This window comes from Pomacea canaliculata, linkage group LG3, assembly GCF_003073045.1.
Source record: "Pomacea canaliculata isolate SZHN2017 linkage group LG3, ASM307304v1, whole genome shotgun sequence".
Taxonomy (NCBI): Eukaryota; Metazoa; Mollusca; class Gastropoda; order Architaenioglossa; family Ampullariidae; genus Pomacea; species Pomacea canaliculata.
The window spans coordinates 25,372,699-25,494,594 of record NC_037592.1 but is presented as its reverse complement, the minus strand read 5'-3'; the positions used below and the strand labels follow the sequence as shown (position 1 = coordinate 25,494,594).

Here is a 121,896-nt window from a genome sequence, read left to right as displayed (position 1 = left end):
GCCATTCGTGGGTCCTCCAAGGCGGAGGACTGATGCGGCTGCTGCTGTTGCTGATGATGATGGTGCTGGTAGCGGTACGACAAGCCTGGCAAGCGGCTGGATGGGGAAGTGCCGGCGCGGCGCGGGGTCATCTGGTACGAGTCCACGGCCGAGAAGTTGACGACCTTCCCGCGCACCCCGTAGATGTCGTCGCCGGTACGGTTCTCCAGCGGCGAGACGTCGGGGGGAAAGCGGAGGGGCGGAGACTGTTGCGCCCTCATTGTCGGCGTCGTCTCCTGCTGCTGTCCTCCTGGCGAAGGAGATTGGTGCCGGACTCTCTGCTGCAGAAGCTGCTGCTGTTGCTGCAGCTTGTCGCGGCGAGGACTGCTGCTTGCCCACTGTTCGCAAGCTTGATTTGTGTTGGGGCTGCGGCGACTGCGACTCCTGATGCGGCCGCTTGCGGCAGTCGACTGTAGTGTTGGCTGTGATGCTGTCGTCGCTAAAGCTGATGTTGCGGCCGTAGCTGCTGCTGTTCTGACCCTGTAGGTAAGAGCGGGGATTGCCGGCAGCAGAGACGGCGGTGTTCATCCCTGTTACAGGATAGTTGCTGTAGTCGCTGCTCGTGCTGGTGCAGTAGTTGGCGTTTCCGGAGGAACAGGGGCTGTTGCTCATGGAAACGCCAGCAGGCAATGTAGACATGCTGTCACTGCCACCAGGCCCACGAAAGGTTGAAAGACTCTGGTTGCTATGGTAACTGCGTGGGCTGTTCACGTACTCTGGCACTGCAAGACACAAAGAAATCTTGTTTAAGTTGTTACTTTAGACGACTTCGTGTTTAAAACATCTCAGGTAATCTCAACATCAATACTTTTCTTTTAGCGAGAACAAAATTAGTAAATGGATTGCTACACGAAAGGAGCAAAGATCTACCTCATCCACAAACTCTTGCTCCCATTAACTCCGAAGCAACCATCACAGAAAGCCCTGCCCCAGCGCAACCAACCCTGAGACATTTAGTAATGTTACTGGCAAACAGCGTGAAGGCAGAAACACACTAATTAATTATTCAACAAAATTGGCAGCTGCAGTTTAGAAATGTTAGACAAAAAAGTACTAGCTGGTGATGGTAGGTTGAGAAACCAGAGTTGCCAGTTGTTGGTGAACAAATCAACATCCAGGCAAATAGTGAATAGATGAATGCGATGAAAACGATCAGATGATCCACCTTCTGAATGTCAGAATGTTGTCTTAATACTCAAGCAGGTTGGCAGAGTAGTTTTCTTGTTTCAAATATTATCAAGCAAGTACTTTCTGAAGTACAATACTATATTCTGATTATTGTCATGACCTGCCTCGTCCTGTTTGTCTCTTGCTGTATTTCTCTGTCATAAATTGTCTTATTTGTCCTGACTTGTCCTGTCCCTCTTTTCTGGTCCTTAACAAGTCAGTGAATCGTCGTCTGTCTTCGTCCGTTTTGAATAGAGTTGTCTCATCTTGAAATGTCTGCTATCTTGAATTGTTTGCTTTATTTTCTTCCGTCTAGAACTAGTCTGTCCTGTATTGAATGAACTGTTTGCCTTGTCTTGTCCTGTCTAGAATTTTCTTGTCTATCCCGACTATTTGTCAGTTTCTTTTCTCATTGTACACCGATCTCATCGATTCCTATTTATTTCTGACCAGAATGTTGGAAAAAACGGTTGCGAGGGAGGGAAAAGAGCAGCTAACTGTAGTGTTGTGTGTACAAGTTCTTGTCAAACAGAAGCTGTCCCTGAAGTAAAATGTCTAATCGCACGAATGAATATTCCTTTGTAGTCGCTGAAGCAAACAGTGATCGATCAGTTCTTGATAGAACAGGCGACAGGCCCCCTCCTGGCGTCCACAGATAGAAATCAGGGCTCTTAAAACGTGGACAATGAGACACTTCAAAAGATGCTTTATCGAACCTCACCACTGATAAAAAGAGGTAAGTAAATAAAAGACAACAGGACGACGTGCAGGAAGAATAGGAGTGGACTGACTCGCCGTATTTGCGCGCATGAAATCGATGTGGCGGTGAGGGCTGAGCATATCGTGGACGTGTGCAAACAACTAGCCAGTCAGAAAGGAGCAAAAACACAACAGGATATGGCCTCACACGAGACCCAGAAGAAAGGAAGAGAAAAGGAAAGGAAAACCTTTGTACGTTTATTTTAAATCCTGACGTCCTCATATGTAAACTGATCCCTCGTGTCTATAAACCATGATTTAATTCCTGACATCTTCTACCTCCAGTCTTCAAGTGTACACTGAGGTCATGAGTCGTAAATTCGACTGCTGATGTTTTTAAAATAAACTCGACACCTGATGTTTTCAAAAGTACACTCAATCCCTTCCCGGTCTTCCATAATGTTGTCGTTTCCAAGAGTACACTGCATACAGTCAGCGCGGACAGGTAGACGAACTCGAGAGGTTTCAATGTCCTTGCATTCTGTCTGGTAGTCACGACAGTCACGAGCTCTCTCCTCATCAACAGTCCCAGCATGCACTTGCTCCTATCCCCCACCTCCCAAAAGACTGCACTTTTCTGATAAAGAAATATTCTCGGGATATTAATGACACCGAGGCAAACCGATCTGCTGTGGTTTGTGGTGAAATCTGGATGAGCTCAGTACCTTTGTGACACACGTAAACACGAGTATAAATTCCGTCTGAGCTCCACTGGCTTTTAAATGAATCAACAAGAGAGAAAATAGCCTGTGTATGGGCAAGTGGATTATGGTTATTAATGGACAATGGCATACAAATGTTTCAGTGTGGTTACGGGGATACAAATGCTCGTGCAAAGCGGATATGGTCAGTCCCAGATGCTTCTGTAAAGAACTTGCCATAACCTTATTCCACACCGACAAGGATGAAACGCTGGGAAAGCGGGTATGAAATGGAATCAATACCTAGAATTCTAGACACATAAAAGCCAGCCTTTTAAGAGATTAATACTCAAAATGTTTCATGACTTCTTTTATAAACAGCGAACAAAGCCCTTCTGTTTTATGCCATTCCAATTTGTACAGGCAGCACATCATTTTTACTTCGCTTTTCGCAAAGTTGCAGGAGAACATAAAGGAACATGACATGTGGACCAACAAATGTCAAACAAGTTAATATATTTAAAAAAGCCAAAACGACATTTAAACTAAAATAGGTCTTTATGTTTCAACACAGAAGAAAATACGGTGCAAGCTGGTGCGCAAGTCGTCCATCTGAAAAGCCAGCAGCCAAGACATCCCGACAGACACTGCGACAACTGCATGCGCGTGCATGCTTATAAATTGTTCTTTCTTTTTCTCTTTCCCACTCTTCTTCACACATTCGCTACCATCCACGCACAGGTGCAAACGCACGCGTACATGCACCAAGGCGCAGTCACGTGCACAAACATACGCAGGCGCAATGTCAGGCTCTCACGGTCATGACCACTTGTAGGTGGTCTTCAGGTAGGTTCTCTTGCGACCAGGGGCTAGTTGTACAAAATATTTCTCAAGAACATAGAAACTTTTTTTTTTAATTCGCTCCTTCCCCTTTTACATATGTTGCATTAGCACATAGGAATTAAAGTTGGTGGAAACGAATGTCTGGTTCAAGAAATTGTATCTTTTAAAATATTTTCAGACATTTTTTTAAGAAGTTCTAAAATTGAGTTGTTACAGTGGTTTTTTTTTTAATGCAACTGGCTATGTAAATAGACTTAAGACATCCACATGTCTTAAACTAAAAATGTGTTGTGCATTGCGTTTCTATAAAACTTAGTATCTAAGACACTTAAAGCCTTAAAGTGTTTACAACTAGCAAATGTATTATGCAACTGGCCCCACAGGTCTAACTCGTAGTGGAAGGGGAAGAGACAAAGAGGTCAAGTCAGGCTCTCATGTTACCAGAATTTCTTCTGCCCGATGACTTTCTTTACAGTGACGACTGTCACACTAATTTCAAAATGTATCACTATTTCTGCAAAGGTCAGAAGGTGAAGAAAAAGGAAACCACGCAGTTGCTCCTATTCGCTCTCTTACCCCCTCCCTTGTGTGGCTATTGTGTTCAACTACTAAAACAGACTTAGTAGCCCTCCAATCCCCTTGTGGCTATTGAATTCAGCTACTAGCTGCTGACTGGTTTGCCCTTACCTCCCATGAATTCAAACTATAAAGGTAACACCATGCACATGTTTGCACGCACACTCTAGAATATATACACATCATGCAAGAACACTGCCTACGCTGGCTCAGACTAGTCTTGTTCCTTTCCCTCCACCTCATGCATCAGTAAACATTCACTACATCAAAGATGCTGGAACCAGGAGTACTAAAGACTAAAGGAGTGATGTCTACACTTTACGACAGCTGGAGCCCGAAGCAAAACACCGTTTTTAAAGTGTAGACCTGTTACGAGCTCGCTCTTTATTAGAAACAAGTTATGATTCGTTCGCTCAAAGATTCATGCACAAGTCCACTGTTATTCTACTTACGTAAGTTAAAAATTAGTTCCAAAACCACCTACGTTTATTCATGCAGCCATGCAGTCCTACAACATGCAGTTAACAATAAAAGGGAGTAGAGGTGTGAGATGGTATTATGCAAACCACCCAAATACAAAAAGGACTTTTGTTGGATAAATTCTGCGAACAAACTTTGAGGCTGTTAAATGCTGGTCTCTACAGCAAGATGGCAAAGGGCACACACCACAGTCTGGCAGTGCAAGACTTACCATGGACAGCAAGCAGCCGGCCACAGGGCGCTAGCTGCACTGGCTACACAAAGCACGAGCGGCTCGCAACTGAAAGTTTGGACAAAAAGAGCAAGAGACCGTTAGACGACAACAGCAACGCTAACGACGTCACGTAAACTATCGCACCCGCGAGACTGGTCAGCCATGTCACCATTTTCTGTGCTAACTCGTGCTGCACAGCAGTAGCATCTACTTAGCTAGCTTCTAATATTTCGCGAGCTAAACATTCTGAACAAACACACTAACCCTGACTGTTCTGACTTGCAGAAGGACGCTAACACTTGCTGTGCTCATGTCTGCGCCCAACCCTAGCAGCGTGAACTGTGCTCAGTCACGTGTACAATTAACGTTAATTAAATTTCACGTGCTCGCTTTTTTCAACAACATCGCTAACATTTACTGTGGTAAGCCTGCAGTACAACATTACCAACATGACTAATTTCTGCTACATAACGACGTCAACAGCCTCTGTGCTGAAAACACTGTTAACAGGACATAATAACACTGATACAAGGTGAAGTTGCCTTATATTATTTCGTGAACTAGCGGTAACAAGTAATTCCGAATGGGGAAAATAGTATAAACTTTCTTGTATTAATTAGTAAAAATAGCATTTCGCAAAGTGTCAACTATATCTAACAACGAACTTAAGTTTTATTTGTATACTATCATTATTATTGCAATGTTGTGTTATTGCTGGTATGTTCTCTTTTCTGTAGGGCAGTAGTCTTGGAATAAATACAGCGATTTATTGTGCTAACGATGTGGCACACAGCTACAGAGATTCGTTGTACTAATCCTGCTGAACCACATAAATCTTCATGATACTTGCTGAGCTTTTGTGTCAAACATTGTGACGAGCAAACATAAACTAAGTTGTGAACACAAGCTGCGACATGACGATGATGTGTGGGTGGATGATGATGGTGATGATGATGTGGAGTGTCTGCTTATGACACGAAGGGACTTAGTGATGACGTGGTTTTGCTGATGATGTCAGGAGAAAGACGCCCAGAAAAAGCCAGTGATGAGAGAGGGAAATGGTTCTAAAACAGCGAACTACAATTATCCACACACAAACACACTTTGATATTCAGCAAGCAAGCAGGAATGTGGAATGGCGATGTTCCAATAAGTGTTTCGATAACTTTATTTCTGTCCGTTCTATGAAAACTCGAAATCAATTTATTAAAAACAAAAATAATTACACTCGCAAGCAACATACTTAAATCCCTTCGCAACTCCAGTCCTTTTTATACTGACAGCCATGCCGACAGACTCACGGCCAGCAAACCTTCACCATTCCTGCAGTTGGTGGGGGAAGGGAAGGGGAGGGGAGCGGAGGGAGAGAACAAATACACGAAACCAAGGGGGACAAACTGTTAATGACGGCAGCACAAGCACAAAGCAAGTCTACCAACGGTTGACGCACGCGCGCACGCACTCACAAAGAGCGATCGCAGCAGCATGCACTGCGCGCACCAACAAAGACGTTCTGCGGCAAAGGATGTCCAGAGCCCACTACAAAGCCATGCCTGCACCCTCCTCTGCCCCGAAATACACCTCCCACTCTTATCACACAGCCGCCTTTCAAACACTTGGGCAGGGATGCAGTTTGCAGCTCGTGAGATAATTAACCTAATCTCCCCAAAGCGCAACCATCAGTTTTGTTCTTTTTTCTCTCGCATTTTTCTTAAAGTCCCTTCGGCAGAGAAGCAGGGTATTGTGCCCCTCGGGGGAAGGGGAAGGCGGGGGTAGGGGGCGACACAGCAGAGCTGCAGTGAGAGAACCTGACCATGTCTCACCCTAAGGAAGGACGAGTTCAGTGAGTCAGTGGTCTAGACAGGACTCGGTGCTATTTAGCAGCCTCATATTCCATCGCCCGAAACAGAATGTGTGGCTGCTGAAATAAGTAGCAGTTTAGGGAGTCTAGTCTTTGGATTGTTCGGTTAGCCTCGAAACCCCTCTCTGGCTTAGACAGGCGGGTGGCTTGAGAGGGGGGAGCTAGGTAAGTATCCCCAATATAATCAACCACGTCTGCTGAATACGAAAAATACGTTGGATCGCGGCTGTATTCTCAAAAATATTTACCTATTGACCTGACCACTTATTTAACTCTGTTTACCACTGACCTGTCATCGTCATTCTCGACAGGAGGTGAAAAAGCTGAATGCAAGCACGTGCGAGTTTACAAACCCGATAAGAAATAATGCAAACACGAACGCTCCAATTCTGCAATACGGATTTTTATTGGTTTGTGTGTGTGTGTGTGTGTGTGGCAAATTTGAAAGGAATTTGTGTAGGTCTCCTTTGATAACAGTGAGTGATCTGTCTTGACAGCTGACACAATGTCGCAGTCATGCTAAAGCATCATCAGATACAATCCTCCCGTTGCCTCTCCTTTTACACATGCCAAACAAACAAATTGGGGGATTAACCACCTCCTGTCTCTCCCTCCCTTTCTCTCTCCTCTTAACACCATTTCGTTATATCAGGTGATCCAGCTGCAAGAACAGCTCGGATGACATACAACATATAGTGGAATAACAGAAAGCTCAATAACTTCAATATTAAATCTGTAGAAGCGAAAGTGTTTTGACAAGGTAGTTTCACTATTCCAGAAGACATTAACAGAGCATCACACAAGTTTAATGAGGGATGAAACCTAGCTTCATGAAAAAGAATATTCAAGAAGGAAAGTTTGACTCTGAATGTAGAGAATCCAAGAAATCTCTTCAGAACATCCTTTGAACTTTACAAAAACCGCAAGACTGAACCAAACTATCCTACCGAGAAAATCGAAAATGTACAGACGTCTGCTGCAAGTTGAAAGAAAAACACACAGCAAGAAAAAGTGCAGCTACTGACAATCCGACAAGAAAATATTGACTGGCATACAATAAATTCTATACAAAAGAAGAAACACATATGGAAGCTCTATACTGGCATGGACATTAAGTAGTGTTTTAGTACATCCATGATATAGTGAACAAAAAGGCTGATGTGAACATTAATGTTTGGAATAGCAGCATTAATGATGATGACAAGCTGATAACTGTGGAGGTAGGAAGGGCTGTCTTTTCAATGAAAAGTGCTAAAGCACCTGGGTCTGATTATTCCACAAATTGTACAAATCAAATAAATTATACTAAGTATAGCCACACATATGTATAGGGGATTAATTAAAAAAAACTTAATTTATCTCACTTATTACTTTTTTGCACAAGACATACTTCATTGTCTATGACTCTACGGGAATGTTTATTCATGAACCATGTGTACCAAGGAGAACCAAAGAGTTACAATCATTTAACATGTGTACTTAAATATTCATTTCGTACCCTAACCCTGTATTTATGTTGACGTGTTTCTTTTTGTTTGTCTGAGAAAAAAAATGTAGTGTTTGCATGTCATGCCAGCACTGTGTTTACACCCAAGAGCAAGCCAATTGATGGCTAGATATATAGTTTTTTTGCCATGGTGTGTTGATTCCATTGTTTAACTCCCTTGAGTCATGGGCACATAACCAGCGCTGAATAAAGAAGCCTGTCCTGCTCCTCCAGCCTCTCAGCTGCTTGGTGAGAGCGTCTTGTGTGTGGTCTGCTTGCATGGTGGTGGTGGTGAGTGATGGGAAGAGTGAAGAAACTATTGGAGAAACTAAGGCTATAAACGGTAAAGCTGCCAGCTCTGTAAACAGATGCCACATGCAGAGAAAGAACAGTGTGCCAGAGACGAGAGCTGAACCCAGGCCAGTCAATCCTCACTGTGAGGGTGGCAGACGCTAACCATTATGCCATCGGCTCACTCGATGATGATGACGACGACGATGACGATGTAGTGTTTTGTACTAAGAGAAAATGAACAAATTTCGAGTGCTAAACGAAATGTACATATGAAGCAGGAATAATAATAATTAAAAAAAAATTTCGTGTTAGAGTAACATTAAACACTTTTTTTTTCAACGATGCCGTTCTCATGGAATTTTTTTTTTTTATAACTTATTCAATAATTTAGATTTTCCCCACATCTCGATGCCCAGATTTCCCTTGCCGTCTCCTCCCTAAGAGTGAGGTGTGTTTCAGGGAGAGATTTTTATTTTTCCTTTCAGCTACGGGAAAAATGGTAAAAGACCGAGAAAAATCAGATGCAAAATCCCGGGTGATAGTAACTACGGAAAACTAATGTGAGCAAGCCGACTGTGAACGCGTTGTGCACATCTAACGGCAATCTAAAATTGAACGATGGAGGCAAATGACAGAGCAGACCACGCGCTGCTGAGAACTGACTGTGTATTGATCTCACGTGCACGTGACGTGTTAGGCAGCATCATTTTTCTCCCTTTCCTTGCGCTTGGAGACCGGGGGGCGAGTGGGGTGGGGGTGGCAGGGAGCTTGAGAAGCAATTTTCTTAACGGTAGTTCTCCCATCACCGTTGTTACTCAGCAGCGGATGTACTTTTGTTCAGCAGTCATTATTCCCGAGCTCTTCAATCTACTCCATCGTTTGTAAACAAGACCGCACACCGCAACGACTGGGCAACGGGGAGGTGAGAAGGACGGTACAGAAATTAAACGAATACTTTTAAGCCAGACGGCAGCATCGTCCACTACTAAGCAAAACCAGCAAAAATGATATGACGATACTGTTGTTTTAAGAATACATTGATGGGACTGAAAACTATTTTCTCAGAAATAAATATGTGCACAATATCTGTGTGTGTGTGTGTGTGTGTTCGTCTGTTTGCATTAGTGAGTGTGTACACTTAAAATCGCTCACTGACAAAGAGGGTCAGCTGGTTTCACTCTTCAAACAAGGTATGTCTCGCTCATAACTTTCTTTGATTTCTTTTTCAAACTTGACGACATCACCCAAGCACTTCACAAACTTCGCCAGAATTTGTCCCGCAAACCACTCACCACGGTGCTCTCGGAAAAGTCTTTTGTAAAGTGTGGACAGGAGCAGAAAAGCCACAACGGCAGTGGAGGTTTGGAAAATGACGTTTCGCATCTCAAACTGGAGGCATCGCCTCCAACAATTGCCTTCAAACCCCTTCCCGAGGACTTTGTAGCCAGACATGATTACAAATGAAGATCCACTTAGAAGGACAAACTTCAGTTCCCTGGCAACCGAAATTGACAGACTAAGATGGAAATGGCTTCGTGCCGGATGTCACCGGTCCGATGCCAGCCACAGCTCTCCCCCGGACAGCCAATGAGAAGCGGTCTTGTCGGCCATGTAAAAGACACAGCACCGATCTCAGGATTAGAAGAAACAAAAAAGAAGAAAAATGGAAAAGAATAAAAACTGTCCTCGACGTCGGGTACAGGCAGTGAAAAGCAAACAAACTTTACATAGAGTGGAAGCTGGCCAGATCGAAGGTTTGACGTGGGGCATAAAACACTATTGAAAGTTGAATAGAAGCAGTGAAGGGACAAGTCGGCTGCCTCGTAAATCAGTCCACAGTCGGATGCGTCTCGCTGCTCAAAGAGGACTTCGATGCCGAAGACTAGTACTGTCAATGGCAGTCGTGTGTTGAGCCTTAGTCCATCTGTAGCGAGATTTTCCCGGCGATCTGTTGAAGACAAGCTCCAAGCTAGCCATCTGTGAAGCGAATCAAAGAGATAAGAATGGAACAATGCCTCGCGGTCACGCTACCCACCCGGGTCACGTCACTCTCACAAACAAACCTACCAACTTTTCCCTTAGTCGCGAAAGGGTACCAATGTAATTTTGATGCTCTATTTGTCAATCATTTTGACGAGTACCGAATGGCATTCGTTTGGAAAGTTAATTATAAAAAAATTTAAGTTTGTAAAGTAGAAGACTTAAGCGCTTATTATTATACAAAAATTAAAAGAAATGAACATACAAAAAGAAAATTTAAGAAAAAAGAGACAAAATAAAAAGTGCAGGGAGTAAATGATTTCATCATGACTTTTCAGTCGGTATTTGCGGGGGCGATGAACTCTTGGTATTTCATCGTCGAAGAATTTTGTTTTCTTGTTTCTTTCTTTTAATCTAAAAGGATAACATTACTCTCACTGCGGACGCATTACCGAATGAATCGATGAGCCGTGTCTCCAGTGAAAATTGTTATCGATTCTTCAACTGGTGCCGAATGAAAGGGAACCTCAAAGACGAAATATGGAATTACAAAAATCAGAGAAACAAGCGTCCACCAGCCCAGCTTGCTACCCTCCCCTCGCCTCCACCCCGTCCTCTCTTTTTCTCGCTACTTTGCGGTCAGAGTTCGACGTTATCAAGGGCACGCGCGTCTGACTCCTGTCTTCGAGTTGCCGAGCAGTCGTGCGTACATATTTTTTTTTTTTTTTTAGAAGTGGAGGATGGGAGTGGGGAGGCAGGGAGGTGGTTGCAGGAAGAGCATCGATTGATGGGTCTGGGGAGGCCAGCTACTCCTCCTTCCTCTACCTCCCCCCAGATCCGGACGCTAAAAGCACCTCAGCATTGCCTCCTGACCCGTGTGGATCGATTGATGATATAAAAAAAAAGGGCGAAAGGGAGAAATGAAAAGTTGAAGAGTAGGGAAGGTAAAGAGCAGAAAAGACAGGAGGGAAGGGAGAGAAAGAACAATGACAATGGTCAAGGTCCTATAAGAGTGCTTCACTTTAGAAAGTCCTTTGCATCTAAATACAGATGACAATATTTTAACCATGTAGAAAATGTAGCATCGGTACTATTATACCGAATGATGTCAATTGTAGTGGGCAGAATAACATCTATTTTCAAAAACATAACGGATTACATTAGTTTCGATACAGTGGATTACCCCCAGGGCCTAGGGGAATAATTGTGGTTAAACCGTTTGTTCTAGAGGCGCGGAGACATAGGTTATTTTTTTTTAAAGCGCACACAATATTTAGCAAAGAAAAGTTTTTAAAAAATTTTTTTTTTTACATGCTCTCTTCACTGGAGACAAACTCTGTCAGACAAATCCACCTGAACCAAGGCAATTATTTAGCGGCATCCGTAGCACTATTTTTTAATGTTACAAATTTGTCGCTGAACAGAAACAAATTTTTTTAGTATATTTAGCAAACAATAAGAAAGTTTGTGATACATTTAGCGCGAATAATAAGTGTTTTACTTAAAAAAAACTCATTATCTCCCCTTCCGCTCTTTCATTCTGTCCCTTGCTTTCTACCTGACACGTTCATCCCACTCGTTAAAATGGCAAAAGCCTACTCTGGGTGTGTGTGCGTGTGTGCACGCGCGATCATTTATTAAAGTTCCGACTTAGATCATTAGCGAGATCACATGGATTGCACTTGACGATATGTAATGGAGAGCATGGCAGCCAGAAAAACTCACTGACGTCCTTCACCGCTCCCTTCAAAGCTCGACGATGTCCTCCTCATGTGGTCTCTGCGCCCTCCTGTCGCCACACGCACGGTGACCACCATCAGAGTGTATTCTCTGCGTGCGTGTATGTGTGCGCGCGTGTGAATGCACGCGTGAGTGCACGCACTGTGTCGCGCTTGCGTGTTACATGAGCGCCTCCGCATGAGTGGCCACGTTCCGCGCTAACGCAAAAATAACGGTAAAGGGCGGCCGTCGGTCATCGATTTCAATACTATGAGAGGTGCTATTGTCATTCTCTAATTCGCTTCTGATGCCGCGTCACACGTCCGCCACCACTATTATCGTAACGAAGGGGAGGATGGGGGTATACAAAAAAGAGCAACTTCATGAGAAAGAGAGTTTTTTTTAATGAAAAGACTATAGGTCGTAAAACATGACAAGCTGAACAATTTCGATAACATGCGATAAACGAGCAGTTGCATGAAAATCCTCTCTCTCTCCTCTGTCGAACCACCCTTCTTCTAACTCTCCTTTCTATAAGTTAAAAAGTTCCTGGCCAATGACGCACCCTGTAATTACTCTGTCCTCTTCTGCCGGACGCAATGCACGCATCTGCGTGCTAGGCTGTGGGCGCAGAAAAGGTATAAATCCAAACAAGGATTAACGAGAACAAAAGTGGCAGGGGGCGCTTTCGTCACGCGAAGATATGACTGACGGCGCGAACGTTCTGATATTCCGTGCCGTCCGCCCATCAAAACACGCGGCACGGGCCTGGCGGTGGACGACAGATCCCTGACTGCAGTGGCGGAGGGAAAAGCATGGACGGCTTCCCCTCGTTCCCTGCAGCCACCTCCCTTCTTCGCGTTGACAGGCAGTCAATTTTCTAGCTGACAGCTGTTTGATGCGGTGGAAATGTTTTTAGAATTGGAGAGATTGAAGTGAAGGCCCCTATGCGTGGGTTAATGACCAAAGAGAGAAAAGAAGGTAAAGTGTCAAGCTGCAGCGGGTAGCTGGGTGTAGTTTGGAACGGGAGAGGGCCAAGAATAGGGGTCGGTCAGTGAAGAAATGGTGGTATGGTACAGGAGGTCACATATGTGTGCTCATCTTCACCCTCGATGGAGCAGTTGTGGTAGGTAGGTAAGTTTGAGTGAGCAGACTTGCTTCCATAACATCTTACACTTCACACACAATCTCTTGGCACGTCCTCCAGATCGGGTATCGAGACTTAATTGTGCCTAAGATAAGTGCCACTATAACAAACTACTAATTCAATTAACTTTGTGTGTGTGTAGATAAAATAAAATCCCCACTGACAGACAAAAACAAAAAGCAAAAGCAAACAAAAACAAAACAAACAAACAAACAAACAAAAAATAAGTTCTGCACAAAAACTACCTCAATAACCTCACGTTCGCCATCATTTCTTGTACCTTACCAACTACGCATGTCTGCGAACTAACCGGAAGTACATGGGGAACTGGCGCGACACGATAACTAGCAAACAGTCTGCTCAGGACAGGATGAGCATTTTCGAGCAAATTAACGAAGGCTTTAGCGTCGTTCTGGATCTCATGCTTGCGCCGATGCATGCGTGATGCGCACGGAACTGTCACAATCGCTCCAATGGGCAACACTAATGGCACAGAACTCTAAGTGCATGGGAAGGTGGAAGTGAAGTGCAGGAAGTGGAAGATTTGAAAAGGAGAACGCCTCGCTACTTCGATCGTTACGAACAAAAATTAAAGCTTTAATGATCTAAAAATATTTTTAGTCTGTAAGGTAAAGAAAACCTTTAAGAAAGCTTTTCAAGAGTCGGGCAGACATATATTATTGACACGTCTTCTGATGTATTGTGGTCCACCTGCATGTTCCACACCACCCTTCCGAAGCATCACAATAAAAGTAAGATTACTGTTTTTTTATGGCAAAGAAAACTTTTAACACAGGATGATGAGCAGCTATTCACTGCTTTGCCTGCATCTGCACGGTGTTATTTGAGTGTGAAAGTGCACTTAGCATGGAATGCAAAGCATGTCCTTGCACAGGCAAAGCGCTGCATGGTCGTCGTGAGAACCTTCCAGACAAGAGTTCTATGGACGTGATAACACGAAGGGAGAGCAGTAGGGACGTTGTTTGCACATGACTCAAAATAGTAACAACACAATGTAGACACACAAAGTACTACAGAGCAACAGCAGGACGTAGGACGTAACAACCACGTACCCGACTCCGTGGCCAAGCACACCCCAGCAGGACTGTGCGCGTCATCCTCGCTGCTGCCTCCTCGGCCGCTGTCGCTCGTACTTCCGGAAGTGTGGCTGCCCGCATCTTCACCAGCGTTCACCGCCAGCTGCACATTTGAAAAACAAATATTACTCACTGGAGACTGCGTAACTGGCACAATCAGCCAAAAAAAAAAAAAGACAAAAGCCTCGATGAGAACGATATTCCTTCTTCAAGTATTCTCTTTTAGTTTTATGGTGATAAGGAAGTGCGTGGATTCGTTTGGAACTAAAGGAAGGCCTCTAATTGGGGTTTTATCCTGAAAAAATAAAGGGACAGCCAGCCATAAAACTTGACACCCAGCCATTAATGTGACGTTGTTCTATGTAATTGCCATGTCCAGCTGTCTAATTTTTTCCAGTTTAACTGCCAACATTCTTGTGATTTGGCGACTCAAGAAATCAGTATTGCAGTTTATGACATTAATTACACCCAAGTAGCACACCAACGAAGAAAGAATGAAAGGCGGGCTTGGGATCTGATGGCAATAAAGCAGCATAGGGAAACGTCTGCCGCTTCCTTCCCAGACTTGGCAAGGAATGCATCAGATAGAATAAATGCCTTACCGGAAGCAGCCACTACAACCTTGAGCATTGTCTCTCGGCAAAGCGGAGGTAACCAATCCTAATGGAAATCAACACTTATTCCCCTTGACACGGACACATTTAAAAAAAAAAAAAGCCTAGTCGTGTCTCGATTCCAGCCTTTTTTTTTTTCTTTTTAATGTTCGATTCCCTGACTGCAAAAGCCTTCGCACTCACTCCATAGTCTACCTACATGTGTATGTGTTCTGCAAGAATTTGAGGAATTATACACATTCTTTCAATGATGATTTTTATTATTATAATATTTTACCCTATTATTATTAAGAGAGAAAACGAGAAAGAGAAGACTGAGACTTGCAGGATTGGTAGAAGTACTGACCCCGCTCCCAACAGCTCTGGACGAGGGCTGAGCTGTCCAGGTGGCCAGCGGCTGCTGTGCCGGTGGTGAGGATGCGCGGGGTCGGCAGGCGGGGTCGGTGGTCAGGCGGCTGAACTCGTGCAGCTTGTCCGCGTAGTGAACACGCTTACCCACCGCCGAGCTCTCCGGCGACAACGTGTTGTGCAGAACCGAGCTTGACGCTTGCGGACCCTGGGGCAGCCATTAACAGTGACGTCACTTTAGTCAGCCTACGTCACGCTATTCTCATGTCGTCAGTCGTGACATACAATGACGTATTTGTCAGATCTGGTATCACAAGTAACAAAACATTTTTGATTTGTTAGGATACATCACTGCTAGTAGGTATGTACTTAAGTGACAAACTTCGTGTTAAAAGTAGCAGTGACGTCATGGTCACGTGGTGTTCACTAAGCAAACAACCATGACGTCAAGTCAACGTACTCTACCCAAGCACATTAATTATAACCACCAAATTACATCGCAGTCTGACAATATTAATGATCTTGAAATATTATTTGGCATTTAAAGATTTAAATAAATAAAAAAAAATAAAATAAAAAATAAATATAAATAAATTTAGTAACGGAACTGTTTTGTAGTGTGGTTATAATCCGCTGATCCTCAGTCGGCTGCCTACGATTCCTCACCTACGAAACGATTACCTGACGGCAGGCGAAGAATATGGAGGAAATGTTTGCTAAATCAGACAAATAGCCAGGAGAAAGGACACAAAAGAAGGAAGAAATCAGATAATAGTAAGCAGGAGTAGGCATAAAATCAAACAAGAGAAGGAGTTTGAGGAGTAAGCAGACGACAAATGCAGAAGACGATTGATTTCTGTGGCACAACTGACGGCTTCCTGCACCTGAAGCTGACTCGGTCATCACTGATCGATCATTCAAGCCTCAGTCTGGGCTCTTCACCTGCGTCCTGACATCGAGTACACGTCAGGTTCTTTATCACCGGAACATCGGGAGACGATAGGTAACCGACACTCAAACGTATTTCTGATCGAGTTACCATGTTTTCCCGCAAATAAGCCCCAGAATGATTTTTCGTGATGTTCCTAATAAAAGCCTGTCTTCAAATATAAGATCGCCAGCCAGACGAGCAGATTTCCTTCTTGAAACACGCAACGAACGTATTGAATTACACATATAAAAATTAAAAAATGACCGCTAGAAGTTACGACGATATTCAAGAAGAAGGCAAGAATGTATTAGAGTAAATGTAAATTTCTTTTCATGGAAAAAAACACAAGAAATTCGCTCAAAATAAGGCCTAATACTCTTTTGGAGCAAACAATGTAAGACCCATTCTTATGTTCAAGGAAACACGGTATTTGTCTCCAAGCCGTTTCCTATGCTCACACTACGACCGGTCTTCGACAAAGCTCCTACTGAAGGACTCTTGGCCTGTCATTAAACTGCAGGAGGTGAAATAATCAAAATATTACTTTCCCTGTATGAAATTTGCTCCTTATTAGAATAGTACTATACGCTGAAATATGAATTATACTGTCCACTGCTTCTCAGTAAAGGTCCTTAATCGCACCGATGCCGTCGAAGGTTTGACCACGTCTGGTAAAATTGTAGGAAGATCAGAGAAAATAATGATTCTGGATCGAACTTTTGGAACATTAACATTCTGGTTCATATATCTGAACATATCTGAACCCAAATGTATTTGATGCGACTCGGAGGTTTGATGCTTCGCCGGGTTAAGATTGGCCTTAAAGGACCACACGAGTGTAGCATTTTTTTTTTTCGTTGGTCTTGGCAGAGAGACAGCAATCCACCTATACACATCCTTGAGTTCGGCTAATCTGTGCATGTCTTCGCCTCAAATGAAGAAACATCGCTCAGGTTGTCGTGTTGAAGAAGCTATTTCCTCCTGAACAATAAAACGGCTGACTGTGGAATAGAGCCCTACAGATTTTAACTTTATTTAGAAGCATCAACAGAAGTAAAAAAAAAAAAAAAAAAAAAAGAAAAAATGCAAGCCGATTAAACTCGACAGACTGGTAAGTTAATCTTCTCAAGATCAGAATTTAATGGCAGCTATCAGGGTCACTGCAGTCTATGATTGTATTATTATTGTTTGTCAGTTAATAAGTGGGCGCATTTATTTTTTCCATGTGTATTATTGCTAATAAGATATAAAAACATTTCAAAATGAGGGTTTGTAGTTTGTTTGATAAATGGTTAATTTCCAACATTTCATTTTTATTGTATAATTACAAGTGACCGCTGCTAATGACTTTTATAACATTAAAATATAACATTATGAAAATGTGATACATATTTATCGATGTAAAAGCTTGTTTAAGCTTCTCGTACGTTTGTCACCCTCAATTTCCTTTGTCGCTATTGCGAGCCCTCACATCAATGGTGTCCTCACAATGTCAGTTGTTTTTCTAAATGAGTACAAACTCCATCTGAGTGTGGACGAGAACACTCAGCAACAGCACATTGTCCTGGTCTGTTTTCTTTTACCCAGGATTGTATCTTTTGTCTTCGAATTCAGCTCTTGCAAACGAAGTTATTTTTAAAAATACTTCCCTTTCGTCACTTCCTGTTTTCTCGACAAATTCAGGTGTGATTCAAAGAAACGCATTTACATAAAACATCTCGTGCCTCTTCATCATGAAACTACAAACCGGAATATGTTTTTGCGATACTTTATGCTCTATTGCCAGCGATTTTCCGGTGAGCGCTCGCGTTGTCCTTTAAGGTAATAAAACCTCGGACAGCACCAGTAATTTTCTGTACTACAGAAAGGTCACAGCTTGTTTTTCAAGCTCTAATTTTTTTGCCCTCTCCCTACCCTCACTCTTCCGACATCTCGTGCCGACACACAGCAGCGTGTGTTTGAAAACAGTTTGTCCAAGCAAGGCCAGGTGGCGGCCAGTTGACACTCGCTGTCCTCCGCACACAGTCAACCCACCGTCTGCTTGTTAACGGCTCAGGTATGGTGCGTCACTTCCAATAGACGTGACACGTGACCACAGTCACAGGAACCTCCCAGCAGAAAAGACAAGGCGTGAAGGTGTAGTAGAGCAGAGGTAAAAATTCTCCAAAGATTTCACTTTATTGGCCTTTTTAATTAGAGATAGGTCAGACCAAATCGAAGGACTTTTGGTTGCTATGAGCTCTGGAAATTGCTTCTCCAAATCAGGACATCTGGGGGTACTCGTGTCTAATGTAATCAGTCGCGAACCACATCGTACAGAATAGCAATCATATATATATTTTCGCTATATAGATAACACCAAGTCTTAAAAACCTGCTTGATTTTTCAAGGTGCTGTATATAAAATAAAATAAAACTATTCAGAAAATAATCGGAGAAGTGACAAGACGGCCTGAAAAATAAAACTGCAAACAAGCTATTAACAGAAAATATATTGTAAACAAAAAGGCTACAAGACGACTCAAAGCAAGCGAGTTGTGACCCAAGGCAGGCCACACTGCTATAACAAAGGTCAGTACAACTCTGACACATCAACTCGCTAGAAGTGAAAACACTGGTGAAAACAATGAACGATGTTGTTTCAGAAACCTCAGCCGTGCAGTCAGGGGATGGGTAGAGGTTTGTGTGTGAGGGGCTAGAGGAATGAACCTCATTCCTAGGAGCTTTTTTCCTTTAGGACACCGAAGCAGCAACAAAAGCTAAAAGGACATTCTTACCATTTATGAGGCGCCTGCCGGTCACCACTTCTCCTCGACTGTCCTGACAAGTTAGGGCCGAGGGCAGAAGGGAGAGGGGGTAAGGAGGACAGTGTGCAAACGTTTCGGTGCCTTCAGGTTTAGCTCCCTTCTCATCTGAGTCAACACGCTGTTTGGCGACACCATCGGGCAAGTGTCTCTCAGCCATTATGCGGCATGCACGGACCCTCCTCGACGCCTGCCTTTCATAGCTGCAGGACAAAGGGAGCCAATGGACAGCCAACAAGGGCAGTCCTGGTTTGTGTATTTGCACCAAGCGGTCGCTGGACATGAGCAAACTGAAGGCAACTGTCTTCGCCTAATGATGCCCTGTAGTCATGGTCATGTTTTAATTGCGAGGCAACTTTTTCTGCCATTCCTCGTGTACTGAGCTTTTGATACAACAAGTCTGGGTTCGATTGAGCTAATCTAAACCTACAAGGGTTTTTTTCGGAGTATGTCTGATCATCATGCAGTCTCTCACGAACACACACACATACACATCGTACCTCGCTGAGGACTTGACGTAGTGGGACATAATTTGACTCGGTGGCTGAAGAGGTCACCGAACTGGTTGTTTACATACCCGGGACACGGGTTTCGGTATCTATGCCCCTGGTATCACTGGCAAGGCGCTTGTCACCAGTACAGCGAGAAGTTCAAGTCACTTTGTAATAACACAGAGTTTTTCATACTCTCCCCATACATCACCCACCTGCACTCAGTGTGAAATCTTCTCCAAATGGAAGCAAAAAGAAAAAAAAAATGATGGAAAAAATAAACTAAAATGCCTTAATCGATTTCTTGCTTTTTAATCCTAATACATTTTCGACATTAAAAAAAATCCAGATATTGAAAGCACCAGGGTGGCTATCTAACAATGTGTAGAAAAAGAAGGAAGGAAGACAGGTAATACATCTTGTGTGTGAGTGTCAACGACCGAGTGCTAGTCTCCTCTCTCTCTCCAGAATAAGGCAAGATGGTAACGACTGATGTTACATTCTAAGCGGCAAGACTTTACAGTCTAAAGTAATGAGCCTGCGATGTGTCGGGTGGTGGAGCTACGAGGATGAGGTCAACGCTTGGCATGCATCTGAAAGCAGGCAGGGAGGGAGAGTCCCCTTCGCTTGTAATTGGGGCCAGGTGGCAAAAAAGGAGGTTCCCGTCTGAGTGGTGGAGGAAGGGGTGTTTCTGCACACATGGTTCAGCAACTCTGTTCATTCCCTCACCCTTCCCACAGCCGGAGAAGACAGAAGCCATTAACAAAGGACACCGAACACCATCAACCCCGACCCTTCTGGCAAAAACAGAAGTTGTTACCAAAAAAAAAAAAAAAAAACAAAAAAAAAACCAACCCTCCGCCCCGAAACAGACCTCCCATACCCTGCTTCTCACATACTTTTGCTCAAGTCTTATGTAGGTGTCAAGATAGAGGGACCGGTTTTGAACCAGCCTTTTATTTCAAGCAATAGTAGTAATAATGGAGCATCCCTGTGTAGAGATGTTTCCTTTAAAAAAAAACCCAACTTTGTTAATAGAACAGACACAAAATCTACATCGCATACAAACACGGGCCAAAATATGCAAGACATGCGCATAAGGTTAAAAACACAAAGAGCGTATTATCAATACATGACATCAGTGTACAGCAGGCGAGAAAACATTTCATGCAGCTTAGGGCAAGCGGCAAAGTTTTCAATCATGTTTAAGTCTACAGTCAGCTTGGAGACAAATTGAGGGCTGCGGTCAGCCATGCTGCGTCTTAAGCTCATCATCCACGTGGCAGGAGGACGTGACATTTCATAGGCTGGGCTGACCTGTACTCAAATGACACAGGATAAGGAGTGAGTACAAACTTTTCTTTCTTTCCTTCTTTTTTTTTTTTTTTTGCCTTTCTTTTGAGCCTGTTCGAGACAGAAAGATGACAGCTCCAATTCTGCTTGAGTGTCACATGGTAATGCAAAATTTCTTTGAAGCCCGCGAGGTTTGTTTGCTTAATTTCGTCGTTCGATTCTTTCTATTTCCTTAAGTTGCTTTATTTGGTACTTTTCACCTAGTGGTGACTTTCAGAAAGAAGGGACGATGAAAGGGAAGGAATCTCCACACAATCCCCACTGCACTGGTGACAAGCACTTCACAACCGCACCCCCGGGCCGCCTCAACACTCCTTCTCTCGCTTTCCTTTCCTTTCTTAAATAGCTTGTTCTTGTTAAGTTTCCAGACGAGATTTTGAGACGACGAAAGGCCCTCCCCTGCCATCTCCATGGTAATCAAGTGTTCTTTGTCCATCAGCAAGGGGGCCGCTATTCGCTGCAAGACTCTCCTGCATGTGGCAAGAAATATTGCCGAGGCGCTAACACACCATCTCGAAATCGGTCTTTGAAACGGTTTCCCGAAAACAGTCGTGAATTTGCCACTTAAAAGATTTTAAGGCATCAACGTAAATCAATCGTTTTTGGGGCCGCGAAAAAAAAAAAAATTCTTTGAACCTCGCGCACTGTTCCTCCGGTCCTTCTATTGCTCACCCTATGTTGCTAACGTCCTTCCATCGCGCGCTCTTCTGTGCATGCCTGCGCGCATGCGTGCAAATATACTTATACGAAAAATCTGTTTCTGTCCTCTTAAAAGGAAATATGATGAGATAACGACCCAGTCGTGGGTTAGGATAATTTCTGTGCAGTTCCCATATGACTGCGATGATTATTGTTATTATTGCTACCGTTAACTTTACTGTTGGTAGCAGTTCTAACTGTTAGATATTCGCCTAACATCGCAAACCATTCTACACCTACGCACCCCTTCCTCCCCGCTGTTAACTGTAGATGCTGTTTCTGACAACCTTTGACATCTATAATCTTCTCCGTGTGAAACAGAAAGGCCAGAGGTTTTTCGGGTTTTTTTCCTCTCGCGCCCCCATCTCTCTCTCTCCTTGGCTTGGCGTGACAACACAAAGCAGAATGTGTCTGGAAACAGTTTGACAAAGCACATTTTTTCTTTACGTTGCAGTCATACAAAACTGGAGGCAAACATGGCCACCTATTAGACGAACGTGACCGATGATAAACTTTCTTTATTATTGATCCTTAACAGCTTCGGATAACCTCCAGAGGTCTCATCTCTGCAGTCCTTCGCGCATACTGCAGATTGCAGCATACACGTTGCATACCCCGGACTTCACAGCCCCTAGGGACTCAAGAGGCTGGAAAGCAGGTTAACTGAGTGACAAAGAAGGTTCTCGACAATCTTCGGGAATGGTGGTCTCTGCAGCGCATCACCAACTGACCGTTGCTCGCGCGGTCCGGAGAACAGACATAAAAACAATTAAGCCATCACACGTGTCACAGCCTCGGTGTCACACGTCACGCCTACACACCTAACGGTTGTCAGTCTCAAGGTTTACACCACGAAGCCGGTTCCTTGGAGCGGGTGAAAGGAGGAGGGAGGTGTTGGAGGCGGCAGAGCGATAAATTCATTCACGTAGAGAAAAGAAAGTACAGCGGACAGCACGATTCCTACAGCTAGCGGGGAGTGACTGACGGTCAACCGTCACACTGTGGACAGCTGCAATGAAGCGACAGGATGGGGTCAACAGAAAGGTGGACAGAAGCAGCTCATTACGTAGCCCCGAGACCTTTCCTCGCCTTGGACAGCTGTCAGTGTCTTTATATCAAAAGTGTATTCTTTTATATTTTTTCTTTTCCTCATTTCAATTACATGTGAGGATGGAAATGGAGACTGAAAGAGAGACATTCGCCATGTCATGCAACTCTCGTCTTTCTTTGCTTTGTAATGATGCCAGTGACGAGAGGAAAACGCTGGCTGAACTCGCACATACCCCTTCTTTTTCTCCCCCTTTGCCTCTCCACTCTGCCCCTGTGGAAACTGCTAGATGACAAGTCTGCTTACCATCTGCAAGTTGCGCATGTGTGGAGAAATGCAATCTTATTACTGGACGGATCCTCTTGCACACCATGTGCGTGCGCTCACGCAGGCCTTGTAAGTAAATAAGCCCGTTGATACCTGAAATTCCGAGCTACATGTCTGCCTAGTAGAAGTCAAAGAAGCAGAAAAAAAAGAGTTCAACAAAAGGGAGCATGTTTTCGTGAAGTGGCTGTCAGAATTTGATTTTAACAGTAGCAATTATTTTCAAGACACATCTGGATATTGTAGAAGCATACATATTTACTAGCATCAAAATAGCTGGAATTAACTCCGCCCTGAAAAACTCATAGAGCAGATTACCAATTTTTTGTATCTATTTTGTTTTTTGATCATTGGACGATACCAGAAAAGCTTAGCTTTCCAAATGTTCAGAGGTTCGTGTTCGCACCACGAAATAATTTGTCTAAGACTTGTTGCGCGGTGACTCATGATTAATAAACGACCGGGCGCAAGCACCACATGAATTAATTTCCTTTGCGGTGAAAAAATAATAATAATAGCAACAACAACAACAATGCCGGATAGCTTCGTCGCAAGCCCGGAGCTGCCATAGATCGATAGGTTTTCTTACTGGGACTCGCGATATCTACGCCATGCACGCCCTCCCTGCGTGTACGCCACCAACGCCAGCTCTGTCTCGGCGCCGATGAAACATGAGACCTGACAAAAATGCAGACGACAGAGATGAGGGTAAGATACTGCTGCAAGGTAATATATGTCTTGCATCGTCATAACCAGGGAGGACGGGGAAGTGGTGATCGTAAGTCGGAACACCAACGACATCAGGAACAAATCCAAAAATGAAGAAGAAAAAAATTGCAGTATCGTGGAGCGAAATAAAGGAGCTGCCGACCCAAGATGGACACCTAGTTTCCCGGAGATGAGGGCATTACACAATTCCCAAACGGGCTTCAGAGCCCGCCGAAAGCTGGGGCAAAAATTGGTGCCCAGATCTTCAAGCGGTGCCCCTTGCGGCCAGCAGCAGGGTCGCGGGGGCTCGGCAATGCGGTCAAAGTTCAAGGCCGATTTTCCGCCTGGCATTTCTCACGCCCTGGTGGCGAGTGTCGTTCCAATGCGAATATCCGCCGGAGTTCGTTACATCCACATGCACGCGCAGACGCATGATTACCCAAACGCATGCGCAAAGCCTTGGTCACGTGCCCTTGCACACTAATGACACGTCCTCGGAGCTTATTGCACCATTTTTTAGGATTGAAAAAAACTCACAGACCATGTAATACGGTCTTTGGTGTCATCCTGGTGAACGCGACAGAACCAATAATAATAAGACTAACACCAAACTTTACTGTTCACTGTACACAAGCTTTCAGGGTTAGGTAATTTTTTAACAGTAATTGTGTGTTTGTGTGTGTTTTGCACAATTACCCAAAACTGCTGCAGGTAAACTCTATTTTATAATTGTGCTTCTCTCTGTCTTTCGAAAACTGTGTACAGAAACTGAACCGATACTTTTAATAATTTCGAATAAACTGTTTTATTTTTTTTTTAACAAAAGAATGCACTGTGAACTGGTTTCAAATTTTAAAAATTGTCTAATATAAATGTCGATATGCGTTTAACGCATTAAGAAGTGAAGTGTGAAGCCAAATCCACTTTAGTCATCATCAGTAAATTATTTTTTCTCGCTAGTAATCCTCTGTCACTTCCAGGCTTCTTACTTGTTCAACCATGAATTTCCCTTTTTCCCTTCCACCTTCGTCTCTCTTACAAGTGCTCACGCGCGCATCCAACCGTCTTACATATAGCACGAGGCGTAAAATTCGCGTGCATCAACAATAGGACAAGAATAAAGAGTCGACAAAATAGGCTTTCTGTGATAATTATCAAAAAGAAGATTATATAAAAATGGATTATTGGGGCGAGTTGGTAAGAATAGTAGACTAAGGTTTAATAAACTGCTAGAGAGATACACGAGGGTGGGGCCACATTAAAATGGTAGATGATCAGATATCTTGATAACGTATCCGCTGCTCAGTTCTTTGCAATAATAATAATATACAGAGATAGAACACATGCAGATAAGATGGGCAGCTGACTGGAAGTTAACAGGATTTGCAAAGGTGCAGTCGAAAACCGACTTCACGGGTTAGCAGAAAACTTGCACATTGAGCCTCTCTAGACTTACTGCTCTAATCGGATGTAAAATAAACTCACGCATACCCTACACACCTCTGGTCCATAGCTAACACCCCAGGACAGAGATTCAATATCCAACATTTATTCCTTCATAATAAATAAAGAAATGCGACTGTCCCCTAGACTAGAGCTAGTCCCTTGCTTGGCAAGAAAGCCGACATGAACCTTTTGCCGTCACACTCATTTAGCTCGTCATGCTCCGGTGAAGAAGCGGATGCAGTTTCTGCGAGGCAACAACAGAGAGGGAATGGAGCTTGAAGTCCAAACCCTAGCCATTAAATGTGCTGGCTCCGGGCCCGGGGAATTGCTTGTCCACTTCACTAATACCAGTTATATCCGGGTGCAACGAAGCTCGCTCACCCTCAACTTGCCACCCACCAGGCAGGGAACCGCTGTCTTCCTTATCTGGCTCGCCGTCTTTTCATCTGCCTGCCAACCACCCATTCTTCCTTCGCCTTCTCTCTTCCTTCCTTCGATGGTGAAATGAGCCATCTCCACCTGTACTAGCAGCACTAATAACACCATTTCCCCAACCTTTTGTGGCCCGCGTGACAGCTGTCTGACGCTACTGTTCGCAGTGACAAGGACGCGGAAGGAGCGCGGGTAGATACACCCTCTGCAAGCAGACCGATGCTCTTTGGATCTAGTCCTGGGTATTAACGTTCGACGTGTGGCACCAACTGAAAACAGTTGGCGGGGGAAGGACCACCGGTAACTGTGTTAGCGTCCTCGCCACGCCAGACGCCGTGGGTTCTGGCTTTGCTCAGATGAGGTGACGAAGCAACATTGTATCGACGCGCTATCGTCTCCTCTATATTCGTCGATCTTCATTCTAGTGACAGCAAAACAAAGCCACTTCGCGGAGCTGTGGTCGATGGCATTCCTCTCTATGTCTGTGACCCGATGGTATTTCTAGAAAATTCGAGACACCATTTGCAAACAGGGAGTTTTTCCCTACATAAGATAATGCCTTTACTATTGACTGGCGTGAAGCTTCGTCGCTGGCGCGCGAAGGGTTCCCAACTCGATTCCCCCAGCGAAAATACCCTTTCCCTTTCACCACGAAGTGCTTGGCAGCACGAGACAACGCCGAATCGTTTGAGTGTGGGTATGGGTGTGATACGTCAGACGGTCGTTGCCGCGCGTGTCTGTCTGCTGGAGCTTGTCGTTATGATGATCAATATGACCTCAAATACAGTTAAGTCTACCTGGCCCGCTTAAAGTTCTCCAGACGATTTTTTTTTTGGTGCGAAGACTGTCGGAAGTTGCCTACCCGACTGGTTACGCGGCAAACTTGGTTGTTATGAGCGCGGACAAAAAAAACAAAAAACAAAACAAAACAACAACAACAAAAGGATAAAGACATTTTAGCTTAGTCTCGTGTGAAAAACAAAGTCATTACAAAAATATACATTACTCGAACTTCAAAGAAAACTACAGTAATATTCACTTGTTATTGTACATCAATAACTTAGCCTGCATGAAAAAATCACACAAGAAAGAGGCTCGACACATACCATATGACAAGACATGAGGACACTGTGACAAGGTAAGATGGGTTTCTAGGGTATAACAAAAAGTAGGAGGAGTGACTTACCCGTTTCGCCATCCCTCAAGGTTAGAGGGAGATAATAAACAAAATCTGCCTTATAGCCCCAGGCTGTAAGCTCCATGATTAGGGCCCAATGCAAACAAAATGAGCTCTGAACAAAATTATTCCTTGGAGTTGGGTGTATACAAAATAATGACGTTCGGGTTGTTAAAAAAAGGGAGACGTTTTATATTACGATTTGTCGCTGAGGAGACATTTCGCCCTTCCAGACTTCTGGAGGAAGGGAAGGGGCTATCTGTAATCCTCGGCCACATGGGTATTTCACGAGACGATTTATTCACGGATACATTCCCGGTTAATGTATGCGAGCATTTGGGACGGGCAGAAAAAAAAAGGTCGGAGGTATATTTGGAGATGATATGATCAACAATAGGTGGCCATGCGCTGGGCTTGCGCTAAAGCATTTAGCAGTAATTGTTTTTCTAGGGATGCAATTGGTGGTATGAAGTTTAGGTTCAAGCATTCATTTCACATTAGCTTCTCGGTTTACTTAGCCTTCTTCTAGAATAGAGTGTAAGTGACAGGTCAGCATGGCTTGGATGATATCAGGAGACAGAAAGACAGAAGAGACGATTTTCATGCATCAGCTTAAGTGCAATGAAACATCAAACGAAAACAGCTCAGACGCACACTTCAAACCACTCTACCAGCAGAGAGAGAGAAAAAAAACTAAATTTAAAAAAAACACCAAATGTGGCCAATGCCATGAAGACGCAGGCGGGTCAACCGCGGGTCAGACACTTCAGCTTCGTCACAAAAATTTAACGAGACGGAAAGACGGAGGAGTAAATATGCCACTCATGCGCCACATTTTCAACTGACGAGGGACAAACTGATTAGCATTAGTTTCAAACTCAACAGCCACCAAGCAACTCCCAAGACACGAAAATTACTACCTGCTTCATACAAGATGGTGGCTGCGAAGGAGGAGGTAAGCAGCGAACAGAGTAGAGAGACAGGAGTTTGATCTTTCTAGTCATTTTGCGTTGCTTTTCACTCATCATTTGTCATCTCGGGTTCTGACATTTGCCCGGGTGCTAAAGCCGAGGGCAGCCGAACGCAACTGTTGACAGTGTAAACAAATCCGAACATCCTCTCCGCAAATAACAAGTACAAAAATATTAAGGTGTGGTCCCAAGATGACCCTCCCTCCCCCCGAGCTTGACGCAACCAATGAACATGTTAACGAAGAACAAGGACTAAATAATAGGATGTCCTGGCTTTTGGAATCAATATATTAAACATTTTAAACAACTATCCCACAGCCCACTTCCCCTCCTCCACCCAGCGATCAATCCCTCCTATCCACCCTCCGTGTTTTCGTTCTCGAACATTCCAAGACCTTATCTCTGGATGCCAGCTTCATCCCATTCCGGGCCAGCAAAACTTCCCGAGCTGATACATGGTCGACTCAAACACGGAGACAAGATTACCGCGAGCCCATCATTCCTGCGTCACCAGCTGTTGTCCCAAGTACAAGCATCCCGGAGTGGGGCGAGACGCCGAGCAGCGGTCTGGAAACCAAGAGCAACAGCTTCGTCGGCTGACATCCTGGCAGCCGGAAATCACGTTCCGCGGGGCCCAGGGTGGGCACCAAGCCGGTCATCCCAAGAGCCGCAGACTGTTGGTAAGGCGTAGTGTCGGTGGTGAGGATTGACGGGAGAGTACGAGTGTGGAGGGGAAGGGAGGGTTAAACCTTGGAACCTCAAGGACAGCAGACACGCACGGCACGAGCACCACAGCAAAAAAAGGCGATTGGCGCACATGGCTGCTAGGCGACCAAACAATGTAGAAATTAATTGCCAAGCCTGGACAGCCGCGGGATCCTCGTACAACCTTCCACGACTTGATCCGCTTTGTTCGGCTGCCGTCGGTGCGCGCACTGTCGCAGATTGATTTGATCAATATGATTTGGGCAACAGTTAGGCGTCCTACCTGTGTGTTATTTTCCTGGGTGAAAAGGTTACAGCATAATGCTTATCCAGAAAGGTGACGGGACAGCCTGCTTGTAGAATAAGCCAAGGGGTAGTGGTGGTGGTGAAAGGATAATATGGGGTGTTTAGTATTCCGTCTGTGTGTGTGTGGAGGGAGATAAAGAGAGCGTGTGAGAGGAAATAGCACGAACAGCCATGTTTGCAAACCTGGCCAGAAGAAAGGAATGCGATTGTATCCTGAGGTGAGTCTGGACACCGTATCTTTCAACACTCGCGGGGTCAAGTCAACGTCGGCAACATCACCAAGATAAGTGAAACATTCATTGATTGAGACCCGGTGACAAGTTGAACAGGGTCGAGAATTACGACACGCCAGCAGCCAGGTAAAGAACAAGAGCGAGCTCGCTTTAAGCGACTCGAGTTTCATTGATCCTCTTGTCCGGACACCCAAAGGGTTAAGCGCGAGTCGATGGAGAGAGCACGCAGCGTGTTGATAAAGAAAGTCAATACAGCCAAGCCAGTCGTTCATGCATTATTTATTTAATATTCATGTCGGCCAATTCCGTGTGAACTTGTTTTCTCCTCTCTTTTTGTTAATGTTGGCAAGTACACACGTGGCAAATCCCTGGGTAACTACCCATGATACCTGAACTGCCGTCGTAAGTCATGCCGGGTTAATAAGCTTACTATAATAATTCTCAAGTCGCTCCGCATTGTTCTGCAGTCCACAAGCTGTAATAAATCGGGACTCGTTTGCTTCATTTCGGTGTCCAGAAAATGAAGGACCAGATGAAAGGGATAGAGCGCGCATTACGACGGAAATGAGTGGGAAGGGGGGAGTGGGGAATAATCCTACCCAACAACAAAGAAGCTGGGCGACAGACAGGCGCTTGCTAGTACGGGAACAATGAAAACGAAGGATGAAAATAAAATTTAAGAAAACAATTCCTGAAAAAACAGTCTGAATTGAGGTCGTTTTCTTTTAGGATGTTGATTTACTCACCCTTGAAAGCTAACGCCAAACAAGTGTATTGAATTGGGAAGCTTAATTTTTCTTTTTAAGAAGTACTTAGTTTTGGAAAAGAAAAGTTAAAATAATGCTGTGTGATTTCTGTCTCCGGCTGTTGTATATAGACGTGTAGTTATTGTAACTTAATACTTGTAGGCCTCCCGAAAGAACAGATGGCGCACTGCAGATGGTCCAAAACATTGTTCCCAGATTTGTTTTGCGGATCACGACACACACCTGCCCAAGAAACTGCATTGGCTACCACCTGGTGATAGCATACTGATAGCACCGTAGTTTTGAAGATCGCTATCATTGCCTAACGGTAGTTGAAAGGTTCTGTTCACCGTCTATACCTTTTTCTTTAGTTGCTTTCAATCCCGCCTACTATGTCCGTTCTTCAAGAAAAAACTTCCTACGTTCCCAGAAACTAACGTCAAATCCTCTGGATACCGTTACTTCACGTGTTGTTGCCCGAGTGTCTGGAACTCACTGTCCACCGAGATGAGAAATACGCCGAGCTTAGCTGTAATAAATCACTAAATACTAAAAACATTTCTCTCGTTTCTCTTTCTGTAAATAATTCTCAATTTGATTTTAAGCAATGTAAAGGTTTATATATTCTCTTTATACATACAGGTATGAGTATGGGGTACTGCGGGTGTGCATGTAATTTTCTGTTTTGTCTGCTGTTTTTTTTTTCTCTGGGTGTGTATCTATTTGTGCAGCCTCTGTGGGAAAAGCGCTATAGAAAATGGCATTATTTATTATTCACTTATTAGTTTATGAGTTAAAAACAAAGACTGACTTATATGCAGAGTTGACGCAAAAAGAAAAACTTACAATGGACACATAACACGGGGAAAAATCATTCACACACCACGACTAAATAGCACATACGTCACATCCAAAATACAGAAACAGAACAAAAATTACAAAAAATACAACAAAACAAGATATCAAACCCACGCTCAGTTCACACATCTAACAAAAAGAAACCTCACCGACAGATTCTTGTGGTCGGCCGCAGATCAGAGGTAGTGTTTTTGAAGGTGGAGAACGATGCGGAGGTGCCGTTGGTAAAGGAGGAGTCCATGGGGTCCTGCTCGTCGTCCCCGACAAAGCTCAGTTCGCGCTTGATCTTCCGCTTGAGCTTCTCCAGCTCGTTTTCGTAGTTCTCCACGTCCGGCGTCTTCTCCTGCACGGAGGCCGGCGGCAGTGACTCCTGTTTGTAGATGTTCTGCTCCACGGCCTTGGCGCTGGCGTGACGCTTCCGCTCCCGGTCGATACGGCGGATGATACAGATGGTGGTCAGGACGGCCAGCGCTAAGGCGATGGTGACGCAGACGAGCGTGACGACGATGGCGATGTTGTGGCTGGCCTTGTCGGCGTGCGGCGAGAGGGAGCTGCCGTTGCCGAGGGTGACAACCACGTTAAGCGGCGTGCGCGAGACCATCTGGATTGCGTAGCCGCTGTCCTGCACTGTCACCATCAGGCGGTACGTCTTGGCCTCGTTATGCTCCAAGCGGCGAGTCAGGATCAGCTCGCCGGACACGCCGTTCATGAAGAAGACGTCTACAGCCTCGCTGCTCTCCACGCTGAAGGTCAAAGTACCGTTCTCACCCTCATCCATATCCGAGGCCTCCACCCGTGCGATGATGCTGCCTGGTGGCATGTTATAAGGGATGCGCACGGTGTTGTTGAACTTGTTTGGGAAGGCAATGACGGGGGCGTGGTCGTTGGCGTCCGTGACCACAACGGTGACGGAGGCCGAGTCGTTGAAGAGCGTGTTCTCAGCGTCCACCACGTAGACGTGAAACTGGTACACGTTTTCGCTGCCCTCGCGGTCCAGCTCTCGAGTGGTGGTGATGGTCCCAGTGTACACATCAATCTGGAACTCCGGGGGTGGACTGGACTCCGGTAAAAACGAAAACTGCAGCTGTCCCACGGCCATGTCGTCTCGGTCAATAACGCGCAGCGTGTCCACCACCGTTCCGGCCGGCCGCCGCTCCTCCACCGAAAAGTCGAAGTGCGGCTGCGCGAAGTGAGTGGGACTATCGTTTTGATCGTCGATGTCGACGTGCACGACGGCAGTGGAGGTGAGGGCCGGGGTGCCCCTGTCCCTGGCCTGCACAACCAGGTGGTAGCCGGACTTCTCCTCGCGGTCGAAGGATTTCAGTGCTCGCAGGACGCCCGTCAGCGGGTCGATGGTGAAGGCAGAGCTGGGATTCTCCAGAAGCGAGTACGTTACATTGCCGTTTTCGTAGCTGTCCGGGTCCATGGCTACCACCTGGAAGATGAAGCGGCCGGGCTCGTTGTTCTCGCGGATGCTGATGTGGTACTCTGGCTTAGTGAAGACGGGAGCGTTGTCGTTTTCGTCGCGTACCTCGATGACGAAGGAGGTAGAGTTGCGCTTTGGCGGTGACCCCGCGTCCGTGCAGGTGACGTTGACCACGTGGCGATGCGCCACCTCGTAATCCAGGCGGCGCTGCAGGAGGATCTTATAAATGTACAGCGAGCCGGAAAACTGCTCCAGCCGATAATGGCTGTTGGTGACATTGCACGACAGCTCGCCGTTCCGGCCAGAGTCGGCGTCTGAGACAGACACGTGTGCGATAAAGCTGCCGACCTTCAGGGACTCGGGAATGCTGGCGCCCCCTGGTGGTAGCGTGATCTCAATCTGGGGAGCGTTGTCGTTGACGTCGGCCACGTTGATGATGACAGCAGCCTGTGACTGCTGTGGTGGCGAGCCGTGGTCACGCGCCTCCACCACAAACTGCAATCGCCGCTCTTTCTCAAAGTCGAGGGCCTCGCGCAAGATGATGGCGCCGGTGTTCTCATCAATAGAGAACTGGTCGAGGATCTTAGGCGACGTGCGGGAACTGAAGTAGAAGGACACCTGGCCATTCTGCCCGGCGTCTGGGTCGGTGGCTGTCAGCCGCACTATAGGCACGCCCACCCTGGCGCTCTCATCCGCTGTGATGTTGAAGAGAACCTGTGAGAACTTGGGAGGGTTATCGTTGACGTCCTGCACGTAGATGGTGATGTTGACAGAACCCGATCGCTGTGGGTAGCCTCCATCGTAGGCAATGACCTGAAGGCGAGCAAATATTTTTATGTTTAACTCTCCCCTAATAACTAATTTGCAAAGAGTGCTTGACAATTTCTTCACGAAGTTTAGCTGTATCAATCAACAAATGAAACAACCTATCATTTTATCAATCCAAACTACCAATAATATCATGATGTAGCAAATAATGCTTTGCTTAGATGGCGGTTTAATTTTAAAAAATGATAGTATGATGCTTCAGTCAAATTATTTTAGCATACAACTTTACATTAAAGTTGAAAACACGACAATAATGTCATACACAATGATAATAAAGACACAGTCATCCGCTAGCACGCACACATCTTTGCTATAGCTGCCATCTGCACTCACCTGTAAATAATAAACAGACTGGACTTCCCTGTCAAGAGGCTTTCTGAGTACAAGGCCAAGATCCGTGCTGAGGCCGTCCACACTTGACATAACCTGCAACTCGAAGTTTTCTTTGTCCGGCAAGAGTTGGTAGCGCTGGATGGAGTTGTTGGGCCCGGTATCCATGTCCATAGCACCGCTGGTGAGTAGCATGTAACCGACAGGCTCGGATTCCGGCACGCTGAGGGACACCATGGGGCTGGGAAAGAGCGGGGCGTTGTCGTTGATATCTTCCAGCACGACGGTGACGTGGACGATCATCAGTAGGTCGTACAGATTCGGCTCCCACGTGTACACGCCTACATCAAACTCTAGCTCGCACGGGTCCGAAGGCTTGTTGAACTCGCAGGCGTGCTCACGGTCCAGGACCTGCGCCGTGCGGATGGTACTAGTGTTTTCATCGATCTTGAAGCTGGAGCCCTGCGTGGAGATGGAGTACTTGAGCTTCTGGAACTCCTCCTGCGTGAAGCGGCTGTAGAGCTCACTGTCGCGCGCCACGTTTCCAACAAAGGCGTCGACTTCTGACTCTTCATCGATGGTGTACGTCAGCGACTCCTCCTCCCCAGCTGCTCCCCCAGTGCAAAGGGCCACCGCCACCCACAAAACTACAACCAACGACGACTTCGACAGCATTCTTCTGGTCGTCTGCTTACGGACCACCCTGTCTACTGTACCTGCTTCTTCTCGCTCTCGCGAACTCTCCTAACCCAAACTGCAACTCTCTGGAAGCACTAACAAGCTCGGGGATTCGCTGGTGATGCGTCTACACCATGTCTTTTGACGCTGCGCTTCCGAGACAAAGGGTTTTCCACCCTCGCCAGACTCTCGAAGCGGAACACGTCCGGTTCAGTCAAACGAGAATGATCTTGTCGACTCCAAGCGAGTACGCAGTCCCCCAAAAAAGAGTGAATTTAATCCCTGTTTACAGCGGCTCCTCAAATCTCTCCCAGGTAATTATTTCGCCGCTGCGGCTTTTGACGGAGGCACAAAACGAGCCCAGGAGATTAACTCCACTCCACGACACGTTCAAGGAAGCAGGTTTCAAAGCCACGCAATCAACTTTCCATCCGATTCGGAGAGGGGGCTTCCAGGATCTCTCTTGCACACAATTTCAGACCGTTCCCCGTTCCCTCTGCTGGCTTCTCTCGGCAAATCCCCCCCAAAGCAGCACTTGCTTCACTTTCTTCTCGTCTCCTTCCTTTTGACAGCAGCTAGTGTCCGCTCATCTGGAATCTGCAAAATCCCCCCGAAAGAAAACAGGGTTACGTTTGACAGTGCACTCGGCCTGTATTGACTGACGCTATTACCTAAAGCACTCGACAACAAAATGTAAATTGCCACTCATTTTTTTTTCTCCTACCACTCTTTAACTGACAACGCTGTGGAAGAAACTGTGACGAATTCCAGACTCTGATGAAATCGCTAATAAATCGCTTAAAATGAAATGTCCCAGGAAATCTTTTTCTTTTTGTCAGCAATAATGTAACTTTTTCAATCGCATGAAAAGAGAACCGTGCTTAGAATGCTGCGGAAGACAGCATCAGGCTTCTTTGTAGCTGCATTATGTAATGATCAGACTAACGGTGTTAACATGCCTCTAACCTACAGTGAAATAGGTTCCTGTGTAAGTTTTAGCTGAATGCACAGAAATGTAACCCAATGGGGGTAAGGTGGGAAGGTTCATCAACAACAAAAATTATTTTTCTAAGAAAACGCTGATTGCATCTGGTAGTTCTTTCGGTCAATTACACACGTGAGTGCAAGTGCGCATGTGGGATCGGGGGAACGTGCTGGGGAACGAAAAATATCCCAGTGTCAAGAAAAGCAAGAAGACAGCCGTTCAAGTTTTTTTTTTACAAAAAAAAAAAAGCTCTTAAGGGCTACATGTAGTTCAAGCTGTGTGGCGGTAGTAATTACATGTCCTACCTTATAAACCTCGTCTCAAACAAACTGATTAACGAGCAAATATGTTAGGAAAGCGATTCTCGCCAACAAATGGAAAACAACAGAAAGGGTGCGTGGAGAAAAACTGCGGCTAACAAGATCAACATGTGAAGGGTGGGTGGGTACGCAAGGGGTGCGAGCTGGCGGCAGTGGGGGTGTGGGGAGCATCACGAGGACGGCAGATAAAATGCATTTTCATGGAGTGCTGCAAGGAGGGGCGGTCGCACGCATCACGCAGCAGGCACGTTCTCTGACGTCTCGCACAACAAAGCTGTCTGGCCCTCGGAAAGACGAGGACTAACTTTTGTTTACTACTGTATCCGCTGCTGCCTGTGGCCCTGCATCATGGCCACCTCATCATGGTGAAGATTGCCCCTTAAGCGCACGGAAGTACGACAAAAACACCAACACAAAGGGGAAAAAGAAAAGAGAAGAAAACAAATAGCCAGCCCAAAGAATGAAACCAATCCATCAATCATGTAACGAAAATAGATAAGATCAGCAATAGTAAAAAAAAGCAACAAAATCCAAATCATCCCAACGCCATCCCAACAGCCAACTGACAACAACGGCAACAAAATTAACAATATCAAGAGGTTACAGACCAACCCAATTAGTTAAACCAAACAACTAATTATATTTTTTTTAAAACCCCAACAAGTAGATGGAAAGAAATGAAGGAAGAATATGATGCCGTTCGAATAGCACCTAAAAAAAAACAAAACAAAAAAAAAACCCGAATAAGACAAAGCGAAAATGACGAAAAAAGGAAAGAAAATAAAATAGGCAAGCAAGAAAAAAAAAAAAGCACCAGCCAAATGGAAGAGGAGCAAAAGGAAGACTAGGAGGAAGCGGAAATGGAGGTGCTCACGAGGCAGCAAAACCAGCGCTGAGCAAAGAAAAAGAAGTGAAGAGAATACCACATAACGACGGCGGGGTGCGGCCAGAACTTCCAGCAAAAAGGCAGACGATGGAAATAAAATGCAGAAGACGGGAAAGCGGCAAGAAAGGCGCCTGCTGTCCGCTTTGGGAGGGCCCTGCAGTAATAGCTGCAGATCGCCGGTCCTCCGACGCAGATTGATAGAGGGATTGACGAGAGCTGGCGAGGGCGGATTAAAAATGCATTACACTTTGAGATACAACAGTCAGTTCCTGCAGGACTCCACAAGAAGGATGGACAAGAGAGGGGGAAAAAGGGAAAAAGAAACAACAATGAAAGGGAACTAATTCGGACAAAAATAATAGGAGACCGAAAGGGTCGAGATACGTGGAACAGTGGGGACAGACAGCATCCAAGAGCAATTTCCGACCGAAATTAGGGATGGTCACGACAATAACAAATAACATTCGTACTTGCAAGTAGCGCTTTGCCAAGAATTTGCGCTGCAAACCACTCTCCGTCCCTTTTTTTTTTTTCTCTCAAAAGCGGTGGGCACAAGAAACAAGTCAGCGAGATGATACATTTTCGGCCGCTAACAAGACTTGTCAAATTTCAATTTCTGGAGGAAATCATTTAGCTATGAACGTGCCACAACAAGAAAATGGTTGTGGTCCCACGGGACTGAACACATGACAGTCCAATTACTGATAGCACGACGAAACTTTTCACATCATTATATCCGGGACTTGATAGAGAGAGAAAGAAGGAGAAAGAACAGAATGTGTGTGCGTGTGCCAAGAGTAAAATTTTGACCAAAAAACGCGTGTAATAGAACAAACATAATACTTTACTGTCAAAGTCGAGCAGACGATCACCGCACTGATAGTCTAGCATGTTATCCTGGAAAGCCTCTGCGGTCCTTGTTTGCTCACCGAACCCTTCGAACAAGATAAAGACAGCAGCAGCAGCAGCAGTTGTGAGTCCTCACTGTTGGCCGGACGAGGCAAGAAGCACAGGATTCGACCATCACACCGACGGCAAAGAAAAGGGACTACTGGCCGTTAGGTCAGCCTTCGTCACGAGTCATCAAGGTTAGAGACACACTTTCGTCACCGCGTCGTCCCCGGGGCAACCTGTCAACTCGCCGCTGACCGCCGGCACGTGACCTCTGGCCACTTTGACTGGTCAAGCGCGGACGACCGCGATGATGAAAGGCGTGAGTGAGGGGAGGGGTTACAGAGTCGACGGGCGTTGACACGTATGCGTTGGATGGGTGGAGAGAAGGAGGGGGAAGAGATAAGACTGAGGTGCCTTTCGGGAGCCACTGGCGGGGTGTGGTGGGGGTGGTAGTGGGAGGAGGGTCGGTGGGGAATCGAGGAGAAAGAGCGAAAGGCAAGCCATGCCACATCCGTGACATATCACAGAGACCGACTGAGTAGTCGGGTTGGAAGTGTTTTTCACATTTATATATATTTTAACGGAGCAGTCAATAAAAAAGCGAGAAAGTTTTAAGAAAAAGGAAGATAAGCTTCTGGACAGAAGGCTGGGTGGTGTGCGAGGTGTTAATGGCGTGGGCGACATGGCACGTGTTTAGGCGAGTTGCGGCCCGTTGAGTGAGGACCGCAGAGCCTGTCGAGGTAGGTGTCGCCTCAGCCTCTCGGCGTTCAAACTCTTGCGGTCATAATGACGGCATTAGCACTGCATGCATTCTCTACGTGCTCATTTCGCCATGGACTCTCGACCTTTACACTTGAAGTTTTCAAAAGAAAAACTTTGAATGTGGCAAAGTCCCCACCTTTTTTTTTTTTAACACGGCTACTGAAATTTAAAAAAAAAAACCTTTAAAAAGTCGCTCAGCTCTTGATACCCCCCTGCCCATCTTCAAACGGTCCTTTATTACCTCCCGATGTTTGCATATCGACGAGTCTTCTTTTTTAAACCCTGCATCACCCCTTTACCCCGCAAAACGTCGAGTACACACGCGAACCCGAATAACGACAAATCCTTCGCCAACGCCACAGAGAACATCGTCTCCGAAGGATAATCCAGCTCCGCTTGCAAATGTTAATTTGAAAGTCTGGATTGCAGAGGAGGATCATGAGGACTTCCTTTTGTCTCCGCACCCTGGTAGCGGCTGTAAATTACTTGCGCGTGACGCACCTTCCCGCCAAGACACAGTCTAAAGCCACGATGACGGACACCCGTGGGTGGCTACCCATCACCTCCCCATTTGGCTGAAATTCAGTTAATTCTAATGCCAGTGTTTCTAGTCACTTCCATAACAGCCCAGAGGCAGGATGCGAGCCAAAGCCCCGTTGTCCTTTCGTGGGACCCAGTGTAATCCCAGTCCGTCATGGAGTGGCCTTAAAATAGATTATGCCGTCTGCTGCGCCAGGCACTCAAAGCCTGAAATGCCTAATCAGGCTAGCGGTTACTGTGTATACACCTCACAGCGATTCCGGGTATAAATACAAAGAATAACCAAAATAGCGATTCCCGCTTACAAATACAACCCATAAATGAAGTTATTGCGGTTCGATCTCCGTTATAAATAGAAATAACGAGTTTAGGAAAATGATTTGAAAAGCAAAGCAAGATCCGTCATCAGGAACAGCAATGCTGATGATTAAGATCGGGGTTGTTTCGCCACACGGACACTACATAATAAGTTACCGCCAACATCTACACGCGACCCATTTCGGCGACGGACAATACATCAAAGGAACGGCTGATGATGTAAAAAAGATCAGACGGCTACTGATGCAAGGTAAAAATAAAACCCACTAGGTAGGCGACCTAGGTAAGCTCACTATGATAATTGTGTTATAGAAAAATAGACTTAATTACCGCTTGTCTGCAGAAGTACTTTCTCCACTTTGATTGTCGTCATTCTTATACAGCTCCTGACCCCAGGAACTCCCAGGGTCACGAAGGGCAGTTATTGAGAAAAGCGACTGAAGTCTTCTGTTGCTATGTCATAAGGCAAGACGCCCTTTTCTGCCATTTCCCCTTCAAACCTTTTAGCACTAGATGTTTTTGATCTACTCCTGCCAGTACATATTTTCCTAGTTTAACTTAGTGCAAAATTTAAAAAAAAATCAGTATTATTCAGTTTTTTAAATTCAGAAAACTACTTTTTTTAGTACTTTAGAACTGTCCAATTTCTTCTTTTACTTTATCATCGATAGGTTTCTTCCTTCATATTCCATTTCTGATGCCATCGTGGCATTAATAAACGTTATCATGTTTTGAGCAATCACATCGTCTTTTTTTTCACAGAAATGCGGAAAAAAAAAAGACTTGAAGAAAAGAGGAATAGGGAGAGAGGGCAAAGATAATCTCAAGGGCTTCTGCGATAGTGTGATTTTGTGCGATACGTCCACTTCAGGATAAACGCTTACAGCTCTCTTTGATAAAAACATTTACATCAGACAGGAACAGCTTTCAGCAAAAAGATTCAATCACACACACAGACACCGATTTCGTCTACTAAAACTTTTTTTCTAGGGGCTCTGAAGACTTTAAGGATAACAGCATACCCGAGACGAGAGCTGAACCCAGGACAGTCAATCCTGACTGCTTTTGTACCAGGCGCTGACCGCCTAACGTATTCTTGAGACGATCAAGAACTAACATCCCACTAAAATAAAACATTAGCTTCAGACGAAACTTCGAATCCAAATGTTTAAAGAAAACAAAAGTTCCGCTTCCTTTCGAACCAGTTTCTCGTGATCAGTCCATACAATCAGTTGTGTTTTTTAACCGTGTTTACGCACACTTTTCAAACAGACTGCCTTCATCTTAGGCTGCGTGTCACTTGTACATTAGAATTGAAATCAGCAATCTAATCTTTCACACCTTCGCCCCAAAAAAATAAAGCCCCTAAAAGTTCATTCCTGATGTTCACCATTTCTCCCTTATCTACTTGAAACAGTTTTCGCACGTCGAAGTTGCCAAGAGAGAGTTTTTGTTCTGTCGAAGCTGTCAGGTTTTTTTTTTTTTTTCAAGGGGGAAAAAGGAGGGACGCAGAAGTGCATCTCACAGAAGCTTGCGGCGGCAAAGTAATTTCGTCTCCACTGACTGGCTGATGAGTCGCAGCTCGTGCAACGCTCGTCATCTAAGAGGCTGAAGCCGGTTCCTTCAGAGGCACAAGGCTGAACCCCTCTTCCCCAACATCCCTTAGATATTTAACTTCCACTTCTTTCGCTTTTCATGTGCATTCATCTGCCACATCTCAGTAGCGTGCTTCGGCAAAGCCTTCTAGCGGTAATCACCTCCGACCTATACCGTAGAGAAGTTTTTTTTTTTTTTTTGATCGGGAAGAACTCTCCTGCTCAAAAAATTAAAAAAAAACAACCCCTGTCTCCTCTGTCTTCCTCGAGGAGAAACATGCTTTAAAAATGCACGCGAAATTATTGCCCCGGCCCTGTCGATGGGGTTATGCCCTTGTGGGCTTTGTCACAGCTGAGGCCGTTGTCGCGTCTGTGGCCTGGTCAGAGTTGTCGCTGCATTTGCCCATTACTGCCCCCTGCCGGTGTGCCACTTACCAGGGCAATTCAATTAGCCAAAGTATGTTTTGCGGTTAGTGTGGCCTTAACACAGTTAAGGCAAGACGGCAACCGCGGGGAACTAACTCTTCCCAGTTCGCCCCTCCCCTAACGCTTTCCTTTCACCTTTCCGCTGCCTCTCTTCAAGGAAACAACCCTTCTCGTCTTTTTTTTTTCTCTTTCCTTCTCATTTTGCGTGTTCGTTAATAGATGGTGTCTCCCATCTCCGGGACACCTTCAGGTACGTCACCCGAAATTAATGACAGGCCAACGCACCATCAGACTTACTAATCATAACAGACGTTTATCATAGGTTTCGAGGAAGGGGAAAGGGGCAGGAAGGTTGTGTGGGTCTTTCTCTAGTTTTTGTCGTTGATACTGGCAGTTGTTTTTTTCCCGCGAGAGTCTGCTGTAGAGATCTCGCGATAACAGCCGCGCACCCCGGAAACGACGTAAGCGCGGTGACATGCCCAGTCACTTTGCTCCGGTATCTGTCACGTGACACGCCAAAATACACCGCTGGAGGTAGAAAGCCTGCGTGATGACCAGTCACGTGATTGTAATGAATTCCCAGCGTGTCCACAAGCTTCCCACGTGAACAGTTGACAGAAGATACGACAGCACCGGCCGCGGTGAAATGCGCCGTCAGGCCTCACCACCGTTTTAGAGCACGAAACAGATCTCACTCCGATGGCAGTAAAGTGTCGCCGCCTGCATCTAGACATCAAAAGAAGCCGACCACGCTACGCCGCGCTACATGGCTCTGTAATCTGTCCCGCTGGCCTGACCGGTGAACATTCACGCGCCACCCTTTTAGTGACACCCGAGGTCGGCCATGTTCATACAGCTGCTGTGGATTCTCAGTTCTCAGAAATGTCAGCTATTCATGTTCGGAGACGGGAGTTGAAAATCTTCAAAATCGATCAGCTCAGTCCCGAGACAGCACTTTTTTAAAAAAAAAAAAAAAAAAAAAGATGCTCGGAAGGACAATAGCAGTTCAGGTTTCCATTGCCGAAAAAACCAGAACGAAGAAATGTTGAAGTGGCTGCCCCCTCATTAAACCTACTTAATCCTAGATAAGGGTTTGCGCGTGGAGCGGATCAGCCAGTGGGGAAATGATGAGCCGTGCTTGCTCACCTGTCCTCTCTGTTTGTCTGCTGGTCACGAGGGATCCGCAGCTGCCGTGCGCCACACTCCAGCGGCAGCCACAGAGATGCTTTTTAAGTAGCTCGCGCATGCGTGCTCGTTAAGCCACAGGGTGTGAGAACCCAGAACAGGAGTGGTCTTGTCATTTGCAAAAATTTTACTCATTTGTCTTTCAGCTATTTCTTTTTCACGAAAACCTATTACGGCTTTCCCTGCTTTAAAATTCTGTGGTCATTTGCAACTCTCTGCACGTTTGTTTTCTAATTCATCAAGAGTTTATACCGAGCTCACGGAACAGAGCGAAACAATCAACAACGTGCCAGTGTCTCAGTGCATAGCCTGTTGTCTCAGCTTGCATCATAGTCCATCTGTATGCCAGCTTGCATTGGTAGTGTATGCATTTGATTGTAGATTTGTGCGTTCCCTTTTCTTTTCCTGTATTTTTTTTAAAATCTCGATTCGTTTGTTTTTTTTTGTTTGTTTTTGTTTACTAACTGCTTTTTTTTATTCTTTAAAAAAAATTTTTTTTTTCGTAAACATTTCAAGAAAGAGAAAATATGGACGTGACAGCGAAACAGATCACATGGCAATCAGTAGCTGGGCACACATGAGCCAACTGTAAATAAAAGCCAATCCCCACCAGCACAAAACTGTTACAGTATATACAATCTCTGTCAACAATAAACCTGGACCTTCTGTTCGAGTGCTCACTCTAGAAGAAAGCTCGTCAGATCACCTTACCAACAATCAATCGTCTAATGTCAATCTACAAGTTGATTAATTATTTTTCGTGATCCCAGTCTATCATTAACATTGAAAATGTGATGCAATCAAGCTTTGTAAGACAAACTACACACTTGAAGTGACTGGGAAGTATGTCAGATTTCCCCGGCAAAGAAGAACTTTTATATTTAATTATGTGTAAGGTACAATCTTAATAGATTTTAAACCCTTAATAAAGTTTTTCATTACTTGACCTTCACTCTAATGCATACTTTTCCGGATACTATTTCCTTTTTTATTTCTCCCCGCCATCTCAAATATCTCTAATTTCAGTTGCAGAAACATCCATTGTAATTGAATTATTGTTTTTCTTCAGTTTCTCTGTTTTGTTTTCGTTGATGTGCAATTACACTCGCCGATTAAGAGGACGCCGCTTTCCTTGGTCACATCAGCTTACAAGCTGTTTATCGACAATACTTGTTTTGCGAGTAAAAGTAAAATAAATCAACCATTTCGGTCCACGAAACACCCAGCAGCACTTGTGAGATGTTTTCTGCGCTTTCCCCACAACACCCAGAAAACCTTTCAAAGACCTCTTTGCTGCCTCCCTCAGTGCTGTACAAACCGTCTGTGTGGCGGCCAAGTGCACTGCACACTTCTGTCCCCCTTTGAAAGATGGCCTTCTCTGTCGGAGGGGACAATGCGCCTCGTCGGTCCCTCTTATCGCAGCACCCCGCACTTTTCCACCCGAGTACCCTTTGCTGTCTCTCTCTCTCACGCCCGCTCTTTCCGACCCACGTGCCGATTCTTTTAAGCACGGTCGAAGGTACTCCTTGTATTCCCTGTCACCTGCTCCCTCCTTCCCATTATGCGACTCCCCCAGATGCCACCACGGAACAGAGGAGCGGGCAGGATAATCTCAAGAAACAAAATTCCCAATGCTAAACATAGTATCCTGCCATTGTTCACAGTTGGTAAAGCGTGTTCATTGTTGGTTTTTCTTCCCTGCGATTAATAAGTTAAAATTCTGAAGTACAGTCATTGACTTCCGTCTCCACATGTCATCGACTAGTGTCTTTGGACAGGACTGGCTCTGTTTAAATAAGTGCGTAAGGTAAATAAGGGTCGTCCCTTACGGTTGGGAAGCGAGGTTCGAGACCTCACTTTTCTCGGGGCCAGCTTTATGCGAGGGCAGTACCCATCTCTCTCCTACAACCCCTATTCCCCCCGCTGGGTTGTTGTTTGTTTGAGTTTTACGCCGTACCTGCAACTCAGACTACATCACAGCGAGAGAACATCAATCGGGCAGTCAATGACATTAAGAAGGTGGGAAGGTGTCGCTGGTAAAATTCAAGACAGTGGTGCAAAGCACAGCAGAACCCGGATGTTCAGTCGAGTGTAACGCTTATGTAACGTGTCGATAAGCAAATCAATTTATTACGAAGTCAGTGAAGCTACCGTTCATTAAATAGTAAACAAATCTTTGGCATGATCGTCTTATTGGGGAAAAAAATCACGAAACTATGTTACAACATTTAAAAAGCTATCGTTTTAAAATAATTATCAAATATTTTTACGACACTGAATCCGCGTGAGTGGTGTGTTGTAGCATCTTGCCGAAATATGAGGTATTGTAAGTAATCTAGAGATTTTATGTAATTTAAAATACGTAAGACGATGTGAATAGGCCACACGAATTACTTCGCCATTGTACCCAAAGGACTTACCCGTCTTTACCGCTGATTTCGGTATCCGTCTGGCGTCCTGGAAGCAATCCCCTCGGACATCGAAAGACGACTGTAATGTATTATTCTAATCGAGAAGATTGTTATCATCTCCTATTGTGAACGGACTAGCTCTGAGGGATAGAACATTTTGTCACGAGTCTCAGGTCACAACTTTTGTGACCAGTTCCACACACGCGACTGCTGCGTGTGCAAGGATAATTGTGTAAGTGGCGAGTCGGTCGGTCGGCTGGTTGCTTTGGCAAGAAAGTGCTTCAGACTAGAGATGATTTCGCACTATGAAAGGAGTGGGGGGAAATTAGAAAAAAAGGAGAAAACCTCCGTTACCCCGTGTTCTCGAGAAGAGATCTGAACTCAGAAGCTCAGGCTGCAGTGGTAACAAGCGAAGGTTTTAAATGCACACTCTGAGCGGGAGAGGGAAGGTTCTCTTTTTTTTTCACTATTCAAATCGTCATTAAACATAAATTTCTGACACGGAAGCTCTGACTATAGCTAAGATAAACATTTCCGAAATGTGCAAGACATCGAAGTTTTTCTTCCTGAACAGTTCCGATGGTCTGGTTTCTACTCCAGCACACTCTTCAGTCCGAAATCTGCAGATGCTGGTACATTATTTATTGTCCACATTCCGTCACCTCACATAGCCGCTGGGGAAAAAAGGCTGGTAACCCCTCCTCCTGAAGGCTGGGGTTCCCTGTCCATTCATTCTGCTTGGCTGGACGGCAGGCCTCGTATCTAAGTGAGGTTAAACGAACGGCAATGGATGCCGCAGAGCGCAGACCCTGCAGCAGTCGTGCAACGATCCCACCAGCATGACGTCACTGATCTCGACACGCCACCTACAGGCGCCCGGTAGTGTAGTGGTTAACACGAGGGTAGCAAGCCGCAACTAATGTACTTAAAAAAATAAACATCTGAACTGCTACACTGACAACAAAATAATTCAGAAACTTTTTCGGTTTAACAGAAGAACCAGCCTGGTCCGATGCCGACATATCACAGACGAGAGTCTAAAGGTCTTCATCGCTTCGTGCTCTTTCTGCCGGCCATTTGAATTCTACCTCTCTCTGCCATCATCATGATCAGACACCACGACCTCCATCGTCCAAACGACTACACAAAAGGGCGGTGTCATCATTCCCTCCCTTGTCTAGAGGATGTGAAAGGTGTGAAAGAGACCAGAGCTACTGGCGCGCCATCTGCATCGCCAATGCCTTTCAATATTGCTGAAGTCCCGAAGAGGCTGCCCACACCTCTAATCGCTGCGGCTAGTCTTCCAGACAGGACTTCACTTTGAAGTAATCTGCCTTGATGCATTTTATCTTTAAGGTGAAAGATTTCAATCGAGATGAGGCAGGATTTTAGTGGAATTGGGCTTTAGAAGGGCGGATGTTGGCCCGCTCCCGCTGAATGTTCGGTCACGACATGAAGCAAGGCGTGAAGGATTTACAGGAAAAGAAACCAGACTGAAAGAAGATGTAATTCTAGTTTAAAAGTCCAATAAGGAAGAATTTTGATGTAGTTAAAGCTACGATATAAAGTGCACGAAAACCTTGAACACTGTAAATCTTTCATGGTGTAAAAACAGTCTTTTAAGGAACAGAAAAATCTTTATAAAATTGTTGGAACGTTTCAGCACACTCGTTGCTCATTCACTTCTGATTCCCATTGTACATCGTTAATTTGTATTAACTAAAAGAATGTACACATGCAAGGTTTGACAAAAATGCGACTGACCGTCATTGGACAACATTCTTCACTAGCAATTACAGTGACATCTCGAGTAATATGTTATTACCACACCTACAGTTCCAATGATACATCCGAGTAGTAATTTATTGCCGTGCCTGCAAAGCATCACTCTCCAAACTCACATTTTTTTGCGTGCTGTTACAACGATTTCCATTCGTTACGGTCCAGCATATGAGCAAAAACTATTTGTCTTGCAATTTTAAGGGGACTTTGCTATCAATGCCATAGGAGGTTGGTTACAAGAGTCATAAACTGAAGAGATCAGTGAAACTAGAAAAAAAAATCATCCCGAGTTCTTTTGTGGCTAGATTGGATGCAAACGCATGTGCCGTATCTGAGAGTCCGATCAGCACTCTCATTCGTATGCATACACAAACCGCAGCATCAAACAGGGCCAAAGCCAAACTGAATGCGTTTCTCCGTCTCCAATCAAACGTTCAAGAGCGCATGTCCCGACCTCCAAGCTGGACTTTGTGTGCCAACCCTCCAACTGGTTATTGATTTGATGAAACCCGTCATCCCCTCGTACTACCCGAGTACTTGCAGGCGGAGGCCCCGACTGAAAGGAGGACAAAGTAACTTCTGCCGGAGGTTCAGGAGGCCGGCTAATCGCCAGCTTTCTCGGTATGAATGGACTCGTTGGCAACTAACTCGGCAAATGAAGTGGCCATTTGCATGGTCAGACTTTGGTCCTGGTCAGGACTCTGCCAGGTCCTCCTGCACAGTCTGCAATAGGCCGTGAAAATGCACATGCCGATGTCACTGCGTCTTAAGTCAGGATGAAACAAAGGCTACAGTTGTGAACAATGAATAAAACAAAACAAGCAAATCATAACCATCATAACCATCATAACAATCATAACCACATACTCATCAAGAGAAGACCAACAGAAGCAAAGCAAATCTACCTAAAAAAGTAAAGAACGCACGTGGCAATAAGGGATCGATTATGATCGAGAAAAATATCTTCAATGCAAAAAGATTATAATTGTTACCAACGTCGCTGGTAGTTGCTGACGCTCGTTTGAATCTCACTCTAATGTACGCAGAATGTTTAATCCCATCTGCTTAAACCCATCAGGGGAATGTCGAAGAAAAAAACTTATTGAATAATTTATTATTTACAAACAATATTTTAAAATATTTATAAAGGCCATTACGCGTGACATCCTTGAATTTATTTTAAAAAAAACTTTTCTCAGTGAAGATAAGGTGCCATGACTGTAACCATAAGACCGCCCAAGACGTCAGATGGTCTTCGTAATCGATGTCATATACATTTTCCATAGTCCAAAAGTGGACAACTTTTAAGAACGTCCTACAAAGGAAATCATCAGCAACCTTGTAGAGTAAGAGTAACATTACCGATGGGACGCTACCCGCTTAGTTCATGGCCTCCACCCTAACTCCTCACACTCCTGCTCGGTCTTGTGTTTCAGATTTATTCCCCGAGGTTTGCGCTTCAGACCATTGGGTGTGTTATGTGTTTCTCCATTAAACGCTTTGTCTTTTCTGTTTTCTATCCCCCGTCCCGTCATTTGCTATGTTTTTTTCCTTCGTTCACCAGCCATTCTGCTCCTGCTGAACCGTGGACAATAAAGCCAGTTGATCCCCAGTCTCTACTCAAAGCCAGAAGGCGAGTGTTACAGAGGGTTTCACGTTGGTGCGATAGCTACGCAACAAACGTCACACGCTCCTCGGGCCATTACATCTGACCCAAACGCACCCGAGTTTATGGGCATGCGCAGAACTATCCATTGTCTGCTCCATCCGGCCCATTTGACGGCGTGGCAACATTCACGCAAGCATTTATTTTCTTCGAGACCCGACGCGACGCCAGGGCGAATCGTCACAATCGTCTCTGACATTTCCCGACTGAGGGAAGTGGGGTGGGAGGAGGTGGAGGCAGGGTCCCTTCTCCCCCCACCCGCCCGTGGCTGTTTACAGGGAGGACCCCTCCTCTTCATCTCACTTCATTTTTCCGTGTGACGTCACCGGCGCGCGCGTCCCGACAAAGAAACCGTCAGAATATGATTTGTCATCGTTTGCTGCATCTTCTTTAAATAGCTCGTCCCTTATCGTCCCTTATGCCCTTCTCGTCACGTGATTAAGTGCAAGGCGATGAGCGGATGTTAGTGTACTTAGGTTAAAGGGATAGTGGGGTACACACCCTTTTACATACATGATAGAGTAAAGCTCGACACAAAATACTATTTTCTCAAATCAGAGTAAACACAGCCTTTATGCTCTTGAGATAAACAAGGCTTCAGCCAATGGGAGAGCTAGTACCACAAGTTAATTAGGTGTATCTGTATACAAAAAGGAGAGTTATAATTTTGACTTGCTTTATGTGTGTGGGGATGTTTATAGGCGAAAGCGAAAGGTGGTGTCCGCCCATATTTAGGGAAATAGAATCTTTAGATATTTAAGAAAAAAAAATTGTTCCCGACTAGTACTTTAATAGATTATTACGTGGTCTGGTGTGCGCGTGCAGCATGTGTGTATGTACACAAGTGTCAGCCCGAGCAGGCGCGTGGGCGACATTCGTATGTAAATGAGGATATTTAACGTTTTCACCATACACTGTGCTTGGTCTTTGCCCCCGACAAACGATTAACACATTAAACGCACCTGACGACATCGGTAGCATTCTCCTACAGATAAAATACCCATCCACCCCAGCCCCAAGTCTAAATACAGGGAGAAAGCACAGATACATCACGACGGGCAGCGAAATCCAGGCTGAAAGACTGAACTGAAAGCAGCCTGCCTCCCCCAAGTATCTTCATTCGCAAGGATGGCGTATTGTCGGACGCTCGGCAATTTGTAAAACGTTCTGCACGGATCGTTAGCAGTCATACTTCTGGACGAGAAAAAACCCTGACCTCTCGACCCCTGTTGCCAACCTGCACCGGCTGCCATGTCTGTGACGTCACCGACATGTATTTCTTCATCATTACAATGCTTCCTGGCGAGACGAGTCTCGACGATCCTTTCAAAACTGTTATCTGACAGCTAATGCCTGTCTTTTTTACACCTTTATGTATTTATGGATAGCACTGCGCCGCCGACATAGCTTAAACACAAAGAATGAAAAAAAAAAAAAAAACCTATCAAATAACACGACAATTGTCTGACACGACGAAGACGTCTGAACAGCAAAGATCGATGTCGCTACGTACCTCTGTTGAGGGAAGGAGGGGAGGGGAGGAACCCTGGACAATGACAGCCCTGAAATGTCGCAGACAGTCATGGGGTCTAGAAGTGTGTTCCTGATAAGCCAGCTCCGCCAGGTTTATGCCGGAGGACGGAGTTGAGCTCCCTGGGAGTGAAACAGGTGAGACGCCTCTCCACGTCAACTCCCCATTAACCTGGGTGACAGGTGAGCCAAATAAAATCACTACTGTCTGGGGCGCCAGCTGGGAGACACGGCCACGTGACAGCTGAGGCTGGAAGAAGGCTGGCACCGCAGACACCTAGGTTGGAAGACGAGAAGGGAGGGGGCCTAGCGGTTGCCAACGGAGAAAACACTGCAGGCTGGAGGAGGACTGGAATTCATGTCGCGGTTGAGACACACCTTCGAGCCAGTCACTCTGATGGCTCACGTACCGCAGCCAGTGTACCCGCTATGGAGGATGAAGAGGGGGGAGAAGCACAGGATCTGGGACCGGCTGGGTCCCTCCCGTCTACACACAGCCTCAGCAGCATGAGCCAGCGGAGTACGACTGTACTTCCGGCTCCCTGTTGTCAGTGGGCGGCAAAGTGGAGTCGACTAGACGAGATACCTGTCACTCACCGGCGTCGTGTGTCTTCTTCACACCAGCACGCACGCGCGCTCTAGCACATACACACGCACGCACGCACGCACTCTGGCATCAAATGTTGAAACACCGGCGATCACAAGGATGTCATCGCACACGCACACACACAGAAAAAGTGCCAGCGACGGTAAGGCTGCAAACTAAGGGGAGCTAAACGCAAAAAGGAAAAGGACGACGATAATTATAATCCCCATTATTGATCAAGACGTCAGCGCTGCCGACGGTGTAGGATGCGAGACTGTCTGCACGATGACGACGACTCTACCGCCGCTGTACTGCCACACCTTTCTGGGATTTTCGATCCAGACAAGTCTCAGGTGAAGAAAAGGAAATATAAACAGTAAAAAAGGTAACTTTGCTGACTGTCGGGAACGAAATGTCACAAAGTCAGGCATTGTCTCCCCGGAAGTCGTACACGCAGGAACTGGGGTAAGGGAACAAGTGTCGTCGAGGACGAATGGTAGTCTTTCATAACTCGGAGACAAACTGAGGGGAAAAGAACATGAGGAGGATATTAGGTGAGGACGGGAAAGAGGAAAAGGCACAGGAAGATGATGAAAAAAAAATCTGTATATAATCATAGAAAATACACATTGGAGATGATAATCACTGTTCCGCTGAAAACCATTTTGTCTAGAAGAACTTGCTTTTAGAGTCGGGTTGCATGGGTATTCCTTTACTCTTCTGTCACGCAAGTTGCCTTAGGCACACTCATCCCTTTGATATTTATGGACAATTAGGTAAGGATACACACGCCCACCCATTTCATCCGATGTTTTTGGCGCACTGTCGATGGTTACCTCAAAGCTAACTTAGAATAAACCTGAATATCGCTCACCACAGGCATTCTCTTGCACAATTTGATCTCTACTTCACTTTAGAAATGTAACAAACCACGGAGCTATACGAATAGTTAGATTAGTGTCTTGATTATGTTGCATCACTGCGATGTCTATAGCTTCAGCACACACTGACTTAATTTTACAAAGGTCTAGCGGTATGCAAAATTTGTTTCCTAAAACTGGATCAGGTTCAGTACAAATACTATTTACTTGAATCTGAATGAATACCTTCCCCTTTCTTTCATTCTCGAGAGATCCGCCTTAAAAAAAATCATCAACGGCAAGTGTTCCAATCGTGACGTCAGCTTTGTACACAGATTAGCTTAACATATGTTTCCAGCTCTTCCTGCTTAAGCGACGTAAACACATTTTTGTAGGATCCTGATGTCTTTAGCAAATCAATAAAATTTTTTTTTACCTCACTAGTCCTTTATCTCGAAAGTTTATTGTCGAATACGTGACTGTAAAGTCAGTTCTGTTTTGTGAGATTTCTGTGTGTATGTTGCTTTGTTAACCGCTGATAAGGATCTACAATAACGGAAGGACATATGTCATAAGTAACAGTCACAGCAGTTGTTCCTTAAAGAAAAATCGACAAGAACTTCCTCTTCTTATCGGTTACCGCCCAGTCCCACCGCCCAGTCCCACCTCTCAGCCCGCCACTTAGAAGTTATTCAACCAGACCAAGTAGAGATGGAGGCAGCCTTCCCAGCAGTCACGTGCGATCTAGATGCCAGACAATTCAAAACACATCGTGCCCTTTCCAGCATTTTCACTCATAATTCATTAAAAAAAAATAATTTTAGTCATCTTGAAGAAGCCACTTACTGTAATACTAAACCCCAGACGGGGTACACCGCTAATACAAGAAACAAAAACAAAAGGTTGCAAACAGAAATGTACAGCTCTCAAACCTTTCCTAGAAACTACTGAGGCTCAAGAGAACCCCAGGCATGCTGTCCGTTTGTTGTGCAGTCTAGCTCTGAACATTCAGACTTTCTTAAAGCGAATTCCTATCACACAAACACCTCATTGCCAAAGGCTATGTCTTACAGGCTTTTATCAGGTTTTTTATGGATAGTTGTTACACTTTGTTTACTAATAAAGTAGACGAAGATGGCCTTTTTATACAGAACCGAGAACACGCCAGAGTTTCACAGTTTACTGAATAAATAAATATTCCTTGCCATTATAAAACTTACAATTCCCACATTGTTTGCACGTTGTGGTTCGAACTAGCACTGCGGGCGTTGGTCAAAATATTTGTGTCCGACATTCGAGAATTATAAACAAGAGTCTGACTGTGGTCACAAAAGCGGGTCTCCTTGTTATTCGTCGGAACTAATCAGCATTTTACTGCTAGGGATAGGTACTGCAACGGTAACTGTAACCACTGTATCTCCTAATTCCTGTTACTGCCAGCGGTAGAGACGCAAATGCTAAACTACTGTCGTACCGCTAGCAAGACATTTTGAATGCAAGCTGTAACTGCTTTGTGATTGTATTCTCGACCTTTTTCTAGTGACATTTAACCTACCTTTCAAGCTAATTAATGTCTTTCCCGCCAAGGATTCAAACACAAGAGCGAAAACGAGAGTTCATCTTTCCGCCATTTTCTATCGACGCCCACGGTTCCTTTCTCCTCCCACTTACCCATCTCCCTACACTGCCACCGCTACTACTTCCCTCTACCTCGCAGCACCCTCCTCCCTCAAGTTGTCGCTCCTACGCGCTGGAATGCCTCTGCAACACCTCGCACCGCCCCTATATGCATGGCCCCTCCAACAAGGAGTCGCCGAGGACCCCTCCCCTCACACCACACCCCAGACGGCAAAAAGCCATCTTCGCGCCAGAAGGGTGTTTAAATCGGCAGCAATTTTCTAAGTCTGTCCGAAGGCAGGAAATCATCGGAGGAAGCCAAAAGGACAACAGAAAATGGTCCTCGTGGCCGCGGTCTACGGGCTGTAATCGCATACCAGCACGACGCCGGTCGCACTCGTCAATATGCAACACTCGTGCCTTCAACGGGGGTAGAGGGTGGACAGTTTGTGGGGAGGAGGAAGTTAACATTCAGACTTTTAGCCGTGAGGAATAGTCGGTAATTTCACCGATTGGAAGACAAGTACTTCGAATTGCCCCGAAACAGACCGCTAACCCTGGTGAATAATTTAGAGCACCAGCGAAGTCGAACCTATCTGAATTTTAGAAACTATTATTATTTAAACGTTGCTTAAACTATTTTCTAGAACGATTCTCATAATAGCAGTTAGTAAACTATAGTTCTGAATCCGTTGGTAAAAAAAAAAACACAAAAAACCTTTGAAAAACGTTTCTCAAAATCTTCATCACAGTTACATTAAACTTTCTTCACTCTTGTCCCGATCTTTGGTGTTTCACCGCTCCACAGCCTCCTCTTCCTTTCATTCATGCCACCACACAACAATCCCCACCCTTCCTCTATCTCCCTCTCCACCCACCAAAAGCAAAAAAGAACAACCCAAAACAATAAATAAAAATTGAGCAGATAACTATCGCCTCGAGACATTCAAGCTATGAATACATTTGGACATAAACAACAGGGGAGATCAGCCGAGGAAACGACCTCGCTGTTGCTGTCGCCATGCGCGCCCTCAAGCCGCGCAGTGGAGCGGGAAATTGTCCAATCACAGGCGCACAGCGAGAAGGCGCGTACAGTCCAAGACCGGAAAGCTGAAAAGGTTCAATTCTCGAGTCAGAGATTTACAAGTGAAGAAACATGCAAGGCCACCAACTACCACAGTTAATGAAAATTCCAAATTCAGTTTTAAGAAGTTTCTGTTCTTTTCAAAATAAACTTTAAAAAATCCCCGCCACCTCTAAAAAAACGAGAGATGACAATGGTTTCCTGAAGTGTTTAATCGAGTTTATGTTTCGGATACACATATGCAAAGACGACTGGCCTCTGAATATCTGCAAAATACACCATTCTATCTTAAACCAAACACCCAGTTTACAGGGCTAAAAAACTATCAGGAAAGATGCGTAAATAATAATGTTGGACAACAGGAACGAGCGAGAGAGAAAAGACTTTCTAAAGATTCGCAAAGGAATAGGATCTCCATCCCCTTCAGCCCTCGCCATCCTCCTCCACGTTAGTGACCCTCGTGACGTTGCCGCAATCAATGCGTAGTCACTCGCGCAAAGGTCAAACACGTCAGCACGCCTACCGGTGGCCAAACAGCGCGTCCAGAGAGTGATCAACAAGGCATTGAGTACCGTCGACAGTCCGCCGCAGAGGCCCGCAGCGCGATCGCTCCCAAGTTCTCGCGACGTGACCCCGCGCGCTTATCGAGGGTCGCAAGAGTGGCGGGGCGTCCTGCTGGTCAGGCACCAAGCGCCAGGGCAAGGGGGAGGGGAAGAGCTGGGGCCAGCGCTTGGTCGCCGCGAGAAACGGTCCCCGATGGCAGCGAGGTTTTTGTTGCTGGGCAGAGGAAGCTGTGACTGATGGGGATTAAATTGATACAGAGCGTCGCGGCCACCTGTTAGGGTCCGAGAAATCGATGCTGCCGCTGGGATGTCGATGTCTTTTGTGCGGGAAAGATAAACATTTCTGCAGAAAGTTATTAACATGCAGTGATTAAAAAAAAAAAGAAAAAAACCCTCTCTCATTCCGGATAGTTTCTAACGCGAGGGTTCGTAAATCTTTTTGATTTTTTAGGTATGAGCTAGGGATGCTCAACCCACCCTTTGCCCACGACAGGAAAAGGACAATTTTGCAGTCGCACATCTTTAAGCAGTTTCGCCGCATCTTAACTCCCTTGCCTTCCATCCAATCGATGAGCAGATCTATTTCTTCGATATGTTGCGGGGGGAATGCAATCACCATTCCCCACCCAACATTTGATGCGAAGGTAAGGCGACGTAAGATGGTCTTCTTTAGCCACGTGACTCGGCACGACATCTTCTCTAAAACTATCCTTCAAGGCATCTTGGAGGGTAGTCGACCTCGCTGTGGCCAGGTAAAGAACTGGAATGGTCGTCCTGTACAGGACCTGCTCACTATCGCCAAAAATAAATAAGAGTTGCCTGTCTATCCATGTCCTCCCCCCAACGACAGGTACCGGTCAAGGGAGGACTGACTGACCGACTCTCCTTTTGATTTCAGTTTTATCTTACCTGATCATGTCGGGTATTCACATTCTTACACTACAGGCTGCTACACCATGAGCCACAGCGTATCCATGATATTGCGTCGGATAGTTTATCTCGGCTTTTGGTTGCTAGACCTGTCGATGGACTTCCCCTGGGAGCAACTCCTCTGCGGTCTAGTTTACGTTCGCAAATCCAAGCACACAATCTCCCGGCGCTTTACAGAAAACACCACAGCTGCGATCGGCTTTGGTTGGGTCCAGACACTAAATGAAGTATTCGTGGTGTGATTCACCTCTAGCAACATCAATCTGTCGGCGCAGTTTTACACGTGAAAAAAAAAAGGTCAGTCTGACATTCCACAGAAAGGGAAGCGGACAGTCTAGTGGTTAGAGGAACAGCGTCCAAACCCTAAGGTTCGATACTCGTGTGCCGCAGCGTGCTCCCCACTCCCCCTAGCTGTGATATGGATACCTGATTCTCTAGAGGACTGTGGGAAGGCACAGCAGTGGGGAGGGGAGATAAGCACCCCCCTCACAAAAGTTGGCCTCGAGATAAATGCGGTCTCTCACACCTCACACCCCTACGACCTTTACCCTAACTTACCATAAACCTCCTAAATTGCCATCAACACCCCAGCGTGCAAGTGGCGGAGCTGCCAGTGGCGAGTTTTTGTCAAAGATGGAAAGAAATAATGTTATACTGAAAGGCAAGCGGACTGCAGATGTTGCTACCATATCACATCAGTGAGGTGTGAGTGACATTACCGCTTAATTCCAGCTAAAAACATGGCCTCAACAAATCTCATCTTAAATTTTCATACGCTGTTCATAAAACCTACGGTCGTAAAGACACCATTGCTTAATCACTTTTACAAATAGTTATCTGTTCAAAATACACAAATCTGAAACCTCGGCTACACTTTCAGCGCACATTTTGTAGAATCAACATGGCTCCACAAAGATAGCCACACAGAATAGCAAAAGCTCTTGCTAAATTTTCAAAAGCGACTAATGGCGCCAGTAATTTCCCTTTTCAACTGAACACAGCTCTGCTGGCGGTCCAGCCTCATTTATGTTTCTATTTACTGGTCTTACTTTCCGCAATATGCAGCAGGCAAGTGTACAGACGGACACAAGTGGGAGATGTGTAAGCATCCCAGACAAAAGGAGAGACTGCCGCTTCTGAAGCAACGAACCGCAAAGGATTAGTGCGTGCGCCGTTACGCGCCTTTCATGTTGCCACGTAGTTGCCCTCGCATGTCCACGTGACAGTTGAATGTTACATCTACTTGCAAAGCTTAATTTTCAACAGCCAGGTGGAAAGCAATTTTGGCGCCTTCAATTTGTCACCATAGCAATAGCGATCTTGTATCATTATTTTATTTTTAAAATAACGTCGCTGATATCTATTTTCTTTCTTCATTATCTCTAATGCTGACTCCCTTCATGCTCTCTTGATTATATGACACTATCAATAATAGTTGGGAAGCTTTTTACGCCCCAAAGGAAGGCTATTTGTATTTGTGTAGCATTTGCTGGTATGTTGACCACTCAGTGCTTGAGCATTGCACACAGGTTTGTTGAATTAATATTGAAGTATGAAAATTATTACATTAGCTGAAATGTATATTTATATAGATATAAACTGCATTTTGCTGACGATAAATTACACAATTTAATTTTCTACGAAGGACCCGTTTGCGTGAGTGAAATTCATTCTCAAATACCATTAAAACATTCAGTATCTTTCAGCTGCCCATGTTTACATCCACCATTGACTCATTCAGGAGCAAAATACAGATACGCAGATAAATGTTTTAAAAAGGTGTTTGGTGTTTAGTGCGAAGAAAAACATGTCTTTATATATGGGGTGGTTTTAAGAGTGTATAATCCTATATTTCATTTGTTTTTGGCCTTTTAAAGTTGGAGGTAAAGCTTGAGCATTCTTCACATTTAAGTCAAGCGTTCGTGGGATACGAATCTGTAATTCACATGTTGTGGTTGCTGTATGTCTTACCATAAAGAAGCGCTCACTGATGCGTCTGGTTCATAATGATGCCGACATATTAATCTGATGAGATTGCATGTACTAAAATTGTTTTAATATTATTAATTCAGTTTATATTTTTTAAATTCCATCTGTTACACTTGTACCATGATATGTACTTAGCGTTTGTTTTTTTAGTCTGTACAGAAAGACTCATTTATCATTTAAGCTCTGCGAGCGACATTTAGAGAAGTCTTACAAGAGATATGGCAATCCAGGCATGTAAGTGATACACCTACCTACATAAATTCTCCTCCAAAACATAGTGACAGTTGGCAAAGGGTGCTTGTGGTCAGTCTATGGCATCCATACTGCGAAGTGTGTGTGTGTGTGTGCGCGTGTGGGTGCATGCATGAGGGTGTTAGTCAGCAAAAGCACAGTTGTCCAGAAGCTACAACATGTGAAAAACAATCAGAAGACAGATACAGAAAATGATAATAACCGATTAACGACAGCGGACATAAACATTATTTTTCTTGTTTTGCTTTTATTTAGTCAGACTTGTTTCTGGCTTATTAGAGGGCTTCTTTACTAGCCAGACGTGGATAAACATGTGACACAGTTGGCAAAGTTTAATGCAAAGCACCTTACTAACCAGACACATATTCAACGAAAGGTGTCCTTTCAAGAAAGGCCTTAAACCGTCATGCCAAATGTTTCGTCCATAGTTGTCCGGTTGAGAGCGACACCTGTACAGATCAAAGGGTTCAGCAAAGCAACTGATTCATACCGTTGCTAGCAACGCGACGATGACACCCTCCCTCCCACCTTTTCCCTCCAACAATTATAATAAAAAGTTCCCACTGACCTGTGCCTACGCAAGACAACTCCAAGTACCGGTCCGTCAGTCACTGGCGCGTGGCGCTTGCACAAGTCTCAAGCCAAAGTCCGTTGAGGGATCAAAGCCACGACAATGGTTAAGCGGCCGCCCCGAGGCCCCGGCCAGCGAAGCGTCCTCCCGTGCTTGTTGCTGAAGCACCCATTAAACTTCAATTAGTGGTCGTCACTGTCCCCTGCAGCAAGCAGCGCGCCGTGCAACCTGCGCCGGTGTCCAGCTAAAAAGTGCCCGCGCTCTCCTCTCTCGCTCCTTCCTCGCTCCCTCGCTCCTCGCGTCGCCCCGCGCGCCCTGCCCGTGGTTACGGCACTGCAGGAACCGCCCGCCTTGTGCAAGCCGCGCGTGCTTCTCTTGTCGTGCGTCGCCCTTCCTCCCTCCATCCTCTCCCCTCCTCCTCTCTTCCTTCGCGGCGTCTTCAGAGCACGCGGTATACCTCCGCGCTGCACTACAGTATCCGCCGCAGTCACTGGAGTCGCGGCACTTTTTGCTCGAGTGACTGCCGAGAATGCCTTTTGAGACCTTTGAACACAGGGCTAAGGAGACAGCTCTCTAGTCCGCTTACATACACTCTCCTTCTCGCAGTCAGAGACAGAGAGATGGGGGGAGGAGGAGGTGTTACTCCCGACATCACAAGATCGGCTTTAAAATTGAGTTGGAAAAGAATTTTCTGCTGTCTGTAGTGTTCGTGCGATCTTTTAAAGCAATTAAAGGGGCTTTGTGAGAAAGATCATTTCGCTTGTCAAAAGAGCATCGCTTGAAGCGAATTTGACTTAACCTGCTCGATATTTCATTGTGAAAGCCAGTCGAAGATATTCTGGTGATAATTTTGTTAATATTTGTAGTTATCTAAATTTCCATTTCTGCTGAACCACGGCACAAATTTGAGTGAATCTCACGCCGTGCAAACAAGTAAGGCTATAATTATATCCCGATACAATCTTTAAATAAAGCAAATTTAATTTTTATAGAACTTAAAAGATACCGAAAAAATCAAATATTTGATTGGTTTACCCTCTATGAAAATTAATGTAGGCAATATACTGCTGATTACTCAGCACTATGAAACAGAAATTAATTTACAAGCTTATTTTATGCTTCACAGCCTGACTTCATACAAAACTTGTCTTTGTCATCGAAGAAAATAAATACAACTCACTAACTACTGTCGGATTTCAAAAATAGCTTTATGAGAACATTAATGACCATCGTGTTCCTTACAGCTCAGTAGTTTCTTGCTCATCAACAGAGTAAATGTAGTTTTTCCACTATCCATGTTCCCCACAATCGCCAAGTTTTTCTGCGGCAAAGTGCGTCACGCGGGTTGTCAGTCGTGGAGCTTATCCACCTTTGCAATCATCCCGTCTGTCCTTAAAAAAAATATTTAAAAAACCCACGAAGAGGCAAGCTGTATAAGCGCAGCACAAAATGGTTCCAGAAACTGCATTACCAGGTTGTCAACATCATTATCTGGAAGCCGCTGTACAAAGCCTACCGTATTCTTCTGACATGAATAAGCTGCCACTTCAAGGGACTGATTTATGTGCAGGGACTGCCAATTATTTGGAACCATGAGTCATCTACTGTTTGTTCCTATCGTCACATACTCTGTACACACGTGCAAGCTTGTCCTATAGTGTAGTGCCCATCAAAGTATATGATATATGTACAATATGAGTACCGATATTGTGGGCACATATGGACTCTAGGTACTGTGCTCAGTAGTCTTGTAGAGCACACTAGGCTCAACAGGTTTGTAGGTACTGTCACACCGACCTGTCAGTGTTTGAGTACTATACATAAATATGTTGAAAAAAACGTGTTCAAGAGTGTATAAGTAGTGTATAACTGCGAAGTACAAACAGCAGACACAGTTGGTGTCATCAGCCGGCAAACACATCCAACGAGTGTGTAGGCGACTGTGGGATGTCCAGAACGTTCTCATTGAAAGAAAAGAGAAAAGAAAATGCAGTTTGCAGGCTTAGCCTACCTGACATGGGTTATCAGCTGATGCAGGAACTGTCGGCGTAAATTCCATCCACGCAACAGTTTTGTCTAAGCTTTCTCCTGCATAACCTCATCTCGGAGACTTCTTAACATTCTGGTGGCTAATCTCTTCTCCACTCACTTGTTTTCCGCCTGTCTCGCTCCATTCCCCACCCTCAATGCAATCCAATCCCACATTTTTCTGAAGTGCAACACTGAACACCCACCCTCCACATCCAAGCTCCCCCTTTCACATCATTGTTTCCTTTTTATTCTGGAACCTGTCTAGTTCCAGGAATATGGCCGCCATCCTTTGAGGCAGCTACCACTCTTGTGCCTTTTTTTTTATTGTAGAAGATTCAGTATAATGACCTTTAGTGTTGGGCTGCTTGATTGTGTTTGCTAACACACTGAATGGTCATTTTTACAACAGAAGGGTAGAGGATGAGGGTACAAAATCACAAACGCCGCAAAGGAAAGCTCGATCAAACAGCACTGAACCATCATGCAATCCAGTTTTATTGTCACCCGAGGTCCTTCTCCATCGCACAAATATGAACTAATGTTTAAACAAAATTGGCGAAATTTCTGTACAACTGTTTTCTAAAAACTTCGTCAAACTATCAAACATTTGTCCGGTAAAGAAAAGAGCCTTTATGCACTCGGGAACGCTAGGAAATAATCCATGGATAGGATTTTAAACTATTCTCGCTGCGTGTTAGCTTCTTTGGACTTTTCTGTCCCTAGAGAGGCCAGACAAAAGCAGACGGGGAAACCAAAATGTTTTTGATTTTAAGACGCCTAATTTCCCAGGAAGCAGTTCTTTTGTGAACGCGAGTGTTATGATTCACACTGTAGGGTGAACGCAGAATGACATTTACTGAATTGAATGTGTGGTGTTTATGCTAGCGCAGCATTGCGGGAAAGAAAGGAGGGAAGGGAATAGACAGATAAAGCGAGTGTGGACAGAGTAATAGAGACAAAGAAAAAAATGGGGAAAGTTAAAAGGAGACAAATAGAAAGAGTGAAAGAACCAGAGGACGACAGAGAGAGAAAGAGAAAAGACTTACAGGAAAACAGTCACGTGACAACCGTGCAGCAATCGGATCGATCTTGTTTTACATCACCAGGTAGACAAGAACCCTGACGTAGGCGCCGCAGGGGCGGCATACAGCATGTACCGCACGGCGCCGCAGGTGCCGGATCCCGCAGATCTACAGCAGTGTTTAGCCACGCTCCCGCACTCCTCCGCACTCCTTGCATTAGCGGCTCCTTCATCCTTCAGCCTCCGGCAATTTACCGGCTGGGACCCTCCCCCTTCCCTCCCCACACCCCTAGTCGGCCCTCCGTCGGGTTCCAGCACTCGCACCTCTCTCTCTCTGTCTGTCTTCCGCCCGCCTTCTACCCCACGTGCCCCTCAATCATCCCCGATATCGTCTTTCACGTCGTTTATTATCTTCAGCGGCGGAATGTTTTGTGGTTACGGGCCGACGTTGCTGAAGCTAAAATACAGTCAACCGTGTCATTTATTTCAGACAGGGGCAGGGAGGAGCGGCGGCACTCAACCTGCGCAGCTCTGCAGTTGAGCTTCTTAGTTAATTGGTATATCTGTCGACGCGCGCCTCGAATGTACTTCCTATGTTTCTGTTTACAGCAAGCGATGCTAATGTTTTCTATCGCGCCGTTGCCCGCCCATACCTACAATCTGTTATGTCCTGATCATTTATCTTTTTTTTTTTAAAAAAGCATCCATGGCGGGAAATTCCGAAGCTCGCACCTTCTCTCCCAGTTCACCCACGCACCTATCTATCTACACGCGCGCACATGAACTCAAGCGTGAATACGCACACATAAATTTAAAAAGTTGACAAGGACAAAGCTCAGGACATTTTTGTTTTTTAGTTAGTGTTCAAAAATCTGAATAAGTCCTAAGCTAAACGTGGCAATAAAAATAACTTTTCCGGATTATTTAATGTTAAATTTTGTGTGTGTCATAGGCCTGTTGGTCAACGAAGTGTAAAACCTCAGTTCTATTTACAGCCGATGATACATGAGCAGACTGTACCAAAACATGTGGATTAGTTCTCTAGGTTTTTGCACCACCGACCCTCATTAGGCTTGCACGAGCTTCATCCCCTGATGTATTAAGATTATTCATCTTGTTGTAAGCTAGATCGTGATGTAGTGACTGATGTTATGCCGGGGCTAAGACAGCAAAATCCGATGAACTAAATTTCAGGTGTAGGTTGAGTTCTATATTTGTTGCATGAATATTTGTGTCTGTGGATCTGTCCAAGTGTATCTCGGTCTCTGTCTCTGTGGGAGTGTGCGCGCATTCATGTGTGTGCGTGTGTGTGCGCGCGCACAAAGGAAAGTCAGCTGACACGTTTAGAATCGCTAAATAATAATAATAATAATAATAAAAAAAAAAAATAAAACTTAACAGAGGTCATTTTAGAACCAACCACACGATTGAATTTAGTCTAATAATTTGAAGATTCACAAGTAACAGCGGACGGCAAACTAAAAATTTCACTTTTCCAGACTTTCAAAACTTTCATTAGGAATCTCTTAAAAGTGTGTATAATTCAAGGTCAAACAAATTTTTATTTAGCAAAAAAGATTTCAAGTGTTCAAAATATTTTAACTCCACGTTAGCTAACCCATATAGGAAGAACAATAAATAATGCATAACAGTCACTAACTTCAGAGGCGAATTTTATCATATCATTAGTATTGTTCATAAAAATTACTAGAATTTTGGGTGCTGCTCTATAATTTGTTGTTTTGTTTAGTTCTGTCCCCAATACAGCGAGGATTGGCTGCCCCTGGCTCAGATTTCGTCTCGGGCACGATGTTCTTTCCTGCATGTGCCATCTTGGTATAGTGCTCGCTACTTTCCGTAATATAGTTTTAGTTGCTAGCTAAGTGCAAAACACCAATTTCCACTTTCCTCCCTTGTTTCTCACTTCTAAATTCTCTTATACTTGTTTTCAACAAACTGTACTAACCCAAGACAAGATTTGAACCTCTGACTATACGATTCTCGGCTTTATTCGCGACAAGCGCAGTCCTCCCACTTCTCTACCAGAAGCTTCCAGCGCTGTAGCACCTGTCCCTCCGCAATACATGGGAGATGCCAGACGATCCTCCTGCAGTCGTGACACGGCAGACGTCGCGCAGTTGTCTGCTGCTCATGCGAGCCGAGTCCGCCATGCATAGCCAAGCGATTTCACGGGCCGACGGTCGCCAGCGACTGAGGACGTTCGTGCGGCACGCAGCCTGCCCTCCGTCTGTCCGCAGCGGGACCGCTGGCCAGGTGGAGGTTGAGAGGATAAGTAAGTTTCCCCCGGAGCCATCCGGACTATTACTGCTCGGAAGTAGTGATTAGGGCGGGGAGGGGGACAGGATTTCCATCGCCGGACCTCACTTACTGGCTTCCACTTGGATTATCCCCCTTTCATATACCCGGCCTAGTTTTAAGTACAGGACGGATTGATAGACGGACTGTAATTGGAATGCTCAATGTCCCCCAACCACCAACCTCCCAGTGACAGACGCCGGAATCAGGGACTCGAGAACTGCCTGAGACTTACGGGTATCATCAACAGGTTGGTAAAAGTCGATCGGTAAATTAAAGGAATACTGATGCACGTCTGAAGTCAGACGCCGACGTTTAAAGGTTAAGTTGGGGCTTAGACACTGACGATCTGAAACGTTTCTCCTTAAAAGTTTGGGTTTGAAAAATCATGGTTTATTTACAGTCGAGTCTAAAACACAGCGCTCATGTGGAACACGGATGTCACCGTTTTGTTGCCGAGTTACGTCATCAGTCTTCATTCTCTTAAGTGTCGTCGTCAGGACTCTGGTGTAAGGAATCAGGAGATAGCTCCTTGCACATTTTAACCCGAGTTTCCCGAAGAAACGCTAAGCAAATTTGAGAAACTATGTGTGACAGAATGCCTTTTGGTCCAATAGTTCTTCATATCTCACGAATTAGGGTCAATTTTTTTTCCTTTATGAAAGATTACGAAACGGCTGCTTTAGACACGATTGATAAAAGGTTCGATTTAAACGCGAATTTTATTTTCATGGACACCTCTGTATATACCGGTAAATATACAAATTTTTCATGACAGAACTGGACATGTACCGAGGAGAAGTGTCTTCCTGCATATTGTGTTCAATTTATATAATGTGCAGGAAGACACTTCTCTGTACGTGTCCAATCCTGCCGCTAAACCAAAAAAATCATTCAACCCAGATCTTCTCACTCAGCTCACACAAAACACCCCGTCTTAATAAATAAAATAGATCCTTTCTTAAAACAAATAAAAACAACCTTTCTTTAAAAATATTAAACAAAGAACAGCAAAACCCCAAAGCTCTCGGGTGCATATTGAGAAGACGTCGCTGACAGAATGATCAACTGCAGTGGAGAAATCAAAAAAGAAAGAAAAAAAGTGTTAGAATTGGTTTAAACTGGCTGAAAGTCAGGGAAGCTGTGATAAGGGCCAGAGTCCCTGCTGCTGCCCCTGGCGCGGTCTTCCGCCGTTGCCGCGGCGACTGGTGGTGTTACGGCTGCTGCACGACAAACTGTCATCAGCTGCAGGCAGTGGACCGAGCGAAAGGTGCGGATCTGCTCGGAACACAGTAGCAGTCGCTCTTCTCCATTGGCCGCACACTCCAGCAACGCCGTCAGCTCCAGCGTCCGTCTGTGCGCTTGCGTGTGTGTACGCACGACAGTTGTTTTTTATTGCATGATCACAAAGTATGCGAGATCTGGACCAGCAAGAACGCCTGACATGGGTTTTTACTTCCCTTGACGAGGTCTCCAGCAGAGAGTACTTCCCTAATGTCCTTCGCTGTGGCCGTCACCGTTCACTTCCATTGCTGCGCTAATGTTTCTCGGAACTGGAGTCACAGTTAAATATGGCGGTCAAACGCGTGCCGCAAACACGGTACAGCATCTTCTGCGCATGCTGCTCGTATACATTTCTTCGTCACGTATTAGTGTATTAATGATGTTTTCTCAAGTTTCAGAACTTCCTGTAAGATTTCCTACATTTCCTAAAGTTTTAAGTGCTTCCTGAAAGATTGTTACAAATCAAAAGCGCGCACACACACACACGCACGATGCCGCGCACACAAAACAATTTCTGGAACAGGTGGCAAAGTACAACTGATACAATTTTTAAAGCTTTTAGAAACTGCGTTTGATCTTTGCGTAAACAATCAGCCATGGAAAACCTTTTCCCAATAAGTGTCTTAACCTTTGCCCTTTAAAGGGCATGTTTCGGTCTTTAAGGAAGCGTTTCTTAGTTTGCAGCATCTCAGCAGACAAAGGTTACACGCGTGAAATTTGTAGTATTACGTGGAAAGTAAGTTTTGCTTTTAACATTTATATTTTATTGTGGATATGTGGGCAATTTTGTTTGGATTCTGTGGCACTAAGACTCGTTTCTCTTTTCCGCTCTCGTTTTTGCAAATGTCAACAGCTTCTGAACACTAGCCATCTGGAGGGCGACTAAATCGCTAAAATATTGTAAGTCTGCGCCTTGCAGTTGAGAGAAAAAACAAATGTACGAAATATCAAACAATCAAGAAGGAACTGATATATCAGTTATAGAGATAATAGACTTGAGTAAAACAATTTTTTTAAAAATCCTAAACAAACCATTTCGTGATCAGGATGGACAGCTATCATGGCAGGACACTTACGCCAATAATTTCTGACCCGCCACGACAAAATGAATAATAACTAAAAAATATGAAATTTTAGAAAAAATCGAATATTAAAATCAACGGTTTTTTAAGCTTTCTTTTGATACCAAAATTTTCCTTCTAGTCCAAAACATGAGCGAGTCATTTGAGTTGACATTATATTTCATGATAGCGGCCATTTTGAGAAAAACATCAAGCGACACCACTTCTAAATAACAAAATGTTTATAGCAATAAATTTTATAAGTTTTTAATACCTTTTCCTGTCAGTAATGCAAACATCAATGGAAAAAAGTGTCACTGCATTCCAATTAGCATGCACACCTCAGGAAAAAAACAATACTAAAAAAATTCATGCCTCTCCTCTCTGTTCAAAAGATGAATTAAGTGAGTGGTACATTGACATCCTTGTCATAGTGATATCTGTTCTCTGAAGATTGTTTTCCCCTCGCACTGAAAGTCGCTCGCAAAGTCGTCTACAGTGTTATCTTTCCTGAAATATTATGTAATTCATCTTCCAAACTTTGACTCTTCTGAATGTCGAAGATGAATAAGAATTAAGTAAAGGTAATAATTCATCATCAGTTGGATCTTTTTATTTTTTGGCATTGTGTCGCTTGACGCAAGAAAGACTCACGGGAGTAGTCACTAACCTCCCAGTCAGTCAATCGCTCACTGCGTTTCTTCTCGTTACCAAGGCAGACAGTATTGGATTATACCATTGAACAGCTTCAGGATCAACGACCATACATGCTTACTCGAAAGCTTTTGAAGACATATCTTATGATTGAGTAATATTTGAATCAGTACTAGCAGCCACTGAAAATACAGACTCGGGGCTCTCTGATAAGATTTATTATGATGGGTGGTGACAGGGATACCGCACCATACAGCATTTGAATGTCATTTTCTGCGGAAATAGGTACTGGCCGCCGTGGGGTACCTTGATTAAAATGTATTTTAAGACCAATTCTCACTTCTGTTTTAACATGACATCGTATTTTCCGGTTAGTTTCATGACCAAGGAATTCATTCCGTCTCTACCCTCTACCCCAAACACATGTAAATAGAAACTGTACAGCTCAGACCCTAATCATCTTTCCGGGCCTCGGCTACCAAACTGCTGTGTGCGAGTTAGAACTCATTTCGTGGTGGTGGGTCAAATTTCTTTCTTACATTGACTTGAAATTTTTTTCCATAGTCTGTAAGGGGCCACAGAGAACAATGGAAAAGAATTTAGCTCGCGGTACCCATTTCAATATATGATTTTCTCATAATATCATTTGGGTACAGCGAAGTAGACACGAGACGTGATATGGGGAAGGATGGTGACAGGCCAAGATGAGAATTTTAGAACGAGTGCACATGTGTTTTGGTTTATCTCCCTTCTTCCCGCCTCCACTCATTTTCTTGTACCTGATGTAATATTTTTCTTCTCTTGACCCAGCAGGCAGTCCGTTCTTTCATTACATCCACTGATGAAAGATCGTCCCTTTCGAGAGAAAAGCGCTGAACAAAAAACAGAGCAAACACCGCATGAATACTAATGAGAAAGCGATGACAAAACTGCTCGGCCAGGTGCGCGGGTGTGGGCATGATGGCGGGAGTCTGCACTGCCAGACCATAACATTACGCCATTGTGGCATCCCTTCACCGTCTGTATTGCAAGCGGCGCACTGCTTCTCTTTTCTTGACTATAAAGGGCCGCCAAGTAGACTTGCTAGCCACATTTTTGTGCGCAGAAATGATCTTTTGTGGGGCGGACACTAAAACTATTAAACTTGAGGCTTTTACATTAGCAGGAGGATGTGTGATGAGAGAGACAAAGTTTCCTAGGCTCTCGGACACAGGAGTTGACTGCCACAAAACAAGCTATTGAAGAACAGAGACTATTTCCTAACATAGCCAATAGAGAGACTTGAAAATGTATTTACTTATTTGTTTATTAAACAATGGAAATTGAAAGAAAAAAATGTTAAACATCCATTGAGTTTTGAGGAGACAATGTATGATAAGAACTAACAATATTCAATAGAGAACTAAGACAGATAATAGATTACAAATATAAAACAGAGGAATAATATGAAAGAAAATATGCTGAGAAAATAATGAAGACAACGATCACAAATATGCAACAAACAGACGCGCACGTAGGAAAAAATAAAGTGTGACATGCCAGACCAAATAAACATGGTGGCATGCATCTATATTGGTATTGTACACAGAAACTAAGAGTGTTTACCAGCTAGAACAAACATTAATTTAACAGAAATATTACACGACGTGAAATAATAAAAACAAGAATACAGAGGGAAAACTGTAGGCACAATCTGACACAAAACATTTGAGACTACTTTCCGACAGAAAATGTGATAAGCAATTTTCGGGACACCAAAACAAAGTTGAAACCAAGCAGGTGGGTCCCGCTCAGCCCAAGTGAATGAGAAAATACTACAGAGATTGAAGAAGGTCAAAGAACAGAAACATAATGGATGCTGGTAAACAAATTAAAGGAAATTAAAAGGAAATCAAAGGAAATTATGTGCTAGAAATCCCATTAAAATTATGACACGGTTCCACGTTTGCGACCATCGATTCGGGCCCCTTCTTCTGCTCACATCCCTTTCTGCTTCGCTCCGTCTGAATCAATCTTCAAACAGTCCCGCGCAAACATCCCTCTTGTTCTCTTCCATTAGTTTCAAAAGGAGAGATTGGATTCCTTTTCACATAACCATAACTTCAGCTGACGTTTTTATTCTTTTTTCCTTCCCTTTTTAAAAAGTGGGTAGAGCGTACGGCCTAATAGCTCATCTTGATCCACCATTAGCCAGGAACTTTTAGAACACACACACATACATGGTCCCGTCACGTTTAGTGCACGAGCAGCTGTAGTCAGCTGCCAGCAGCAGCAACAGCCAGCGGCACCCGACGTCTGATGTCTGTTGGAGTTTATATCTCATGTCGCGTTAAGTCTCCGTGCCTAAGCATCAACCTCCCGGAGGGCAACACATTCACTAGAATATGATACAGTCAGAGAGAGGGAGTTGTGTCAGTTCGCAAAGAGAAGAATACGGAGTCCTGTAACATTCCATCGGTCCTAATAGCCCCTTTTTTCTCAATTATCTTCGGTGGGGTACATAGCCAAATCATTTCTACAGAGTTAGACCGCTTGGCAGGCAGCACTGATACAGGGCGAGTTGGAGATACCTCGGAAAATCTCGACACCGGAGCTGACAGCGACGCCGCGAGTACCCGTTTGTCATATCGCTGGGGATCGAGTCAGACAATAGGAAACGATTCGACTGGCCCTCGTTAAACTGTCCCGTAGCCCCTTTCCCCCAAACGGCGTTTTGTCACGCGTGATTCTCGCAGCTCCCATCTGACGAACGAGTTCCATCTTTAACTCGAAAGAACGACGTCAGGCGGGTGAGCGCAGTTCAGCGTAACACAACATAGGCGGTACGGCACAGGAGTTAAGTAACGAGATATGTCTTGCCTCCGAGAACTAATTACTGTAGCTGACTATCGTCTCCAGCGACTATAATTACGTTTCCCGGGCTGCAGTGTTTTTATGTCCAGACATGTCGGACCAGCGATGACTACCAGAGTTCGATGACATTACACCATTCCCACCCTTGCAACAACACTAAGGTAGTTTGTAGTTCCTCCTGTGGAGGAAATTCGCTCTCTCTCTCACACACAGAATTTAAGATCTCCGCTCACATGGAAGTCCTTTGGCGACGACCTCATTTTTCCCCTTTTAATCACAACCCAAATGACGCGGTTTTGCACAGCAATTTTTCTTGAAAGCTGGAATATATTTCGAGCAACAATATTGCACCGAGGCGCTGTTGTGGCAAAATGAAATATTGAAGTGAAATGCGAAAAAGGCTCAAGGCAGGAAATATTAACTGCGTAGAGACATTGCCGCTCTTGTCTTTATTGTTTATTGAAAGCAATATCTGTCGGGCGATTCTGTCGTCGAGTTCACCGAGGTACGTTTCTTTGTGCCGCATCCAGGTGTTTATTACCTGTGAAAATGTCCTTTCCGCACGTGCATATCCACTGAATGCATGGTATTTTTAATTCTCTTCATTCTCGCCTTTCCCTTTACATCCACTGTACGGGTAACGTTTTAGTCTGTCGTTTGTCAAAAAAGAGAGAATTTTGCTTTAAAAGACAGCGAAAACGGAAAAGGATTCACACTACAAAGGAATTCTTTACCTAAGAAATATGGAGCCTGGAAATGAACGCGAGCGCACACGCGTATAAACTGTGCGGCGGTTATTAGAGCCCATTGAAATCTGCTTTTGGATGAGATTTTACTTTTTGTTCCTTACAATAACCAGCTTAGTTGCTTTAAAAAAAAAGAAACTTTGCAGTGGAATGTACCACAACTAATAATTGCGGCGTTAAATTTACTTTCACACTAGCTTGCACGGAAAAGACCTTGTGTGCGAGCTGGCAGTTCCCACGCAGGTTGCTTGACTTGCGAGGGCAACGGCAGCAAATAATATTAAAATAACATCCCCCCCTCCCAACACACGCGCATAGCCACTCCCTCCTCCTCCTGCACCTGACCCGAAGTGCATGCACGTACAAGCAACACACACACAGCGATCTCCTCCCCCTCCTCTTCATCACCTCCCCCATCCCCCTGCAGATCAGGCTGCATTCAGGTGGATTCTGCTGCTGAACACCGCGGAAAGCAGCCATCTCGTGCCGTGCCACTGGCAGAGACAAATACCGAAAATTATTATGGATATTCTCCGGTTTCGGCTTTTCTGGACTTCGGCGCTGGTGCTTGCTTGTTGCTGGCTTCTCTCCTGGTCGACAGGGACGCAACCCATCAAAATGATTAATGAGCGCATGCACTCCTTCCCCCAACCCTCCCTCCCCCGCCACCCCCCCAAGCTTCCCCCCACCTAACCTCCTCATCGACAGCTGATGGTCCGCAGATCGCGCCCTGCCCCACGATAACCACACCGTGGAGCACTGCTGTTGTACTAATAAGGATCTGGCGTTCCACGACGTATGTAGTTCCTCCTTTTCTCACTCCGATAATACTTTCAAGTAAGAGGTCCCATGGAGCTCGTCAGGCAGATTGTACATGCAAGTGTTGTCGGTCCACGTGTTCGTGTGTGTCTGCGAGTACGTGAGAGTAGTTTTCACCAGCACGCTTTGATAAGAGGTATAAATGGCACCGTTACCTTTTACACAGATGAATAAAACTGATCGAAAAAGTGGATTTTTGTTGTTATTTTATCACACATCAGATGAAACACGGAATGGACCTGGTGTAGTGTAAAGTTCACTCCACATATTATATTGCCACAGAACTTGACCACAGCAAGCAATTAAACTTCCTCGTGCAGTTTTCGTTTTAATTCTTAATCTCTCTGACAAAAACATCAACCTGTACAGAACATTAAACACTAGAAAGCAAGGAATCAGGCTCAATATCAGAAGACTAAACACACAAAGCACGAGAGGCACTTCGGGTGGAAAATGAGCAAAAGATGCATGGAATCCTTTTCACATACTCCATCGCAGGCTGCGCGTGCACATGCGCACTAAAATGTGTCATTATTCACACAAGAGCTCATTCTGCAAGAACACTTTTAAAAACTCTTTTTACGGACCCTTCTCGTTCTCCTCGCGTCACTGGCTCTAGAAGGTTCTCGACCCCGCGTGCAGCAATCTGCAGAAAAGCCGACAAAAACGCTTCCCCTGACAGCTTTAGCACTGGCTTTGCCTCGGCACCAACCCATTGTTTCGTTAGCGAACATTTGTAACATGTGGAGCAGTCAGAATAAGTAACGAAGTGGACTGTACATATTCGACTGCCTTTATAAAAAATAAATTGCATAAGTCTTGCCCACGTTTACCTATACTTCCCGGCTTGCTCTACATGATGACACAACTGTAAAGAACTACTGGAAGACCTTTTACAAGGGGCTTCTATGAAATAGTGTAAAGGCGAATTGAATCGCTTCTCTGAGTCAGCCGTGCATATCCTCACTAATCCTGAAGTCACTGGATCCTGACAGTCGCATGCTTGTCGTAAACATCCAGCACGGTCTTCGAGGGACTGACTTGCAGGCTCCAGAGACAGTGGAAGCTTTCAAAATGGTGGCCAAAGTCCAGCTCTTTCATTATTATCTTTAGCGGGAAAACAGGTCCGATGTGAGCATTGAAACTGCTAAGCCAAGAATAAAAGATAGCACTAGTTTAGTCAGGGCTCAGTCGTTCAGCTGTAGATGATCTGCCTCTTTGGTGAGAGGAGACTGCAATGTTTCCAAATGTCCTATGGCGTAGTTTGGTGAGTGAAATGACTTTTCGCCTTGAGAGAGACTAAAGGTAAAACTGACGTCTACAATGGTGGGATTCAAAAGTGGGAGAGAATCAAAGACAGTATATAAGTTCAAGGCAACAATCGGTTCTTTGTTCTCTTAGGAATCGTCTATATTTAGATGGGGTTTACAGCGGAAGGTTCAACTAGTACGCTTGTATATATACCAGGACCACGACAGACAAGACCATGGATATATTCGTCGCAAGAGAGACATCACACCGAATTATATATTTATATATGACGCAGCGCAGTTGATCCCGTCAGTGAAGACCGCTCAACACGGCTGCTGCTGACTACAGACCTGCGGACGTCAGACTGCCTGACGTGAGTTTGCGAGACGTCAAGTACCCGCCCGGTAGACCTGCCTGACGCGGTCTAGGAGGCAGCCGCTTGTGTAACTCACTGCCGTTTCGACCAATTACTTCGGCTACTGACGCCTGGGCTTAAAAAAATGGCGAGACGCTGGAAAGTCAGCTCTAAAGCACTTTCGCTGTTTTCCTGTGTCAACGGGGCAGACAGAAAGGACGAGAAAAAAAGTGGCTGGTGCCAAAAAGCAAGTTGAGCCCATGCGTTTCAAAAGGACCAAGATGTCGACCAAAAGGAAGTTTTGAAACTTCGCTTGTGAGAACGATTCCACTACATGTGATTCATCAGACACGTTTTGCCCTGAAAGTTGTTTTTTTTTCATCTACCGTCTGAGAAAAGAATGGTGTGTTGTAATGAGAGTTGTTCAGGTACAAAAGTCTCACAGAGTCACATGCATGTGAACAGATCTCATACTCTGTAGTGAATCTTTAAATAAAAAGATGGGGAACAGTGCTCTTGTTAAAATCCCTAAACAGGATGAGAACTTTTGCATATGAAGAAAAGAACAAAGGTCGAGCATGATCTAAACATGTGCAGCCAAAAGAGGGTTCGGGGAGAAGTGTGAGTAGAACTACGTATAGAAAATTAATAATTAATAAAATACAAAATAAGACAATCCCTCCCCCAAAAAAATCACAACAAAAGAAAAACCTCATAAACCAGCATCAAAGTATATGAAACATGCTTCAGCGGATGATAGCACGGACATCGGACTTCATGGCCGTTGGATTGAGGTGTGATTGAATGGCCGCTAAACACTGGTGTAAAAGCAGTTTATGTTGTCGCGTCCAAAAAACAAAACAAACAAAAACAAACCCCAGCCAGCATTGAGCTCAATTTTTGTCCCCCTTTGTTGTTCATTTCTTGGATCATTCGATCGGATGATGTCTGTATGGCTGCATCTATTATACCTCCCACAGTCCACATGGACATTTGCGTAGATTTGCATGCCATGACGTTACATTCTGGATAATTTTGTATGTTACAGCTACCTATTTAATTATTTACAGTTCTGTTCTTTATTTTGTGATTTAGCAGCTACATTGTCAGGGGAATGTGAATAAGAAGCCTAAAACAACAAAACATTTTTTTCAGATTGTCCAGAAAGCACCGACGCCATTTGTCATTCGTGACATTCATGGTGTCAAGTCCTGACCAGAAATTTATGCCAGTGCACACTGCACTGGGAAAGACAACGAGGCTGTTCATTGACACATCTTGCACAGTGCTCAGTGCAAGCTGGGACTCGATCCGTGACTGCTACCCACTACCTACTGTCCTGTGGCGAGCTGCAGCAAATGGAAGGCGTGCAAATAGCTGGGCACAATGCCACGCTCACCTCAGCTGCCGGAGCAACTTCAATAGCGCACGTGGAGGTGTATGGCACGCAGTGGTCTACATCTCCACGTTAATCAACTCACGGCACAAGCCACGGGCTGATGGCCAAAGCCTTGTACGTCGTCAGGAGCCATGGTCCATTATAAATTGCAGACGGCCTGGTGTCTGCTGCTTCCTACATCATCCGTGATCACAGAACATGAGACCCCCAGCCACCACCTCCCTTCGCCAACATTCTCCGACCAATTTGTTCCCGTATCATTAGGCGCAGTGAAGTGCTGAGAGACAAAAGAAATTTCGTCCACAGCACGCACGTGTTGAACCTAAGCACGTGATATGTGTTGAGTATGTATGTGAGTATGCACGTAATACCAAATGGTCGAGAGATACGTATACATCACGTGAAAATAATGTTTAAAGAGAACAAGGTGCTTTAAGGCTTTCAATGTACGTTCCCTCAGGTGTTGTTAGACTGACACGTCATCGTTAGACACGTGATAAGGCCGTTGTCATTCTAGCTGCTGTTGCGAGCATGACGTCATCACTGGGTTGGTTTGTCCATGCCCACCCTAAACATCGGCTCAAGGCGACGCTACCGTTGGTATATCAGCGGATACGATACTTATTTAACAGAGAAGCGATGTCAGAACTTACCTATGGTTCGGTGCTGGCTCTTCGCTATTCGCACTGTGTTTCCAAGACACCCATGAATCGAACGGCCAAGAAAGCAAGCACTGAACACGCCATCAGTAGTTGCAGTCTCTTCTGCTCCCGCTGTCTTCAACGCATCAGCCAAGCGCTAGGAGTGAACAGTGCTCACGCTCCTACGCGTGGGCTACCTCGTGACCTGCCGTGACCTTTGTCCTGCGTACCGTAACATGTGCCCCCGTTACGTAATGATAGCTGTTTCGCGCCCTAGGTTGACACGTACGCAGCGGTGTGCACGACAAAGTTCAATGGCTTGATGAGCCTGTAAGTGGAGAGCAGACATGAATTCCAGCCTTAACTAAGCCACCGACACACAGCTGAACAGAGTATGTAAACCAATGCTTTATTGTTACAGGACAAAAGGTTACCAGGCCGACGGTCAGATTCAGATGCAAGCAAAATCGATTGTGAAAAGGAGCTTATTTCTGTTATTGTCACAAAATACTTATCACGAATGGAAGCAGCACGCGCCTTATTTTGGCTTTGTCTTTACAAACAATGGAAGACTAAACTGGAACCGGCATTCTCATCGAGCCCATAAGCCTCTTAGAAGGCTGGCCAGTAAATGATTGACGAGAGATATTGCCCATTCACGTCGTCGTTTTAGGTGCACTGATTGATTCCCTTTACATAGTCTCTCACTTTCTAGAGTGGGAGGAGAGTGATGTACATGTTGCATTTTGGGTGCGTGGGTGTGTGGGGTTATGGGTGCTAGTAGTCTGGTGTAAGAGCCAGTAAGTGGTTGATATCATTACCGAGGATTTCTAGCTAAAATTATATTTGGTAAGCTGTCCCAGGTTGTAAGTGAAGTAGTCCTCAGATTTTTCAAGGCCCGTAGTTATGAAGTCATTGGGACAAAATGTGGGAAATAAGGGCAACTGTCTTGTTTCTGAAGTTGCGAAGCGGTAAGCAGTCCAGCAGCCGTTGCTCGATGTTGCTTCGTCCTGCGGCATTTTTGCGAGTGTTTATAACAACCGCTCCAGGAGTAAAGCAACGTCTGTGATGCCTGCACACCCACCGCTTTATAACTATGGAGACAAGACCAAGTTGCCCCCAGGGCAAAGGCTTACCCTCGTTTCCTAACTACGGCCCTAAACTGATAATTGCACTTCCTCAAAACAAGATTTTCCGAGCTTGTGTGGCTGATGTCTGTTTATCGCACACGAGGGAATTAAGTGTAAACTCAATCCGTTTCCATTACTTATGAATTTGCTCCTTTGTTAGCTGTTGTTTACATCGGGTTACAAATTATGTAGTTAGAATAAATAGACTGATGTGGGTAGTGTTAAAAACTGTCTGTGAAAGTATCCACATCTGACACCTTCAGTCTTAAACAAAAACCTCAACAAGTCATTGCATTTGAAAGTCCTGATCTATAGCGTAGCGACTCCCATCTCCCCCTAAACATAATTTTCAATTATCGTCTCTTTCCTTGCAGGCAAATAGGCAAAGTTCGAAATAGGCACCAGCTTTGTCATGATCACCCCTCTGTCCATGTGTTCATGCTTTTACGTAAAAGCTTTTTTTTTTAAATCAGAAAGAATAACTTGGCTAAAATTTAAATTAAATGAAAGATGCTTAAATCCGGAAAATGTAATCTGCACCGAGTCCTCCATGTAATTAATTTCTTCGTTTCTCATCCATCCATCGTTGAAAGCAGTCGCCAACCTTTCGCCTGCCCATCAATCTCTTTTTTTTCTTTTCCCCCCTTCTCGATATAAAAACTACAGCCATCGTGCAGTTTAAACGGAAGAAAACGTAGAAGAGAGAAAGAGAGGTGAGGGGAGGAGAACAGCAAAACGGAGGAAAAAAGTGCTGTGGGAGATAACTTGCTTGCTGTGGCGTTGGAGCCATTCCTGTTGCGGAACATGCGTCCGTGTCATCCATTATCTGAGAGCGAGGAGACTTGACAGACTCAGGTAATGCAAAACCGCGCGAATTAGCCTGGCACCCGGGGCCGCCTCCTGGCACTGGGAGGCCACCGTGCGGTCTGGCACCCAGCATCCCGTCATCCCTTGCTCCTCGCCTTTACTCTTTGACACTGAGCTCTTTCGCTCCGTCTCGTTATTTTCCAGCTTTGTTCCCCCTTTTCGTATCTCGTGCTCTCTCGTCTTTGTGGCTTTGGAATATCGTGTGACGTGTTTAGGCGGCCGGCCACACAATCTTCATTATGTGTGATTTGATTAGTCTGGTGTCATCGCCTTTTGATGTCATTGCCTGCATGCGAGCTAATACTGTTGTGGTTATCCTAGGCTTGATTAGTTTGTCTGGTGTTGATGTTTCGATGTTGCTACCTGTGTTACCCCATCCCGCCCTCTTGGGTTAGGGGCAATAGGTGTTGATCATCTCTCTCGTCAGGCATGGACACAGCTCGCGCTGACACAAACACACACAGACACACGTCAAAATGTTCAAATATATACATATGAATCATAATGTTCTGGTTCCAAATATATGTTCACCTGATATTAGCGGTCGCACCTTCTTCCAAAGTTAAAGGAATAGTGTCTGGCTGGTTGTTGTCCCAGTTAGTGACATTCACCTCTCACCCTCCTCTTCCATATGAAGTGGGCCCACGTGCAGGTGTAGTCCTGTCATCAGGCTGCCATACTGTGTCTGTACCTGTCATGTACGTACACAATTGTGAGCTCAACAACCAAATATAATATACATATATATAATAAATATTTAAAACCTAGCAATGTGCTACATTTATTTACAATAAATATTTAAAAACACATAGCAGTGTCCTGCCTTGCTTGTATTCTTAGCGCGTCACAGTTCCCTTCAACATGCATCGTCAAGAGGCCAGGTTCTCGCAAGGATAAGTATGACCTTTCAACTGTAACCTGTTCAAAAATATATCCACGATGTCCACTGTTCACGGGCACAGCAATGTGAACTGTGATGTCATTGCGCTCCATGCTATAAATGTCTATCTTAACCAGATAAAATTGGACAAACGCATTAAGTTAAGCAAGATTTCATGTAACCATGATATACTTGCCAGAATTGGTCCGCCGTTTAGCCATATTTTTCCGCAGTATAAGAAGGATCATGACTTTCCATGACACTGGAAATAGGAACGTTGTGTGTGTGCGCGCGCGAGCGTGGGTGTGTGTGTGTGTGTGCACGTGTCTGTGTGTATGTTTTCTAACCAATACTTCGGCTAGGTCCATACGTGCGTGGCAATTTTGATTCATCTTTGTTTATATAATGTCTTAGGTAGTCGATGCGCTATAAATTAAACAACCTTTGCCACTTGACCAGAAACACACGCCGTTTATTGCTGATGATACCGGAGCGTACCCTTGCCGTGTAAAGGGCAGTATACATATACAGGGCCTCGACTTCCAGGAATTCAATCCGGTCTGCTCAGGTAGCCCTCATCGACTATCGAGTTTCCTGGCTGGGGCAGACGTTCCCGTCACCACCTTCTCGCCTGACGAAGGCATGTGGGGCCAGTGTCAAGTGAGACACTTACCGGAACTGTAGCTACTCGTGCGCAAGTCACGCACCTTGCATTATTTACATGCCTACCTCTACCCCCACCTCGCTGTGGCTGCCTGCCGATGTGCACCCACAGTTCCTGAGGTCAGCGCCAGGGTTCGATCTCAATCAGCGATAATGCTTCGCCGTTCAAGAAACCCTTCTGTCCCGACAAAGTTGTCCGGAAAGAGATGTTATTATCAAGCGACGATCTACAAACGACTTACCTGAAGGAAGGAGAAAAATCCATAAGGGATGGAGGAGCAAGTTAGTGCTAAAAGGGATTGTTTCTGTCTGATCGTGTCTTGTCATTTTAGCTTTTCGCGTACATAACCCCTGTGAATATCAAATGCACATCAAAACCAATTTTGTAAAATTTCAAACTGTCAACAAAATTAAAGATCAGTTTGAGCGTAAAGAAATGGAGGGTACGAAGGAAGTTCCTCTTCTAAGTGTTAAGGAGTGTAAATTAGCGATATTCCCAGTCCACCTGAAACCGCGTATTTTACAACCGGCTATGAGTAAAGGAATTTTTCATGACAAATTTAAAGTGTCTTAAAAGTGTTAACAAATTGTACACACTAATGATGTGTTGTCTTCAAATCGTTTCCGTGACCTGGTCCTTTGTCATCGCTTTTTGCAGACAGCAACACAGTATGATGTACGTCGTACATGCAAATAAAATTTCCTTTTCCAGGGGTTTCACCCCTCAAGGGATGCTAGAATGCCTTCCTTCAAAACTTGTTCAATTGCGCCTTCGAAAAGGCAGCTTTAATTTTTATTTGTTTTTTTTTTCAAAACTGCTAGTCTTACAGACATGACAGAACGGATGACAACCTGCTTCACCGGAAACAAGTTTTACATGGCTCGAGAAATCTTATGATTTTTTTTAAAACATTTTAAATTTATCAAACTTTTTATTATTGTTTACTAATGGAGGATCCAATTATTTTTAGTTACATTTTAATTCTTTTTCTATTTTATCTCTTATTTATTTTTTAACCTGCGGCTTGATGCATTGTTTGTTTCATGTACCATTGGTTGTCATCGTGATATATATGTATACATATATCTTTCTTGAAAAAGTTATGCTCTTTCATGTTTGTTAGTCAAATAACAGAAAAAAAACAGAGAAATCACAATGAACCTGCTTCTTTTCTCTCTCACACACATGTAAGAAATATATACATATTAACATATACAGACATCTCACGACTCATGTACAAGGGTTGCTGAGAGATTGACGAATGTGCCAAGTAAAGACTGGGTGACTAAGATGAAGGGGCGGACAATGTAATAGACTCTTATGTTGGGAATTGAAGAGAAGCCGGTAGTCAACCGCCTCCCGTACAGCTACTCTTCCCTTGTCTCAGAACTCCCCTTCGCCCGCGGCGTTGCGCTGATTCGCACCAGTCATGCCATTAAGGGGGACGTCTTCATTATTTTGCCATTCAGCTCCCACTTGCACGAGCTGGGCAAGTCCAGGCATCGCTCTCAACTCCCTTTCCAGCTTGGAGAATCCTCCACGGGAAGACATCGGCTAATGATTCGTAACAAAACAAAGGTTACACCAAAGTCAGGCCTCAAGGCTCCGTCTAAACACAGGCCAGGACATATCAACGTCAGTCACAACGGCTCGAGGGCCGGCCGAGAGAGGGACCTTCCTTTGGGAGGATCGTCATAAAGAAAAGGAACCAAAAGTCTGCCAGGGTAAACATTGCGAAAGGAAACGGTCTTTCGTTGCTTTCCGCACTTTGATGTTTTCGTCCACCAGTTTCTCCATCTTAACTCGCCCTTCTTTTTTTTTTTCTTTCTCGTTTCTTTTCTAGAAATTCTTTTATTCCTCCTTAGGCAAGAGCGTCATGTCTCGACAAAAAATGATTCCGTCTGGACACAGAGGTTTCCCCGAACCCTTCGACGCCCGGAAGTGTGAGTACACAAATGCAGTGAAAGTAAACTTTGTCTCGCCAAGGATAACACCTTAGGCGAACTTGATTCTCATTAATTTGTCGGCTGACCTAGCTCTCCGCCAGCTGACTATCCCTTAGCACTCACGTCCGTCTTGCTGCCATGTACTAACGCATGCGCTCTGACGTTGACTGACGTTGGAAGCTCGCAGAGGAGACTGAAGTGTGCATGACTGTGGTAGTTTAAAAAATACTTTAAAAAAAGACCAGAAGACGAAAAGAGGAAAGCAAACAACGTTTTCTCCGAACAACCAACCCTTCCGAATAAACAACTGATACTAGCTGGAAAATAACATGAATAACATGAGTCGTGAATACTGATCAGGGTAGCTTCCCTCTTTCAACTCAAGCTTCTATTTTCTAGTTGCAAAATGTCGGCACTGACGCTCCTGACATAACAGACACTGAACACCTCAGAGATCAGCAAACCGTGAAAGCAAGGTGCACGTGCGCAGCCGTTTGCGTCAGTCGTACCTTGACATAAAAGCATGCAGCGACGATTATCAGCATATATGTTATGAAGAGTAAAGAAAGAGGAAGAAATCAACGAAAAAGAAAATTGTAATCGACTCTAGTAATAAGAAAAACTTAGTAATATACAGTAACTTGCATAGCGACGGACGCCGCCACCGCCGACCACGACGATGACGATCAATCAGAAGAAGTAGAAGAAGAAAAGAGGAGAAAAAGAAAGAAGCAGCAGAAGACCAAAAAAAAAAAAAAAAAAAAAACCAGAAGACGAAGAAGAGTCTCTAGCTGGCAGGAGGTGCGAATAAGTGCATGCGGTGTGAGTGCGGTGGACAGACTGTGTAAATTAAGCACCGTCCTTTAATGAGTGGTCTCTAATTCTCTCCCTTCTGCACTATCCAGTGATTAAGTCAACCTTCAGCTCTCATTATCGTCTCCTCCCGTCGACGCCAGCCCCTGCGAGATGAGCTCACGCTCGTGTGACGTACTCCGCCGCAGACGTCGGGTGTGACGTGTCGCAGTCTTCACAGCTCCGTCTCCTCCAGCGACTGTCTCTCGCCATCCTCCCGCCTTTTTCCCCCAGCACCAGTACCACCAGTACCAGCACCACCACCAACCTGACCCTCAAGAACCCTCGAGTCGTGAATTAAGGCCCCCCCGCTTTCAAACATTTAAACTTTACCGGTCCTTCCAAGTGTAACTTTACTCCGGCCGAGACTGCACTTGGTGGTCATCGGGGCTGCAGCCGCCCTAATCTCGCAGACGAGATGGCTTCCTAGGCCACGTATGGCAGAGAAGGTGAGAGAGAAGAACCTTCTAATAACGAGCGCTCCCGAACCGAAAACGTTGATTCCACAGGGTGACGTTGACGTCACGTGTCATGCAGACTACAATAGAAGAGGACCTCTCTGTCTGTCTCTCTGTCTCACACACAAACACACATACATTTTTTTGTTTGTTTGCTGGAGTCTAGCCTCGGCTTTCTGCACGAAGACGTGATGAACAAAACACCGATCTTTACCTCCCGCAGAGGAGTTCCTGCGATTAGGGCACTACAGCAGTAGAAGAAGGTTTAAGCTTGATGAAGGTTCCCCCAAAGAGCAATAACTTATCCTCATTTAAACAACTCGCCACTTGCTGCCACATGGGAGCTGAGTTAGTGGGAGGCTGTTGTTGGCAGAAGGCTATGCTAAGCTACGTTAAAACTTTTGACAGCCTTGGTTCGCGGTATGGTACCACTTAAGCAATCCACTGAGGAGGTGCGATTAAAGGAGTTCCAGAGTTCCAGAGGGAGGATAATGGAGGCGGCAAACACGCATCAGGTCGGCTGCACCTTGGCAGTTCGCTTCAGGCACCCTAGGCGCGCCGGAGGGCAGTTATTGCCGTTGCAGCAGACATTGCTGTAGATGACTTCTGTCACGTTAACTGCGTCCATGGGGACAGAAGTCAAATGTAAGACCGCATGTGTTCGTGCATGCACGCGTCGGTGTGTGGTTGTGTGTGCATGCGTGAATCTGTATGTGCGTACGTTCGTCTGTTTGTGGCTGTGTGCGCTTGCATGCATGCACGGGCACATAAATACACTCGCATGTACGTGCGTATGTGCATATGTGCACGAGTATGTGCGTGCGTCCATGTACATTATTATTATTCTTCGTGTCTGGCCACCTGTCTAACATCAGCCTGTCGGGCTCTGTGTCTAATGGCTCCTAAAGATTTGTTCATCTGCTTACTGTATCATGGCGTATCTCCGCTAGATAGTAGCAGAACAGGTGTCCTTTTTTTAATTAAAAAATCTCCATTCAACGCGAACTAATAATAATAAGTGGAAATTTATGAGTCGTAATATCTCGGTCAAAGGCGGACTCATTGCGCTGAACAAGATCACAAAATAGTAACAAAGATGTAGAACAAATTAGCACACACACACGAAAACCAAAAAAAAAAAACCAAAACAAAACAAAAAAAGAAACGAACAAAAACAAACAAAAAAAAACAAAACAAAAGAACAACAACAAAACAAAACAAAAAAACACATAAAAGATGTAGAACAAGATCACAAAATAGTAACAAAGATGTAGAAGGAAAAGCAATGCAAAGACTCGCTGCCTTCCGGCAGTAAAGGGAGATCACTGTAGATGTAAGGGTGACGACTCCAGAGAATTAGGTTAGTGACATCAGAAGAATACTGGGAAGATAGTGAGTAATCTTGAGAATATGAATAAATGTTATGAAGAAACATTCCAATACTTGAGCAGTTGAGCTACAGAGGGTACATATGATTTATAGAGCCCGGTACTTCTGCATATGGGCATAGCGAAACGTTTGTGTGAACATCAACACAAATTACACTGACAATGAAGTTAAAAACGCAGCATTAGACTGCCGCAATCAAATCAAGGTCTATATTATTTGTCCTAAGAGCTCATTGGGTAAGGACTGAGCAGCCACTGATTGTAACATTCCCCTCTCTGAGACAAAACAGAGAAAACAGCAACAAAATCGTTAAGCTTTCACCAATTGTCAAATGTCTGCAAACAGGTCGGAAACAGGTAAAAAGGTTGAGTTACGCAGGTAAGTCCCGGGTGAAACGTCAGGATGGCGTGATACCCGATCAAGCTGGTGACAAGCGGGTGCACGAGAGCCGAGACTGCCATTACATGATGAATGGTGGAAGCCTGCTTTGGCAAGTACAAGAAACGTGCATTTACGGGTATGTGTCAGGACGCGTGACGCGAGGAAGAGTTGGCTGCCACCCCGACAGAAAGGAATGCTGGGAGAGGTAATATTTGTCCAAGCAGAATAGCCAGAGGATAAAGAACTACACTGAGACATAAACCCACGTCTTTAAGGATAAACTCGAGAGTAACTTTAACTACATACAAAAATAAATAAAATTAAAAATAAAAGGCACCGTTATTTTTTAAACATATCTGAATGTCGCATAATTGCTTTAAAAGAAGAAGAAAAAAGCAAGCATAAAGTCCAAACAGTTCTTTGAAGCTTTTTGTTCTGACTGTTGTTCTCGGCAATGTTCCGCAGCGAAGACAGTATGACTAAAGTAAGAAACGTTTTATTGACTTCTACACAAGACTAAACTTGTTTCTTAAAAAAACTCACAAAAATAAGAAAACAAAAGAACGAAATGCTCTTCTTTTAACGAATAAATGTCGGCAACTTCTCTTGACTTAATCCTTATCAAGGGTTACATTTTTTCCTCCCAGAGCGATATACGATTTATTACGCATATAAAAAGTTGGACTTTCTTTTATGGACACGAGAGAATGTCACTGCTTAAAGTAGCGAGGAAACAGAGACAGAGAGACATTAGGAAGAGAAGGAAAGAGGAAGGGGACAGAGAGGAAAAGACAGATTTGGGGGAGGAATGGCGAGAGAAGCAGTAAAAGGAACAAAAGCTTATCTGTTTAGATAATTACGGTCATTTGAGTAACAAGAGACATATGAGAGCACATAAATATTCAGAGTGACAGTGACTCCTGTTTGTGTCATGACATCCGATTGTGTCTCTGAAGACTGTGATCCTGACAGTAAGGATCTCTAACAACAAGTGTTGTTAGTCTGGCGTCCTCAGAAAGCCCTCATTAACAAGCTGCAAGTCCGGGGCAGAAGAAAAGGACTGAGCAGACGTGACCAGGTGAATACACCAACGTACAGTCTTGCTGATGTCCGGACAGACAGCCTGGCAGACTCAGCCCGGATGTACCTAGTTAACACACAACCGGGTGCAAAGGGCGTGATAAGGGGTACTGCAGTTTTCTCCCATCGTTAGCGGGTGGTGTGGCGTACTATTATGTATTTCTCAGGAGCTGTGGCAAACATGCAAGCTCTTCAGACTGCCTGTGATCATCCAAGCAAATGCATAACTGAGTTTTGAGTTATTTGTTGTACAGTGAACTACTGTAGAAGTTAGAGGAAGTATAGGTATATACCTTCTATATACCTTTCAACAGGCGAACTGGCTACACACACTGATCAAACTCTTATCCTAAAGAGATGCACCTCAAACCCACGCAAAGCACGCGATGCTACTCAGATTGTAAAGATTAGGAGTTTCTGTACTTGAAGATCATAACTGTTCTACTGTAAAAACATTTTAAACTCTGTTCCTCAAAAGAAACATTCCTTGCAGGGCGCAAGCACGAACGCACACCAAACAACAAAAGTCTACCCATCTCTACCTTGGATCACAGTAGCATGCAAGATATTTTATCGAGCGCTGCTGACACCTTCTCGGAAACTCTAAAACAGGATCCATCCTCCCTTCCTTTGCTCACATCGCCAGATAATGGAGGCCGAACTTTATCGAGCGAATAAGCCCAGCGTGATGTCTTCCAGCAGATCTGCGTCCGTGACAAGCAGGATACCTGTACTTTGGAGACCTTGCGATCGACCCCATAAAAGGCCCGCATGGTCGTGACTGGCTCCCGAGTACCAGGTACAGCTTCACAGAGCTACAGAAAAGAAGTTCATTAAACAGCGAGACACATACACCAACAGCCAACATATTCTGACCCCACATCTCCTCTCAAACCACGAAGTGCGGATAAAACAAAACACGCCAAGACAAATAGCAGAGAGGTGATTAATCTCTCTTCGCCGAGTTCCAGCCTTGCAGTAATGTCAGCAAACACGATGCTTGCAAGATGTATAAACACATTCGTGCGTTTACTGCACTGTCACACCAAGGGGGTGGAGGAAAGTACGAGAATAATGACGACTCGGTATTTGCGCAAACATCATTACGCGACAGACTTGTCTATATTAGAATATCAAAATATTTCATGGAGATAACATTTTCCAAACAATATCATCATATTTGCTTATTTATGCTCATCCGATATCTCTCAGGAATCCAGAGGTTGTGTCAGTCTGTGTAAAGACACCGACGCTGTTTGATTCTATCGACCAGTGTCCGATTTTTACCGGGGAGGGAGTGTAAGAGTGCTGGGGTGAGGAGGAGATGTAAAGACATTCATCGTCTTTAAAGAATAAACTTTGCCACATCAAAGGTAACGGAGAGAGCTCGGTAGGAGGAAAACAACTGACTAGCGGGCATGAGAGAAGAGGATGAGGAAAAGAAGGAAAAAGAGAGAAAGAGAGATAAGGTGGGTTTAATCGAGAGGGAGAGAGGATGGTGAAAGAAGGACAAAGAGGCGTTAAAGGAATGACAAGAGCAGTCCATCATTATAAAATTTAATTATGGGAGAGATTTCTTTCCAGTAAGAGCCACGAGGCGTTAAGATACTGCAAAGCGGATTTAAGGACAGCGGAACTGGCGCCTGCACAGTGTAAAGAAACCGTGTTTTTCTTAATTACTGAAACTCCGCTCCCCATTCTCCCCCTCCCTAATTCTGCTGAGGGCTTTGGCCAGTATAACCAAAAGCCCCTTCGCTACCTCTCAACATTTTTGCCACGAGAAACTAAGGTATATTTTTATTTAAATAACTTACAAGCCATTCTACCTACGTTTTTGTGTTGTGTGTGTGAGAGAGCGGTAGTGGAATGAAACAGGGCGACAAAAGAATACACCTGTATGTGTTGATATTAGAAAATTACGGAGAAGTTCAGAGAAAACACTAAAATGCACATTTCTACATCGTTCTTGTTATTGGGAAGCTTCTTCATTATCGAAGCCTTCTAAATGACTCAATGTGATTAGGAAAAAGTGTAATTTCAAACGTAACCCCTCAGAATATTTAGGCGAACCCGATTTCAAAGTTATTTCCAAACGAGGTAGGGAGATGCAACAGTGCTGAAATCGAAGCAGAAACCTTGGTCAGTGTCTCTGGTTATCCTTGCTCCTGACCAAGACCTCATTGACCCCGCCCTCACAAAAGTATGTGTGCTGAGTGGGCAACGTTTCATTAGCTTTTATGTTTATATTGTTATTATTATATTGGCTGTGGGCTTCAGTGACAGTAGATCGACGTGTACATGCCAATATGCCAGACAGTAAACCAGCACATATAATCACAATCCTACCGTGTCTGTAACGACTTGGCGTGGTGACGTCATGCTGACGTACGCAGTTCAGGTGTCAGTGGGGTCACAACGAACTTGACACATGCTGACCCTCCCCCCTTTCCGAGGTAAATCAACTTAATCTCTTTTTTTTCCCCGCATAAAATGCTAAAGTTGAAAAGAAAATGATTCCTGGCGAGTCATCACTGGCCTGAAAAGTTTGATAAAAAAATGTAAAGTTTGATTACACTTTAAAACAGGTAAGCTCATCTACAACCTTTGACAAGAGGGCTAAGTGCCGGCGAATCTTGGAGCCGGTCTGCATACATTACACCCAGAATCGATTGCAGGGCAAATGAAAGACATCTGTCTGTAGAAGGCCAGGGCAGATAAATGGTGAACGGTAACAACGATCACATCGCTGAAGGATCTCCGTGCTGGGTATGTCGGGCAATAAAAGTCGCTGCGGCTAATGAGGCAAGCCGCTGGAGGCGCGCGCACGGGCAACCATGACGACAGTCCACGCACGCCATGTAAACGAAGCCGGAAATACAGTCTAATCAAGGTCTGCAACAGTTTACCGATGCATGCCGGGATTACATCGGATGGTAGGGAGAGGGGGGAGATCAAGTGTTGAGAGCTGACAGCTTGAATGGGGCATAAAAACTCTTTGCAGGCAATCCCCCTTCCTTGAACAGGTCACCATGACCATGGGAGCCGGAACCACTATCACAACCACGACCATTGTCAAGAATATTAACAGTGATGAAGAAGACTGCAGACGCAGGAGAAAAAGGAAGAATAGACAACGTGTAATAGATAGAAAGACAAAATGTAAGCGGCTTTTTTTGTGGAGTGTACTTCAGCAAAGACTTTTGGACATTCTTCTTACTGACGGTTTGTGGAGGTTAGCAGTTGTGTTAGGGTTTCTCATCTTCAGACTCTCACTAGAGATTAATGGCAAGATGGCCATGATAAGCACGGCATTTCTGGACATGTAACTTGGAGACTTATCTGATGATTGCTCGAGCAAAGAACGAGGGAGTGAGACAGGAGCAAAATTAAAAGAGGGATAGTGTGTCTATAGAGTTGGTCTTTGAAAACTCAATCCTATATGTAGCTTAGGCAGAAGTTACGAAGTAATAGCAACCAAGTGACACACGTCACCTCTCTAGAAACTAACAGTCCATGAAAACAACTGATCCAATAACTCTGACATAGCTTTTCTTTGTAGTTGCACTAATTCCTTAGCTTACTCATTTTCCTCATACCAATGTGTAAGATAAAAAAACTTGTCAATTAGTGATAATTCCTGACTTATTATCTTCCCAAAAGCTTAACACCAGGGGTAAGGGCGTCTTCCAAGGTCTGATCTCCCACCCTAGACCACAAGGAAAACAATATATTCAAAACTAAAAAAAGACTGCATGTTTCTTCTTTAAAAGCAAATAAGCTGCGCATAATACAATAACAAGATCTCAGTGAAAAACTCTTAACTTTGAGAGATAAAATATTGATGCTCTATATTTAGCCTACGCAAAGAATGAGAGGAAATTCGTGACCTTTTGGAACACAGAGGAACCTGATTAACATATACTTCACGCTCTCTTATTTTGCCGAGCATTGATGACAGATCCACGTGACACCATGACGTCACCGGTTTCAAATCTTCACGCCCCATCTCCATGGGCGAAGACTGATATCTCGTGAATAGAAGGGGGTCATTTGTTCAGATTTTACGAATCAGTGTCTTGTGGTGAGCTAACCCCAGTCATTAGAAATGGGAAAAAATACCTCGGGTGGGTCTTTAACATGAAGGCACGAGTAAGGAAGAGGCTCTCTCACAATAACTTTACGTCGCGTGCGAGTCATCGTTCTCTGTGAGGGATCCAAAAAAAAAAAAAAAATTCTAGAGGATTTCGCTTTTCCTTTAACTGAAGCTAACGAAGTGTATAATTTTGCAATAAGGCTAAAACGAGAAAAGCTGGCATTTTAGCTTTTATCGAGCCAAAATGCTGCTGGAAATTCGCCTCTCTCTGCTACTTAATGACGCGGCAAAGACGTGCTATCTGCCGTCCTCAACGTCTTCAAGAAACTCGTCACACATCTCACCGAGGCTGACCAGAGGAACACTCTTCTGCCAAGAGCTCGACGCGACCACTGTTACAAGCTTTGTGGAAAGATTATGTGAGTATGACAAGTAAATTTTACTTAATAATATTATCAAATATATTCTAGCAATACAAAAATGAATGAGTCATCATGAACGATACCTAATGTCGTGGGGCTTATGAGCATCCATTTCTTCTCCACATCCAAAAACGTCCTGAAATTTTCCGAAGACCTCGTCCGTCTTGTTAGTAATATATATATATGTAAAATACCGAATGGTTTTATTGCAAAAGGCACATACAGAGAGAGAGATAGAGAGTATGAGTAAAACAGAGACACAGAGAAAAACTTGTTTAGACAAGTGACGTCTTTCAATGGTCCCACCTTAGTTTCTCCACAGAACAGCACTTTGAGTGGACTTATTTCTTAACAGTAGCCGACGTGTAAAGTTTGTAGAACCGGGGGTACATGCCTACATCATGTGGTGAGTAGAAGGGAGGGCAAGGTGACTCCACAGAACGCGGGCTATCAAGAAGAGGTCACAGAGCTGCCGAGCCGAGTTAACAGACGATGACCTACGGCAGCTGAGGACCCGGAAAAAAAGCCATAAAGACGACGGTTGCCATGACGACGCGGACAAAAGCCCACCAGAACTGAAGAGTAAATTCAAGGACAGGCCGTCATGTTTAGGCTCGAGGGCGAATAATAACAGAACAGGTAATGAGAATAGCCTTTTAAAAAAATTAACTTCGGGATCGCTGTCTCTATTTCAGTGTCTATGAGACAGGTTCTATTAGCCTTACGATGTCTGCAATAGAGCCGCAAGCGAGAGACTGCTGGGTCGAGGCAGCATCACAGCAGCAAGGCATCCTGTATATATGTGGAATTTTTTTTGTTGGTCTCTCTCTCACACACACTCTCTCTCTTTACTGTTTCCAGTCGTTGGGTGGGCATCATGAGCTGCAGCAAATTTGTTGTAGGCGCATCAAACACACACATTGCCGGAAAGCATCCCAAGAGAGGAGAGATAAAGAAAGAGACTGTCTCCAAGACAGAGCGAGATCTGGGATATGGCAGGGAAAGAAAGGAAAGATAATTTCAAATTTTATAGACTTTTAAAATTGTTTTTTTTACTTCTGAGGTTCATATTTCGGCTTGGAGATATATCTCTCTGAATGTGACGCCTGTTTAAAGGCTGACCGCCGGTGGTTTTTTTTCCCTGGTACTCAGTTTTCCTCCAACAAGTGTGTGTGTTTGTGAGAGGGGTCGGTGGAGGGAGGTAAGAGATATATATATATTACTTATGACGGTGAATGGATTTGTAAGAGGCATTTGATTTGAAAAGGCATTCGCTGATAACAGTGTGCTCGTGCAAATTTTGTCGCGATTTCTTGGTGATGTAAGGCTCCTTCTAAAGAAAACAATTATTATTATTAATTATTATTCTTTCGAGATAAGATGACGTAGGTCAAATCTTTATTGACAAGAATAACAGAATAAGCAGAAGTTATATTGTTTTACATCTATCCATGACCCGAAGAAGGGAGAAGGCGGTTAGCGCCTGTCACCAATACAGTAAAGGTTGGCTGTCCTGGGTTCAGAAATCTGAACCCTGAGCCGCTCACTGAAGTGGTGAGGAGCGAGTGTTTGAACCACTATACTACTGAGCGTCCCTGTGTGGACTGTTGAGGGTGTAACACCCATCTATACTAGACCAGCCTGTTAACTAAGGTCCTGTTCAGTTCAGCTTCTTTTATTCCGTTTTATCCCCATCCGCCAAGACACCCTCACCCCTACTACCCCCCAGTCACCGTTCCTCCCTTCCTTCTTCTACCGAATTACCCAGAAGCGCGCGACTCTAGTTGCGATAAAATAAATTGACGACATTAAAATCGTCCTTGTTGCCACTATCAGTCGCGTGTCATCTCTATCATCCTTTGTCGTCGAACGGCATCAAACACGGCGATGGTTTGCGCTTTGCACTCGCAACCAGAAGGAGGCTCTTGGGGGGTTGAACACCTTTCACTCCGTGCGCGCACAGCGCATAAATGTCACTGCCCCGCCCCCAAAACAATCCTCAAAGTCGGTGTCGGAAGTGTTAGCCACATTATTCTACAAAGTAGTCACCGAGTGCCAAGTTATTTCCCACAATATATAGGAGCACAGGGACGGAATTCTAATCGGTCACGTGTCTGAGAACAGGAGTGACGTGGCAAAGGCCACTGGTCTCCGAGGTAATTTCTTTTGTTTCGTTTTGGTTAATGGAGGGATTTAGACGAGGGTAGAAAGAACGAACACTTTTATTGAATAGGCAACTTCACTTATATCACTTCACTTTCGTCAGACCTAAATCGGACTAAGGTGTGTCTAAAACCTCTATGTCTGCCAGCAAGGAGATATGGAATAAGGGAAATAGCTGTTTTAAAAGAAGAATGTACAGAAAAACGTATGGCGCTGACAATCGTGCAAGTCCTGTTGATGACAGTCAATAAGCCTCAAGTTAAACTCACTTAAAAACAGTTGGACATTCTCAACGCCTTGATTTTCCCAAACTATGCCCAAACCAAATTTGTAGAGTTTTATCCTTAAACAACTCAGCCAAGTTGCTTTAATGCTTTGGGGTATCTTTTCTAACATTACTAGTGCTTTCCTAGAGAGATGAGTTATTCTACAGTATCTAATGCATGTTGTATATGTACATATATAAAGTGGGTATTTTCCACACTCATCATACAGCATGCGGGGTCTGAGAACAGACGTCCAGAAAACGTTTCATGACAAACAGATGATATTGATATCAGCACTAAGCCCCCAGATTTCAGAGCCATATAACAGAATTGGTTGTATTTGACTATCGATCAATCTAAAGAATAATAATGAGTTACGATCATCTAAAACTCATAGAACTTTCAGAATACTAGCTACTCCTTTAATCTTTCCCTGCAAGGTCTTTAAGGATATGAGCAAAGACGCAACGAGCTGAAAATGTAGTACAATATATTTAAAAGTTGTTTTCTACGAACTAATTTTTTTCTTTTTTTCTTTTTTTGCTATAAAAGGTTTTATATTCATTTCATTTTTTGCACACAACTTTGCCTATTGCAGAAATCATTAAGTTGGAAGCCATTCATGAAGCACAAGAATAATATATTTTATAACGTTGGAAATTATATTACATTTCATGAAGTTCGTATATATTTAAAAAGCATTGGGCATAATGTTTTATTACACTGAGTACATAGTTTTTGATGTTATTATTTTGTTGGCAGTTGACATAAGAAGAATAAGAAAAATAAGTCTTTGAGCGCAGTGGCAACGTTGTTATTGCAATCTTCTGATGACAACCTGATCTCGCTTTTCTCTCCTTTGTAAATGTCTCTCCTGTGAACGTATGCTTATGGGGACTGTCTGTTGGCCGATGTGGAATAAATAATCGAGCTGCGAGAATGGATTAGCTTCACAAAACGTCTCGGGCCGCGCGTTGTCGTGTCGCTCTGTGTAGTGTGTGCTTCTCTCGTGGGGCTCGACAAAACATGAAAGGCCGCTATCTTTTTTTCCTCCTGTTCATGTTTCTCCACTCGCATCGTAAACAAATACTGTCCTGGAACGAGTGGGTATTAATGAAAGTCGTTTTGTTTGTGAAAGTCCGAAGAACTGGCAAGAAAAACGTATTAGCATATACAGAGCTTTTAAATGGCGCAGCATTCAACAACTGGGAGTGTTAGAGTCAAAAAGGAGAAGGAAAACAAGAAAATGAAAAAAGGTTAAAGTTGGGGGTGGGGGTGGGGACGGAGGACACGCACTTTTAAATCAGTACACACGTCAGTTTGTAGCGCGTCTTGCAAAGGTCTTGATGTTGCTGAAAGAATGAAGTAAGATAATCTAGAGAGGTAAAGGTGTATCTGTGTGTGATTACAGATCTTAAATTTACGTCTTTGCCAAAAAGCAATTAGGCCATTGCGCTACCTTCCGCTCGCACCACGTTCAGTTGACAGAAAAAGAGAAAATATGTCTGATGCAGAAATATTATCGTAATAGCGAAGGTTAACACAAAAACAGAGTTTTAGACAATCGATATCATCAGATCCTTCACAGAGCTTTGCAACATTTTGGGTTCGAGAAGCTTCCAAAATATTTCCAGTCTTACACGAAGGGCACATGAATGTTACCATTAGCTTTGTTTATTTGCTCTTGTATTTAAAAAAAATGGAGATGATAATTGCACGGAGGAACATGATCCGCTTCTGCATGTTAACATAGTAGCGCGTGGAAATACTCATAGCATAGAGTTTTTAATGAAGACAGAATTGGTGAGATGGAGAGAAGGATGGTAGGAGAAACAGCGACGGAGATTATGCAGGCCGAGAATGTCGATCATTTCTTAAAACTCTTATTAGAAATATCGCCTTTTTATTGTCCGCGAAATGTCACAGGGCAATTACTAGTATTAAAATTCCCCATTATAAAAATAAAATTGCGTGCTGCTAATCATGAAGCTTCTGGCAAACGCTAGCAATTTCTGTCAAGGCAGGAGCGCAAGTAAAGTTAAAGAACCCACAATCCCAGTTCAGATCATATTACATCTTATGCTCATTTCCTTAATAACTTTGGCATGGCCACAGACCCTTTCCCTTCCCCCCTCCTCTCCATATCCATGTCTATGATCCCTCTGTGTTCTTCTGGCATCAGACAAATAACGTAGGTAACTAACTGGTCGAGAACCCAATTACCAAAGTGGGGAACTACTGAAAGAAGAAGCTGACTAATGTTCAGGCAGAAGCGGTGTACTAAATCCTCATAAATACACGTCAGCTGCTGGGTCTCCTTTTAGCCCGTTGACAGCACCATCATCAGCAACCATCTTCAAAATAACAGTAATATTATCTCTGCAAATTTTATGTCTTTGGCCTATCTTGCGTGGCGTTCATAAACGGCTGATCGTCCTTTCAAATGACGACTTATGAGTGCAAAAAGTTCATCTTTGGATTAGAAAGAGAAGGACGTAAACAGAATTTGAAGAAGAGAGACTCAAGACTCAAATTCCTTATTGTCTAGCTACAATTGGATTCGTCAGCTTCCCACACCAGGGTAATCACGCCATTCCACTGTGGAAATATTATAGTGTAATAGTATATATATATATGTCTGATTAAACACAGTAAAAAAGTTAATAAAGTGAAAAGTGCACTCTTGAAAGCATATACATAATTATATTACATCAACGTACACACATATATACACACACCTCATTATGATTATTACATCAGCTGTTATTCCCATCGTCGTTTTAGCCTGTAGTATGTAAATCTGGCAACTTGTTTTAAACAAAGGTTGTCAGTCAGAAGATTGTAAGTACATTACGATAAGCGTTTCTATATTATTCAGGTAATAATTATAGTCTTAGATCATTCAGTGATTGACATTAGAAGAAAAAGTGCATTTCATCACAAAGGCTGAACTTACTTAAGGGGCATCTGAGCAACTAAATTTATATTTATGACTGAATTTCCGAAGCACCAATTCTGAATCGAATCAGAATGTCTTAAAAGTGATTATTAGTAATAAGGTCAAAATAAGGTTCAAGCGAAATCTCAAATTCAAAAATTCTGTATGCAGTAAACTTGTCACTGCTAGATATTTGATAATGCCAGTTCTGTGAAAACTGATCTTTCTTTGTAGACTTGGAGAAACCGTTTCACGTCTTCCACCCGCTGAATTTCCCAGACAAATCCAAATCCGTTTCTATTAGGTCATCTGTACTTTTGATGTCCAACAGGACTTACCGCTGTAGTGCAGAAAGAGCATTTTGTAAGTTTTGTGTCCATTCTAGTGACGAGCAGTTAGTAACTAATTCAGCTTGTCCTTGCATGTACAATTGTACATATATTGTCTGTCTCACCATATCATTGGGTGTGTGTATGTGTGAGGTGGGGGGGGGGCAACATTTAGTAAACGTTTTAGTGAGAACAAGTGTACCTCACGTCTGACGACATAGCTCTTGCGTTTGACTCTCCCAGAGGGTTGCAATATCAGTTTGACCTTTTAACAAAGAATGAAAACGTTAAAGGGATCAGGGGGAGAGAGAGAAAACGACAAAGCTGATTTTGAGTGTTCTATATTCAGGTCGTGAAGAATATATCACAGAGTGACTCTACGATGATTCCACCACCACCACCACCACTAAACGCCTCCCACTTTCTACCTTCCACCCAATTCTACCTTCGTTCTTTTTTAGGCCTTGATTTAGGAAACATCTTGAATGATTAAACCTTTTTTTCGTTTCCTTCTCGAGTTTACTCTTGAGACAGTCTCCATCTTCCTTAAAGCCATTTTATTAAAAAAACATAACCTTTTCCATTTCTTCTCTTCTTGTCCACTTCATTGTTAGCTACGTTCCCAAAGAGATAACCGCCAGAAATAAAATACAAAAAAATGTTACTAAATGGGGTATGTTTTTATTTTAATTTTTCTTTATTTTGTGTCCTGCATTCTACTCAATGTTTTTTTCTTTCTTTATCCTTTTCTTGCTTCTTTGTTCGCCATATTTTACTTTCATCTATCTTTCATATTTATCCTTTTTTGTATAATTTTTTTCTCATTCTATCTCTCTCGTGAGATTTATTTATGACCTTATTTATATTCGACTTCCTCATTTATCATTTTGAAAGACGAATTTATTCCCTTGCACTTTATAGTATCAGCTGCGCGTGCGGCAACAACGAAATTATCGCAGCTAAGACTTGCTCGTCTGGTGGCATGCAACTTTTCTTCTTCAGGATAAATAAAGTCAAATAAAGTTCTCGCCAAAATGGCGTCGTTACCTTTGCTTTAGACGCTTGCCCGCCAGAGCGCCAGACGACACAATTGCGCGGCAGCGGCCCTATATTAACACCGGCCGGCCTCAACAGTAAATCACACTCAGCTGGCCCTGGGCTGTGAGCAGACGCGGAGCAATGCTGATCAAACCCTCAAATCCCCAGACAATCCGCGCCAGGCTGATTGTCTTCTCTCTAGTGATGCTTATTTACTGATATTCATCAGTGCCATCAAACAAAGAGACGGAGGGGGAAAGGACGACAACTCGGGGTAAGTCGCCGGCCAAGCGGCCAGGGTCGCCGGAGAGTTACACAAGTTCGCCGACGGCAAGAAGCAAATTGGCCATTCGCAGAACGGCGACTTGTAACCCTGCTCTTCGCTCCTATTTTTAAAAGAGTAGACAGAACACAATATTTTAAATTCAGACGACTTTGGTTGATTCATTGCAAGACTGAATCCCCAGCTTTGGCGGAACGATAACGACCTTCCTTTGGTGAAAGTCGAGCGTACAAACATCAAACGCAAAGGAACTCCGCAATAGTGGTAATTGAAGTATGCAGTTCGTGGGAGAGTTGGCAACATATGTTTGCTGGATGTGTATATTGTTAAGTAAAATGGGTTGAACAAGGATGTGTTATTTTTAAATTCAATAGTCGCAGGGGAGATAACCTTTTGAAGCAAAGAACACAAACAAACACGAAGCCAGAGAAATGTCAACCAATCACCTACGAAAATTTTTTTTTAAATAGTCAAAACGGAATTAAATTTTAAAAAAATTTACTTTTATGCACAGTAAACTCACAAGAAATTTTTACTCAAGCACAGATACAAAGCGTCAAGATGGAAACACATTTTAAAAGAAGAACCGAATGACGCTCATCGTCAATTAGGTGAATAGAGTAGTCCGTTACAATTCGGCTGCAAGCTAAGGTGTTACTTACCCTTAGGGATAGTTGTTTGTTTGTTTGTTTTAGAAGGCGTTGCTCAGATTAATTCTCTCTTTTGGACTTGTTTCTTTTGTCAACCACGGAATAAAGTACCCGTTTAATCCTTGGGTTCTCTAAAGGAAGAACGCTGCGTTTTGCAGGTATCGCACTTTCAGCCTGAAAAGCAGGTCATGTAACTACTCGGCTGTTCGCTTCAACGCCTGATTTGTGGCGAATTTTAAGATTCTAAAATATCTCTGTCCATTTTCATGATCTGTTTATTTAGAATTTTGATTATCATCAAACTTCTAGAGATGTGAAAAGTATGGCGAACAGCGCGCTCTGATCAATGACTTGACGCAAAGTATTGTTCCTGTTGTGACCAGACGGTTCTACAGACGGAGCAAAGAGCTTGTAGCCGAGACTCAGCAAGCTCGCTCATGCATGTCAGCGGTGGTGTTTCAGAGGACCTGACACAAGCCACTTGCCCATCTGTCTATGTAAACATGCCACTGCCACAGAGTGCTGGTGGCACAACAGCTCTGGGCAGAGGGTCATAAACGTGGCAGAAAACTCCTCCTGGGAACAAGGTTACTACCCTCGACCAAAACCGATTACGTCATTACTGTGGGCGTAGCAGTGACGCTAGTCGCAAGCCAAGACGTCATCCTTTGTGGACCCTCGTGTGACATCAGCGGGAGTGGAGGTCGGAGTTCTTTGAGAACCATCATCAATCACACAGTCAGTGGTTTCTAAATTGCCGCCAGTAAATAACCGCAATCACGCGCCAAGCTTGTGACAACTCTAACCAAGCTGTGCACAGCGCTGTGGACGGCAAGTGCTTGTCAGCGGGATAGGGAGAGGTTGCTTGGTGCAAGGAATGCTGCTTCAACGATCTGCTTTCCAACAGAACCGTCTGATATCAAAGACTTGACAACAAATGACTTTAAGGACACTGCAAAAGGTCGGCACCTGTTGGGTGCCTGCAAAGGAGAGGATTGCACATTCGTGTTTGTTGGAAGTGGACGATACGCTTGAGTGGATGATCTTGACATAGATCCCGTTTAGCAGTCAGCCAAAATGATACTGCAGCCATGATAAACACATGCACACATAGAAAACAACAACAACAACAAACAAACAAACATCTTTAACTTACCCTTCACCCCAAAAGAAAACTCTCAATAAGAACAAAGAAAAAATAGCAAAAACAAAAATGAGAAACCTCTCACCTACCTAACCCAAAGCAACTGGCATTTGAGAGAAAACAGATAATAGCAAGCACAGAGAGCTGCTATCAGACCAGTAGCGGAAGATACACAAACCAGGATCAATGACCTTTAAAAGTGCTAATGCTGCTAAGATGTAGATAACTGTGTAAATACAAACACACAACTGAACACAACATAAGAAGAGCAGTAGAGAGACAGCGAGGGAAAACAGAGGGTTGAGGGGCTAGGGGTGGAGGGAGGGAATGGAGGTGTGCATACACGCCATGTGTGATTCTCCCGAACGACTCAAACAGCAACTGGTGGCAATGCCTCAGTGAATTAATGCGTTATCGCCATACTCGTCACGCCCGCTGTTCTCACCGGTACAGAATCCCCCGACAAACTACAGTCTGCGGAAAATAAAGTGCATTATGAATTCCCCTTCGCATTTCATCCACTCCGTCTGCACACTGTCATTAGCCGATTTCTAGCTGAAAGTTGAACCCATCAATAAAGCCATTCTGCCCTGTATTTCCCTTGGGGATGTTGACATCAACTTTGAATTTCACAAGTCGGATCTTATGGATTTCATGCAGTCTTGAGCAAACTCACGGGCGCATTCTCTTTGTGCACAGAGATAAAACTATCCGGGAGGGAGTAGAGGGAGTGAGGGAGAGTGAATGAGAATCAAGATTGTAGGCGTTGATTGAGGGACTCTAAAGTCATATGGACTGTGAACCGCGAGGCGAGCTGTGCCAGGATGTCTAGCTCTGTGAACACGCTCGGAACCAGCTTCTCGTTTCTCTCTGCAATGCATCGTCATTTGAGACGGAGCAGCTTTTGGACAGCGCGGGGATTTGCTGGGGAAGTTCTCACGGCCAGAGGACTCCGCAATCAAACAATTTCAGGCCAGCGATAAGAGGGTGCCAGCTCTTTTTAATTCACACGCCTGCGTGCGCCCGCATGCGCTCGTGTGTGAGTTGTGGATTGAATCTGTGCATCGAATTAAGCTTTCAATGTCTGCGGTTTTCAATATTTTACCAATAGACTGGTTTATCATCATTTTCTGGCTATAGATAAAACATTATAACTGGCTTCCACCACCATCACCGCCACAACCACTAATACCATATTACCGCTGCTGCCGCCACCACTGAATCATTATCTTCTTCATCATCACCACCATCATCATCACGGTTCAAATGATGTAAACAACGATCACCAGAATCCTTTTGAAGCCTACATATGCTGCTGGTGAAGAACATATCATTGAGCCGTATGTTGCATTACTTATTCGGCATACATATGGTTGTCCCGTGACAGAAGTAATCTCGTAATTACAACGCATGCATATAATGGTTTCCCGTATTGTCTAGATCGAAACTGGTTCAGTCAACAATTGAAAGTTAAATCCACGTACATAAAGGAGCTGTATGTCGCGAGTACATTCACCAAAGGACTTTCGTACGGATAACCTCCCCGTGTTTAGGATTCCCGTTGGACGAAGAGTGAGAGGGACAGAGACACAGTCAGAAAGAAACAGAGACGACAGCAATGAAGAAAAAGAAAGAAGCCTGTAGTTCAACCCACATCCTTTGTTTTCCATTGTTTACGTCAGGCTCAACACTTACACCTTCTGGAAAATTTGGACAGAGAGACTAGTGCGGAAAAGCGCACGGAATTGAAAAGGGATGTGAATGGGAGTGGTAGTGGAAGGGAGCACTAATGAAGGCATCCGAGGAAGCTCCATACTGCAGTTGTCTGCTCTTTCTCACAATGATAATAACGCAGGCACCTTAAGCCGGCAGACAGCCGAAAGGAATTAGCAGTGGATTCCAATCGCCACATCACCACGCGGTTTAGTTTCTGGAACTGGAAAGAAACACGACTCCGATGATTGCTAGGAGGAAATGGAGTACGAAGAGAGAAGCTAGAGGTTAAAAAAAGAGAGAAAAAAAGAAAGAAAAGAAAAAAGAAACTGGGAGGAGACCACCCAAACTTCCTGGTAAAAAAAAAGAGCAGAGAAGCACTAGCATCTCGCCAACGATGGAATGCAGCGAGAAAAAATACGAAGTTATTAGGTGGGGCCCGACGTGGGACGACTTAGAGGGATTTTGACTGAGCATTATATCATGATAATTGACCAAGCTGAAAATAAAAGTTCGTTTGAGACAGCATCCATTGGGAGGAGGCTTAAGGTGAGCACACTTCCCACTGGGAGAATTGCTTTTGTCTTCAACATCAGCTGGAATGCTGTGCGTTGGTGATCGCGTTCGTGAGCGTGTGTCCTTTTTCACGAGTGCATGTACTTATATGTTTATGTGTGCAGAAAAAGTGTATGCGTGCATTTTTTTTTTAAATGAGTGACACGAAGTCTGAACGAATCCCTTCCGTTGTTCCAAGTTCATCAATCTTGTCTGCAGTTATCCTCTCTCACGCTTGGGAACAATCATTGTACAACTATTTCGGACCTAAACGATGCTCATCTTGACAATCTCGATTTCTCTTCTCACCGTATGCTCGTTTGCACAAACACTTTGCACCCAATCCCCAAAGCCAGCAGGTTTTTGGCCTGGCAAGTAGTCATTGACTGGCGACAAGGCATCAATACACTGGACGCGACACCCAAGATGGCGGGTCACTTGCAGCAGCGCAGTGCCAGCGCCTTTTATGACCCGCGTCGCGACATAGTCAATCGGAATGGACCCTCGGGCCAGCGGCCAGAAATGGCGAGGATTACACACCGCCATTAATCGTCCAACAGTTCAAGCCTCATCCTTTTCGCTCTGACGACCGGCAATAAAAGCCCGCACAAGTCAGGCAGTGGTTCTTATCGCCTCCCAGTCGCATATGTCTACGTACCTTCCCCGTCTCGCTGTTCCTAATGGATGAGTTACCGACTTGCTGTTTTACAGCTGAGCTATTTTAGAACGCTTTATTATAGTGTTTGTCTCAGTGCTGCCAGCTAAAAAGACTTTAAAGCCCGACCTATTAAGGAGCTTATTGCTGTAATGGAAGGCTCCGTATTGAATATGCTTTTCTTTCAGTTGCTTTTTAATCATAACAATTGCAACAAATAATCATAGCAACTACATCAATAACAGTGCAATTCTGAACCCAGTGCGGATCACTGATAAACGGAGTAACAGCTGAACAAACGGTTGGCGGGGCGGTTGGTGACACTGACAATCGGGTGTCGAGGGTTCAAATCTCGGTTTCTCTCTGAGAGTGCTGATCATCGGTGGTTTGCTCAGGGTACTCACGTTTCGTCAATCATGTGTGTGCGTGATGTGTGCGTGTGCCTGTATGAATATGAATCTGATGCTTACCCTAAACAGGTGTGTTCTTGTGTAAAGCGCACTGAGCCCGGCTTTGCTTCTGGGGAAAAGTGCTATAAAGATGTGATACATTGTTATTATCATGGTACATATAATTATCAAACTTCAAGAATGGTCAAGAAAGATTAGAAAATAGTACATCATGCAGATCACTGAGCTGCAACACCAGTTTTAGATAAGTGATTGCGGTGGATAAATTAAAAAAAGCTTTCCTCAGAAAAGCAAGAATAGGAACGACGTCATGGATTGATGTGGCGGAAAGAACACATATCAAGAAAAAAATATAAAAAGGCCTCAACCGCCACCAGTGAGCAGAAGGGAGATCACTCTAATCTCTGATTGCATCGATATCTAAAAAGCCACAATCTGCCCAAAAAGTGGTGTTTTGGTAACATTCTCTCTCTTTTGGTCCTGTCTTCATCTTGTGCCATTGTCACTGTGCACTGAACTATTGTAGCAGAACTGAGAATGGCGGCTATGTATCATCATTATGCATTTCCACGCGTAGTAAGGGAGGGGGAGACCGTTTTATCGCAGAAAATGTAAGCACATGTGGAAGAATACTGTCTAATAGCACAAGGTTTGCACATTCTTATCTCGAGAAAACCTAAACGAATGTACAACCTTGCGCAGTCAGTTTCTCAACTTGTCTGCAGACTTAGTTTTGCCCTCATCTTAGTTGCTTCAACTATATATTTTGCTACAGAGATAAAATAATCTTCATTCTTTAGTGTCAGTACATTCTCTAATCTCTTTGTGCGAAATACTTGAAAGAAGCTACATTTTTTTCACGAACAGTCCGGCATGCTTCGTCTTTAGCGAGTTGTCTTACGGGCTGGACAGCCTGTTTCGATTGTTGCATGGAGATCCAAGGTTTTTGTTTTCAGCCTAGCCATTACGATGTCACAGTTAATAAATATTATCACTAAATGAGGAGTACCATTCTCACTATTTTCATTTTTCAATGTCTGGTTTGGTAGAAGATGCGAGTGAGACGATATTTACATTTTGAGACAAACATTTCATCAGCCCTCACACCGTAATGAAGTCAAAGTAAGATTGAGGAGAGGCAACGAAACATTTGCTAAAGTTGATGACGATCGAGGCGTTTTCTGTAACGATTGTAAAGAACTCTTGCCACAAAAATGGGGAGCCCACAAGAACGATGGGCCAGAGAAAGGGAGGGAGATGTTATAATAGCAGGCATACGGAAGTGTCGGGTCCTCGGCAGGAGACAGGAAATTGAGGGCTGGCGAAAGGTTATCTTGTAAACCGCAGGTTCCGTAGTTTCAATCTAGCAAGAAAGCCTGGAACAACGGAGCAGGCCAGTGAGACGGTAACAAAGCCTCAGTACAAAATAGCGGACGAAAAGGAACGAGTGACCTGACAGCGGGGCGATAAAATGCTTCAAAACACCGTAGGCATCCGAACTTTGGACAAGAACCCGTCTGTCGACAGCAAGCTGGCAAAGACAAATCAATAGCAAATAAGCTGTTTGAGCTACTCAATTGTTAGTTCATCGTCGTGGTAAATGGGTAAAGTTTGGAAAGGTCCTCGCCATCGAGATACCGTTGTGCGAGCTTTCATGAATAAGTAATGGTTGAGAAAATAATGGCGTAACGGTCTTTGCTTATGTAATGTTTTATGGCAGTATGTATCCGTGGGGCTGTCCGTGAATGCAGGGTATTTATGAGTGTTGTAGTGTTTTATTACAGACATTGCCAGTGCAGTTGGCTGTGAGTGTGGGACATTGCAGCGTATTTCTGAACTATAGTGTTTTATGGCAGTCTGTGCGGGTGCGCTTGTCTGTGGGATGATAAAATACAGATGAATCTGCAGCAGTCCTGCCTTGACAATGTATGAGTTTTACTGTTCTATGCGCAGTTGTCAGGCGCTTGTCATTGAGGCCCTGGATGCAGAGTCACCTCTGACTGAAGAAGATTTTTCGGATGGGCATCCTCCCACTTTGACTTCCTTCCTCTCCTCTTCACTCCATGAAGATAGAAAGAGAGAGAAGAGATAAACACACATATATATAGAGGAGATAGACATCACAAAAATGGCCCCTAGAAAAGTGAGGGACGACCCTTACCAGTACCTCACACCCTTTCCCTAATAATGCTAACGCTTTCTGTGGCAGAGTAACATTGACTATAAATTTATTTCAACACCATCAACACGAAAAAAGACAATATCTGCAATGCTTCTTGATTCTGACTGTTCACGGAATTGCTTTTTTGATAAATGGAAACACTTTTCCTTTCATCTTATCTTTTCTCTCCTCCGGAAAAACTTGCTCCCTCATACCTGGTTTTCTACAAATGTGAAGCGCAAGAATCTCCGTATGACCACACAACTTTTATCGCGGCGCGGTTGCTTGGCAGCAAAACTCCTTAGCAATTAGTGCGATCGATGTGAAGGCTTTCTGAGTCATCGAGCGCGAAAGGAGACTTGCATGGCGAGGGGCCCTTAAATCAAATAATTAGAGTTCAAACCCGCAGAGACCACATAAAACATTTTGCCTTAATTTGCAGACAAAAGTTCAACATGTCTTTTGTGCGGAATCCAAGTGTTTTATTTTTTAAAAGGAAGTTAGGAAAACTTCTTTCATATTCTAATACCAAGAGGTTTGCACATTTGGAAGTCTTGCGTGAGACCGCCAGGTTTTTTTTTTGCTTACAACCAAACATGATGCGCAGAGCTTCATATAATACAGATATTCATGCGCTCAAATGATTAGAATCCCTGATATATGGCATGGGTGGTGATAAGCTTACTTATTGTGTTGTTTTTTTTTAAAATAGATGACAACGACAGTAAAATAGCACACGTTCGATGTCACCCCAAAACTGTCTTGTTTGTCAGTGGCAGTATTCAAAGTCACGTTTACTTGAAGCAGACACAAAGCGAATTTATCAGAAAAACAAGTACCGTAAACTTCACCTAAGGGAAGTCAGCACTATGTATGGTATTCAATATGTAATAATATGGATTCAATAAGACGAAGACAGTATCATTTACAAATGTTGATGTCAGAGTTACCCCATGACATTTCCACAAGAAAGAAAGCGAGTAGCGTAGCAGACAGAAGATAAAAAAGAGCAGAACTGTGTAGTTCACGGAATATGGACGTGCAGCAATCTGGTCGGTCATTTGGTCACGAATTATCTTGCTTCCCTAGATAGAGGAAAGGGGGATATGGGAGGAGAGAAGGAAACACAGGGATGAAGAGAAAAAGGGAAAGTATGAGAGGATGGGGAGAGAGGGGAGAAAGATAGGAGAGAGAAAAGTGTGTGTGTGTGAGAGAGGAAAGAGACAGAGAGGACGGGAGCGATGGTACACCACTCTCCCATCTTGCAAACTAACAAGAAGCGAACAATAACCAGTCCAACAAATCATCTAATCGATGAGTCGAGTTTGTTTCGCAACAAACCCACTCCGTCTTTTCACTGCCGCGCCGGTCAGCTCCAAGTTGCAAATTAGTCCCCGAAAATCAGATCCAGTGAGCACCACCTCAAAAAGAAAAAAATCCGCGTGTAGGCCGCTGTGCTTTCAGCGGAAAATTAGCTCCCCTGTGAGTTGCTGTCGAAAATCAATGGATGAAGGAGTCCTCCCCCTGATGTCGCGTGGACAGAGCTGCACTTCCTATTGTCTTCAGACCACCAGCTCACACAAAACCATCATGACCTCATGGACAACGTCACTCTGGGATCAGGTTTCTGTCAAGGAAACACTGCTACAGAAGGCCCGAATATACGTTCATCCTCCAGCGACAAGACAGGAAGAAGCATGAAGACAAAACGACAGGAAACTCGTAGAAGGCAATTCAATGATTGCTCAGTATAAGAGGGGAAATGTCTGTCAAGCGACAGCAAGCAAGAGCCATAATGACATGGTACAGTCTATTGCTCCAGAGCTCGAGCAACACACTTGCCGACTTTTTAATATAAACATTCGCACACAGGAAAGAAGAGTGAAGAAAATGGAGCGTCTGGCATAAAAATATCAGGCGATCTCGGTGGAATATCTTGTATATAAATGATCGATGATTTGATCGATCTGTTTTGCCCTTTCAAAACCACGCAGAATAAAAAATGTCCACAAACAAAACGCAAAACAAAAAAGCATAAAGGATGACGGAGAGGTCAACTCTGGGTAAGCAAAGTCTACAAAAACAGAGCAGGTGAATCTAGAAGCCATTGGATGAGGCACTTGTGCTGTTCTGTGTCGACGATTTTAAAGCTTCTTGAAGGCACCGGAAGCGATTCTTCTAGATTTTGGAGCCAACATTTCACACAGTAGTAAGCCATCCTAGTCTGTCACTCTCGGCACTTTCAGAGCTTACTGGTAAAGAGCAGTCATAAGGTAGACATAATTTAATGCCATCTTTGGCCGACCTCTTGTTCGACTACCGTCGAAAAGTTCACCATTTAGTAGTAGATACGGGATTGTGGTATCCCTCCTACGACTGACATGACCAAACAATGCTTTCTCTTAACGGCTTCAAGGTTGGACATGGTCTTGTCATCGTATGCTCAAGACAGAGAATATGGAACGCTTCAAGGTGCTGGAGGCGACGTCCATAGAGAGTTCATGTTTTACAAGCGCATAGCAGAAACGAGAAGACAATAGATTTGTAAACTAGTATCTAAGTGGTTGTATCATGACACCATGATATTATGTTGCCACAGAACTCTGGCACTTAGATGGCAGAAAGCATGCCTTGGAGATTCGTGCACCTCCGATGAACTATCTTTGGATATAGGTGACAGTGATGACAGCCTGGGGATCAGATGTTTGATCCCAGGTTGTTGGATAACTTTGCTTTTTCAAGATTATTGGTGAGTCCAAACAGTTGTGCAGCTTCTGCAAACTTGCAGGAATTTTTTGTAGACTTCTTCCCGCGAAAGCCATCAAGGTACAGTCATCGGCAATGAGCGTATTGAGCAAGAGTATCCGAACTGTTTTGATCTTGGAGTTCTGGCGACTGATGTCAAAGAAAAAGCCATCATGTCGATAGTCTCTCTATATGGATGCCTTGATCTAGGTAGGATTTTTTTTTTGTAGGACGCATGCTAAAAAAAGACAGAGGCAATGACACATCGTTGCTTGACTTCACTAGTGATGTTGAATGGGGTGGATGTTGTTCCATCGAACAGTAATTCGCCAGTCATGATTAAAAAAAAAAAAGCAGGCATATGCTTCGTACATTTTTTTGTCAGGTCTGTAAAGAAAGCATGAAAAAGGATGCTTTGTTCCACCCATCTTTTCCTGGTTTTGACGGACTGTGCTTGGAAGCCACACTGACGTTTAGAGTTTAGCTTCTGAGACACTGATCACTAGGCGATTCATGATTATAAGAGCAAGACGACAAAGCTGAGAAAGAAATGAAATTATTTTTCATTATAGCATTTGTATCCTTTGTTTATGAAGAGAGACATAAGGATGTTTTGCTAATCAATCTACTGTTATACAGTCATGCCAGGTTCCTCTAGGAACCACTTAAACAACACTACCTTTAAGGCTGTTTCGCACATTAAGCTGACAGGGACTGTGCTAACCCACTGACTACCAATGCAATTATATTTTGACAAAGATATTATCCAATTATTAATAATGCTGATTTTCTTTGAGCACACGTACTGAAAGTGATTCCATGTGATTATACAGTGTAAAGAAACGACGTTGTATCAAATGATGCTGAAGTAGCTATAGCTTGCATTTTAAAATTATGAACAAAGTCAAAATATTGACTTATGTCCCCTTGGTACGCATTGTCTCCCACTTCTTATCGACTACCATGTAGGTTGCAACATGGTCATGTCGTGACTCCTACAGACTTTGCTATCCCTCGAAAATGACAGAGCTGGCGTAGAGGCTACAGAAATAATAGACGGAAAGGAGAACAAAGAATTGATCAACTAAAATAATATGGCTTAAAAAAAAAACAACAACAGTGATGCAGAAAAAAGGGGTTAGTCATGTGATACACTGACCCGTGATTTTTTTTTTAAAAATTATTTTGTTATCAGGTTCTTTCTGCTTCTTTTTGTTTATCTGTCAGTCTTTGTGTGTGGTCACACGTGTAAATCTGAGATGCAACTTTTCAGCAAAGGTGTATTAGCCGGATATTTCTGTTGCGTGCGTGCGTTAATGACTACAGCGTACATTTTATTTTTTTTTTTAAACTTAACCCCTGGAAGCCTGGAAGTGGTTGAAGAAGGAAAAGAAAGAAAAACCTCACCGGAAACGGTCGCGCTGCAAAAGTATCGATCCCTAACCCCTTCCCCCTCTCCAAAAAGCGGGTATTCTGGCCAAGTTTACGCAACGCATCTCCGTCGTGGGCGATGTTTAAATATCTCAGAAAAGCCGCAGCAAATTTACATGCAGCGTGCAGCCTGTCGCTTTCCGGCTCCCAGCATTCAAAGCGGCGCAGTATGACGGGGAAGTCACGGACGTGTCAGGCAAGCCCCTGCTCCTCGCCTTGCCTTAATGGTGACAGGGAAACCTAATTTATGTTCTCCGAAACCCTTTTCTGTTCGGAAGAATAAACATGGCAGCAGTGACAACAAAACATTGTGTGGCCGCGAAACCTCGCAACCGGTCTGTGCTGCCTCGTTGGCATAATCATCGGAAAAGTCAATCTTTACCTCTCCTTTTCCCTTCTCCCGCCTCTGACAACTTCTTACTTCCATTTCTCTGTTCATCCTGTTCGCTTCTTACTTTTCCCCCTCGTCGTTAAACAGTATACATAAATTTTATTCGCTAACCCTTTGAGAGGTATTGGAAAAATGGACATTTTACACAAAAAGAAATATAAGGTCTTCGTTTAGAACTTGAGTAAGTATTCACAGGACAGTAAATATAAGACGGTGTGATGCAACCAAATGAAAACATAATAATGATACTTGAAAATAAAGATAGTAATCAGGAGAATCATATAAGTACAGCATTAACATGGTTTAAGCTAGCGACATGACGTGTCAAAAATATTACAAATGATTTTATAAATTATAGACTAAATATCCTAATGGAGTTAAATTTAAGTATTTTCTGCTTTACAAATATGCCTGCTCTGAGAATTCTTATTCTTTGCTCGGTGCACGCATTTTGTGTAGCAGAAGAGACTGAAATGTTTTAGAATATTTAAAATAAAATTCAGGAATCAGTATTTTTCTTCAGTCTTGAAGTAATCACAGATTAAAATATTGCGAAATTTGTATTCAATATCACAAACTTTACGTTTAGTATAGTGACATTGTGATCTTGGTACACCGCAAAACCACTCAGTAAATTATTATTATAGGTTCGACACTTACAATATGAAACAATATCCTCATATAACAGATTAATACAAGTTTTTACAGGAGAAGATGTTTTATACATTGTGTAATTCCAATACATATTGCCTTATATAATTCACAGAACCACGTAACCTGAAAGAGTTCTATTATGTTCCCCTATATTTGTAGGTAAACAGTAAGCAGTACCAGAAAACATGTGTACATTAGGATTAACTGATCTATACCAAAAGCACAGCATCCTAATTTTTGCAATAACATCTAGTGAAGACCTACCTAGCAGCAAGAACCATTGTGTTGGATGTGTTCATTCTTAGTCTGAAATCATACCTATAATAGCGCAGTTGTAATGTTGTAAAACCAAATCCCTAAACTTCACAGCCGTGCAATGATATAGTAGCAACCAAATAGATCCACCTGTATATCTGCTGGAAGTGAAAGTTTTCATCATGTACACATATATTCTTTTAATCAACTGAGAATTTTTTGTTATAATTGAGTTTAACACCTAGATATAATTAACTTAACACTAATACAAATTGTAATCAAATAATTTATTAACTTATTATTAATAATAAAACTATGATACTTATATATGGAGCACAGGTAAAAGGATAAGAATTATTATGCAGCTATTTGTTGGTCTCAAACTTCTAGATGGCCAAACGAAGAAGGCATTGCTAATAAATACACTAGAATACTCTTCGTTACAATAGTTGTATCTGCTTCAGCACACGTAGCTGTAAAATTTCCTTTAAAAGAAAATTATTTGTAATTGTTGATGACAAAAAACAAAAAACAAAAACAAACAAACAAACAAAAACAAAAAACAAAAAACAAACAAACAAAAAAACCCCCAAACAAACAAACAAAAAACAAAAAAAAAAAAAAAAAAAAAAAAAAAAAAAAAAAAACAAAAACAAAACACAAACACAAAAAACAAAACAAAACAGCGTGTACGCATACAGACTAATGTTTGGTTTGGAAGAGTTGCGAGGTCAGATGTCGAGTACCATGCACTCCGCTCACTCAAAAGATTCTGCCAGCAGTTGGACCGACTAGAATAACAATGGAAAGGAAGCATTTTCATGGACTAACATCATATTGCTACCCACATCCAGGAGTCAAGAAGGCGGCGGTGTTTCATGGCGGACAGGTTAAACGGTACAGGAAACTCATGAAGCACACTACCCACGTCTTCAGTGGTCTCGGATCCCGCAGCCACATCTGCAGCAAGATCCGCAGACGACAGAACACTGTTGTTGTCAAGACTACCGAGTCCTTCCACCATCACCACCGCCCGGTAGTCCTCCTTCTCTTCCTCCTAAAGTGAGTTCTAAAACTATGCGCAAAGCCTCTCATCAACATCAAATCAAAGATCAGGACAAATAAAACTGGCGCAGCATTTTCCCTGGTAATCTGAGGGGTTAAGGGCCGGGGAGACGAGGCCTATCCTCCGCGCTGACTTTGTCCTAGCAGGAAATTAACAGTGGGCAACTGGCGGCGGTCGTGCTGAGCCAGGCAATCGATGCTGGAACCACCGCTGTGCCACGTGTTTTTATTCTGTCATCTACACGCAGGGATCTGGTCAGCTCATCCTCCACTTGTCGTGGAACCAAGGGCCGACTTCATTCTAGTTATCAATTTTGGTTGTTTCCATTGTCTTCTCCTATATTCAATCCTAAGTTTTTCTTACCAGCATTCCTACCCCGCAAACACTTTTACCCACCTAATAATTATGTTTTCTCTTGTTTCTGGGCATTTTCTGTGGTTTCTTGCTCACTGAGTTCAGCTTCTTGTTATCATGTTAAAAGACTGGTAGAGACTGGTTACAATCACGAAGTTTAACGAAACACTAGGGATCTCGTTCTTTCATTTGTAAATCCGGCTTTCATTTGGGAAGAAGTTTTCAGCGTCTTGAGGCAGTTGTTGCAAAGATCGAGAACGGAACGGGGGGACGCTGAAAGGAAGAGACAGAACTCAATGAACTCATGCTTTCGGCTGGGGTCGACTGACACAGCTCTTACCCAACATCCTTTAGTCCCTAGGTTTTCACTTTTTGCCCAGCCTAGCTGAACGAAGTATAATTATAAAGTAAGAAAAGAAAAAGCTGGTCACAGATTAGATCTTTACTTCTCTTTCTTTGAATCTGTCGGACCTGATACGGCATTATTTTTTTTTTAATTTTTTTTATTTTAGGCACGGTTTACGAATTCTTCTCCTGTAGGCTTGAGCATAGAAAGTCTGTTTTTGATTGCTCCTAAGGCTTTTATATTCTGGCTCCCTAAAGACGCCACCCTTTTGCACAGGAAGTTTGCTTCCGTTGATTCCCTGACGTTGCGAAGTTCAGTTCTGAAGCTTGTTCTTGGGCGCTTAACGCCTGCTGTGAAGTGCGCTGTCTTCTACATGCTTAAGCATGTGCGGTGGGCAGGCACGCGAGCACACATACACAATGACTCTCTCTTCCCTCTATCATATGGACATTCTTTCTCTGATTAGCCAAGCGTGATAATGACTTCCCTTGCTCATCAAAGCCATCAGAAAAATAAAAGGCAGAGATCAGATGCTTAGGTGCGTGTGACCTCTGTGCGCTCATATGTATATACATTTATAAACGTCTGTGTGTGTATGTATGGAAGGTAGTTTAAAGGAGTAATGGAGGCTGGAGAGAAAGAAAGCAAGCAGATGGTGCCACATGGGTTGTCTTGCCTTGTCACGGAGACAGCAGTGACCCTAGAGGGATCGATGTGTCTGTACCATGGAGCAGTCTGTGGCGGGAGTGACTACTATCTGCTGATGTTCGTCCTCCATTACTTCAGTAGTGCCCTGACCCGCAGACATCGTCAATAAACTTGCTTTATCAGTGACAAGCGCAGAGAAAGAGAGAGAAAAAAAACAAATATTTTCTATACATTTTCAATGAGTGCTGTCATAATAAGTAACCATTCAAATGTCGACTACATTTCTACGGTCACTTTCAAAAAGTCTTTCTTTTATTTTACGCCACATTTTTCTTTTCACTTGTCTATGTAAATCTAGATTTTTGTTTTGTTTCCCAGACGCTATTCATTTCAGAAGCATCTGTCTATTGTGCAGCCGTTAAAAATTACAATAAAACAATATGTAGCCACATAAATTTCACAAATCGATCGGGAACCTACTTCACGAGTAAATAAGGGTGTGCATGCGTTGTGTGTGCGAGTGTGTGCGCGCGCGTGTGTGTGTTTATATCTATTGCTTCTCAAAGGTTCTAGAAAGCGAAGATCAGTTTACTTTCTTCTGACTAAACCTATACTGCTGTAACCTTTGTTCAAGACTGCTTATCTTGCATCGTAAAGTTTCTGCTATAAACTATTTTTTAAGTGCTAACGAAGATTATGTCAGGTGAAAAGCTTCTTTATAGTTTTTACGACGCCTATCATAATACGATACGAGAAGTGGAGAAGTGCTTTTTGAAGTCTGTAATAAGACAACACACTTACCTTGCATACACACGATATCACACACACACACACAATGCTCGACGAGACCCCGCAGATGACGATGAGGATGAAGAGATTTGTAGGCGAATCGAATCGAAGAGGCACAAACTCAGAGGAAAGTCACAGAGAGTTATAAAGAAGATGGCGGACGGAGACAGTTGTTTTCCCGCTCACTTGGCTATTTTGAGAGCAACTACTTTTTTTTATATATGACGTCTTTTTCTGCTTCAAGTGACGTGGAACAAATGACGCACACAATACGTCAGACACAAGACGCCATTCGTACACGAGACAATACGAGAGCTACCATAACTCATTACAAAGTCGATGTACCAATGTGGAGTCTACATATACGATTTCTACCAAAAGTAGCATTATTGTAAAATACTTAACTGGCTTTTACAAAGATAAACATAAATAAGAGCGAAAATGTAGAACGAGCGAAGGAAAGAGCAAAAGAGAGGGAAATAGACGAAAAGAAAGAGACAGTGAGGAAGAACAGAGAGGGAGGCAGTGGAAGATGAAGGGGGTTAGGGTGTGTTTAACTTTGATTTGCTATTGATTCCACTGTGGTGCCAACGAGGGCATGCCATAGCGTACTACTCCAGTAAATTGCATAGTCTCCCACCAGACTAGCCTTATCGCAAGACGTCTGAGAGCTTGTGGAATCACAAGTTTTGATCAGATTTTGTCGTACCGTATATCTGCCAGTATGGGCGGTCGGGAGCGTGTGGCGTTGGTACATCCAGCCCTCGCCCAGCCTGACACAGCATTTAGTGCTCCCCGCGGCACCTGAACTCGCCTACTATTAATGAGTTCCATCGTGACCCATGGCAGCCTTCACAAATTACTTCTATTTCAAACGAGGTCAGAATAAACAGAAAAGTAATGTAAGACGGAGAAAAGCCTTTAAAAGGTCTTTAAAAAGAAACCCTCAAAAGAAGAAGAAGAAAAAAAGCAGCAAAACAACCAAATGTTAAAGGCACCTTTAAAGATCATTTCCAGCAGTGAGTAGAGCTTAGCAGCTGGCAAGTCTCTCAAAGGTCGAAAAAAGATTTGCTTCCTGGTCATGAACTGATGGCTTTAAAGAGTATAAATTAGCGCCACAAGCAGACTGCATAAGTCATATAAACTATGTGATAATGATTGCCGTTAATTATACATTATTAGTTAGTAAAACAAATTTTCACGTAGAGAATAACCACGAAGCCATTTGAAACAGTTTAGCTTGCCGAAACAAAATGGAGTTGACAACATTTTGCCGGCATCTGTTAGAAAACTATTTTAGCACTAAAAGTTCTTCGTGACGTCAAGTGCGCGAGCTGACTATGGTTTCCTGTTACCTTCTGTTATTATGAATAGTTTCTGATAGCATACAGCACGGCTGTGACGTCATCTAATGAGATGAGCATTAACTGGTTGTCCGGCTTCAGTCAGCGAAAACGCTGTCACCGAAATTGGTAAAAGATCGATAGATAGGTAAGCACACAAAAATGTGTTAAATCTGCTATAGTTAGGAACATGGCAAACGAAGACGATTTAAAAATGAATTCTCAGGAATGTTGTTAGAGTGAGTTCAAACAATACTTAGGATTGATTAAAAAAACGACTTTCTTCATTAAATCGATTTTGCTGCGCGACCTTTACTTATGTGAAACGTTTAGAGCAAAGTACATATTGATCACTAAGCAGTTAAACTGTCTGTGGTGGTAGGCTTTTCCTACTTACTGTCTGTAACAGACTAGGTCAAAGATCCCTGACTTAAAAAAGACTGTAAACGTCCGGCGCAACTTTCCATATTATTTATTCACAAAGAGCACATTATTATTATTATTATTATTATTATTGAGCACATTATTATTAACACAGAAGACATTATTTATCAACAAAGAGGACTTTATCATTTATTCAAAAAGAGCTCATTATTATTTATTAACAAAGAGGACATTATTATTTATTCGCAAAGAGCAAATTATTACTGCATTTATTCACAAAGGACACATTATTTCCACAGCTTTTTTTTAGACTCGGCACATCTTAAGTAACGAGAATTACATCAAAGAATATAATGTAACCGATCTCGAACCCTACTGGTGGAATTCCTCGAAATGCGGCTATTGAATTCACCTTAAACTAAAAGTTACATGCTGTTTTTTTTATTATCACGCTGCTCATGAGTGAAATATTTTGTCTACATGTATTCATTTGAATATGAATAGGTTTACTAATCTCTATCTTTTACTGCTTTACCTTGGTCAATAGATTTTGAGATTACTTTAGATTACCCACTTACTTCAAAATAAATGAAATCTTTTAAAGGAAAGTTCATTTTACTGTCCTCTATCCTTTACTACTATGGTTAATAATGGAATAAAAAAAGGTACCGTTTAAGATTCCTTTAATTCTTCAATTTGTTTGATGTGCTTGATCTTCCCGAGCGGTTCTCAGACATCCGGTAAAGTAAGGTTGTACACGCGACAGGGTTAATGCGCTGGAAGGGTTACACTGAAGGATTATGCCAACTGTAAGTGACTTATTATTGAAGCTATTCATGTTATCGCCGCCAGTCGCAGTTTCCTTGGAAACAGTCATAGGGAAAAAGCTCTGCATCTCGTAAGCGTGTGTTAGCAATGCCAGCCCGGCAGTTCTTGTTCTTCTGGTACGTGTGATTACAGCTCATGACAACTCCACCGTGAAAATAACGAGAAATACAAGTGCTTCCAATTGCAAGCCAGATTAAACTAATTTATTGATGAAGGTCCTTGGTCCCGCGTGCTGGCGCACCACTGAAAGAAGAAGAAATAAAAGAAAAAGAGGTTTGGAAGATGCCACGAGTCCTCTCCCAGACACCATGTATTATTGATTGCATCTGCAGCCAAACACGTTCTTTTAAAGAAGCCTAGTTAGCTGTCTGAGGCATCTCGAGAGCTAGAACAACCTGATCGGCCCTAGGTCAAAAACACGGCGACCAAGGCTGATTACATGGCGACAAGCGAACCCGCAAGCCCTGAGATGTTTGCAGTTCTTTGTAGGACTCGTTCCCCCTAAAAACGTTTGGGCAACGGAAAAAAACGTACGTCAGTATATTCTCTCTCTCTCTGTGTGTCTGTCTGTCTCTCTAAGCTAGGCCCATTCCTTCCTAGGAAGATGGTCCAAGCACTCTGATGACTATCCTGAGGCTAGTGGCCAGACACTCAGATCTTTACCCTAGAATTAGTGGCTATTTTTGAAAGCCGCCATTGCAGCGTACGATGGCTTCAGGAAGAACAATTGGACGACGGCGCGCTAGTGGACACTGATATTGCGGGACGCAGCCAAAGTGAGCAAGCATGGGCTTGAGCTGGACACACACAGCAATCGGCTGAACCGAGCTCAGCTCAGAGTGGCCAGGACGGTGGGAGACGAATCTGGACACAAACGAGCTGAATAGGTCACAATTAAATGGAATGCTTGAGACAATCTCAGCTGGATTAGGTTGGAAAGAGCCAGGCGGAACTGAACTTAACCAGGTTAAGTCGCGATGGTCAGTTCAGATTGATTTCCACCCACTTCCGGTCATCTGCCTTTTCCTTCCTTAAGCGGTAGTGAAGTAAGTTAATCCCTTTCCTCAGCTCTCATGAACTCTTTGTCCACAGATTCAACCAGATAACTTATCGAGGTAATTTAGTTGGTACTTTTCTCATCTGCCCAGTCATGATCTGTTCATTATTTTGTTTTGTTGCACTTGCTGTACTGGGAAAAGTTGTTCTATGCTCTGCCATCGTTATTTACAGCTACAATCTCTTAATTTATTACTGATATCAGAAGTTACTTCTAGAAGAAAGTAAAGAATAGTTGATCCCCAGCAAAAAAGGGGCTTAATTATTTATATTTTAAATTAAAATCTTCTAATGCATTCGAACATAAGATGGCTTAAAACTTTACTGAGGCAGAGGAGCAAATAAATTACAATAACCTCTACGTAATATATTCGGTCGGTAACAAAGGTTGAATAAAATACACACGTGCACAAACAAAACACACACTCACTCACGCACGCAAGAATCTTTACAAAAGAAAATTTCGGATAAAAAGAAGTTTCTACAGACATCTCGAGTCTGCGGATGACTATGGGCACATCTGCAGGTCCCGAACACAAATGAGACGTTGACAGAACCAGACTTGAAATTCTTATATTCACATATTGATTGCTTATGGACAAACAGATTTTATGTCGAGCAACATTTCTGTAATTTATTGATTTAGGAAAAACTACTAATTTATTTGAGAGCAAAAACCACTGAAAGTTGCTTTTTCTCTATTTCGTCCTTTTTTTTCTCGAAGGTACAGCGTCCTCACAAAACACACATCCTTCACACTTATTATTAGTTGTTTTCTTATTATTTTTTTCCCTTACTGCCAAAAACGGTTGGGGAGGATAAAATCCAGGATTCATGACCTCTGCCTTTACATTATTCCCATGTGCAAGTCCAAGTTCCATCCCCCAATACTTTGTCATGAAGACTACAAATAACAACAATCTTCTACCCCAGCAAGGAGACCAGATGGAAATTGCAGAACTTGTATTCCATTTCCTGCCTGAAAATGGCAGCTGTACGGCCAGATAAAAAAGGAGTGTTGTCTCTCCGTGGGCTATGGGAATTCCCTGTCCCTAAGTCACTGGAGTAGTCAGTCTGTGAATCACCAGAGTTGTCTGCCCTTAAACTAGACGCCGTTGACGAATACAGGAAAAGGCACTCACTGGCTGATTAAAATGGAAAAAAACATTTTCGAGCTCACGGTCTCCAGCGTTCCGTTTCTTTCTAGGAATAAGAGCAATCGCTTTGTCGTGCTTCTTATTTTTCTCAGGAATGTTCCCGTTTCTGTGAAACCTCTCCACGTTAGGACAGCTCTCTACACTGATGGGGACGAACTAGCAGAGGTCTTGAAATGTGTCCAACCTTGCACATTTTTGTAGCCATGAGGTCTTCATTTATCAAATCAGTTTTAGTGTGCATTATTTTTGATGAATAGACAGTTAAAAAGACAACCACGATAGTTTTTTGCCTCAAAAACAATGACCCGAAGGAAAGTTCAGGTACCTTATCAATTTCTCTTTTAAGATTTGTGATCAAAACGGATTAAAAATAAATTAAATACTAACACACACACGCACACACACAGAGAAAAAGATAAATATTATACTCTCCACCTCTTTCTTCATAACAACACACTAAAATAAGCTAATGATTGAAATGTGACAATAAAGGAGATTTAATTGATGAAATGATCACATCAACACACGTTTGAATCACTTTTTACTGATATGGTCAGGAAATAAGGCTTTCATTTCTCAGCATTCTGTTGACTTTTCGAACACCATTTATATATTAATACTTCAATTTTCTCTGCTTTAAAATGGCATCTAAGGTAAACTATTATTATTATTATTCCTAATATTCATAACTACGCACATTTTTATCGTTCGTTTTTACTGTGTGTATTTTTTGTTTTTGTTTTATTTCCTTAACTTACTATCTAGAGTCTAGACTTTTGCATGGTGCGTTTACTGAAACCACCACCACCACCACCACCACCACCACCACCACCACAAACAACAAAAAACAAAACAGAAACAAAAATAAAAATAAACTGTGCGCTCGAGCGTACTTCACACACACACACAGCTGCACACATTACCATGAAAACTTGTCGCCTAACAGATTTTCGTTCTTCTGTCTCACATGGGTTGGGGGGAGATATGACTGTCTGGTGGGTCATCAAGCAGCACAAATCACAGACTCTTAGCGGTGACGTGGATGACGTCCACGGCAAAGTTAGTTGTCGTGGCAACTCTAGTTAGCAAATACCGGCGGTTCCTTAGACAGATTACCCGAGGAAAGATAACAAGTCTAGAGACCGCCGCGTGCATAGAGAAGAAGCCGGCGTGGATCGAGCGAGGTAGTGCCTATACGTCGCTAGTGACGCGTGGTTGGACCCTCGCTGAAGTCTCGGCTGATCTCAAGCAAGAGGAGAAAGGCAAGACAAGGGAGTGGGCGGGGATGAGGGGTCAAGGAAAGGATGGGAAAGAAGCCGTGGCGTTGGTGTCCTGCATTAAATACAAGCTGTTGCAATTTTTCGACGATCTGCAACATCATGCCATCACGCAGACCTCCACCTCACCAGCCAACTTTAATCTCGCAACTATCCGACTATTTTTACAGTGGGGTTATGTGTTTTTTTTTTTTTAAATTTTTATTTCTTTTTGACCGACGAGAAAAAGAGATTCGTTAATTTCCCACTAGGAAACTTGGCACCTAGGATAATAACTCGACGTCGGCATATGTATACGTAATTTCACGATTTAATTTACTGCTTTATATAAGTAGCTCATGCAAAAAAAAAAAAAAAAAAAAAAAAAAAAAGAACAAAAACATAGCATACTGCTAACTGTTGGCATATTGGAAATCACAAATATTTTTTAAAAATATTTTTCATCTGTATTTCTGCTTCTGTATGTGATGAACATTTGTGTAAATGGGTACACTTCATTATTGCATTGTAAAAAATTTACTAGTTAATAACTAAGACCATTTACTTTACAAGATGTCTCGGGAGGGTCGAGTGTTAATCAAGCACCGCAGAAATAGAGGTTCTCCTCTTCCCCTGGGTAGGACTGCATCAGACATGCTGTGTAGCGTGTACATGCCTACCTTGGATAGCTGGTCCACGTGTTCACCCTTGCTCTGACAAAGGACACTCTTCACAAGACTAATCACATCAGCAGCACGCGCACATTATGCTGGTCTAAAGGTGCGCGCATGGTATGCATGTGAGAAGCCGGGAGTTTGCACTTCCGGTTACATGAATACACGTGATAAATTTAATCCACGAAATTGCAGAGGTGAGTAGAAAGTGCTTAAGTTATTGTGTGCAACCAACAATTTATATAAGTGTGCCGAAATTATGTTTTTAAATCACATGATTTGTGATAAATAGTGATGGGATTGCATTCATAAAGCCAAGCATTAGTGAAATGTTTGTTAACATGGAAGTGCTGCTCCGATGAAGACCTGGGTCAGCGTTTCTGTATGAAGGAACTAAACTGCTCTATGCCTGTGCAGGAATGGAGAAAGCAGAAATCAGTTCAGTCTATACGACACTGTGTATAAATATAGCATTATAACGAACGACACGGTATATAAAGATAGAATAATAATGAGCGGGCTAGACGAGTTACTAGAACAGATCTTTGAGCTGTTTTTCCAAAATAGAATACACCACAAACTAAGAACACCAATGGGAACAAATCAGGTGCAAAAGTAAAATGTGTTGAACAAAACCAGGATGCAGCTTGCTCTGAACAAAATCACAGAGTAGACAGGCGGTCTGTATCAGTCAACTTGTTTTTTCACACACATTAATGATAACAGTACTCAGATTTAAAGATCAACAGGGGTAACTGTGTGTGACAAAAGACTGACATGGAAGCAATATATTGTCAGCGCTGAAGGCAAAGCTAGAAGAAAACTTAACATTATGAGAAAGCTGGCCGATACATGAGAACCTCCCCACAACCATGTATGAAGGACTTGAATATGGGTCAAGCGCTTGGATGACAGCAGCAACGATAAACCAACAGACCCTGAACAAACTCTAAACTCAAGAACTGAGAATAATCACCGCAGCCACGAGAAGAAATGGAGCAAATAACAGCAACCCCACCTCTTTGCAAGAGAAGAGAGTGCAAGGCACTTGTACAAGCCACCAAGTGCAAGCACAGCACAAACCATCTAACGAGTGCCAGACAAACACAACTATATCTCCAGGCAAGGTCAAAAGACCAAGCTTTGTATAAAAAAAAAACAAAAAAACGACAAAAAGACGCAGCACTACAGAGGCAACACCGGAAACGATTGCCTGCAGAAGTAGAAAACTAGATCATGCGTAACGATTCTCCTCACTGGAAAGAAACAGTGAACCACTTTGCCATATCCACCACAATTTCCCATTTTGCAGCCAAGAACAAACACAGGGACAAAGGAAACCCTAGCGCTTGCCACGCGAGAAGAAAAGTGTCCTCAAGAAACATGGATACGGGCTCACACAGATGGCTCAGCGACGGACACGGTCCGAAACATAGGCAATGGGGTGGACATTCCAGTGCCTTAGTGGACACAGGCAGACGGCCTCCATGCCAACAGGTGGTCGTTGCATCACGAAGCTGAAGGTTTTACCTGCACAGTGAACGATAATGTCAGCAGCAGAGCAAACTAAGACCCGCAAGCGGTGTTCCTAACTCATTCCCTGTCTGTGCTGCAAGCTGCCAATAATAACCAGCAGCACTGAAACAACAACACTGAAACATTTTGCTTCAATAATGAAATGTGAATGCACCTGGTCGTTTCAGGGTGCTCTTCTTCCAATAATAAAGGTAAGTCAAAAATTCATGATGCGAAAAATCAAATCTTGTATAAAAAAATCAAAAATGTGATTTTGAGGAGCTAAGTCGTGATTTATAGTTTTAGCAGTCTTCATCTTTGACTATTCATTTATCGTTTTCCCAACTAAATAGCTGAAGACCTGTGCAGCCAACTGAACGTTCACGAGAAGAAGTCCCATTAAGCTGATGTGGTCAAATGTCAGCTTGGTGTATCTGGTTTCAGCACTGAAGTCTCACCGATGGCGAGCAATGTCTGTTCTAGCTTCAACTAAACTACAGGATCTCACTCTTTCACAGATGGTTGGGGAAGCAGTTCCTGAAAACTTATTTACCTAATAAAATACATTATCATACACACGCGCGCGCGTTGCAAAATCAACGTTTTTTGTTAATCAGTACTTTCTGATTTAAACCTACATTATTTTCGACAGTTTTATAGTTTTTTTTAAATTTAAATGGAATTTTTAAAAAAAGCACATACATGCATTCACGCACTAACCCTAACCCAAAAGCTGGACAGTCAAAAAGACAATCGTATTGTTGTTCAAAGAATGCGTATGTCCCCGGAGTGTAATTTAGTAATGTCTGTTAGTGACATTATATTTTTTTATTACTTCTGATAATAAGGATGCCTACACATGCAGTATTGTGTGCCGAGGACAGGGTAGAACCTAGTGATGACACTGTCTTAATCCAGCAAAATTAACTGCTCACTTTTCATTGCCTTTAATACAATGGCGGTCAATATTACATAGTAAAATCTCTTAATTGTTCTCTTAATAAATAGTAAAATAGTAAAATAGTAAAATCTCGTAATTGTTCTCTTAATAAATCTCTACCATGTTCATTTTTAAGATGACATTAAGGACCTGTCTTCTCTGACGAAGTGGGAAATTATTTTTGCGAGACAGCGATTCTAAAGAAATAAAGACAAAAATGCCCAAAATGAGCATCTGGGAACAGGCTATTTGTTGAAAAGAAGCCTCGTTGTATGCATCTTTTCTCTCCATTCCTCCTTTTCAGTGTCCCTTCATCAGCCTTTCTCATACCCCTCATAATGCACGCTCTCACTTGAATAAATACAAGTACTTGCAAAAGGAAGCATGCGCTCACTCTCTCATGCACGCACATTCAGGAGAGTAGAAAAAAGAGAATGAACAAGAAAGTGTGTGTGTGTGTGTGAGAGAGAGAGATAGAGAGAGAGAAGGGGGAGAGAGAAAGATGGAAAGAGAGAAAAGATGCAAATTTTGAGTGTTTAAGCTGAAGCATAAGAACCACTTCAATGTGTAGCCAAGGATGTAGAAATCAATATAAGTGATCATTCACTTTCTCAGCAGTTCTGCCACATGTGGTGCTCTTCGTGTCAAATTCTGTCAAACTTAAAAGGCCTTAAAAGTTTCGTCTATAAACCGGCAGTTCTGGAGAAGAAATATCCATGCATTCCTTCTTTTTGAGAGCCCTTCTACAGAAAAACTAAGAAGTATTACAAAAAGTGAAAAAAAAACCCACCAAAACACAAACGAAAGAGTAAGGGCAGCAGTCGGAAGGGGAAAAGGGATAAGTAATCAAATGCAAAATAATCAATGCTTTTATGAGTTCGGGGGCAATATCTAAGATCAGTTTCAAGTCTTAAGACCACTTACAGTGTAAGACAGTCTCTTTATTCCTGCATCCTGCTATATCCCGCGGTCTAACCTCGGTGCTGTCTGTAGGAGACACCGGTAATAAAGACCAACTAACTTCATGGCAATGTAGTAAAACGACTGCCATTGTTGCTACAAAGTTCAAAGAGCGATCACATGATCTTGTCTCGCAGTTTTAGCCGCAACCGAAAGCTGACATTGTAACTCACGACGATGAAGACATTTAAGTCAAGACAAAGACAACATTTTGTGTTCATAACGATATCACGTGTGCCGTATTTTATGTCTTTATTTACACGTCTTTCGACACAAACATACTCGAGTATATCTTTATGTGCATCCATCAGGGAAGAGGAAAGAACATACATTATATATACATTTTGTTTATTTACAGCGCGCATATCACATCCTAAATAAATGTTTTCACTCGTTCATCACCTTATGCACACGTTGGAGTCGTCATTGATTATTTTTTGAGACTTTGCTTTTGTAAGGCCTTCACAATACTCCACTATTTATATTCCCTGCTTCTATGCAATATTATTTGTTCTTTAACGATATGCAAACTTTCATTACAGCTGTTGAAAATGTGGCAGCCAAGGAGCAGTGAAGGCTGTGCCCACACGATACGGTCGAATGAAATGACAAGAAAGAAGAATCGATTAAGTTTGAAATAAAAGACATAGAAACGATAATACAACAGAAATGGATCCAGTTTTGTTGTAACATAAC

The 121,896-nt window shown here is 43.7% G+C and overlaps 1 protein-coding gene across 6 annotated transcripts; it reads right to left on the bottom strand.

Moving 5' to 3' along the window:
- Window positions 1-628: 628 nt before the first annotated feature.
- On the bottom strand, window positions 629-88,252 carry LOC112559712 (protocadherin-11 X-linked-like). Of its 6 annotated transcripts, XM_025231061.1 has the most exons (9): window positions 88,187-88,252; window positions 76,470-76,629; window positions 73,954-74,269; window positions 33,084-34,355; window positions 30,646-32,735; window positions 15,264-15,473; window positions 14,280-14,406; window positions 4,717-4,785; window positions 629-761 (listed from the first exon to the last, which is right to left on the bottom strand). In XM_025231061.1, the coding sequence occupies exons 4-6, from the start codon at window positions 33,753-33,755 to the stop codon at window positions 15,365-15,367; spliced, it is 2,871 nt and encodes a 956-aa protein (XP_025086846.1). In that variant the 5' UTR covers window positions 33,756-34,355; window positions 73,954-74,269; window positions 76,470-76,629; window positions 88,187-88,252; the 3' UTR covers window positions 629-761; window positions 4,717-4,785; window positions 14,280-14,406; window positions 15,264-15,364. The 6 variants fall into 6 exon arrangements, with proteins under 6 accessions (XP_025086846.1, XP_025086845.1, XP_025086847.1 ...); XM_025231060.1 differs by lacking the exon at window positions 73,954-74,269; XM_025231062.1 differs by lacking the exons at window positions 73,954-74,269; window positions 76,470-76,629; window positions 88,187-88,252 and adding exons at window positions 57,295-57,388; window positions 57,508-57,838.
- Between the last annotated feature and the right edge of the window lie 33,644 nt (window positions 88,253-121,896).

Bases quoted from the DNA above. Each gene is read 5' to 3' on its own strand.
- LOC112559712 (XM_025231061.1), bottom strand. From the start codon at position 33,755: ATGCTGTCGAAGTCGTCGTTGGTTGTAGTTTTGTGGGTGGCGGTGGCC. The intron at 32,736-33,083 runs GTGAGTGCAGAT...GCTCGCCTTCAG, and splicing joins AGTCTGTTTATTATTTACAG to GTCATTGCCTACGATGGAGG. The intron at 15,474-30,645 runs GTGAGGTTTCTT...TGGCTGCCCCAG, and splicing joins CCGACCACAAGAATCTGTCG to GGTCCGCAAGCGTCAAGCTC.